We start from the raw sequence: 123,135 nt of genomic DNA, 5'->3' as shown, positions 1-123,135 counted from the left end.
ACAGGATGGGCAGCCTCAACCCCCTGACCTGCTTTTCTTTGAGAGTGAAGCTATGGGTCAGGGCTGGCTGAACCTGACAGACAGTATAAGCGACTGCATGGGGCCACGGGATTTGAGGGATTTCCAGATACTTATTAAATCCTTCAAGGAGGAGCTTGATACCCCTGCCCCTAAAATCTGTGAAAGCAGCAATAAAAACAGCAGGCTTAAAAATCAAAATCGTCTGTTTTGGAGGCCAGCTGTAATATAGGCAAGGTGGAAGAGTTGCTTTATACACCATCTGGTTCGTGCATGGACTGCTTGGAACCGGGGCTCATTTCGAGGGGGAACATGCAGGAATGCAGTTCCGGCAGTTCCCCAAAGAGGTCACATGTCAGGTGGCCCCGCCCACCTGACTCTTGGCCATTTTGGGCCCGTTTCAGCCTGGATTGGGGCCAAAACAGCCCGGATCGGGCCTCTGACGAGTGGTAGATCACTTTCCCACTCAGCAGCGGCCCGATCCTGACCATTTGGGGCCCAATTTCAGCCCTGAATGGCCAGAATTGAGTCCAAAGCAGCCAGGATAGATGATGTCAGGGGGTGTGGCATATGCTAATGAGTTATGCTAATGAGTTCCTCCTGCTCTTTTTCTCCAAAATGACCGCTGCTTGGAACCATTTACAACAATGGATTTTGAACCTGGCATCCGTGAAGGCTACTATTTGTGCGTTGGATCCTTGCCCATTGTGGCTGTTAAAATCATGTAGGACCACATAAATGTGCCCTTGATGTCTATCATAAATCAGTCACTAACTTAGGGCACCTTTCCTCCGTCACTCAAACAGGCAGTTATCCACCTGCTATTTAAAAAAAAAACACCCCTAGACAAAAACGTCATGGCCAGTTACTACCCATACTCTGATCTGCCCTTTCTGTGCAAGAGAGTAGTAGCTGACCATCTCCAGGTCTTCTTGAATAAGTCTGGGGCTTTTGACCCTTTTCAGTCTGGATTCAGGTCACGTTATGGGACGGAGACTGCTCTGGTGGCGTTAGTTGATGATCTCTGCCTGAATATAGACAAAGAACATGCTTCCTTATTGCTTCTCCTGGATCTGTCTGCAGCCTTCAATCCAACAGAGCATGCCGTCTTGTTGAGACGTCTGGAGGCAGAAGTGGGTATCAAGGGATGTGCCTTGGATTGGTTTAATTCATTTCTCATGGAATGGACTCGGAAGGTCACTGTTGGAGACCAGCTGTCTCCCAAATGGGAATTATCTTGTGGGGTTCCACAGGGCGTCATCTTATCCTCCATATTATTCAACTTCTGTGTAAAGCCTTTAGGTGAACTCATTTCTAGCTATGGAATTGGATGCCATCAATATGCAGATGACACCCAGCTCTATTATCTCACTGTCCAAATCACTGTAGGATGCAGTAGAGATCTTCGCTCACTGTCTGACAGCTGTGGTCAAATGACTGAAAGCAAACAAATTGAAACCGAATACAGACAAGCCAGGAGTGATGCTGGTTGGAAAGGCTGCGATCTTGAAGGACCGTGTACTCCTCACTTTCGATGCAGTTAGTCTTACACTTGCAGACTCAGTTAAAAGTCTAGGGATTTCACTGGACTCACCATTACTGCTAGAAAAGTAAATTAAGGCAGCTGCAAAAAATGCTTTCTACAAACTTAGTCTAGCCTGGAAGATGGCCCCCTACCTCAACATGGCTGATCTGGCCACCGAGATCCATGCCATGGTAACTTCGAGACTCGACTACTGTAGTGCACCACACATAGGTCTCCCCTCTAAGTTAATTTGGAGGCTTCAGTCGGAGCGGAACACTGCAGCTCGGCTGTTATTGAGAGCTAGGAGGACCATGAAAAGCTTCTGGTCTACAGTTGCTCCATTGGCTATATATCAGTTATCAGGCTCAGTTCAAAGAACTGGCTATTGCATACAAAGCTTTTCATGGCTTTGGTCCGTCATATCTTCAGGACCATCTCTCTCCCTATGGTTTGCCATGGCAGCTTTGCTCATCTGAACACGGCCTTTTGTAGGTGCCACCTTGCAGGTGGGCAAAATCAACAGCTGCTTGTACACATGCATTCTTTGTGGGGGCACCTACCCTATGGAACAGCCTACCTGAAGAGGTCAAGAAAGCTCCCACTCCTGGCTTTTTGCAAACGATGCAAAACTGAATTGTTCAAGAGGCATTTTGCTCAGATAAGAGGGATGTACTGCAATGAAGTCGTCTCAAAGAGATGTTAAGGGATAGGGCAGGACTATAGCCTTTGCTACTAATGCTGTAAGTATGATATACCATAGACTCTACTACCAGGGCTTTTTTTCAGCTGGAATGCGGTGGGACGGAGTTCTGGAAGCTCTTGAAAATGGTCACATGGCTGGTGGCCCCGCCCCCTGATCTCCAGACAGAGGGGAGTTGAGATTGCCCTCCGCGCCGCTTCTGCGGCGCGGAGGGCAATCTCAACTCCCCTCTGTCTGGAGATCAGGGGGCGGGGCCACCAGCCATGTGACCATTTTCTCCGAGGGCAACCCACTGAGTTCCACCACCTCTTTTCCCAGAAAAAAAGCCCTGTCTACTACTATTGCTATGAATAGGATCCTACTGGATAGTTCCCGTGTTCTTTAATATGTCAGTCTTAGAATTGCTTATGCTCTGTATCTAGGGTTGCCAGCTCCAAGTTGAAAAATTCCTGGAGATCTTGAGGGTGAAACCTGGAGAAACCTGGAGAAAGTGGGGTTTGGGGAGGGAAATGACCTTGGCATGGCATAATTCCATAAAGTCCACCCGCTCCCCCAAATAGCCATTTTCTCCAGTTGAACTGATCTCTGTGGCCTGGAGACCAGTTGTAATTCCGGGAGATCTCCAGCCACTCCCTGGAGCCTGGCAACCTTATCTGTATCAACAATTCTTCAACTCTATTTTGGATTCCTGCTGGTTTTAAGTCTTTGCAAATTTGCATGTATGTACTCTATTATATTGTTTATTAAAATGTCTTTTACATTGACTGTAGTGCCTCTGGGGGGGGGGGGGGCTGTTCCCCTGCCTTTTATCACCACCAGCCAGGTGAATGTTGGTGGAGGCAGAGGCTGGGAGTGGGAGACCCCCCACCGGGGGACCTAGCAGCCCTAATAATCCACCTTGAGTCTCAGTGAGAAAGGCAGAAAATAAATAACAGAAATAAATTTAAATAAATAAAGTCTTGCAAACATACAAGTGTTCGGCCAAACGGACCCCAAAATACACAGAGCAAAACATTAAATCAGCAGTTTGGAAGCAGCAGTAAAACAGGAGGCTACAAAATGAAAATGCTTATTTGAATACCCAAAAGAATAAATAAGTATCCACCTGGAAAGACAATAAAATACACACAGCAACCAAACAGGAGGGGGGGCGGGAATGAACGCAGCAATAAAAACAGCAGACTTTTAAAAAAGCATTCTCCTAAAAGAATCGGAGAATACTTCACCTAGAAAAACAACAAATCTAGTACCAGGCAGGCGTGCAAGCATTTCAAAATGCAGATGCCACAACTAAGAGCCAAGCTACAAGTGACGAATGACATTTGAATGGCAAGTGAACAGACTCACGTGTATTCCTCCCTGTTCACTTGCGCTCCACTACGTGATCAAGTGGAGCGCAAGTGAACAGGGAGGAATACACGTGAGTCGGTTCAGTTGCTGTTCAAGTGTCATTCATCACTTGTAGCTTGGCCCTAAAAGGTTTACCTAAATGGGCCTTTTGTTCCATTCACTAGTATGGAGAGGAGGGAAAGAGGTTACAAGTAGAGGAAAATAGTCTTCAGGGCGCCCCATTTCCCCCATTTGCTTAACAAAGACAGGGCAGCAAAGTACATTTCTTACCCAAAGCAGCAAAGAACCTTTATGCCTGCCTTGCGGGGCATCCCCAGTATTGCTATCATGGGCCCTACATTCAGACAGTGGGTTTAGGCAGTGGATTTTTGGAATCTGTTCAAGGCAGCAGATTGAGAGATGGATGGAAGTGACTGGTGGCGTTGGCGCACAGTCATCAGGACTGTGCAGTTGTCAGGACCTCCCAAATCTCCAGGGGCTCCGCAGCAGCCCCTCCACACTGCCTCCAGCTGCTGGTCCAATGAGGTATCTTTGAACCAAGCATTTCCACCAAACATCCCTTCCCAGGATTCTTTGGTATAAAAACAGGCTTCGGTTTGCAGTGTAACTCCTGCACTGTTTGGCTTGACAAAAGGGGAGCTAAATTAAGGCGGGATCTAGAACGCAGACTCCTCTTTTACAGGGAGGTACTCTACACCTGTTTGTTTAAGTGTGTAGCCCGCACACCTTCCATCCTAATATTCCCGCCACCCTGGCGTCTTACATCTACATCCAGTTCCCTCCCGGTTATGTCCCGAGAGGAGTCAGTGAAATGACGGTGACGTCAGGAGAGCATATTGGAAGGCTGAGGGCTGGCTCGCCTTATCAGACGGTGCTCGGATCTGGTCTGTGTATCTAAACCTTGTTTGTCGAGCCAGAAAATGAGCCAGATAGGCGCTGCTCAGGTGGGAGGCCTGCCAGTGAGAATGTTTGGAGAAGGCTAAGTGCTCCCGTGTGGGGCTGGGTCTCCACGTCACTCGTGCAAAGGGCAGAAGGGTGCCAGGGACACGGCTGAACTCCCCCTCCCCGCCTCCAGGCCGAGTGTCTCTCTCTGGTTTCTGGAGCGATGGGACCTCAGAGGACTGAGGGCCAAGCTAGAAGTGACGAATGATACTTGAACGGCAAGTGAACCGACTCAGGGCCAAGCTACAAGTGACGAATGACACTTGAATGGCAAGTGACCAGGTATTCCTCCCAAGGAACATGTATTCCTCCCTGTTCACTTGCGCTCTACTTGCACTCCACTCGATCACTACATGATCGAGTGGAACGCAAGTGGAGCGCAAGTGAACAGGGAGGAATACACGTGAGTCTGTTCACTTGCCGTTCAAGTGTAACTCGTCACTTCTAGCTTGGCCTTAACTTTTTAAGCACCATTCTTTCAGGTCGGGGGGAAAAGCAGGCCAATATTATTCTCCCCAGATTGCAGACTGGTAGGTAGGGAGACAGCCGTGAGTTCAACGCTCAGATGCTGCATTGCCAGCATGCTGTCTATCAATGACAAATGCAGCATCCGATCCATTCTGGCCTTGAGAAGTGACCCAGCGAGCATCTCACTTTTGATGAGAACCCGGCATCTCAGCGTATACTGCAGACAAATGTTGTTGCAGTAAGCTGCTTCCCCTATCAAGGGGGCATGTCAGTCCTCAGTCTTGCCTTACATCTCCTGCATGTGGCATGCTTTTTTTCGTCTGCCCCCCCCCAAGCTGCACATATGCACTGTAGTTATGCACTGTAGTTATGCACTACATATGCACTGTAGTTGGCATTGATCCATCTATTGATCCATTGATCCATTATTTTTTAAAAACTAATTTGCTGCCACAAACTGCTGCAGGGATTTTGACGGGGGAAGAAATTAGTTTGGGTGACGGTCATGTATGCCAGCATCCATGCCATTGTTGTGTTATATGCCATCATTGTGTTCTGCAAGCATCCATGCCATTATTGTATTTTATACTGAGAGTGTAGCACCTGTGCTAGGACTGACAGTGACGTTACTGATGTTAACCAATAGGCATCCACCTCAACTACTGCCTCCCCGCCCCCCATTCAAACTGAATGAAGCAAGAAAACTGCAGAACTGGATTTTTTTCCAGAGTTCACCCCAAGGGCAGAAGAATGTATATGGCGGACTGCAACTAGGGTTGCCAACCTCCAGGTGGTGGCTGGAGATGTCCCAGAATCACAACTGATCTCCAGGCCACAGAGATCAGTTCCCCTGGAGATAATGGCTGCTTTGGAGGGGGGGGGGCTCTATGGCATTGTAACCTGCTGAGGTCTCTCCCCTCCCCAGGCTCTATCCCCCAAATCTCCAGGAATTTCCCAACCCAGATCTGGCAATACTAACTGTAGCAAGCCTATCCAATTAGCCCCACCATTCTAAAATGTTATATCCAGGGCTCACTTCGAGGGGGAACGCACAGGAACGCAGCTCCGGCAGTTCCCCAAAGAGATCACATGTCAGGTGGCCCCGCCCACCTGACCCTCAGCCATTTTGGGCCTGTTTCATCCTGGATTGAGGCCAAAACAGCCCGGATTGGGCCTCTGACGGGTGGTGGATCACTCTCTCGCTCCGCAGCGGCCCAATCCAGACCATTTTGGGCCCCTTTTCGGCCATTTTCAGCCCCTTTTTGCCATTTTGGGCCTGATTTTGGCCCTGAATGGCCAGGATTGGGTCCAAAACAGCCAGGATAGGTGATACCAGGGGGTGTGGCATATGTAAATCAGTTGTGCTAATGACACATTTCCGGTGATGGCAAGGGGCGTGGCATATGCTAATGAGCTATGCTAATGAGTTCCTCCAGCTCTTTTCCTACAAAATGACCCCTGATTATATCAGCCTCCCCATTAAGTGGCAAGCACAAGAAATTATCTTTCCAAGTCTCACTAGATGCCCTGCAGACACCAGGGCACTGGTTTGTCCAGTGCCACGCAATCTTTCTCCCCCACTACTCTGAAAATCTCTGTCTTCTGTACACAGGCAGACACCCAGGTTGATGACAAGGCTTCTCTGCAGTGTATGCCTCCTAAGGTTTCCATAAATAAAATAGTCAGGTTGCTACCTGTGATTTACAATACAAATGGGTTCCAATAAATCAATTAGAACAGGAGGTAAATCACGCCATCAGCACTGTTATTATCAGCCCATTAGGGACCCAGCATGGAGAAAGGAAATGGATCGAGGGAGAAAAAAAGATGGTGTTCATTAAACATTGCACCTTGGAATAAAATGCTCTCTCTCTCTCTCTCTCAGCTTAAAAAGAAAAAAAAGTGTGCAGTTTGGGAAATATTGGTGTCTTCCACACAGATTATCTGCCCTGAGTCGATGCTATTGGGAAACTCCCCCCCCCCCCCGTCCCTACAGTATTGTGCATTTACGCCCCTCCAGAGTTTCCCCTAACTTTTCTCTTCTCTTTGAAACCTTCTTTTGCAACAATAGGTTTAGCAGATTCTCTGAACTGTCAGCTTTCATGTAAAATAAAAGGTAAGTCTCTAGCCCTTTCCCTCGCCAAGATACAAGAAAAAAAGCATATCTTAAATGCAACTGAAGGGGCTAGAGACATACTATATTTAAATGAAAGCTGGGAATTCAGAAAACCTGCTAGACCTATTGTTACAACAGAGGGTCAATATAACAATATACTAGTGCTGATTTTTAAAAAAATTGCAGAAGCAATGGTGGCTGACAAGAGGAGACAAGGAAAGCTGGCGAATGGGGAATATGGTAGAATGGTATAAAATAATGTATGGAGTGGAGAAAATGGAGAGGGGGGGGACCTTCCTTTTCCTTCCTCGCCCATAACACTAGAATTCATGATGATCACCCAAATGAAGCTGGTAGTCAGTAGATTCAGGGCAGACAGGAGGAAGTGTTTCTTCCCTTAGAGAATGATTGGTCTGAGGAACTCACAGCCACAGAGTGCAGTGATAGCCACTAGTTTAGCCAGCTTCAAAAGGGGAGCAGACAAATTCATGCGGAAGGGGTTCATTGATGGCTGTAAGCAGGGCTTTTTTCTGGGAAAAGAGGTGGTGGAACTCAGGACTGCACAATGACGTCACTTTGGGTCAGCTGGAACAAGGGGGGGAATTCTTTAAAATTTAAATTGCCCGTGACGGTGTTCCGGCACCTCTTGAAAATGGTCACACGCCTGGTGGCCCCGCCCTGATCTCCAGACAGAGGGGGGTTTAGATTGCCCTCCGCTCCAGCGGCATGGAGGGCAATCTAAACCCCCCCTCTGTCTAGAGATCAGGGGGCGGGCCCACCAACCATGTGACCATTTTCAAGAGGTGCCGGAACACCGTTCCACCGCGTTCCACCTGAAAAAAAGCCCTGTAAGCCACCATGATTATAGGCAGTGTACCTCTGGCTACTAATGCAATAAGATGGAGAGGCTCCAGCCTCCATGTCTTGCTTGTAGACCTTCCAGGGAAATCTGGGTAGCTGCTGTTTGAAATGGGATGTTGGACTGGTTGGACCATTGGTCTGATCCAATATAACTGCTCTTATGTTCTTAAAGTGCACATGTATGTACTAACTGACAGTTCCCCAATAAAAATCAACAAGATAAGGCAGGTATAAACAGGGCCTCAGCACTGACTGTGGGCTACAGTGTTCTCCAGATTTTAGGATTTCCATCCCTGTATCTGCTGCTGTTACACCACCACGGAGGGCATTTGATGGGAACAGAAGCGTTGGGGACGTACCTTCCCGTTGGTCCCTTGCTTCTACCTAGTTGCTTTTCCCTGATTAACCAGCAAAATGGCTCTCAGAACCACAGCTCAGGATTTGCTGTGGAAGTTTAGGGGGGAAAGACAGCAGAAATACCATCCCATCACCATAATGCATTGTAAATTAATAGTCATAAAAGTATTAATACCATATCAGCCATGCTGCATGCACTTTCTTTTGTCTCTAAAAAAAAAAATTCTGCTTTCTGTTCATGAGCTGGTGCAGGCTGTTCCTTGCATTCTTCCTCCTCAACGTTGACTGTGGAATTTCATGGAGCGTTTGTAATTGCTGATCTTAAAGGCAGGGGTACAGAAAGACCCCCCCCTCCAATCTAGTGGTGCTGCTGCTCTAATGGAACCTTCTCACGCAGGGGGTTTCTAGCTGGAAGACCCTTTCTGCAGCTATTTTCTCTTGCTTTCTCTCTCTCTCTCTCTATCCTGCTGTGGCCTGGCATCTCTTATTTGCACAAAGGTTGTTGGATAAGCATTACTTTCTTCAGAAGATGATGCCTACTCCTGGAGTCAAAATACCGTGAAATTTAATTTTACGCCTGTTTGACGAGGCTTGATTTAGTCTCCAAATCAACGCGAGAGATAAGAGTCCTCTGTCAACGCAGGCTGGGCCCCTTTGGCAGCTGGGCCTGTGGACCTAATAGGTGAATCGGCAGGAATAACACTCGAAAATCCCCCAGGAAGTTGAGCATTAAGGTGAGCCCTATCTCCTATCCTCGCCTCCTCCTTGTCTACGGTGTTCTCTGGTTGCCGGGCACTAAAGCAAACCAGAGTTTTGTTTACCGAGTCTACGATTACAATACAGCCACTAAATATTTGCCAGCGGCCAGTTTGGGAGCTCTGCTATAAATACTTCAGCCCTGGGATGGAAGGGCTGAGATGGCCAAGGAGTAGTGTGGGGGGTCCAGACTACAGCAGTCAGGTAAGTGGTCCAGGCTTGGGGAGGGGGAACTTGCTTCAAGAGTCAGTATTTTCTGAGAGATGCATTGCTCAGGAGGCAGAACTGTGGAGTACAATTGCACGTGGGAGGGTGTTGTAGGGTTGAATGGCTCCTACTTTTAAAAAGCTCCCAGCATGTAAGAAAACAGTACCACAAGGCGGATATAGCCTTTTCCCTGAGGTGCTACCTTTCTGCATGCATGGGTTTTTTGTGTGTGAAGAGCACGCCCCTCTTGAAGTCTGGAATTATGCCACTTCTGTCTGCCACCGCAAGGCCTAACCAAAGAGACCCTTAAAATGTGAATATATGAGAGCTGCTCTTTTGTGGCTGGGCATAGCATTTAACAGTGCTGTCCTGTGCCAAATTACACCTCTCTAAACCCATGGTTTAGATTGGCATTACTCTGCATAAGGTTGCTCTGTTTTGTTTTTAATTTTTATTAAAACAGAAAAGGGGATCTAGGGAAAAAAGGGATAAGACAAAGGGACAGAAAAAAAGAATACAAAGCTGTGTGCTACAAGAATGATCAAAATACAAAGTACAAAAATTTTAGATTGCGCGCGCACGCGCGCACACACACAACTTTTATTGGCATGTCAGAGCGAAAAAAGGTACATTAAATTTAGTTGATAGCTTCCCTGATACAGATTGCAGATTGAAGAAAACTAGCCACGTCAGAGGTTATAGAAAAGTTGTGACCAGATAGTAATTGCTGGACCTTGACATTATCAGAAAGGCTGCACTGTGAATAAAGAAGGGAGTTCAAAAGTTTGTCTCGGATCTTAGAATAAAATAAACAGTATAACAGAACATGGGGAACAGATTCAATGACACCCGGGCCACAAGGGCATTTTCTGAGTTCGTAAGGGGTAACGACAGTTGCATTCGTGGAAGACGATCCTGTAGGTCCCGGGCATGGAGCCCACTTCCCAACAAAAAACCACACCGAATGCCTGTAACAAAACTCGGGCAGCACTTGGAAGAGGGAAGCACATAGCACATTTCTGTTCTTCCCTTCCTCCAAATGGCTTGGGGCAGAGTATGTGGCTCTCCCTGCCTCTGTTTCATCCTCAGAACAACCCTGAGGTGTAGGCTAGGTTGAGAGAGAGTGACTGACCCCACATCGCCCGGCAAGCTTCGTGGCTGGGCAGGCATTCGAATCCATTCTCCCCACTCTTAGAGCCAAGCTACAAGTGATGAATTACACTTGCCTGGCAAGTGAACAGACTCACGTGTATTCCTCCCTGTTCACTTGCCGTCCACTTGCGCTCCAAGGGCAAGTGGAGGGCAAGTGAACAGGGAGGAATACACGTGAGTCTGTTCACTTGCCAGGCAAGTGTAATTCGTCACTTGTAGCTTGGCTCTAAGTTACAAAATCCATTCAAATAATCCAATAACATGTTAAAGAATGGCTGGGCTCCTCTAAAGCAGTCACAGCATGAATGAGTACAGGGCACAGCCAGGTGAAAAAGAACTTTTGCTATCGTATCATTGGAGGGGGGTGCGTTATAGTGTTATGCTTGGGAAGAGAACTGGGGTCTGACCCATTCTCCTCAGTGATGGACAAAATTCAATAATTTCCAGTTTTGTATTTGGGGTAATAGATTTCTCAGCAGCAGCATGCTTTAAAAAAATTCCCTTTAGCACCTTTTAACTATGGCTTTGTACTTAGAACCTGGGTGCTCAGAACCAAGGGATAAGATGGATTTTTGTCTCTCTATCCCCACTTTTGAATGCGGGCTTATCAGTGCAATGGTCACTTGTAGATAGAGAAACAGGGGATGCCAATAATTCTGCTTGAGAATGTGAGTCCCTGCATTTATGCAAAGCCACAGGGTAGTAGTAACAGTCGAAAATTGGCATGACAGGGTAGCTGGACAAGCATGACAATGAACATAGCCCTACCTTCAACCTCCCCCCCCCGCTCGCTCAATTTACCTGCCCTTCCTCTAAGGAACTCAGGGAGGGCTTACATGATTCTCCCTTTCCCCTGTTTTATTTTTTACAACAACCCTGTGAGGTAGGTTGGGCTGAGAGAGAGTGACAGACCCAAGGTCACCTAGCATACTTCCATGGTGCAGCGGGGATTCGAACCTGGGTCTCCCAGATCCTAATTTGACACATTAGCCATTATTCCACACTAGCTCTCCATCCTCTTAGAGATGCTTTGCAGAAAGGGAAATGATCGAGCTGAACAGTGGCTACCAATTCCATGTGCAAACCATTCACCATTATGTCAGTGCACTAAAACAATCACACATATTGCTGTGTAGATTTATGACTTATTCTGGGACCTTACGTGTGTGCTACTCGTGTGTGCTACTTCCTAATGAAGGACACACAACCACCAGTGTTTGGGCTGTAGTTTTGGTTATGCAGATGGGCTTTCTTATACTGGCTCAGTGTTGAACTCTCATTTATTTATTTGTTTCTATCCTGCTGTGAATGTTTATGTAGTTTGGCTCTTTCATTGGAAAAGGTTGCCAGTCTCTGCCTGAGCAGAAAGGCAGAATGAAATATACTAGGGAAGTCTGATGGGGACTGATGCTTTGCTTGTCCTGCCATTGTTTAGTTTTGAGCACCGGGATCGAAAATGGCGGCTGGCATCATACAGAACCTGAGCAAATTTCGGCTGCCTACGGCATTCCAGCATTCATTCTTGCCCACCACCGCCTGCCAGGAGATACTTTTCCAAGACTTATCCGAGGAGGAAGAAATGGAGGAGGAAGAGGAAGAGGAGGAAGAGGAAAGAGATGATATGGAACTGGAGGACAGTTCCACAAGCCTCAGTCCCAATCAAGGGGGCCAGGCAACCTCAGACGAGTCCAATGCCGAAATGACGCTGCAACTTCTCCAGTTTGCAGAGCGCATCAGCGATGACATCCAGAAGTATTTTGGCGGGAAGACCAAAGAGGAAGACGCAGATTCACGCAACATCTACGACGACAGCTGCTCCCAGCGCCTGTCAGGACGGGTCTTGTACTATGCAGACTTGGTCAGGATTTCTCAGAGCGGGGAGCTGGAGGAAGGGGGTGACTTTTCAGACACCCTGAAAACTCCAGCACCGCTGGACCCACAGCTGTGGAAGTGCCTGTGTGGCAAAGACGGGGCGGTGAAGCTGGGGCCTCTTGCTGAGCTCTTTGAATATGGCTTGTGCAGGTACATCGAGCATCGAGCCCCCCCTGAAGGCAGCGACCCAAAGGTAGAAAGAAAGTACAGCCATGTCACCCCCATGCAAAGCAGGAAGCTGCCTCAGTCCTTTTGGAAAGAGCCATCCCACAGCCCCGTGGGCATCCTCAACAGCAACCCTCCGGATTTTAGTGACCTTCTGGCCAACTGGACTTCTGAAACTAGTCAGGAGGGACTTAACGGCAGCTGAGAGGTTCCTAGCGAGATTCACCGGTGGTGGTAGACATTGGGCCTTTTCAGCAGTCTATGAAGGTTCAGCGGGAGCTTGTGGAGTGATTAAGAGGGTCAGACGAGGACTGGGCAGACCTGGGTCCAGATCCCCACGGCCACAATACTCTCTGGATAACTGTAGGCCGCACACTAACTCTTGGCCTAACCTATCTCACAGGGTTGTTGCGAGGGCAGAAGGGAGGAGGGACGAGCCATGTCGTCTGCCCTGTGGAAAACAAAGGGGAATAAATACATGAGATTAAAAATGAGGGTGGGTATTCACTCTAATTCTGCCCACATTGAGAGACCTCTCCCATGGGGTTGCCAGCCTCCAGGTGGTGGCTGGAGATCTCCCGGAATTTCAACTAATCTCCAGGCCACCGAGATCAGTTCCCCTGGAGAAAATGGCTGCTTTGGAGGGTGGACTCTGTGGCAATATACTCTGCTGAGTCCTCTTCCTTCCCCAAGCCCCACCCTCTCCAGGCACCCCCACACACACAAATCTCCAGGAGTTTCCCAGCCTGGAGCTGGCAACCCTGCTTGTGGCATGGAAGTCTCCCTTCTCAAACTGTGTATTTCTTAATTAATATTACCAGAATACCCTATATCTCTGGTATTTTCCCTTTTATAAAGGAAATTAACATTGTCGGTGCCTAGCCACTCAGGAGCCTGGGAAAAGCTCATGACTGCCACTGCAAAATGGCCGCCACAACGGCAGACCCAATCACAAAATGGCCACCATCAATCATAAAACACTGTTGGGTTCTACAAAATGTTGGAAGTTTCCAAACCAAGCCTTCTTCTAGGACGGAGGCAGCTGCTTCTCAATTGGCTCCCTGCAGATGCAAAGGCCTTAGCAGTGCTAGCCTCCCGGTTGGAGTGGGCTGGACTTCTCCTGGGATGACAACTGATCTCTAGGCTACAGAGATTAATTCCCCTGGAGGAAAGAGCAACATCAGAGTGCAGACTCTAACAGTGAAAATCTAAGTAGAGTTACTACAGTCTAAGCCCTCTCCTCTGGGGTTGCCAGCCTCCAGGTAGTGGCTGGAGATCTCCCGGAATTACAACTGGTCTCCAGGCCACAGAGATCAGTTCTCCTGGGGAAAATGGCTACTGGGGGGGAGCTCTATGGAATTATGCCATGCAAAGGTCCTTTCCCTCCCCCAAACCCACTTTCTCCAGGTTTCACCCCCCCTGATCTCCAGGAATTTCCCAAACTGGAGTTGGCAACCCTAAAAGGCCTCTTTTCCAAACCTGGGCATCCCTTGCCTGCCTTTCATTTCAAACATGCTGGTTGACAAGTCAAGATGCTCCGTCAGCCCTCACTCAACCAACCTGCCAATTCAAGAAGAGAACAGGGTGGAAGAACCAAAGGAGGAAACATAGACATGTGCCCTGCAGCTTCTCATGCTCCGGGGGGGGGGGGGTGTCAAATGATATGCACAAGTCTGGTTCTTCAGGGCAAGCACAGGGGTGGCACAGGTCGCAGCCTGCCCACAAAGTGAAAATTACGTCATTGACGTTTACTCACAAGTGTTGTGGCTTCACTCCAAGAATTCTGGAAACCAGCACCCAGTCCCAACTTTCACAACTCCCAAATCGGCAACTCTCCCAGGGGCCCTCCCCCCAAGATCCAGCTGTGCTGGGTTGTTTGGGGGAGGTGGTGTTGGCATCCCTACGGCCAGGGCTTTTTTTCTGGGAAAAGAGGTGGTGGAACTCAGTGGTGGAACTCAGGACCGCACAATGATGTCACTTTGGGTAAGCTGGAACAAGGGGGGAGTTTTTAAAAGTTTAAATCGCCCTTGGCGAAAATGGTCACATGGCCAGTGGCCCCGCCCCCTGATCTCTAGACAGAGGGGAGTTTAGATTGTCCTCCACACCACTGTGCGGAGGGCAATCTAAACTCCCCTCTGTCTGGAGATCAGGGGGCGGGGCCACCGGCCATGTGACCATTTCCAAGCGGTGCCGGAACTCCGTTCCACTGCATTCCAGCTGAAAAAAAGCCCTGCCTACGACAGTGATACTGGCCTGCTTTACAAGGCTGTTGTGAAGATTGCAGAAATAACATAGGTATAATGTTTGGAAGACCCCAGCACACCAATATAGAGGCTAAATATTATGACCCCAGAGGAGAACGCTTCTCCCATCCTCACAAAGAGAGAAAAAGCTGCCTGGGAAACCAAAGGATACCGGGGAGGGTGTGTTTTTGTGCAGAAGGGGAAGGAAGCAATGACTGGAATGTCTAGATTGTTACCATAGGAGGGAGTCCAATCAGCAAAGTTATTTGTCTTCCACTAAGTAAACGTCTCCCCTGAGCACAGAAACACTCTTATCAGCCGTAGCTTCTGCCCACCCCTTGAGGATGCCAAATTGATCAATCTTTTGGCAGGCAAGAGACCTTGTGCTAGGAGGAGAGATGATAAACCTCCATGTCTTCTGAAGCTCCCATGGGCCTGCTCTGGTGACTGTCCCTTCGGATCTGTTTCGATGTTAAAAAAAAAGCCTAGAAATACTCTTATCTTCCCCCTCTCCCTTCCTTATCCCTTTTCACTAGGGACATGGTTTGGAGTTCAGCCAATTTACCTAGGAGAGTGAGGGTCTTTCTCTTGCTGGAGGTCCTCAAGCTGGATAGCTGTGTGTTGGAATGCTCTCCCTTTGGATTGCCTGAATTCATCGGGGTTGGACTAGATGGCCTCTAAAGACCCTTCTGAGCTAGCAGCCATTGCTACTTCTTGTGGCAGTGTGTTCCACAAGATAATTGTGTTGGGTGTGAAGGCGCTGCTTTCTTTTTCTGCCCTGAATCTGCTGCCCATCCGCTTCATAAATTCTAGTATTGCCAAAGAGAGCACATTCTTGCTTCACTTTCCCAGGAGTAAATCGACCCTATTGCAGATGTCCTTTGACTCTTTTGAGACAAGCCTGTTGCTGCCCTCTTGTGTTCATTAATATAATAGAGCTCCAGATCTCACAGGGCTTCTCATATTTGGCTGTTGCAAGATCTTTGCAGCTTTAACTGAAGGAACATTCCCCAGGGCCAATTCCTGCATGTGGCTGAAAGCAAAAGTTTAAAAAATGAACCGGACCACTTCAGGCGAAGGGAGTGCATGTCTGGAAACTCGTCAGTATAGTTTTTACAGTATATAGTATCCTTTACTCTGCTGTCCTCTACGTTTGTAATCTACTTTCTTCATCGTTTACATACAGTATTATCACACCTTGAAACTGGTTTGCATTTCTATTTTGCTAATCCTTGTCCTGTTTCATTGTTTATTGGATGTGTTATGCAGCCTGATTCCCCTTTTTTAATGTATATTTTGTAATCTGCCTCAAGTCACAGTGAGAAAGGTGAACTATAAATAAAGGATAATAAAATAAAACAATAACGAAGTCCCATATAAAGAAAAACAGCATGACAAAGTGTCTTCCTCCATTCACACTAATGGTTCTTTTGCAAGTCTGTTTTGTCCCATAGATCTGCCAGTGACCAATTCTGCTATCCTTAAAGGGATCTCAAATCTTTGGTTTACTAAACATTTACGAAGTTATGCATGGGGTGGAGAAAGTGGTTGGAAATAATGTTTTCTCATCTATAATCCTAGAAGGCAGTAGATTTAAAACAAGCAAAAAGAAGTGTTTCTTCATACAGTGCAAAATTTACTTGCGGAACTCACTGCCACAGGGGAGTGGTAGTGCATCTGTTTGGCTGCAGAATGCCCCAGTTTCAATCCTGGGCATCTCCAGTTAAAAGGATCAGGTAGCTGATGATGTGAAAAGCTTAGTTTGACACCCTAGGGAGTCTAGAGAGTAGACACAGTACTAACCTTGATGGACCAATGGGTTGATTCAGTCTGTGGCATTTTCATATGTACATATGTAGGATATAGTGATGGCCAGGGCTTTTTTTCCGCTGGAACACGGTGGAACGGAGTTCCGGAACCTCTTGAAAATGGTCACATGGTTGGTGGCCCCGCCCCCTGATCTCCAGGCAGAGGGGAGTTGAGATTGCCCTCCGCGCTGAGCGCGGAGGGTGACCTAAACTCCCCTCTGTCTGGAGATCAGGGGGTGGGGCCACCAGCCATGTGACCATTTTCTCCGAGGGCAACCCACTGAGTTCCACCACCTCTTTTCCCAGAAAAAAAGCCCTGGTGATGGCTGCTGGTTTAGATGACTCTCAAAGGGGCATTAATCAAATTCATGGAACTTCCTTATTTAGAATCAATGTACCTCTGAATACCAGTTCCTGGGGAAATAACAATAAAAGAAGGCTTTTGCCGCCAAATCCATCTTGTAGTCTTTTCAGTGGCATCATCCATTCGAAACGGTGGAATTTGCACAGGGACTCAGATCAAATGAGCGGCACAAAGATATCAGAATTTTGTGATGAAATTGAGATCTGGGCATTCTAAAATGTGTTTTCATCCGGAAAATTCCCATTCTGCCATTCACATCAATATTCAAAATCTAAAACTCAGATCCACGGCCACCTTTTCCACTTGATGAAATATTGTAACTTCTCAAAAGGAAACCAAGGCTGCCCACGCTTTTATTCACATTACATGGGAGGAGGGAAGCCAAGCTCTTATTCTCCAAGGAACTTCCCAGGAGAGCAGGTGTCTTATTCTACCTTATCCACAAGGTGAAAGCCACGCCCATTAGCAACCTGAGTTGATAGCAACCCAACTTGTACAATTCCAGTTCGGTAAATACAGTGTCTGCTAGATACAGCCCTCTGAATTTTTTCTAGATTTTTTCACCCCAGCTTACTGTATGCCACTCACCCCCTCCTGAAGCACCCATTCCCTTCCCCTTTGGAACTCATGGACTCAAGAAATGCCTCTGGGACCAACACCCTCGGTGTCTTCCGAGAGCAGGTCCAGCGCCTCACCAATGAAAATGTAAGTGCCACTTTAAAGTTGCTTTGCTGAAATAATGCTAGTAGAAGTTCCCAGGTTCTAAAGGCCCCCCAAAAGTTGCCTTCCTTTGGGTGCTGATACCAATTCAGACAAGCGCCTTGCCTGCCATCTTTCCTTGTTGGCCACATAATGAGAAATATTAACAGAGAGGGTGACAACAAAGTCGACCAGGCTTATAGCTGCTCTTCTGCATGAGCATCTTTCAATATGCGCCCAAATCTTTTACAGTGTAGCAGACAACTTAATGTAGAACACATATCCTTCAAGGATTAAAGGGTTAATACACATCCTTCTTGATAATTATTGTTCATATTTTCATATAGGGCTGAGTAAAGGCCTGCGTGCCTTTACTCAAAAACTGCTTGGGAGAATTCCCAGGTTTGCAAACTACACCACTAAGGGGAGGCCACTGATGAGGCCTTGAATATGGACCACCTCATTCTAAGTTCAATACTGTCTTGAGGAAATGTTGCAGCTCTTGTGAATGGTCAGGGAGGGCCAAAATCTGGGTCCCCCAATTGTGCTGAGAGGTGGTCCAGGAGCCAGACACTGTTGTGCAGCTATAAATCCGTTGAGGGGTAGGGGAAGGGCAACCTCGAGACAGGTAATATGTTTCAGCCTACCTCACAGGGCTGCTTTGAGGGTAACATGCAGCAGCAGTTTGTATACTGCCTCAAGTTGCTTGGACGAAATATGGGATATAAATGGGAGGGATGAGATTTTTTTGAAAGTAATGTATGGTGCACAATGAGAGAACCAGTTACTAGACTATGCATGCCAGTGTGATTTGAGTCCAGTGGCACCTTAGAAACCAACAAGATTTCCAGGGTGTGAGGTTTTGAGAGTCAGAACTCCCTTCTTCAGATAGTCTATGCATGTTAACAATAAGCAATGAGATTTGTTTTCATGTTTGGGACAGGGGAAGCAGAGGAAATCTTTGTCCAGCCGCTGTGCCAGCTATACTCAGACCCTTTGGCTCTTATTGGTCTATTCCCTTTTTATTCCACTCTTCCCCAAAGAAATTCAGGGTGGATGTATATAATTATTACATTATCCTCAAAACGACCCTGCGAGGCAGATAATAACAACATCACAACAACATTCAATTTATATATCGCCCTTCAGGACAACTTAACGCCCACTCAGAGCGGTTTACAAAGTGTGTTGTTATTATCCTCACAACAATCACCCTGTGAGGTGGGTGGGGTTGAGAGAGTTCCAGGAAGCTGTGACTGACCCAAGGTCACCCAGCTGGCTTCAAGAAGAGGAGTGGGGAATCAAACCCAGTTCTTCAGATTAGAGTCCTGCCGCTCTTAACCACTACACCAAACTGAAAGAGAACAAGTGACCCAAGGTCACCCAGCCAGCTTCCATGGACGAATGGGGATTTTAATGGCGCCCTCCTGTAGCCCTTGGAGCCCTCGCTTCATGGGGATCCCTTTTTTGATCCCCCATTTTGGTTCTAACATGGGCTGAGGGCTACAAAATGGAGTCTGAAGTTAAGCTAACAGCAGTGGCTTGTTATGCAGCGGTGAGCCACGCCAAGGCCAAGAAAGTGAGCCATTAAGCAGCAATGGAATGCAGACCAGCTCCTCCCTAAAGCCCACCTCAGGCTGAATAAACTGGAGGGCCATTCTCCCCAAGGACTTTGGCGCCTCCTCCCTGAATAACTGGGCCCTAAGGAATGACCCAGGTCTCCAAGACAATGAGCAATGGACTGACCCCAGCTAGTTCTTCCCCTTATCTTAGTGACTGCACAGGAAGATTTCTGCCCACTCCTTAATCTTGTTATTCGCCCAGCCTTAGGTCTGTGAACTCCCCTTTTCAGTGTCAGCCTCCTCTCCACTTTAGACTGGGTGATTCTCCACAACTAGGAGCCAAGCTACAAGTGACGCCTTACACAGGTTGGACACTTGTCAGCTTACCTCAAGTTTTGATGGGAAATGTAGGCAAGCTGACAAGTGTCCAACCTGTGTCAGGCGTCACTTGTAGCTTGGCTCTATGTTTTCTGATAGCCTTAATGCAGGGTAAGATCTAGCAGGAGCTCAGCTTTATCACAGATCAGGGGTGGCCAAACTGCAGCTCGGGAGCCACACGTGGCTCTTCTAGACATATTGTGTGGCTCCCAGTGATCTCTGAGTATCGCCATGGCCGTACATTTTAGTTTAGTTTATTTCCCTCCCTTCCCTCCTTTCTTTTCAAGTCTTTCCCTCCCTCCCTTTCCTCCCCATGTCTTCCCTGCCTTTTCCCTTTTCTCCTTCCTTCTTTCTTTCCTTGTCTTTCCTATTTTCGACAAAAATGTTGGGGCTGCCAGGTCTGCCTCAGAAAATACCTGGGGACTTTGGGGGTGAAGCCTAACAAGGATATGACATCACTTTTGTGATTTCACTTCCAAGTCAACAGTCATGTGATGGCTCTTCCCAAGCCCTACCCCTTCTGATGATGTCACTTCCAGCATACTGCACCAAAACTCCACCCCTTCCTCTGATGTCACGTTCAGGACACTCCCCCAAACCCACCTTTTCATCTGAAGTCACTTCAATGCATCATGTCTTGCGACTCTCAAACATCTGCCGTTTATTCCATGTGGCTCTTACATTAAGCAAGTTTGGCCATGCCTGTCACAGACCCCTCATCCTCCCAGAGGCAGCCATCGGCCACTTCCAGTCTTTTGTTCACTTACCATTGCCTCACCTTGTGACCAGCACATTCCAGATCATGAACACCGGTACTATAAATATAGCCCCCACATCCCCAATACTTGGCAGCTGTTTTTCCAGCTACTGCCCCTACGGGGCACAAGTTCCTTGGAGACACGAGCTGGTCGGTCTCCGTCTCCACACCCCACTCTTCTGCTCTTCACATCAGGACTCTCCAGGATTTCCACACTCTACAGGAGTAGAAAGGTAGCTGTTAGGAAAAGGTTTTTGGTTTGCTGCTTTGCAATCTCTCTCTTGCTTTCTCTGTCTCTCGTTTCTTGTGACAGTTGTTTCATTTGGCTTACGTTATCTCCATAAAACCTTTTCATTTTAAGAGTGTTTATTTCTCCTAGTTATTCTGAGTTCTGTCCTGGATCTAGACATTAGTATACAATGGTTAAAGATAGGGTTGCCAGTTCCCCGCTGGGAGATCCCCCACTCCTACTCTCCACCCCCTGCCCCCGCTTACCTGGCTGACGGGGGGGAAAGGAGGGGGAATACTCCCGCACTCCTCAGTGGGCTGATTTGGGCCCCAAACAGGCCAAATCGTGCCTGTTTGGGGCTTAAATTGGCCCTCTGTGAAGTGTAGGAGTCCTCCAGGGCCCTCCTGGCAGTGCTCCTGCGCTCCGCAGCAGGCTGATTTCGGCTCCAGGTGCCCAATTCAGCCCCAAACGGGCTGAAATTGACCCACTGCAAAGTGCAGGAGCACTCCAGGGCCCATCGCACTGCTCCGGCAGCGCTCCCATGCTCCTCAGCGGGCCGATATCGGCCCCAAACAAGCCAAAATTGGCTCACTGCAGAGCACAGGAGCACTCCTAGGAGCAGCACAAGACCCTGTCCTGGAAGTGACATCATCTAAAAAGGAGAGTGCCAGGTCTCCCATTTCCTGCCTGGAGGATAAGGGGACCTGGCAACCCTAGTTCAAGATCACAAAATAGTATCCCCCTGAACATGTGTGTGTTCCTTGCTGGTAAAGGGACGCCTTTGTTGATTATTGGGTCATCATGTATGTAGCAATTTGGGTAACAGCCCACACACTGGCTTTTGCCCCTTTTAGTGATACTATAGCTTCTAGCTGCTATTCAAGGGGGGGATCTTACTTCTCGAGACACACAGGATGCTGAGTGCGGCTGTTGTTCTCCACTACCAGGTTCAGCTGCAAGACCGCAATGAAAGGCTGTACGCCAGGCTCGGAGAGCTGCAGGAGAAGACTGGGCAGCTGGCCGGCTCAAAGACGGCACTGTCGTCGAGGCTAGTCCGCACTGAAGAAGAGAAACTTAAGGTAAGAGTATTAGAACTGCTGTCATTCCATCAGCTGCATATTCTCCATGGCAGAAGGTTTAATATCTCAGGTGGGATGTTGACATTCTTATTCACCCGAGGAGCCAGCAGCACAAGAGATCACACAGCAGTACCACCCTCACTCCGGCCTCAGATCCTTTGTTTTGAGGTGGGCAACAGGACCGAGAGTGATCACTGCCCGTTAGGGCTTTTGCTTCAGTTCAGGGGTAACATCTCGCTTAGTCCTGCCCATGATCCCCTAGAGGGATCTCAGTCTTGCATAAGGAGAATCAAGTGGTCCACCCAGCTATATTCCAGCATCCCTCAGTCTATGGGCCAAGCTACAAGTGATGAAGGACACTTGAACGGCAAGTGAATGGACTCCCGTGTGTTCCTCCCTGTTCACTTGCGTTCCACTTGATTGAGGGATGCTGGAATGTAGCTGGGTGAACAGGGAGGAATACACGCGAGCACGGCTTTTTTTTCTGGGAAAAGAGGTGGTGGAACTCAGTGGGTTGCCCTCGGAGAAAATGGTCACATGGCTGGTGGCCCCGCCCCCTGATCTCCAGACAGAGGGGAGTTGAGATTGCCCTCCGTGCCGCTGGGCGGTGCGGAGGGCAATTTCAACTCCCCTCTGTCTGGAGATCAGGGGGCGGGGCCACCAGCCATGTGACCATTTTGAAGAGGTTCCGGAACTCCATTCCACCGCGTTCCAGCTGAAAAAAAGCCCTGCATGTGAGTCTGTTCACTTGCCGTTCCAGTGTCATTCATCACTCGTAGCTTGGCTCTAAGATGAAGGACGACCACTGGTCTCTGCGACAAGAACTAATGCAGGACAGCTCTGATGCCATCAAGTGTTTTGAAAGCATAATCCAGTTCCTTAAATCTCTGCTCTCTATCAACAGACCCCCTAAAATTTCAACCCATCTTGGCAGAGGATGGTAATGATTGCGAGTGGTGTGTGTGGGAGATGAGAATATGATCTTCTACCATATTCCCTTCTGGCCCTGGTTAGGATAGTTAGCTGAGGTCCTGCTCCATCTCCCTCCTTTTTCAGAGGGGAGAAGGATGACATCAAGGAACAGGGCCTTTTCAGTGGTGGCCTCTCCATTTTAAAATGTTCTCTCCTTGGAGACTGGACTGATGCCAGTGCCAGTTGCAAGAACCTTTTTGTCTGCTTACCCTTTTATGTGAATTTTCTTTACAGTAGTTACGGCTTAAATTGCTGAATTCATACATTACTGCCTACTATATTATTCAAATTTTCTCCTGGGCCGTTTCCACACTACTCACCTTCATCCGGAACAGGGTGCAACATCGCGAAAAAAACACGGAAGATAGCGTCTTCTTGCAAAACTTGCGCGAGAAGACACTATCTTCCGTGGTTTTTTTGCGACGTTGCGCCCCGTTCCGGATGAAGGTGAGTAGTGTGGAAACTGCCCTGCTGTATGATATCTGCTCTACTACTTGATGTTTCGATATTTTAAATTAGGATTTCATTGTTGTTATCCACCCTGGGAATGAACTTTCTGGTTAAGGGGCAGGATGCAAAAGATAAACAATATTTATTTTATTTATTTGTAGAAAGCATACCCTACCTTTCTTTCCATTGGGAGATCAGGGCGGCTTCCGCAACTCAAAATGCACAAGTAAATAAACCATCGGAAATCAACCCACAATATTCTATCACAAAATAGACATCCCATGTAATAGAAGCATTACAAAATAAACAATGCACAAAAGATGCTATAAAAAAGCCCAGGTTTCACCCAGCAGGCCAGCCAGCCCCGTGAGAACATCTTCCAAACAATGTTTAGCTGCCTAAAGAGCCAAGTAATTATTTCCAAAACATTTGCTTAGAATATTTCAGCAATTCCTACAACAGCACTGCAATGTTAGCCAGACTGTCAGTCCCTGGCAGGTAGATCCCGCAAGCCCATCTGTAGTGAACACATGTTGGTTCCATAAGAAGTAGCTTTATTAGAATCCATACAGTTCAGGTCTGCACTCCATCACGGAGTTTGACAGAAGTGGCAATTCAAATCAGGCAATCTCGGTTATTTCCCCACGCTTCAAACAACAGTTAGAGTTTTGGCGCGCAGCTTACGCAGGTTCTGTGAGAATCAACTTAGTTATGACTGTGAATCAGATAGACAACAACTTATTCCCAGCATTTGGGGTTAGTAGCTGAGGTTGGCACTTAGACATTTCAAGGTTACTTCTAGCCGAGACTCTCATATTTCTCTAAGATAAGGGAGAGGTCCATGTTTGGGTCTTTAGCAACATCTGCACTACAGTTATGCAGGAAGAGAGAGAGAGTGCATATTAATTAACACACATTAATACAGTAGCATGACTTTAGCATAATGGCCGTTTTCACACTACTAACCTGTTTCTGTAATGTTGCGAAACGTCGCACAAAAAACGTGGAAGACAGCAACTTCTCGCAAGAGTTTTGCGCGACATCGCTCAAAACTCTTGCGAGAAGACGCTATCTTCCGTGGTTTTTGTGCAACGTTTCGCAATGTTACGGAAGCAAGTTAGTAGTGTGAAAACGGTCAATGTCAGCATTAGTAATATCAATATCAGCAACACAATCATGGCATGTATGTAGCCAGACAGACATGACACGGACTTTCTCTTTAAATCAGCATCCCACACAAAGACACATTCTGCGGAGCAAGGGAAAGGAGTTGCAAAAGCACAAGCTGGTCTTTAACATTAGATATTTCAGGATTTGGAGGGTTGGATTGTAGGAATTCAGCATCCAAGAGTAGAGGACTTCCTCATCCTCATAGATTTCCTCATCCTCATAGATTTCCAAGGACCTCATCGATGTCCAGATCGAGAGCAACAAAATGAGAGAGCAATACGAGGAAGAACATTTTGAATTGAAGAGTACGGTAGGTCTGTTTGGGCAAGCCCCACATGACAGTAAGTGAGGCCCTATCTAGACTTATAAATGACTCATATATTTCCCAACTTTTGAAATAGCTTTAGGCTAGGTTGAAGGCTATTGTTTTCTAAGTATTCAAAGAATGGAAACCATTTCTCCGTAAAGTTTCTGCTATTTGGAAAACGTTCTGCTTGGTAAATTTTGTCCTTTAATTTTTCTGAAATAAAGTGGTCCCATATTTTTTAGAACCAATTTTCAATTGTTGGAGTATTTTTTTATTTCCATAAAGTTGCTATAGCGCTTCTAGCTGCCACAAGTAGGTTTGCTATGAGATCCCTTCTAATTTTAGGAATGTGAACGTTATCCCATTGGTCAAGGAAAATCATTTCGGGTGATAAAGGAATTTCGTATCCCATTATCTGTTTAATTTCTTTTAAGACTTCCTTCCAAAATGCGTCTGTGTGTTGACATTTCCACCAGCAATGGGAAAAATTTCCCTTTACACCACATCCTTTCCAGCATTGTCGTGACAATAATGATGATATTTGTGATAGTTTTTTTGGAGTCAAGTACCATCTATTCACGATTTTATACGTTTGTAGTTTGGTAACCATTGTGTTAGAATTAAATATGTTAGAGGACCAAACCTGATCGTTCTATTCTAAAGTCTTGAGACCACTTAATGAGGCCCTATTTTTGATGTTCAAAGTCCTCCTCTAGACACTGGGCAGATTCACAGGACTCCCTTGAAGGTTAGAAGATTAGCATATCAAGAACCAATCCATATGCAAAAGAACAGTGAAGCCTCCCTCCATTAGCATTCCATACCCTGGGAAACTCTTACAGGATGACTCAGCCCAACACCACCTTCCTGAGTAGATATAAATGACCTGCCAACATCTTCTCCACACTGTGACACTGGGAGATCTCTGTCTTTTGGTGCTACACCTCTGAAGATGCCAGCCACAGCTGCTGGCGAAACGTCAGGAACTACAATGCCAAGACCACAGCTATACAGCCCGGAAAATCCACAACAACCATCCCTTGAAGGTGGTTTAACACGGTATGGTTGCCAACCTCCAGGTGACTGGAGATTTCCTGGAATTGCAACTGATCTCCAGGGCACAAAAATCAGTTCACCTGGAGAAAATGGTGGCTTTGGAGGATGGACTCCATGGCATTATACTCTGCTGAGGTCCCACCCCTCTCCAAACACCGACTTCTCCATGTTCTACCCCCCAAATCTCCAGGAATTTCCCAAGCTGGAGCTGGTAACCCTATTTAACAGCCATATCCTCTTCTCAAGGAACCCTGGAGGGCTAACAAAGCATCCCCCAGCACCTCTCTCAACTACTATTCCCAGGATTCTTTCACAGGAAGCCATGTAATTAAAGAGGCAGAAACTGGCTATAATTTTATCGCGCAAGTGGGCTATATTATTATTACCAGGGCTTATTTCGAGGGGGAATGCGCAGGAACGCAGTTCCTGCAGTTCCCCAAAGAGGTCACATGTCAGATGGCCCCGCCCACCTGACTCTCGGCCATTTTGGGCCCATTTCAGCATGGATTGGGGCCGAAATGGCCTGGATTGGGCCTCTGATGGGTGGTGGATCATTCTCCCGCTCAGCAGCAGCCCAATCCTGATCATTTTGAGCCCCTTTTTGGCCATTTTCAGTCCCTTTTTGCCATTTCGGGCCCAATTTCAGTCCTGAATGGCCAAGATTGGGTCCAAAACAGCCAGGATAGGTGATGTCAGGGGGTGTGGCATATGCAAATCAGTTATGCTAATAACACACTTCCGGTGATGACAAGGGGCGTGGCATATGCTGATGAGTTATGCTAATGAGTTATGCTAATGAGTTCCTCCAGCTCTTTTTCTACGAAATGACCCCTCATTATTACTGTCCTGTTTACTGCCCTGGTCTACAAATAGTGAAAGCAAACAGCCCAAAGAGAGGTATTGTGAAAAGACCAGGCAAAGAGGAATTAGTGGCATGCGACAGGCATACTTGCGTTCTCAAGATTCTTCAGGAGATGAGGAAAGAATAGCCAGAGGTTCATATTCTTAGAACATTCGGTGGTGGTGGAAGGGTCCTAACATCTGCTGATGTGCAGGTGAAACGATGAACTTTGGTGGAGGATTAATCCCCAAATCAAGTTTGTTTAAATCAGATTGGGGGGGCAAACTTACCTCCTTCTGCTCAGGTTTGCTGAACCGCAAGTCATCACTGTGGCTGGTCCCCAATTTGTGGGTTTGCCTATCCACATAGGGGTTTGTGTTGGGGGCAGCAACCCTTAGAGACAGGGATCAAAACGGCAGCGTTAGTACATTCCATTCCCCCAGTAACTCAAGCAGTATGATGAGGATGAAATGACGTTGTTTCCTACCCCCTTTGCATTCCCAGATCCTGGCTTTGGAGAATCGTGTTCTGGAAGTTGAACTCCATGGTGAGAAGACCACGGGGGAGCGTGACGCCTTGCGAGACCGGCTGCATGCCTTAGAGGTGAACCGCAAGGAGTTGGCAGACGAGTACCTGGTTCTGAAGAGCAATTATCTGGCGTTGGTCAAGGAGCATGAACAGGAAGTATGAACAGTTGACCTTCTGCACCTCTGGCTAGTCTACAGCTTGCTGGAGCAGCTTTGGGTGCCCAGTAAGCAGGAGAAAATAAAGATGTAGCCAATTTTTGACCTCAAAGTCAATTGCCAGGTTTGCATGCTGAAAAGGCCAGCATTTGGGGGAGGTTATACTGTCTGGACGCCCTGACCTGAATACCTTAGGCAAGCCTGATCTTCTCAGATCTCGGAAGCTAAGCAGAGTCAGCCTTGGTTAGTGATTGGATGGGAGACCTCCAAAGAAGCCCAGAGTTGCAGAGTCAGGCAATGGCAAACCACCTCTGTTAGTCTCTTGTCTTGAAAACCCCAGCAGGGGTCGTCGTAAGTCAGCTGTGACTTCATGGTACTTTTCACCACCAAACTGCCTGGATGCTTTGAGCCATCTGGAGTTTTGGAGGAAAGCGAGTTTCAGGTATAATCTGAGGGTACGTCTTGCTAAGCAGAGCTGGGCTTGGTTACCATCTGGATGAGAGATCAGGGAATCTCCTCTATGTGCCGTCTAAAAGTCCATGACGGAGGAAAGCAGGAGAAGAAGGAAATAAGTAGAATTTTGAGTAAAAACCAGCACCGCTGTTTTATCCTTGAGCCGTGATGAGAGTAAGCATGCTGGTTCTTCCAAAGGTTTGTGCTGCTCACATTTTATATTATTTGGTGTATATTTTATCTGGCTTTTCTCCTTACCAGGAAAGCACAAATGGCTTGCAAAAAAAAAAACACCCTAATACCATTTAAATAAACTTAAACAAAGTACAGCATAAAAACCAGACAAAAACATCACACAGTCCACAAAACATCCTATACCGAATTGTCCACCAGGTTACGTCAAGGCTGTAGGCCAAGAGCTAAGAACCAAGAACCCTTAGGCTCCTGTCCTATATATATACCAGCAGCACGTATAATGCTGCCAACTTGTCCTCTTTGGAACGGGGACCCCACTAGGGCTGCTGAGACCCACCCTGGGCCCCCAGATGAATATTCCCTCTGGGACTCCTCCTCTAACATCACCAAGGCCCAGTCAAAACATAATTCGAAAATCAAAGACGTGACTTGCCCAGCTCTATTCTTACATGGGGCCAAGCTAGAAGTGACAAATTACACTTGCATGGCAAGTGAACAGACTCACGTGTATTCCTCCCTGTTCACTTGCGCTCCACTTGCGCTCTACTCGATCACGTAGTGATTGAGTGGAGTGCAAGTGGAGCGCAAGTGAACAGGGAGGAATACACGTGAGTCTGTTCATTTGCTATGGAAGTGTAATTCGTCACTTCTAGCTTGGTATTCCTCCCTGTTCACTTGCACTCCACTCGATGAGATTGAGTGGAGTGCAAGTGAACAGGGAGGAATACACGTGAGTCTGTTCACTTGCCATGCAAGTGTAATTCATCACTTGTAGCTTGCTCCACAGTGATCAAGACCTCCAAATTATTTATTGCTCCCTTTCAATGGCCCTGATTACCACTGTTCAGTCTGAACTGGGTGGTGGCGGTGGTGGTAATCCCTCCAGACCCTTATAAACCTTCTTTGTTGTGTTTTGTAGGTCACCAAGAATGAAGAGCTGAGCCTAGAGTTACTCAACCTGGCGAGTGCTAAGAGTTCTCATCCCTATGGACAGAATAACAGCCCCGAGGCCCGAGGCCAAACTACTGAGCCTTCTGCCGAACTGGAACGGGTGCGTGCTTTGGTTCACCGCCTCTCTGCTCGCAAAGTGAAGGTATGACTCTTTGGGCCAATCTGTGCTGCCAGCTTACATAGATACATTCGTTTCGTTGCCGTGGCTTCCCCTAAAGAATACTAGTGGAACTGCAGTAGGGCGAGACTGCAGAACTGGCTGCCTGGTACCTCTGGTTTGGCCAAGAGAAGAAGAAGCTGCCCCGATAGTTTACTTACCTGCCTGCTGCCTCTCAACAGTGGTGAGGGTTGAGCCTGTGAACAAGTAGCTGTTGCCCCGGGCTTCTGTGCAGAGGGTCAGTGGACCAGCGACAGCTCTTCCTTAATGCCTCTGGGATTGGGCCTGCCACTTTCCAGCTGTTGTGCTGAGTGCCCGGCAAATGGCCAGTGAGGAGGAAGATGAGGAGCTGCCACCGATGCAGACATGGGGCAGAGGAAGGCAGCTTGCTCAGGGCTCCTCAAAACCCAGAGCCAGCCTTGGGGCTGAGGGATCTCTGATAGACATCCTCAGAGCCAAGCTACAAGTGACGAATTACACTTGCCTGGCAAGTGAACAACAGACTCACGTGTATTCCTCCCTGTTCACTTGCGCTCCACTTGCACTCCACTGTGGAGAGCAAGTGAATGGCAAGTGAACAGGGAGGAATACACGTGAGTCTGTTCACTTGCCAGGCAAGTGTAATTCGTCGCTTGTAGCTTGGCTCTCAGTCTCTTCTTGCAGAACAAGAGTAACCTATGGTAAAGGAATGTGAAACCAATCTAAAGCCTGCCGTGTAGGCATACCCTTTTTTGCCCTTTGGCAAAAGTCTATGGGCCAAGCTACAAGTGACAAATGACACTTGAACGGCACATGGATCAAATGGAGAGCAAGTGGAGGGCAAGTGAACAGGGAGGAATACACTTGCCGTTCAAGTATCATTCGTCACTTGTAGTTTGGCCCTACCTTCCACCTGTAAGCAGAAACCAGGTTCAGTGTTAGAACACGGGCTTGGAGTGCAGAAGCTGTTCAGGTTCAGTCTCTGGCCTTGCCAGGTAAAAAATGGTTCCAGTAGGAGGTGAAGTAAAAGACCTCAGAGGAACTACTGCCAGTTAGATTAGACAGACCAGAGGCTTGACATGAAGGCAGCTTCGTGTGCTCACGTACAATCGTTTGTGTTTTATTGTCATTAGCCAGAAGACGTGGTTGCTTCAGAACACGAACGTCGGAAGTTAGAGAAAACGGTGAGCGTGGGCCTGCCGTGCTCTCTGACAGGGCACTGGTGCCAGTTTGTGGCGGGAGGGCGATCAAAATGGCGCCTTATAATACTGGCCTAAGCTGGGAGGAAATTCTCCCACACAAAGCCCTAAACCCACAGGATTCTTCAGGGTAAGAGGGCTACGTTTGATCACAGGCAATCAGGGAGCCAAGTGCCAAGAGGGTGGAAGATCTGATAGTCTTGGGCTGGCCTAGGTGGAGAAGTCCTTTGCTTCCCTTTGATATTCTGGCAACCTCTTAAGGGTCTCAAGCTCGGTATTTGCAGGATGCAACAAAATCCTTCTTTTTCTCCTCCTTAGCTCTTTGGAAATCAGGATCGCATCACAACAGAGATGGAAACGATGAAGGAAATGTACAATTCCCAGCAACGGAAACTGGAGGAAAGAATGTGAGGGCCCTGGCTGGTGATTTTGGGGCTACACGCTTGGTGGGGGGGATCATGATAAACATTACGGCCTGGATCTCTGAGAGTCCTGGGAAATGTTAATTTGAAAAGGATGCTGAGAATTGTCTGTTAGAAACCTGTAGTGTTTAGCTTCCTGCTCCCATAGAACTCCCAAAGTTTACTGGGAAGAGAGAATATTCGTGTCTGTAACATTGAGTTATTTCTTTGGGCCTGATCGATTTACATGCTTGGGTTTCTTCAGAAAACACTGACCCTAGGTTTCCAGCAGTGCGGTACTTAGAAAACTTTCCTGGGAGATAGCACCACTGGACAGAACTGGACAGGATTCTGATAGACCTGGGCCGTTTCCACACTACTCACCTGTGCCGCGCAAAACTCGTGCGAGAAGCCGCTATCGTCCACGTTTTTTTCGCCACGTTCCGCAGCATTCCGGAAGAAGGCGAGTAGTGTGGAAACGGCCCAGTTTAGAGCTTTCCTCTGCAACCTTGAGAGATTTTTTTTTTAAAAAAATGGAAGCAGAGATTCTCAGAAGGCTGCATGTTCAGAAAAGTTCAGGTTCTGTGCCATGCAGACCACATGGGGGCAGGCGGGGCATCATACCACACAGCTGACAACATTGAGGTCTTGGTGCATTCTGTACATACCACCAGTGTGATGGGCGTTAATTGTGGGTGATGGTGTTCTATCTGTATGCAGGGTGGCCATGGGCAAAGAGTTGCAGGAGGCCAAGAAAGCGATTCGGAACACACAGCACAAGCTAGCAGAGCAGTCAGCGGTAAGAAGACCTTGAGGGGTACTTAGTTTGCAAAAGTCGGAACGGGGGAGGAGTGGGGGAGTAGCAAGCCAGGCTGTAGAAAAACAGCCCTGAATGCCACAATCAGCACAATTTCTTGTAGTGGTTAAGACCGCGGGACTCTAATCTGGAGAACCAGGTTTGATTCCCCACTCCACCGCTTGAAGCCAGCTGGGTGACCCTGGATCAGTCACAGCTCTCTCAGAGCTCTCTCAGCCCCACCCACCTCACGGGGTGTTTTGTTGTGGGGATAATAATGGCATACTTTGTAAACCGCTTTGAGTGGGAATTAAGTTGTCCTGAAGGGTGGTATATAAATCGAATGTTGTTGTGGTGGTTATTATTAATCCTGACCTTACATCCCAATCCCCAAATTGCAATTTGGAGATTGGTTCATACCCGTTTCTCTGCTAAGCCGCTTTATTGCATCATTTAAAGTGACCGTGCTGATTCTAGCACTTTGTATTGTTAAGTTTACAAGCACTGATGCACTTTTGTAAATTGCTTATCGTATATGGAATTGCATCCCCCGGCTAAAGTTAGACCTGGTGTGCCTTCTGTTTTGTGTAAATTCTTTGGATCAATACATTTAATTTTTTGTCATTGGGCTGTATCAGTTTACTTGGCCGTTTTCACACTGCTTACCGGCCACGGAACATCGTGCCGAGCTCCCGGAACAACAGCGTCTTCCTGGCGTGATTTTGCGCGAAATCGCGCCAGGAAGACGCTGTCGTTCCGGGAGCTCGGCACAATGTGCCGTGGCTGGAAAGCAGTGTGAAAACGGCCCTTATTTCTTAGTAAGCCCTGTCACGGCATTCCTCTTACTTTGGGCAGGCTTACCGTGACTCTCTTTCCTTTTTTGCTTTTTGTCTTTGATGTGCCACAAGACTCCTGTTTATTTTTGCTGCAACTGGCTACCCCTCAAGATAAACATGATAATCCAAGCTCACTGATTTTTCCTTTCTTGGGCTGCAGGTTGTCCTTACCTCCCAAAGCCAGCTCCAAGAGGTTGAAGCAGAGAATTCTCGGCTTCAGCTGCAGCTGAAGGAGTTGAATGAAGAGTACCGCTCGCGGCTTGTGCAGTATATTGCAGATCTGGCGGTAAGCAAATGCAGCCGAGTCTGCTGAGGGCCACCACAGGACTCTGGGGCCATTTTCACACTGCTTACCGGCCACGGAACATCACGCCAAGCTCCTGGAACGACAGCATCTTTCCTGGCACGATTTCGCGCGAGAATGGTAATTCAAAATCGCGCCAGGAAGATGCTGTCATTCCGGGAGCTTGGTGCGATGTTTCATGGCTGGAAAGCAGTGTGAAAATGGCCTGAGTGAAGATTTCCTCTCCTCTCCCACCCACCCAACTCAACCATCATATGAAAATCACATAGTTTCTCCAGTCACGTAGAAAACCACTAAACGGCTCCTTTCTGGGCCAGCATCTTGGTCTCTTGGTAACCTTAAATTGACGTATTTCTCAGGGAACAGCTTGAGCTAAAATGTGAATTGCCCCTGTGTATTTATACAACCCAGCATTACTCTGTGAACTTTTACTTACATTGGTGTGATGTGTATTGATTAATTTAATTCCTAGATTCTTTGTTTGTATACTAATTTATGCTTGCACTTTGTCACTTTATTGGACTCAGTGGTGGTTCACGTAACCAATAACTGAGCGTTTGGAACAGATTTAAAACTTTTAATATTACTCTGTAAACTATGGTCAACATTGATTGTGATGTGCATTAGTGATATTTTTCCTACAATCTTTGATTGTACATAAGAAAATTGATAGAGCCAGTTTGATGTAGTGGTTAAGAGTGGCAGGACATGAATCTGGAGAGCTGGGTTTGATTCCCCACTCCTCCACTTGAAGCCAGCTGGGTGACCTTGGGTCAGTCACAGCTTCTAGGAGTTCTCTCAACCCCACCTACCTCACAGGGTGATTGTCGTGAGGATAATAATAACACACTTTGTAAACTGCTCTGAGTGGGTGTTAAGTTCTCCTGAAGGGTGGTATATAAATCAAATATTATTATTATTTTTGTTTAATCAATTTTGTATACCATTTTTTTTTAACTTTAGTAGTCTGTAGGTTACAGTGGGATTCCTCCTGGTCAGTTTAGCTTTTGACTGTAACTCTCTTTTGTGGTTGGTTCGTCTTGTGTATTTCAAGGCCTATGTTGACAGCAAATCAGTGGAGAAGGCAGGGACCAGTAAGGCACCGTCTGAGCCTGCTCACATGAAGCGTTTCGTGGACAGCATGCTGAAGGACATCCGGGCTTCCCATAAGTCTCGGGAGGAGCAGTTGGCTGGGGCTGCACGTGGCTACAAGAAACGCCTGCAGAACCTGGTCAAGATACATGAGAACCTATTGATTGCATACAGGTAGGGGGTGACACCATCTCGGAAACCAACAACAGGTGACCTCTGGAACAGAGCAGGGCCAAACCTGAAGCTTTTCTGGAAGGGCTGTTTTTGCATCTACTGGCCTTCAGGACAACTTAATATCCACTGAGAGTGGTTTACAAAGTGTGTTGTTATTATCCCCACAACAATCACCCTGTGAGGTGGATGGGGCTGAGAGAGCTCCTAGAAGCTGTGACTAACCCAAGGTTGCTCAGCTGGCTTCTAGTGGAGGAGTCAGGAATCAAACCCAGTTCTCCTACTGCTCTTAACCACTACACCAAACTAACAAATCCATTCCGGCTGAAGCAAGCCGAAGCCTGTTTTGTCGGATATAGTTCTGATAAAGTGGATTCTGGCCCACAGACGGTTCTGCCACAAGATCCTATTAGACTTTAAAGTGTTGTAAAAAACTGGTGTGGCTTTTCCAGACATTAACTGGCAACTGTATGAAATCATGTAGCTTATACAAGCTTGAATATATTTCCTTATTTGCATAATTTATATTCTAGATAGTCAGAGTACCAAGATCTATGCTTATTAAAAAGATTTAGATCAATGCTGTCCAAAACAGATCATGGACAATAATTAACAATACTACCATGAAATCAAAATTTAACTAACAGAACAGGAATAAGTTTGCTAAATAGCCGTGGATGATGCAAGTCACCAAGTTCACTCCAGTTGATGACCAGAATCTCCATTTGGCTTTGGAAATTTCACCGGGTATTGTCCTAAGACTCTCATCACAACCTAAAAGACTAGATCCAGAGGAGTTAGCCGTGTTAGTCTGCAGTAGCCAAATAGAAGAGTCCAGTAACACCTTTAAGACTAACCAACTTTACTGTAGCATAAGCTTTGGAGAACCACAGCTCTCTTCGTCAGATGAGATGCATCTGACGAAGAGAGCTGGGGTTCTCAAAAGCTTATGCTAAAGTTGGTTAGTCTTAAAGGTGCTACTGGACTCTTTTCTAAAAGACTAGAAACGTTTTTTAAAAGGATGCAGAGGTGCTTAGTGGGTAAATTTATCACAAATTGGGGTTATTTTTGTGGTATATAGGAAACTCTGGAACGCACATGGTCTTTAACCATCAGCCCATCAAAGTGTAGTTCCGGCTAGGGGAATGTTTCCTATTGGAGAGTAGATTATTCATTCATTCATTCATTCATTTATTCATTCATTTATTTATTTGGAATTATTATTTTAGGGGTTCTAGGTACCACTAGTTGGTAATGTTAACAAGATAGTCACAGTGCTACCTAGAACTCCTAAAATAATAATTCTAAATAAATAGTCTCCAATAGGATGATGGGTAATTTCTCCATTGGTTGACAGGATGCAGCGTGAACAGGTCCGGATGCTGGGCAGTAACGAAACGGACCTTGGCCCTCCAGAACACCACCTTGCCATCACGGATGCTGAGTTGCTGAACAGCACCTCTCAAGAGCTGAACCGGCTGCGGGAAGACAAAGCCAGGCTGGAGGCTGAGCTACACGAATTGCAGATGAAGGTGGTGACGGTGGACAGATCTCCCGCCTTTGGGCTCCCAGGATAGCGGGTCCCTTGGGAAGGTGTAGGATGTTGCCAAGAGGATTTATGATCCCCCAGTAGAAAACAATATGGGGAGGAGGGGCTCCAGGACCCTTCAGGACAGTGCTATCCAGGAGGCAGTTGAATAAATGGACTTGGAAATCTGAGCTTGGCTACCTGGCATTGGCATCAAGGCATAGCAAAGACATCTAAGCTAAGACATCTTTGCTGTTTCTTCAGAGGCTAATCCAGCCCACCCACTCCCGTTGCCACCCTTTCTCCAACATAGATCCTGTGGCCCTTAAAAGTTGATTACAGGCCCCGATTCAACCTCAGAAACACTCTGTTGGGTCAGACCAAGGGTCTCTTCAGTTCAGTGTCCTGTTTCCACCAGTGGCCACCTCGGTGCTTCAAGGAATACCCCAAGCAGGGCACAGGGGCCTCCCTTCTTGTCTGCCCAAGAATCTGGCGTTCAGCCCCTGAAGAGGCAAGTTCCATTTAACCATCGTGGCTAATCGGTATTGATAGACCCCAGTCCGCCATGAATGTTTTGAATACAGAAATGGTGACCGTACCCCAGGGCCGGATCGAGGGGGGGCAGGGGGGTAGTCTGCCCCCGGCGCCACCAGGGAGGGGGCGCCGGGAGCAGCTGCCAGAGCGCGCAGACGGCAGCGTGGGCAGCCTTGCAGCCCCCCACGCTGCCTTTCGCCTGCCCCGCGGGACAGGGGACAGCCAGCTTGCCGCATACCCCGTCCTGTAGGGCAGGCAAAGGGCAGCGCAGCCATGCACGCCATTCACCTGCCTCACAGGAGAGGGGGCAGCCGGCCGCCCCCTGTCCTGCGGGGCAGGCGAAAGGCAGTGTGAGGGGCTGTGAGGCCGCCCACGCCATTTGCCTGCGGGGAGGCGAATGGCGTGGGCGGCTTCCCAGCCCCGCACGCTGCCTCCGCCACCTGGCGTGATGTCACCAAAATGACATCATCATGCGGCACCGGGAGCACGCACGCACACAGCACGCATGAGGTCGGACTAGGGTTGCTCCAGGCGCCGGCAACCCTAGATCCGGCCCTGCTGTACCCTCACCATTGTATTTTTGCACTGGGGGAATTGTCACCTGTTGGATTTCTCTAGTGTTCATGGCAGAGAAGGGCATCCAGAAAAGGTAACCCTATCTTGGTTAAAACTACGTACAGACATTCCAGAACAGGTTTTGAGGTTGTCTTTGGTTAATGCTTTCCACTGAATGTAATCACAAAGCTACCATCCCTTTTGCACCAGGGAAGGACATGTATCTCCCCCAAAACAATTAATTTGATTGTTTTCCCGCTCATGGTGGTATTTTTCACCAGGGTATCTGGGCCACCAAAATGTAGTAAGATGGCAAACTTTTCAGCAAAGAGAGCTGGAAAGCTTGCCAATGACCCAAGCTTGTCACAACCCATTTTGGTGGGTCGTGACAAAAAAAAATTGCATGACCATTGGAATTTTGCTATGGACCAACACGGCTACCAATAACCCTTGCAAACTTGTAAGAGTGAGGAGCAGCTTTAACTGGGTTGCCATTTTATATCTCCATACAAGAGGGTCTTTGACCGAATAGATCAGGCCTTTATTTCTGTCCTTGCAGGTCAAGTTCAGTGAAAATAGCGGAAGGACTTCACCTCGTCAGTGAGTACTTGTTGATATTGGAAGTGAGTGTTATGTAGCGGTCAGATAGTGAAGAGTCCAGTAAAATAATAGAGTCCAGTAGCACCTTTAAGACAAACCAACTGTTGTAGCATAAGCTTTCGAGAACCACAGCTCTCTTCGTCAGATGCAACTTTATTGTAGCATAAGCTTTCAAGAACCACAGGTCTCTTCGTCAGATGCAACTTTATTGTAGCATAAGCTTTTGAGAACCACAGCTCTCTTCGTCAGATGCAACTTTATTGTAGCATAAGCTTTCAAGAACCACAGCTCTCTTTGTCAGATGCAACTTTATTGCAGCATAAGCTTTCAAGAACCACAGCTCTCTTTGTCAGATGCATCTGACGATGCATCTGACAAAGCGAGCTGTGGTTCTCGAAAGCTTATGCTACAATAAAGTTGGTTAGTCTTAAAGGTGCTATTGGACTCTTTACTAGTTTGCAACTACAGACTAACACAGCTGACTCCTCTGGATCTATGACCATGGTAGTGGTCAGAGTGTCAGAGTAGCATCTGTGAAGCCTGGGATTCGAATCCCTGCATTGCTACAAAGTTCACAGGGTGACCATGGGCCTCACACACCTTCCCAGCCTAAGCTGCCACCACAGGGTCGCTGTGAAGATAAAATGGACGAGGGAGAGTACAATGTACAGCACCCCAAGATCCTTGGAGGAAGAGCAGGATAACACACGTAGACGTGGAGGGGGAAACGTGTGTTGCGTTTCCTCCTTCTAGTAATTCTCAAGATGCAGCTCCCTTTCTCCATGACTTAATGATTCATGTGCCCCCTAGAGGGCGCTCATGCAGCCTCAACGCATCATCCATGTCCCACATACCCTAAAGCACAATGCATTCCTCAATTCATACCATCCGTTCTATACAGCCAGAATCCCGCAAACCTCAACCGTGACCTATATTTTGCTTAAGCAGTCCCCAGATGGACAAAGAAGAACTTTCCCACGGCCGCCCCACATGCCTCTACCATTAAATCACCTGTCCCTACAGTTCGAGACACTGCGGTCCAGAAACGCAGAAAGGGTTTTTATCTTCTTTTTTCCTAAGGCCAGAGTTGATATTCCAGGAAACCTCCCCTCCATTTCTCACTGGACCAACGTGGCCTGAGTAAAAGAACTCTCTCCTGGTGCATTAGATGGAATAACTAAAGTAGGTTAGTTATCCCTCCAACTGACAAGATATTTCTGGGGAACTGACACAGGGAAACAGCTGTGAAACTTGCCAAGTTGAAGCCCCGTTGCTTTATATGCAGCTGCAACCACAAAATCCCATCCCTGTGTGGAAGACACCTTTGTTTTCGGAACTAAGCCTGTATCCTAAGTGTGCCTAGCCCGGTTTCACTTCACTCAGATTTTTTCTTCCTAGCATGCTGAATGAGGAGGGCTGGGCAGATCTCAGGAAACAGCTTCGAGAGTTCACACACACTGTACAGGTAAAATGCTCAGACCAACAGCACAGCTGTGAAACTTGTTTTGCATGTATCTATTTTTTTTAACTATGCGTGTCTCATAGATGAACGTCAAAATATTCGATGTTGCTGCGTCTAAATTTATTCAGATTTAGGGGTACATAAGGGCAAACTGCAGAAACAGAAGAACGAAATACATACAGACATGTCAGTGATACAGAATGCACATTTCAAACATCACCTTAAGAATACATGAACATGCTGATGGCCACGCCAGAATCTCGGCTGGAGGGTGTACTAGATTCCAAGATGCAGAGGCCCTTGCTCTGTTAACCAGGCAAAAACCAGAAGGCCAGGCTCCTAATATTTATTCCAGGCCATTCCAATCTAGAGGTGCCGTACTCCCAGCCAATTGCAAGGCTCAAGTGTTGAAACCCTCTCCCGTACTATGCTGAGGTCTGAGCATGCTCAGTCCGCAGTAGCTTACTGGACAAAGGTCAACCCACACATTTTCTCATTCAAACCCTCAATTATGGAGCAGGAAATGGTTTATACCGTTTGAAGCATGCGTGCATCTTTCCTACGAGGCATAGTACACATTTACAAGGTGGCCTAGATTCATACTGGGTCAATCATCTCCCCTCCTTCCTGTTTCTCGGCTTGTGTTTGCGCAGGAAGATCTGGAGAAGGAGAGGTGCCAGCTGCTAGCACGGGCAACGGTAGCAGAAGAGCAGGTTGCCGAACTGCACGAGTACGTGGATAAGCACCTTGTGAGGTGAGGGCACTCTTCCCTAGCTTGCTCATGCTCTGGCCACCCCATGCAAAGACCTGACACCCCCTCCCCCCTGCTGGCCTTCCCTCTGGCTGCTTGGGGGAACAGGCTCTGTTAGGTGCCTGAAACAGGCCAGGCGCCAATTCCCTCCTTCTTGGTACTCTGAGGAACCAATTTAAAAACGAAACTAACAGGCAAGAACTTATGAGTGCCTCCATGTACGTCCCATGTCTTGTTCAAAGTGGGCTCTTGGCTGTTCCATGTGCAGAGTTAGCACAGCAGAGATCCAAAGCTCAGGCGGGCATTGCGCTAGCTTACTAACATAGTATGTGTAGCATCAGAGAATTTTTTAAATGAGATGCTGGGTTTGGCTTACCGGTTGCCTGCCAAGCGCTGGTGATCGGTGGGAAGTGGCAAACCCCCCCCAGCAACCGCCCACCACTGGCAGGCAACCCGGGAAAGCATGCACGAGACATGCTCCCCGTGGGGCGCGATGACGTCACTTCCTGAAGTGATGTCATCACGCTGGGCACGGGTGTGCTCCTGCACTTCGCTGGGGCCAATCTTGGCCCCAAACGAGCCAGAATTAGCCCTGCACAAAATGCAGGAGCACATCCACAATCGGCGCGATGACGACGCTTCCCGGAAGTGACGTCATCATGCCCCACCAGGAGTGTGGAGAGGGGACTACTACAGGCAAGTCCCAGGTCCCCTGCCTCCCGCTGGGAGGGTACAGAGACCTGGAACCCTATACTGGGTGTGTGCACTGCCACATGCTCAACATCTGCTATCCGGCTGCGTGATGTTTAAATTGAGGACCAAGCTAGAAGTGACGAATGACACTTGAACAGCAAGTGAACAGACTTAGGGCCAAGCTACAAGTGACGAATGACACTTGAACGGCAAGTGCATTTCTCCCTGTTCACTTGCCCTCCACTCAATCCACTTGCTGTTCAAGTGTCATTCGTCACTTGTAGTTTTGCCCTCACATGTATTCCTCCCCGTTCACTTGCGCTCCACTTGCATGACCGAGTGGAGCATAAGTAGAGCGCAAGTGAACAGGGAGGAATACATGTGAATCTGTTCACTTGCCGTTCAAGTGTCATTCGTCACTTCTAGCTTGGCCCTGAGCCTAGGTTAGGCCACTGGTTAAAGTAGAATCCGCAAACAGAAGCCATGAGCGCCTCCCCCCGACCCCTTTTATTTTGCTTTGGTCTAATGTGGCTATCTGGAAACTCATCTGGTTGGAGAGAGCCACTGACAGAGAGGCAACTAGTACAGTCTAGAAGCTTCCTGCAAATCAGGGAGCCCTGGAGAGCCAATCCCGTGCTAGTGCCTGCTGTATCGTCTCAAAATCCACTGTAAGCCCCTCAGCCCCAGCACTGCATTGCTGAGAGAAGCCCCAAGGCTGCCCCCAGACGGGTTTCTGGTGCCTCTGCTCACCGGCCTCTCCCTCTGCTCTAGTCCCAGGCTCCCTTTCCATTGGCCTGGAGGCTGGTGAATGTCAGTCTTGGGCCCCTGGCAGTATTGTCGGGTCCACCAATACACTGGGTTGACACACAGGGGCGTGTTTTTTGGCTGCAGATACAAGCAAGAGATTGTGAGGCTGAGGAAACTCCTGGGAACAGACGGGCCCCGAGTGCTCAGTGCTGGAGCTAGTGACGCTCCACCGATTTTGAGACCCAAAAGGAATCTGAGCAACGACATGTAGTTTCTGCATCACAAAGCGATGGGAAGGTGCCGCCAAGAACATCCATCGAGAGGACAAGCAGCTTAGTCTGCCGCAAAGTGATGCTGGAGCTCTTACGTTTTGGACTCCAGGGCACGAGTGGTTCGAGAAAACCATTTTTCAGTATTTTTAAATCCTGCCCTTTAAGGAGCTCTTAACGCTGTCTCCCCTCCCCATTTAAGCTTCACAATAGCCCTGGAGGTGGAGGGAGGTTAGAGTAAGAAGCCATGATTGGACCGAGATCACCCAGTGAACTTCGAGGGTGAGTAGGGATCTGAACCCGGGACTTCCTAGTATAAGGATAACATTCTGTACATTAGTAAAAAGCCCAGTAGCACCTTTAAGACCAACTTTATTGTAGCATAAGATTTCGAGAACCGCAGCTCTCTTTGTCAGATGCATCATCAGCTTTTGAGAATCACAGCTGTTTTCGTCAGATGCATGGATGCATCTGATGAAGAGAGCTGTGGTTCTCGAAAGCTGACAATGCATCTGATGAAGAAAGCTGAAGTTCTCAAAAGCTGACGATGCATCTGACGAAGACAGCAGTGGTTCTTGAAAGCTGACGATGCATCTGACAAAGAGAGCAGTGGTTCTCGAAAGCTGACAATGCATCTGACGAAGAGAGCTGTGGTTCTCGAAAGCTGACAATGCATCTGATGAAGAGAGCTGAAGTTCTCGAAAGCTGACAGTGCATCTGACGAAGAGAGATATGGTTCTCGAAAACTGACAATGCTCTCTGATGAAGAGAGCTGTGGTTCTCGAAAGCTGACGATGCATCTGACGAAGAGAGCTGTGGTTCTCAAAAGCTGACGATGCATCTGATGAAGAGAGCTATGGTTCTCAAAAGCTGACGATGCATCTGACAAAGAGCTGTGGTTCTCGAAAGCTGACGATGCATCTGATAAAGAGAGCTGTGGTTCTCAAAAGCTGACGATGCATCTGATGAAGAGAGCTGTGGTTCTCAAAAGCTGACGATGCATCTGACGAAGAGAGCTGAGGTTCTCGAAAGCTTATGCCACAATAAAGTTGGTTAGTCTTAAAGATGCTACTGGACTCTACTATTTTGCAACATGGCTCACTCCTCTGATTCTGTACACTACACCACATTGGTTCTTGAGGTCCAAACCGAAGCAGTTTTCTCATGTAATATTTGTATCCTCCCCCAAACATACTCCAAGCAATTGTCCTTTACTGCTGAAGTTTATGCCCTTGCATTGGTTTCCAAAGCAGAGTTTGGTTTTTGTGGGGTGGCTTTTTAAAGCAACAATATATGGTTTCAGCAACCTCTATCACACAAGCACAGTAAAACAATATTTTCATGCACAGTTCAGCATCCCAGGAACCACAACCTTTTCTGTTTCTTTTAAAATGAATTTCTAGCTCAGTAATTCTCTGAGAGAACCACTAGTGTGTTACAAGAAGCTCACAGTTAAAGTATATAAAATAATCTGTTTTTAAACAAACGGAGACATTGAACTTGATCCACCGAGTCCATTCTCAACCTGTTAATTACAAACTACAAAGGGTAAGTAGCAACATTTCCTGGGAAGGGCCTGTGCTCAGGTGGTCCCAAGTATGGGGAGAGGCCAATTAAACACAGAGAAACGATGAAGCTGCCCTACTGCTATGGCAACAGAGACACCCCAACCACTCATCAGATTGAATGAACAACTGGAAATGCCTCTGTCCACACAGACACCCCACACCTAGAAAACTGGCTGGGTAGGCAGGAGTGTTCTAGCCGTATCTCTGACAGTCTCTCTACGCAAGACACCTCGGCACGTGTTGGTCAAGTGTAGGGAGATGCAATGATAGCCGGGAAGGGTAGTTTAAAAAGACAGAGCTGGCGGAGATCGCTCCTCAGAGGGCTTGTTAATTTCATCTTCCCCTCCCAGAAGGCTCTGTCAATTTCACCTGTCCAGTCAAACTGTGTGGGATCGCAACCAGAGGGCAGCCAGGAATGGAACTGGTTGGAGCTGCCTTCCAGTAGGCTTGGACCTGGAGCAGTTATACTGGGCTAACGTTTCCCTTCTGGCATTTCACCGCTCCTTCACACAGCTCCAGAGTATAGCAAAGCCTTTGCCCTGCCGCCGGCTCTCTCTTTTTAAATTTCCCTTCCCGGCTGACATTTGCATCTCCCGACACGTGTTCTTCACGTGTCTGATGTCTCGTGTAGAGAGCCTCTGACTTGCCTGCTTTCTATGTGCAGGGATTTTCTTTTTGCATGAGAGGATCAAGTAAGCCCTCCCCTACTGTCCAAAATGAGAAAGGCCACACAGAAAGGCACCGCCTCAGTGATAATTAGACCTAAAACGTCGCTTCCCAAGGTACCGCATATATTGGGAGAGCTCACTGCAAATAAATTAAAACAAGTAAGTGCATTAAAACCCCATCAATTAGCCTGCCCCATTTTGGGGCAACGGCTCAAGGGAATCTCCAGAACTGGCATCCTCAGCCAGACAGGACTGCGATTGGGAGAAGCCCAGATCACGTGGGTTTGGCCGGCCAGATTGACACGTTGCCATTCCCTCTCTGCTCCCTTTGCAACCGGCACTTCAAGAGACCTTTGGCTGAACAAAGGGCCAACCTTCCTTAGTAGGCAAGAATGGCATCCATCGGCTTCAGTTCTTATACTGAGGTTCCTTCCGTATTGTCCTGCCAGGCTTGCCGTACCTGCTTGAGGTCATAGGCCCAGGCTTTATTCAGTCCATCCCCAGCCACACGTGTGGGAGGCCAGCTGGGCAGTGGAAAGCGCCCGGCTACCACTCGGGCCTCGTCGGGAAGTTCCATGAGCAGCTTTCTTTCCAGAAGCTGCAGCTGGAAAAGAAATTAAAGGAGCTGTAGTATTCAGGCTGGACTTTTTGTCCTCCTTTATTTAAAAACATCTGGTTCCACTGACCGTGGTAGTTCTCTGTATGACACTTAAGGTCCCCGGGAGCCACACAATCAATAAAACAAGCCTTGCCTGCAGAGCTCCATTTTGAAGTACAAAAAATACATTCAGGGCGAGATGAGAAGAAGGGTTAATTGTGAAAAGTCAGTGTCAGTTGCTCAGGGCCAGCGTGCCCATTGAGGCCGGGCCGGCAGCTGCCTCAAGCGCTAAAGCACCAAGGGGAGCGCCAGGGGCACGCACCACTGAGATCAATTGCCCCGTGCTGCTGCGCCCGGCCAGGAGCTCTGTGCTGCTGCCGCTGCTGCCACCGCTGCCACCACTGGCACACAGCTGCGGGCCAGGGGCGGCAGGTGGCTGGGGCGGCGCGCGGAACATCTGAGCCGGAGGGAGGATGCACATGTGCCACCCCAGCCACCTGCTGCGCCTGGCCCGCGGCTGCTGTGCCTGTCCAGGAGCGCATGCTGGCGGCGGCAGCGTGGAGCAGCTGAGCGGGCAGCCTCCCAGCCCTCCCGCTCAGTTGCTCTGTGCTGCTGCCGCCACTGCCACCGCCACACAACTGTGGGCCAGGCGCGGTAGGCGGCTGGGATGGCATGGGGCAACTGAACAGGAGGGCTGGGAGGCCACCCGTGGCCCTGCCCTGCGTGATGACGTCACACGCAGTCTGGGTGCACGTGCGCACCAACACCCCTGAAGTTGCCTCAGGCGCCAGAAATGCTGGTGCTGGCCCTGCAATTGCTGTAAGACCGCCTCTGGATCTGTTTCCACACAGCAGCCAAAAATGTCCCTCCCCCCTTGCCAAAGGTCTATAAAGCTGGCACGGAGTCCAAGACTCCAGTTATGGTTGCAGTCCAGCAGCTGGTATTCACAGGTATTCCACCATTTGTCCATCATGCTCAGCAGCCACAGATGATTTCTCCTTTGTGATTATTTTTCTTTTCTCCTTTTGAAGGTTAGCGGGCATCACCACTGCTTGAGGAAGTGAATTCCATAATTCACTTATGCACTGCGGGAAGAACTGCATTATCTTGTCTGTTGTGAATCTAGTACCTGTCAGCTTCCCGGGCCTGTGATCTACAATCTGTGCATGTTCTCCATTCCTCTGGCCCCTTCTGACCTGCAGGAAGATCATTCCCAGGCTTGTCTTGATGGGAAATGTAGGCGCCCTGGTTTTACAGCTTGGCTCTCCATTACAGCTGCAAGACCAGGACGCCTACATTTCCCATCAGAACTTGAGGGAAGCTGACAAGTGTCCAACCTGGGTCAGGCGTCACTTGTAGCTTGGCTCACGGTTTGGAGGCCTGGAGCTTTGAAGGCCAATGGAATGAAACCACTCTTCCGGCTTCTTCTGCAAGTGCAAGCTCCGCTCCGGGAAGGAGGTGATAATTTCATTCCCTTCTCGCTTTGCCTCCCCCTTTCCTCCATGCAGATCCAGTGACTCCAGGAATGCTCTTTATGTAGGTGGAAGGGGAGGAGAACTGGAAAACTTCATGCACCTTCCATGCACAGAGTTGGATACAAGCTATTAAGCACATGTTGGGATATTGTGGAAAGAGGGGGAAATGTTTCCTCCATCTATTGTCTCCTCTGATGATGCACAAATGGCATGAATAGGCACAGCCAGCAGTAAGCCAGTGGAAAAAAGTCACTGCAAGCGCAACATAGCTGTCACTCCCAAAACAGCCTTAATCCTAGTTTCTGAATAAATGTACAAAGGGCACTAAACCTCAAATAGTTTTCCTAGCTTGTGGGCCTCACAATCAAGCTCAGTAAAGCTTTTTGGTAACCCAGAGATCCTCCTTCCTCACCATAGACGATTAACAGGGCAATCCTAAACAGAGTTACTCCGGTCCAAACTCACTGAAATCAACAGGCTTAGACTGGCGTAACTCTGTTTAGGAGTGCATTGGTACAGTGCAACCCTCAGTAGAGTTACTCCAGTCTAAGCTCATTGATTTCAGTGGACATACATCGCGGTAACTCTTCTTAGGATTGCATTGTGAGTCAGTGGTTATTTACAAGCCTCGATTAATCTTTTTGTTACTGCTCAAGTATGTCCTACTATACTAATTAGTTCTCTAGAGATCTGGCTCAAATGTCTAGCTTTTCCTGTGCCAGTTTTAGGAAGAAACATTGTACTTACCACACTAGGTGCCAGGAACACAGTTACATTAAAACAGTCTGACAGATCCACCTTAAAAGAAACAGCCAGAACAGTTAACATGACCCAATGCCTAAGGCCCCAGCATCTCTACTTAGACAGGAACTTAGACTGTTCCTCCATTAAACAAACAACAACGACCCCCTGCTCACTCTTTGCACACAGAAAAATAGTCTTAGGGCCAAGCTACAAGTGTCGAATGACACTTGAACGGCAAGTGTATTTCTCCCTGTTCGCTTGCCCTCCACTTGCGCTCCACTCGAGCCACTTGCCGGTCAAGTGTCATTCGTCACTGGTAGCTTGGCCCTTAGAAGGCTAGAATGAATTCTTCAGGCTGAGCTGAAGTCCCCTCCGTGCCACGTAGGCAATGCCTTCTCTCCCCTGCAGCATGAAACAGTATAGTTTTTTTAAAAGGCCTTTACCACTTGGTTCTGCTGATTGAATCCAACCAGTCCTCAGTTCTTGATATATCAGTGAAACAAAAAAGACATGTAGATGGACAGTGAAGGAGACTGTCTCAGTGCTGTCATGCTTTTGCACCTTGTTGCTGTGCCCCATTCCTCCGTGCCATTTCCTGGAAGCTCTTACCTTCCACAGATCCTCTCGGCAGTAAGAAACCTTGCTGTAGCACCCAGCCTTCCAGGCACGATAGTTGGACAGCCGCAGCAGCCACGGATTGAGTTCGTAGCCGACAGCAGGTCTGAAGCCTCGTCTGTAGGCCTCCAGGACCTGGAAGCACAGCCAGAGTATCAAAGGCCTTAAGATGGCAGGACTCACAAGAGAGGTGCCACCTCACAAGATGGCAGGACTCACAAGAGAGGTGCCACCTCTTCCCAAAGGAGCAAAGAGGCCCAGCGTTTCCCACAGTGCTGCTATTTCCCAGAGTGCCATGGGGGAACAGGGGAGGAGGATTGCTCATTCCGAATGAAGTTTGTCCAGGAGATCCCCCCACCTCCTTCTATGCCATCCAGTCCCTCTTCCTCCTCCATAGCACTACCCTTTGCCCAGATCCAGGGCACCGAATGCGCTTTTCCTCCTAATTCCCAGATATATGCATATGGCCCAACTTGCACAAGTTTGGGAAGACTTACTGGGCATGAGCAGTTCACATGAGTTTGGAAATCCTTACTGGGCATGCTCAGCTTACTGTGCTGACTTTAAGGATACCTTAGAAATGAGGAGGGACAGAGCGTTGGGTGCTTTGGCTCCACTGATGGGGAGAAGCAGTGGGATGGGGTGGGGGGACAGGTTTCCTTAAAATATACTACTGAAATCTCCAGGGTTGCTTCAAACACTTGCCGAAGCGGTATCCTTGTACCTGGGTTGCACCTCTTCAGACCTCAGGGATGGGCTCACATGACAGAATGTCTGTCCACACGCACGCACACACACACACCCCTTCCTTATAGAAAACTAGTATTGCGGGGAGAAGGCACCTAGAACCCTTCTCCCTGGCCTGTAGCAAGCCTCTAAAAAATCATGTTCAAAGAGCCTCTGGTTCTTACAATTCTGCCATCTCCTGATCCTAAATCCACCATCTTTCCAGAGCGGCCTTCCAGTAGCAGCATCACGTTCTCCACTTGTTTGGCACTTGCTGGAATATATGGCACCTGGTTTGGAGGAGAGAGAATGGCAACAGCTGAATTGGAAGGGGTCCTGCTAGGGGTTGCCAACTCTGGGTTAAGAATTTCTTGTAGACTAGGTGATAGAGCCTGGGGATGGCAGGGCTTGGGGAGGTGCCCGTGGCGCAGAGTGGTAAGTGGCAGTACTGCAGCCCAAGTTCTGCTCATGACCTGAGTTCGATCCTGGCGGAAGCCGGGTTCAGATAACTGGCTCAAGGTTGACTCAGCCTTCCATCCTTCCGAAGTCGGTAAAATGAGTACCCAATTTCCTGGGGGTAAAGTGTAGATGACTGGGGAAGGCAATGGCAAACCACCCCGTAAAAAGTCTGCCAAGAAAATGTCATGATGTGACATCCCCCCATGGGTCAGTAATGACTCGGTGCTTGCACAGGGGACTTACCTTTACCTTTACCTAGGTGATAGAGCCTAGGGACGGCAGGGCTTGGGGAGGTAAGGGACCTCAGCGGGGTATAATACCTTAGAGTTCACTCTCCAAAGTAACCATGTCCTCCAGTGGAACTGATCTCTATCATCTGGAGATCAGTTGTATTTCTGGGAGATCTCCAGCCCTCTCCCTAGAGGTTGGCAAGCCTAGGCCTGGGTACAACCTACACATTGTGTGTGGATGGTCCATTCTACAGAAAATCATTTCCAGCTATCAATTCACTTTTTCACCCACCCTTTAATAGTCCTGCCAAATCACCTGTTGCTTACCTGTAATTTTAAAGGCACTTTGTGGAACCCAGGCATGAGAATTCCTGCCCACACAACATAGGCAGCCAGACCAGTCCCGGCGGCAATCTGCAGTAGGCCCCAGCCATCGACAGTCTTTCCACGCATCTCAGCAGCCAGCTGTTCTGTATCCTCAGGATCCATGTCTGCAAAAGCGAAAAGAATTTGCAAATCAAACTCTGCCTGTGCATTCCAAATGACAGCACTGGGACCCGCCCAACCTCACCCCTTGCCTCAGAAATCAGCCTAATTGGCAGAGAAGAGATGTCAAAAGTTTGCAGTTTCTTAGCAAAATTATATTTTGAGTGGTGCAGGTGCTTCTTGTTTTGATTTGAAAATTCAGAATACTGTCAAGATGAAGCTGAGTATCAGAAGGCACTGTTAAAAACCCTTTTAAAGGGGAAGAATGGTTTGAAATTGTTCCAAGCTCAGAATTAAGAAAAAAAGATTGCAAAACGATTACTTAGGAACAGGACTTCTTAAGCTCAGGTTTAATGCTGTGGATAACCAACATGCAAGGAAGTCACAAATGACACAGCAATGAAGGTTCCTGTCATACCTGGACAGTGTAGCAGGGCTCACAGGGCTAGCTGTGGCATACGTTCTGGCCTGCTTCTCCCACACCGCGTCTGTGCCAGTGGTCCCCAAAAGTCCCACCTCACCTTCAGGGCTCTGAACCAATCTTGTGATTTTGGCTTCATGCAAATCCAACTGTTTATCAGCCAACTGGAGCCCATCGAACACCACTAGCTCGGAGGGGGCAAGCAAGCTTCATTTCAAACCGGGGGAGGGAAAACTTTTCTGGTTCTGGTTAAGGCGTCAGATTATTATTTTTTATTTATTATATCTATTTTATTAGATTAGATTTTTAGTCTGCCCTCCCTGCCGAGCAGGCTTATGACAGAGCACAACATTTTAATTTACATAAAAACACTTAAAAGCAGATAAAACATTACAATAAAATTTAAAACACTACAAACAATAAAAACTTCTCAGATGGCGATGGAAGAGTTACTTCATTTCAGATTTGGCCCATATATCCATATCTATAGATATATATAGGGTGGTGGACAGATCTTCTCCAGTCAAGTCAAGTATGGCCGGTGGGGGCCCAGCCTAGCCTCCGCCATATGCCTGGCAGAAAACCTCTGTCTTACAGGCCCAGCGGAAAGATAATAAACCCTGCAGGGCCCTGGTTTCCTGGACTGAGAGTTCCACCAGGCTGGTGCCAGGACCAAAAAAAGCCATGGCTCTGGCTGAGGCCAGGCAAGCCTCCCTACGACCAGGAACCACCAGAAGTTTTTTGTGTGTAGAACAAAGTGTCCTCTGGGGTATATATAGGGAGTTTTATTTGGCTCTCTTAGCCAGTTTTACTTGGCTCTCTTAGATAGGATGGGTAGGCTCTGGGAAGAAAGCTTATTGTTACCTGACAAATAAGCACTCTGGTGGCAGGCAATGGCAAACCATCTCTGTTAGTCTCTTGCCATGAAAACCCCACCAGGGGTCACCATAAATCAGCTATGACTTGAGGTCACTCTCCACCACCACCAAGCACTCTAGTAAAAACCAGACGCACCAAATCCTTTGAAGCAATCTGTGTTTTGGAAACCATCTTGAGTAAACCTCCTAACTTGAGGTAATGTTTTGGGGAAAGGAAGCGAGAATCTCTCTTCGCTGTTTGTTGACCTATTTAAGCTGAAACATTCCACACATAACACTCTTGTTTAACAGCTATTTTTCTGTTAAATAAAACATGTTGGTTTTACCTTCACCTGTGTCTTATCTGTCCAGTTAAATATTTAGTAAAAGGGGGATTAAATTTACCTCACAAGTACATCCAATATTTGTTATTAAAGTATCTGAAGAACAGAGATGGGAGGGAGCACGGTGTCTATGCTATCAATACTTTATCATAAACTCATGCCACCCACTCTCATGAAAGTGAGCAGTTGGTGATTCAAAGATAAAAAGAGTCTGGTGTGAGGTGGTGGAAAGTGCCAAACGTCTCCTCACTGCCATTCACCAATTCACTTTTTCTCACTACCACCCAAAGTCTTCCTCCGGCTCCTTTCAATGTTCATTTGCCAATGGGTTAGCAGGCTTCAGTGCTAAGAAAGAGGAACAGCAGCACGGCCCAGGGATTTACAAGCAAAGTTTGGAACTGCATAGTGGTATGTGTTTTAATTTACACGCACATGTGCCTCTACAACACTCGTGTGTTTTCCTTGTGTGTGCACATGCTTTATAGCTTAAGTGTCACATTCCATAAGATTGATAAGCCTACAAAGAGTAAGAGAAAATCCTCAAAACTGGAAATTTGACAGTCCTAATACAGAATGCTTGAATATTTGAACTCACAAGCTTTCTTTTAGAACAGGACCCACCCACCTACCCCAGAACTGTACATGTCTGGTGGCACACTGGTGGCACACCAGCCTGGTGTGCACATGTCTGGTGGCACACTGAAGGGGGGATGACCACCCTGGATTCATAGAATCATAGGGTTGGAAGGTACCTCCGGGGTCATCTAGTCCAACCCCCTTGCACAATGCAGGAAATTCACAACTACCTTCCTCCCTCCCAATTCTGGCCAAAGTCCCCCTGCTATAATGTGGATGTCAGAAAGTGTGGAGCAGACTTTTGGGCCTGTCCCTACAAACTCCATTACCAAATATTTTATGACATACCTAGCAAAAATACCTGTCACCAGATTTTAGTGCACTGGACAGGATTGTACCAATATCTCTAGGGAATTACCTATGCATCACTCCAGTCTAAGCCCATTGATTTCAGTAGGCTTAGACTGGAGAAAGTCTGCATAGGTGAAATCACTGCTCAGCAGTGAAAGCACTGCTCAGCCAGGACTGGAAGACACAGGTTAAAGCCCCAACAGAGCAGAAGTGACCTCTTCCTAGTCACTTTAAAAAAAGAATAAAATGGGAGAGGAGAACCACGTTCACAGCCCAGAGTTTCTTGGAGGAAAGGCAGCAGGAACGTGATCAAATCCTGGCTCGATCTGAGACAAGGCAGCTCAGACGACTCTTGTTTGCATTGCAGTAATCCACGCGCAAGAAAGAGACCAGATTTCTGCTTCAGTTTAAATAGGAGGCGGGGAGAAGGCAAGCGAAGGGCTAACAATAGCTTCTAAGCGTGTGCAAATAAATGCACGTCTCCCCCCCCCCCCCCCCCCCGCATCAGGATGTCAAGTTTCCAGATCTGCAGCATGCAAATGGGGCTCCACGGCCCAGCACTTATTGGCACACACTGTAAGCCGCTACACCCTGCCCCTTAAGAAATAAATGCATGAAAAATACCCTCTTTATCTATCCCGGATACTTGGTTTGTTCCCCCTGCTCCGACGGTGCGACAGCTTTTTAGCTCCGTGCGGAAACCGGCCCTCCCCACACCTGGTTCCATCGCGCAGAAAGGCCCAAACTGCTGCCAAGTAGGGCAACTGCGTGGGCGCCTGGCTGGGATGTGTTTGCAGGCGTAAGCAACGTTTAGTTCGTGCGTATACACTTTATTTGTTTTATTTATGTAGTGCTTTAAAAAAAAAGTCCTCGCCCTCCTTGGAACTCAAAACAGCAGACACTTAATACAGAAGTAGATGCGGAGTCATTTAATCCAGCATTCGCTTGTCAGCAGCCTTAGGGATAATCAGTGTTTCTGATAACGTGCAGAGTGTCTTCCCAGTTCCCCCCCTCCAACGGCTTGCATCAGCCGTCCCCTGCTGACTACTCTGACATCTGACAATTAGATCAAGATGGGTAGCCCTGTTACTCTGTTTTTGCAGTAGAAAAGAGCAAGAGCCCAGTAGCACCTATAAGAATGATGAAATTTGTGGTAGGGTAGCAGCTTTTGTGAGCCACAGCACACTTCTTATATTTTATTTATTTATTTATATTCAATTTATATTCCGCCCTCCCCACATCAGCAGGATCAGGGCGGATTACAACCAAGTTTAAAATCATTTTCACAGTATATACAATTTAAAACCATAAAACATCTTAAATCCACAGATTAAAATACATACATACATACATATGTATATGCATATGCATATACATATGTGTATGTAAACACAGCGGCACATAGTCTAGACGACCACCTTTTCCCCATCTCTGGAGCATTTTGGCAGGGAAATATGAGAGGTGGTGTCACTAGTAGTGACGGCATATGTTGTACTCCCCCGACTAGGGGGCACCACCTTGCATCAACCATATGCCTGGCGGAACAGCTATGTCTTACAGGGCCGACGAAAAGCTAACAAATCTCGCCAATCCCTGGTCTCATTGGACAGAGCGTTCTACCAGGCTGGGGCCAGGACTGAAAAAGCCCTGGCCCTGGTCAATGCAAGGTGGGCCTCCCTACAGCCAGGGATAAAGAAGTGCTCTTGCCCTTTTCTACTGCATCTAACAATTAGAGGCATCCTACCTCTGACCCAGGAAGGTGTGGGTCACTAATAACCAATGATAGACCTTTCCAGTCCAACACCTTTTAAAAACATCTAAGACAGTTTCTGTGTTATTTGATATGTCGGGTTTAGAATTTCATATGCTCTTGTTTCAAATCTGTATTGGATTTCTGCTTGTTTTCCATCCAGAGGAGTTAGCCGTGTTAGCCTGTAGTTGCAAAATAGTAAAGAGTCCAGTAGCACCTTTAAGACTAGCCGACTTTATTGTAGCATAAGCTTTCGAGAACCACAGCTCTCTTCGTCAGATGCATCGTCAGCTTTCGAGAACCACAGCTCTCTTTGACAGATGCATCGTCAGCTTTTGAGAACCACAGCTCTCTTTGTCAGAAGCTGACGATGTATCTGACGAAGAGAGTTATGGTTCTTGAAAGCTTATGCTACAATAACGTTGGTTAGTCTTAAAGGTGCTACTTATTTTGCTTGTTTTGAACTCTGCAAATTTGCACCCTATTGCAACTGTCCCATTGCATTGTTTAGGGAATGTCCCAGCTGTTGATTGTATTGATTTACACTGTGATCCACCTTGAGTCTCAGTGAGAAAGGTGCACTATAAATATTTTTTTGTAAAGGTAAATAAGGTCATCGACTCCACCTTGGGGAATTCCTGGATTTTGGCAGTGGTGACTGAAGAGCAGTGTTGCCAGTTCTGGGTTGGAAAATTCCTGGAGATCTGAGGGTGGAGCCTGCAGAGGGCATGGTTTGGGGAGGGACCTCAGTGCCATAGAGTTCACTCTTGAAAGCAGTCATTTTCTTCAAGGAAACAAATCCCCGAAGTCCAGAGCCCAGTTGCAATTCCAGGAAACATCCAGGCCTCATCGGGAGTTTGCCACCTACATGGCTACATCTTGTGGCAATAAGTTCCACAAATTAGCTACTGAATGTAGGAAGTGCTTCCTTTTGTCAGTCTTAAATCTATGGCCTATCAGTTTTATAGGGTGACCCCCAAGTTCCTATTATGGGAGAGAGAGAAAAGTTACTCTTACCCTCCTAAACTAAAAAGCCTCTGGTTGCATCCATACATCCCTGGCTATCGTACTATTTTGTGCTAAAGCAGTCACTCTCTTTCTGGATCGTCTTCTCCACACAGGAAAATCCAGTTGGGAATGATTGCTTATATTGTCATGATACAACTATGTGGCCTTCTCCACATCCTTGCAAACATATTTCCCATAAGGGCTAGAAACTTACTTTAAAAGAATGAAAGCTGAGACCAGCAGGAAACCAAAGTCTGCATGCCATACATACAGTTCTAGCAGTCATCATGACCACATCCTGGGTTAACAAATTCCATCTACTAATACATTGTGTGATATAAAGTGCTTGCGTTTATCTGTCCAATCCAGATTGAAGCACCCCGCACCTGTGGACTGGAATTGAACACAGATGAAGCTGCCTTGGATGGAATCAGAGCCTTGGCCCATCAAGGTCAGGACTGTTTACTCAGACCGGCAGCAGCTCTCCAGGCCTGCAGCAGAGGTCTTTCATATCACCTACTACCTGGTCCTTTTACCTGGAGATACCGGGGACTGAACTTGGAACCTTCTGCGTGTGAAGCAAAGGCTGTCCCACTGAGCCACAGCCTCTCACCACATGACACTGAGAAATCATGCAAAAGCACAAAAAAGTAGCAGTCAGGGCTAACCCAAGACGTTTTTAGGGCCAAACCATACATGACTTGAGATATCCCTAATTTTTTTAAAGACTTTATTTTCCATTTTTAATTTAACCAAACAAAACAATCTAACACAGTAACTAACATAATATGTGACAACACTAATTGAATACAGCATTAAGTTAGTAATTGGCACAGGTGAAAACAGTAAACATCCGTGTCACATAACATTTGATGATAGCAGACATATGCAAGTCAAAGAGATAAGATCATGTAAATCATATTATCAGGTATCTCCAAATGGTCTTTAGCTATAATATAATTAAGATACGGGAGCCACAAATGGGCGAAGTTGGATTGAAAATGGGGATTGTCTAATGAATGCAGATGGTCAGCCAGCTTTTCCGTTATAAAAAGGTCCCGGATTTTATTATACCACCATGAAAGAGAGAGTAAAAGGGCCTTATTCCATAAGGATGCTATATTCAATTTGGCTGCTGCCAGCAGGAACAAAATCAAGTCTCTTCTAATTTTTGGGATGCTGTCATCCTCCCACAAGCCTAAAAGAACAAGCTCAGGTTGCGATGGGATGGTATAACCCGTGCTTTTCTTAATGTGCAAAAGAATTTTTCCCCAATAGGTTTCAACAGCCGGGCAGCTCCACCAGGGCTTTTTTTCCAGGGGTAACGCGGGGGAATGGAGTTCTGGAACCTCTTGAAAATGGTCACATGGCTGGTGGCCCCGCCCCCTGATCTCCAGACAGAGGGGAGTTGAGATTGCCCTACGCGCTGCTCAGCAGCGCAGAGGGCAATCTCAACTCCCCTCTGTCTGGAGATCAGGGGGTGGAGCCACCAGCCATGTGACCATTTTCTCCGAGGGCAACCCACTGAGTTCCACCACCTCTTTTCCCAGAAAAAAAGCCCTGAGCTCCACCAACAGTGGATAAAACTTCCCAGCTGACCACATCCCCTCCAGCACAGTGGACTGTAGCTACTTTTAATCTTATGCAGTTGACACGGATATATATCTATACCATCTAGCTAATATTTTAAAAGAAAGGGTTTGAATCCTAATAGCTCTAGAATTGAGTGGTTTGGCTTTCCATATGTTTTCCCTTTGAGTTTCTGACATTTTAAAGCCACAATCCCTGTCCCAGAGAGTTTGATATTTCAGAGTTGGATATCACTAATTAGGGTCTCATACAGTTTTTTAAAATGGGCTATAAGTAACCACAGGAGATGAAGGTTTTGGATCAGGGCCACTTTGAGGTTTATTTTAAACCAGGACTTTTTTTCTGGGAAAAGAGGTGGTGGAACTCAGTGGGTTGCTAGCACAGGGGGCAACTCTTGGCGGGAGGCGGTGCCCCTGGTACCACGTGCGCGCAAAGTGCGTGCATGCTCCCAGGACCAATGATGTCACTTTGGGTCAGCTGGAACAAGGGGGGAGTTTTAAAAAGTTTAAATCACCCTTGGCAAAAATGGACACATGGCCGGTGGCTCCGTCCCCTGATCTCCAGACACGTGGCGCGGAGGGCACTCTAAACTCCCCTCTGTCTGGAGATCAGGGGGCGGGGCCACCAGGTTCCGGAACTCCGTTGCACTGCGTTCCAGCTGAAAAAAAGCCCTGTTTTAAACCATTTTCTTTTGCCACTTTCTCAGTGCAAGTTCCTCTCCCTTCAAAGTCGCTCTATGCCCTGCAAGGGAAAATATGCAGGTATTTATAAGTTAGCGGCAGAACCAAGGAGAGTTGGGTTCGAATTCCCACTGTGCTTTGAAACATTCTGGATGACTTTGGCCAAGTCACTTGCTTTCAGCCAAACCTATCTTGGGGGTAGTTGTGAGGAGGGAGAGTTGCTGAGCTCCCTCTACGCAAAAGAATAAATGGACACAAATCTGACATTAGAAATGGCAACGTCCAGAAACCAGTGGGAGAACACTTCAATCTACCAGGACATTCCACCAAAGACCTAAAGGTCGCTGTAGTTCAACAGAAACCTTTCAAAAACAAAATCCAACGGGAAGCTGCTGAATTGGAATTCATATGCAAATTTGACTCTTGTCAAGTTGGGACTGAATAGGGACTATGAATGGTTATCTCATTATCACAGGTAACTGATTTCCTTTACAGAGGCGGGGTCAGGGGGAGTCCAGTGGCACCTGGCGTGGGCTTTCGAGGACCACGGTTCTCTTTGTCAGATGCATCTGGCGGGGAGGACTGTGGTTATCGAGGGCTTGTGCTGCAGTGCTGCTGAACTCTTTTTGATTTTGCTACTACAGACTAACACGGAAAACTCCTTTGAACCTTTACACAAGCAAACTGATCCCCACACCAAAAGGAGCTGTCTGCATCTCCATATCAAAGGAGTTCTTTACATCCCCCCTCTCCTCCTTCCCCCCTTCCCCCCCTCTCCTCCTCTATATTTGGCCAGTTTCCTTCTGCCCTCCATGCATCTGACGAAGAGAACGTGATTCTCGAAAGCTTATGCTACAATAAAATTGGTTAGTCTTAAAGGTGCTACTGGGCTCTTTTTGATTTTCCTTGGAGGAAAGACAGGATTCAGATATGGAAGGCTGATGATGCTCTTTAAATAATTCATCGTAATAATGGACCCCATTGAAATGAATATCAGGTTGCACATGGTCCCGTTCTTTTTAGCAAAGCTGAATGTAGGGAAACATGCTAGCTGGGCATCACTTGCATTTTCTATTCAGCCTTTTGTCCAGGGAGCCCAGGGAGATGTCCATGGTCCTCTCTTCCTCATTTTATCTTCCTAACAACCCTGTGAGGTAGGCTAGGTAGACTGAGAGTCGACTGGGCGACTTGGCAGAGGGAGGATTCTAACCCAATCTCTTGGGTCACTGTCTGATGCTCTAAGTGCTATTAAGGCTGTACGGCCCCTAGCATCCCAACCCCTGAGAGTCATGCAGCGTGTGCCTGTTGATGTTACACTCAGAATCAAGTGGCTTCGAAGAGATGGACTATTTAACACGTACACGACCATTTTAAAATAAATTAATGTGCTGCATGGGCCAGATAGAAATCCTACTTTGCTACCCTCCCCATCAAGACCTCCCTATGTCTGCTGTCTTGATGCATGGTAGGGTACTTCTGCTAAAAATTCAGTTGGGAGAACTCACGTTTCTTCTGTACTCTTTTTTCCCATTTCAGCAGGGCTTTTTTTCAGCGGGAACGTGGTGGCACGGAGTTCCGGAACCCCATGCAAATGGACACATGGCTGGTGGCCCCGCCCCCTGATCTCCAGACAGAGGGGAGTTTAGATTGCCCTCTGTCTGGAAATCGGGGTGGGGCTGCCAGCCATGTGACCATTTTTGCCGAGGGCGATTTAAAAACTCCCCCTTGTTCCAGATGACCCAAAATGACATCATTGGTCTTGGGAGCATGCACGCACTTTGCACGTGCACATGTGGTACCAGGGGCACCACCTCCTGCCAAGAGTTGCCCCCTGTGCTGGCAACCCACTGAGTTCCACCACCTCTTTTCCCAGAAAAAAAGCCCTGCCTTTCAGAGAATCCTTTCTGGATCCCTGGCAATACTATATTCCATGGCCGTTTTTACACTACTTATCGGCCGTGGAACATCACGCCGAGCTCCCGGAACGACAGGGTCTTCCTGGCATGATTTTGCGTGAGAATGGAAGTTCTCGTGAAAAATCGCGCCAGGAAGACGCTGTCGTTCTGGGAGCTCGGCGTGATGTTCCGTGGCCAGTAAGCAGTGTGAAAATGGCCCAGATTTCTTTGTTTTACAACGTATCTCACAAAAACTGATTCAGGAAGACTGGAGTCTCTGAAGGGGGACTGGACGGGAAGGGGGACTAAATAAAGGCAGTGACTGGACCCGTGGCTTTCAATGTCAGAAGTGCAAGGCAGACAGAAACATGACCCTTCTGGACAGGGGAAACTGCAAAGGAAAGGGGGGGGCATCCATCTAGGGACCTGCTACTAAACAAATTGACTCAGTGTGAAACCAGTCATTCGCCTCCTTAAACAAACATCTCTAGAGATCCACACAATAACAAATAAACAGTGGTATGGAGGGAAGGATCAGCTGCCTAGGGAGGTGGTGAGCTCCCCTTCACTGGCAGTTTTCAAGAAGAGGCTGGATGAATACTTGTCAGAGATGCTTTAGGCTCATCCTGCACTGGGCAGGGGGTTGGGCTAGAAGGCCTGTGTGGCCCCTTCCAACTCTATGATTCTATGATTCTGTGTTCAGAGTTAAGAAGGCAGGCTGGGTACCATTCTGCTGTGTTTTCTATGAATCGCAGAAAAACCCAGCCCCTAAACACTCTTGGATTACCAAGAAATAAAATCCGAGATGGGTGATTCGTAAAGAATCAGGATTGATTCTAAACAAGCAATGCCACTGGGGTGCGTGTTTGTGTTAGTGTTGAAAGTTAAGCCCCCACCCTTGCACAGTGGCTAAAAGCATCCCTTAGGGCAGCAGTTCGCAGACTGTGGATTAGGACCCAGAATTGCATTGCCACTCTCTCGCAGCGGGATCATGAGGCCAGGAAGAAGAGCTACAGAGGGTGAGCACGGGGAAGAGGCTCTGGAAAGCTCTATGCGAAATCTGGGTTTGCAGTACACATGAAGCCCTATGTAGAGCTTCATGTATACTGAAGTCTCTCTCTTTCCAGTGAAAGCAGCTAGAAAGAGGCACTCACTGCCAAAAGGGTAGGAGTGGGAAACAGGGAAAGGGATCGGAGAAGAGACGCAGTGTGGCTGCAAGCAGCTGGAGTCTATCACAGAATTGTTATGGATATTGTGAACAATCCAGACTGTGGCAATCTGTTCCCAATCTGCCTCTTCAATACAATGACTCCGTTTTCCTTCCAAGTTTTTATCACCAGCCCCTCGCCCTGATTCAGTGGGTGCAGGCAGAGCAGCTGGCATAAGGACCCCCTTTTTTGAAAAAACGAAAAGGTCCAGAAAAGGGGAGCAAGGAGATTGACCCCCTTACCAAGCAGCCAAGATATTCCGCTGCATTGGAACATTGGTGTATCCAGCACGGCCACTGCCAATTTCCCCCAATATTTGTGTTTGGATTTGCGAATAAAAAAGTAGGAGCGGTGAATAAGGAACTGGGAAGCAATTTCAGCTTCATGTCTTAAGCCCATACAGCACCAGTTTTTCCCCCTTGCTTTTTGGAATGAGCGCCAGTGTACATGTTTAGAAAGTAAGGGCATAGCTCCTGTTTCTCTTAGCTGAAATGCTGAGAGGAGGCAGAATGGCAGGGTCAGGTCACTCGGGCAGAGAGCTCTCCTGTATGGCTCTGACCTTCCGTTTGGGTACACCCCTGGTGCTTAGCTGGTGTTTCCTGGCCCTGGCCCTCTTGGTCCACCGCCCATGGTTCTGGCCTGGACCCCAGTGAGGTCATAACTTGAGCTCCCGTCTCTTCCTGTCATGTAACTGTGATGTCACATGCACGAAGCTCGGTGGTCCGCCTGAGAGTTAAAGGTGGGTCCTCGATCTTCAAGGGCTGGTCTGCGCCAAGTGGCGGTGGGTCTCCAAGCAGGGGCCTTTCCCAACTCTGCTGCCTGAGATCCTTTGAACTCAGGCACTAAAGTCTTAAATAAAGCAAATATAGATTAAAAAGAACAAGCCTGTTGTCAAGATCTGGCTGTGCCAGGAAGGTCTAGCAAGGCCTCAGAAGCCTGTTAGCAGGCCTGGCAGACAGAGGGACAGGGAGTTCAGTGCGCTAGGGCCTTTGGTTTATTTTGCTTTCACCCATCTATTGTTGCTAAGGCACCTTGCTTTCTTGCTTGCTTGTTTGATATTAACTGACCTCCTTGTAAGTAAACCCTTTTGTCTGTTGTTACTCTGCTGGGTGTTTATTGGCCAAGCTACGGAGGTCAGAAGGGTCGGGAGGGTACTCTGGGCCTTCCCAGGGGACCCTAAATCCCAGAGTGGTGGCAGCATATGGTGGCTCACCCTACCTGAGGCATGACACCTGTTCATTCAAATCCTCAACAGTTTTCTCAAAACGTCTGGAAAGTGTCCCAAATTACATTGAATGTGTAGGGACAACCAATCGGGACCCCACAAGGAATCCTGCACCCCCAAATCCCCTCCCCTTGTAGGATTCTGTAAGTTCCCAGGTGCTCAGGGAGGCAAATGTCTTCTCAGCCCCTTTCATCTGCTCTCAACATTTCATACAGGGTTGCTAGTCCCCACTGGGGGCAGAGAATCCCCTGCTCCCACCCTCCACTCCTGCCCCTGCTTACCTGGCCAGCGGGGGGAAAGGTGGGGGAACGCACCTCCTGGGGGCACTCCTGGGCGGTGTGCTCCTGTGCACTGCGGTAGGCTGATTTCGGCCTTAAATGGGCCCGATTCGGCCTGCTGTGGAGCACCGGAGCACTCTGGGGCCCATCATACTGCTCCAGCAGTGTGCTCATGCGCCGCAGCAGCCCAGTTTGGGGCTGAATCAGGCCGCTGCAAAGCGCAGGAGTACTCCGAGGCCCGTTGTGCCGTCCCTGGGACTGCTCCCGCACTCCGCAGCTGCCTGATTTGAGCTGAATCAGGCCCGATTTGGCTCGCTGTGGAGCGCAGGCGCACTCTCAGGAGTGGCACCTGGCCTGCACATGAGCACTGAGGTAAGCGCCAGGTCTCCCACTTCCCACCCAGAGGGTAAGGGGACCCGGCAACCCTAATTTCATGCCTCCTAGGACATGCTCAGTCCTTACAAGGTCAGTTTTGTGGGGGCTTTTTTCCTTTAGGTTAATTTACAAAGTTATATTTTGTTCTGCATAACTGGGAAGCTCCCACGAGTTTGTCAAGACCACTACTTTGTCTGCAGGAGGCCCAGCAGTGCTCATGATTGACCTGGAGTTGGTTGCTCTGTTTGATAGAGATAACTAAGTAGATCCTCTCTACGGATTACAACCTTTTTGGGCGCCAGCTAGGCATGGCAGAAGGTTTGTGGTGGTGGTTGCTGCCGATTCTCAAACAGAGTAGTTGATCCAGCCAGACCAGTGGAGGGTTTCACGTCTCTGCACTCGTAAGGAATGCGTAGCTTACAGGCAAATCCATTGGGAAGCTGCCATGTGGTGATTTTTTTTCACTGGGACTGTGGAAAGGAAGGCTGCACGGCATTAACATTCCTCAGCTGCCGCTGCTGCTCCTCTTTTAATTATTTTTATGTGAGAGTTGCCTTCCTCCCCCCTCTGGGCCCAATTTCACCCCTGCCTGTAGCCCAATGCCTCCAAAGGAAGCTGGCTTGGCTTTGAAGCACATAAAACTTTTTGCTACCCCAATTTTCCACTGTAAAAAAAATCCTCCAGGCCGGCAGACTAGCTTTGCTCTCTTATTCGAAACAGATTCTGAAATGGGCCTGAGGGTCCTTGCAGTGTCACTTTCTCCTCTGGGAAGAGGAAGGTTTCCACTCCTGTGATTATCCAAGCTAGTGAGAGTGAGGGCATTTCTCATTAGTTTGGGGCCGATCCTGACCTTGCTGGTATGATGGACAGGACCATGGGCAGCAGACCCAAAAGGTGGGGACAGGAAGCACTAGCCAAGAACCTGGAGTAATACTGCCCTGAGGAATAAGAGCCAAGCTACAAATTACACAAGGGCTGCAGGTGAAGGAGGTCACAATGTTAGATGGGAAGCTGAGTTGTAAAAGAGATCGGAGGGCGGTGTCAATTTCCCCTCTACAAAGCCAGGGGGATCTCTGCTCAGAGGGTTTGTTAATTTCCTCTTCACCTCCTAGAAGGGGAGGTGAAACTGACAGAGCCTTTGGGAGGCAAAGAGGAAATTATCAAACCCTCTGAGTAGGGATCTCCCTGGCTCTCTAGAGAGGGGAAATTGACACCGCCCTCTGATATCTTTAAAAACTCAGCTTCCTGGCTAACAACGCGACTCCCTTCACGTGCAGTCCCAGTGTAATTCATCATTTGTAGCTTGGCTCTAAGAGCCGAAACAGACGTGACGAGATACCTAGGTTCAGCTCGTGTTCTCTTACCTCAAGGTTTGTCGGGAAGTGTAGGCGTCCTTGCAGCTTAAACTTTAGCATTTACAGAGCAGCAAGGAGGGAAGTGCAGGCATGGGGCGCCTTTCCTCCCGCTTTCGAGGTGCATCACGGCATTTTCCCTTTCCCGCTTACACGGAGTATCGCTTCATCTCCCCCCACCCCTCACCCGGCCTGGCCCCTGCAGAGCAACACCTGGCTGCACCGGGAGAACCGGGAGGAAAGGCGCCCAGAGCATCTCCCCCCTCGCTCACCTGGCCCCTGCCCAAAGCCACATGGCCCAGAGCTGCATAGCCCGGCGTGCTCTGCCTTTACCCCGATCGCACGGACCGTTGCTCCACCCACCCCTTGCCCAGCCCCCGCAGAGCGACGGCAAGCTATGCAGCTCCGAGCCGCGTGGCTTCAGGTGGGGTCCAGGCGAGAGGGGGGGGGAGATGCAGCAATGCTCTGGGCACCTTTCCTCCTGCTCTCCCCGTGCAGCCTGGCATCGCTCTGCGGGGGCTGGGCAAGGGCATCGCTGCATCTTCCCCCTCGCTCTCCTGGCCCCCACCTGAAGCCGCGCGGCACAGAGCTGCATAAACTTTAACCTGCAAGGACACCTACTCTTCCCGACAAACCTTGAGGTAAGAGAGCACGAGTTGAACCTAGGTATCTCGTCACGTCTGTTTTGGCTCTAAGCCAAGGCACAAAGTCCCAGAGGAGCCCTCTCTACCACTGAGTGACCTCACCTCTGTCCAGCTGCTCTTTGCAGCATGTGTGCCAAGGGAGTCAGGACATGTGGTACCCTGGTCTCTGGATGGGAGTTCCTTCCAAAAGGCAGCCCACAGAAAAGCAGTTCTATAGGGACTCATGATCCGGCCTGAGAGGTTGAATACCACTGCTCCAAATAAACATACACAAGGAAGACTTGGAGAGGTCTCCTGTCTGCCTGTCCATTCTCCGTTTTCCACCCCCGTTCCACATCACCAAAAGTTCTAGCCCACGCACTCACTCCTTTGCTGATATAAAAACCAAGAAGGCGATTTTGGCAACGATAGCAGGAAAAAACATAGTTGTCCTTGACAAGGGCCAGAAAACAGGGAATGTGTTTGGTAAATGAGAACATATGTTCAAAGCTGCTTCATAACATGAGAGCCAGGACTTCTTCCAAGGAGTTCTGAGTAGTACACGTGATCCCCTCTCCCTTCCTTGTCCTCACAACAACCCTGTAATGTGGGCTGAGAGAGAAGTCTTGGCACAAGTCAGCCAGTGATTGAGGGCTCGAACCTGGGTCTCCCTGGTTCTGCTAAACCCCTACACCACCAAGCTTTTTTTTTTTTTAATGTTGCCTATCTCCCAGCTTTATGTGTTTCTCAGAGGTGATCATCACCGAAGTCCCTTTCAGTTCTGAGGATTCACCAACTCCCATCCTAGGCAAGTGTTCCCATGGGGAAAGCCCCAGGGGGCCCAGATTTCACAGTCACTGCTGTTGGAATGTGGGGAAGGGGGAGAAGAGAAGGGCTCTATCAGCAAGGGAGAAAAGAGACAGATATGATGTGTTAGAAACTGTCACAGGAAAGCCATGAAGAAGGCTGTCTTTTATGTACTTTCCCTCTCTAATTGAATTGACTCGTTGTCTTCTCCTCTCTCTCTCCCTCCCAATTGTGGGTGGGCATTTTGTCTCCTAAATGAGGGGGGGGGATAGAGAGCTGCGGGGTGGGGGTGGGGAGCCAGCTTCCACCCCTCCCTTCTCCCTGGCTCCCCACTGTCTTCCCACACGCTGCAACTTTCCCACAGATTTATCCTAGTTCCCAAGCCTGTTTTCATTAACAGGGGAAACTAAGCTGGGGTGTTTGAGAATGTAACACGGTGGGGAGAGCCGCAACAGGTGGTGGGGTTTTCAGAGTCAGCGGAGAGAAAGAAAGAAACAAACACACACACACACAGATCAACACAACGTTCTAGGTGAGTCATAGACTTGGCACTACTGACAAATGGCCATCCATCCTCTACGTAAAAACTTGCAAAGAAAAAGAGTGTCATCCCCTGGCAGTTAGATCCCCAAGTCCCTCACAGCAAGCACTCAGGTGCATTGGTTGAAGTAACTTTTATTAGAGATTCATTCTGTCCAAGATGTTCACACAAAGGTAGCAATTGGCAGAAGTGATTATTCAAACAGGGCACTACTAATTATAGGGAAACTTCCCGCCCTTTGGGTCCGTTGACATTCTGGCGTGAACAGGACCGGCGCCAGCATTTCTGGTGCCTGAGGCAGCATCAGGGGTGTTGGTGCTCGCGCACCCAGACTGGATGATGACATCACTGTGTGTGACATCATCACATGGGGGCAGGGATGGCGCACGGGTGGCCTCTCAGCCCTCCCATTCAGTTGCCCCTTGCCTCCCTGGCTGCCTGCTGTGCCTGGCCCATAGCTGTGTGCCGGTGGTGGCGGCAGCAGCACAGAGCAACTGAGCGGGAGGGCTGGGAGGCTGCCCGCTCAGCTTCCGCACTCTGCCGCTGCCAGCACGCAGTCCTAGCTGGGCGCAGCAGCTGCAGGCCAGGCGTGGCAGGTGGCCGGGGCGGCGCGCATGCATCCTCCCTCTGGCTCAGTTGCTCCACGCATTGCCCCGGCCGCCTGCCACGCCTGGCCCACAGCTGAGTACTGCCGGAGGTGGCGGCAGCAGCAGCAGCACAGAGCTCCAGGCCGGATGCAGCAGCACAGGGCAATTGAGCTCCATGGCATGTGCCTGCGCCCCCTCCGGCACCTTAGCGCTCGAGGCAGCTACTGGCCTGCCCTCAATGGGCGCGCTGGCCCTGGGCATGAAAACCCAAAGGAATTACATGGGAAGTGATTAGTTTAGGCTAGAAAGAGGACAAAGTGAAATCATCCCAGTCTCTGAGAAAAGATACATCGCTTGCTGCCGGCCGCTTGCATCCAAGGACACTTGCTACAAAAGTGAAAGTAAATATTTTCAACAGATAACAGAGAGGCCCCACTGGCTCTCCTGTACATTTCATGTTAGCAGTTTACACACTCTCAGATGATATAACAGAATACAACCTTAGCAAACAGTTATGATCAGAACAAAATGCAAAACACAATATTGGCAGGTATGCTGGCAGACAGAGAGCCCACCTGAGATGCTCAAAGAAAGGCATATAAACATTTCAAATAAATACATTACTCATCTAAGTACAATTCCTATTCAAAAGGCCTATAGGTGCCTCAAAAAAACAGGAGACTCAAAAGGCTGATAGGGATGATACCACATCTAAGAAGTAAAGCTTGCTACTTATTCAATTTTTATCCTCCAAGGAGCTCTGGGCAGTGTACAAGTTTCAGACTTCTCCATTTTATGTTCACAACAACCCTGCCAGGTAGGGTAAGACTGACAGGGGAAGACTGGCCCAAAGTCACTCAGTGAGTTTTGTGGTTGGGTCGTGATTTGAACACTGATCTTTGCAGGGCTAGTCCAACACTGGCCAACTGGCTTGTATGCTGCTACAGGACGGAGAGGAGGAAAAGTTTCCATCTTTGGAAGACTTGTAGGCCCTGTAGCAATGCAGACCTGTAGAGAAGTCCCAGATAGTTTCACTCACTGGGAACAAATGGGAACAAATGGCAGTCTTTAAACAGACAAGGAGCCAGTCATTCATTCAGTGGTCTGTCACAGAGTCCCATAGGGCAACAAGCTTCAACTGAGTTGCACGCATGGCTTAAATTGGAGCCTTCCTCCTGACCTTTTCTTAGGCTTGCCAACCTCCAGGTGATAACAGAATGCAACCCAAAAATGGCTGTTCCTGCAACAATACCGGTTGGAAAGAAGAAGGGAAAATTCCCTGCAGGAAGCAACAACACTCAATGTGCAAAATCTCTCTTCTAATAATAAATATTTGATTTACAAAGTGCACGTGCCTCTTACTTCTTCAAACATTGTTACAAATCCATTCATAACTACAATTCCTAAACATACAATAATCCAAAGACGGCGCAGTATACAAATGGATTTAGGTTTGGTAGAAACTCAGTCCAGCTCTAGTCCTTCAAATACTTCCTTTAGTTAGTTTGTTCATTCTTCTCATGCTGTTATTTCAATCCCAGGTTCTTCCAGGTAGGTGATACCGTTCTCAATGTAAAGGGGAAAGAAGGACCGCCACGCTCAATCTGGGGCTGGCTACGAACACAGATTTCGTGCCACCTTCTTCAGGAGCGTGTCACACTCCCCCTCCGAGGAACCATCACCACTTCATATCTCTCCCGTCCTGGACAATAGCTAGACCTGTGCTCTCTTGCGTCAAGAATTGCAATTGATCTCCTGACAGCGATCAGTTCACCTGGAGAAAATAGCGTCTTTGGAGGGTGGCCTCTATGGTATTATAGCCCACTGAGGTTTCTGGCCATCCCAAACTCTACCCTCTCCATGCTCCACCCCCCAAATCTCCAGGAATTTCCCAACCTGAAGCTGGCAACCCTACCTCCTCTGCTGAATGGCTGGTAACTCTACAATGAGAGGGGAGAAACAGCTAATTCTTCAATCAGCAAAAGGTTTTTAATATGCAAGTGACTCTCCAAGAGCTGAAAAGTCCCTTTGGGAGATGAATTTGCTCTGCTGCACTTGAGGAAATCAGGTCAACAAGGGTTACTGTGGGCTGCCATTATGTCCCAGAAGATGCTGCAAAAGGAAGGGTCAGCTGAAGAGCACTTGCAGAAATTGCCATTGGGGACGGAGGGGAAGATGTTGGATGTTTCCTTTTTGGTGGGAAAATGACGTGCCAGCAGATCTTGCCAGGAAGATATGGTTCCTCTTCATTTTTTCGACACAGCCACATTGACATTAAAGAATTTGCACCACGATGCCTCATGTGCCTGGCTCAATGCATCAACTTAAAGTCAGAGAGTCTAATTCTAATAATGATTATACTCAGGGCTTTTTTTCAGCGGGAACGCGGTGGAACAGAGTTCCGGCACCTCTTAAAAATGGTCACATGGCCGGTGGCCCTGCCCCGATCTCCAGACAGAGGGGAGTTGAAATTGCCCTCTGCACCGCAGAGTGGCATGGAGGGCAATCTAAACTCCCCTCTGTCTGGAGATCAGGGGGGCGGGGCCACTGGCCATGTGACCATTTTTGCCAAGGGCAATTTAAACTTTAAAAAACTCCCCCCTTGTTCCAGCTGACCCAGAGTGACGTCATTGTGCGGTCTTGAGTTCCACCACTGAGTTCCACCACCTCTTTTCCCAGGAAAAAAGCCCTGATTATAATCATTGATATTAATGGCCACAAATACAGCAGCTGAGAACCAGCACCAGCTCCCAGACAAAGACTCCCTCTGGGTGCCACCACCACTCAGTCCTATAATCATATGAGAACAAAGCACTTGATTTGGTCCATAGGCCTCCAGGACTACCATAATTCTGTCCCCCCAGTCCCCCTCTTTCAGATCAGTAGATGTGAAATGCCACAGAGTAAGCAAGGTAAGGTTGCCAACCTCCGGGAAGGTGGGGGGGGGGGTGCTGAGGCTCTCCTGGAGTTAAATTACAGCTGATCTCCAGACTCCAGAAATCAGTTCCACTGCAGAAAATGGCTGCGTGAGAGGGTGGACTGTATGACATCACATCCCGGTTGAGCTCTCTTTCTATTCCCCAAACTACCTTCCCCAGACTTCACTCCCAAATCTCAAGAAATTTTCCAACCAGGAGTTTTCAACCCTACAGCTATCTGAAGATGTTATTTTGCTGGTGTAGATACGCTCCTACTGCGTAATTTGGCGTTGCTAAAGATGTCATGTTAATTACTTATGCTTTAATTTTGAAAGGTTTCATCTCTGTGTTCAGCTTTACGCTAGTTTTAAAAATTTGCAGCTACCGTGCCCTAGAGCATCTGTTTTCATTTAATGCATGTTTAATACATGTTCATTATATTGTTCTTTTGTTCTGTGAATGTCCTAACAATTGATTATATTGTATTCACTTGCAGTATGTAATCCGCCTTGGATCTCAGTGAGAAAGGCAGACTATAAAGAAGCAAGAACAGCATCAGTTTTCTCCAGTGAAACTTATCTCTGTAATCTGGAGAGGAGTTCTAATTTCTGGAGAACTCCCAGGCCCACCTGGAGGCTGGCAGCTATAGGAGTACCCTTGGGACCACTACAGTATAGTTAAACAGAGCTGTGTGAAAGACATCAGTTTCCACTGATAGTTTATGCCTCCAGGAGAGTTTGAGAAGCAGTGTGGGGCATATGCAGCTTGCCACCCTGTGTTTAAGAGGGGGAAAAGGAGCATTATCTGTTCTATCTTCTGGGAAGCTCCTGCACAGCGTGGTATAGTGGAAAGGATGGCAGGAAGGGGTGGCGATCGGGGGCCTTGAGCAGCAACATTTGTTGAGCGACTGCACGGATTCCAAAGACATTGTTTCCACTTAAGAAAAAAAAAAAGTCGAGATTATTCGTAACTTCAAAACCTGGGAAGACATTCCCAGATGAAAAGCATTTAGAAGCTTCCCATAAAGCAAATATGAGCCAAAAAGAAGACAACTGCCAAAACGGAGTGTCTGTTTCTTTTCGGTTCCTTTGCTTACTCGTGGGAACTAAATATTTGGTTCTTCCTTGGAATTGTACAGAGTTTCACACACAAGCGCTCATACACACACACAAGCATGCACACAAATCAGTAACCACCATCTAGACAATTGTACAACTGGGTTTGCATGTCCTAGTAATTGTAGCATTAATCTCAAGAGGGAAGGGAAGTTCTAGGGAAAATCACTTTTTAAAAAAAACTGTTAAGGAGACACATGCATCATATCTAAGTTCTAAGTATCTAAGTTCCACAAGAGACTAGTTAGTTGTAAATTCAGTTATCCTGCCGAACTGATGAAATCTTAACGCTGGGGAAGGAAGAGTTGATAAGGTAGGCGGGAGGAGAGGGAAGTCCTACTTATATCCTGGCAAAGATTTTGTGTGTGTCTGTGTGTGCGCGCAGGGGAGATTGGTGTGACGATAACAACGGTTGTGAGGTTATTGCGTGGGAAGTAATAAGCAAGTCTCTTGTCCTGAGTTCCTGGGTATAAGAATGGGGTATAAAAATGAGTAGTTTTGAAAATGTTATAGGGCTCCTTAGGAAAGTGTGGAGTTCCGTTTTTTCATCAAAGAGAAATTCACACGCCTAGGTTAGAAAAGTAATATTTTGTCAGGAAAAAAATGCAAAAGTTTCACCCTTTCCTCACTTATTTTTTAAAAATGTATTTTACAACATTTGTATTCCACCTTTCTGCCCCAAGACTGCTAACAAATGAAAACATACACAATAAAAACATATTTTAAAATCATTAAAACCAACAAAAAAATTAAAACTAGAGCTCAAATACATACAAAACATAAAAACAACAATAAAAACTAGCAGGAAGGAGGGATCTTAGACACACTTCTTCACCCTGTGCCTCTTCAGCAATGTAGACCTCTTCTTTTTAGAAGTGGCTGTTGCGAAGTTTAACTTCATTTTCCAGCAGTATGCTTTATGGCAGTTTTTACAGCAGTTTTTGCATCATGGTGTAGTGGTTAAGAGCGCGGGACTCTAATCTGGAGAGCCGGGTTTGATTCCCCACTCCTCCACTTGAAGCCAGCTGGGTGACTTTGAGCTAGTCACAGTTCTCTGGACTTCTCTCAGCCCCACCCACCTCACAGGGTGTTTTGTTGTGGGGATAATAATGACATACTTTGTAAACTGCTCTGAGAGGGCATTAAGTTGTCCTGAAGGGCGGTGTATAAATTGAACGTTGTTATTGTTATTGTTATTATTGCCAATTTTAAGTGCAAAATGGTCCTGCAGGTTTTCCAGATCTAGCCGCTCTTCTCCCAACACAATTCAGAGTTCTTCAGCTGCTAGAGAAGCCTCGGCAGAACTACACTTGAACTTAAGAGGGCTTAGCTAACCACTGTCTGAAGCACAGCCTCACTTTTTTATCTGCAAAGAATGGTACCTATTTGGGCAGGATGTGGCCTACTGCCTCCACCTAACCATCTTTCTTTATTGGTCAGTTCCCTCAAATGCCTTGTGCAAAATACAGATCTGATTGGGAAACTGGGTGTGTTCAATATACCCTTTTCATCAGAAAGACGTGTCTAGATTGTTTGGTATGTGCTGCAATTAAATGACCTCCTGCCATTTGGCACAGCTGTGAGGGAGCTAGATAAGATCCCAAAAGATAAAGATGTCTCTCTGGGAACCAAGGTCAAGATAATCCAAACTAGGGTATTCCCCATTGCCATGTATGGATGTGAAAGTTGGATGGTAAAGAAAGCTGACAGGAAGAAAATTGATTCATTGGAAATGTGGCGCTGGAGATTTGGTTTCGTTTTCGCGGCCATGTCGGACGCTCCTCTCGGCAGGTCCGAGAAGAAGCGGCTGAGCAGCCTGACCGGGCGGCTGATCTGCAAAGGTTAGCCCCCAGGGCTCCCAGGGAGGGAGTCTGGGTCCGGGACGCGGCGGGAAGAGCCCTCTGGCAGATTGAGGCAGGGGGTAAATTGCCCGTTTGTCCCTATGGAGGCCGGCAGACGTGCGCGGCACCTTGTGTGCTGCCGGGCCATGGAAAACGGCAAAGAACAGGACTAGGCGGAAGCCTGTAAGTAAGCGAATCCCTTCTGTTACTACAAGCGCATCTGAAGGAGTGGTGGGATCTGAAGTTTAGAAGATTCGGATTTTTCCCCCCTCGCAGAGTCTCGGAAGATTGGCGGTCCCCCCCCCCTAAAATGGCAGCGAAAAAGCAGAGTCCTGCTCTGGGCAAGTCATTTTTGGCTGCCCTGCAGGGAAGAGGCGAGTCGCTCGAGGAATTGGTGAAAAGATCGGTTATCGAAGCCATAAAACCCTTTGTTGACAAGCTGAATGAAACAGATCAAAGGGTGGGCTTAATTGAGAGCGATGTGAAAGCCATCAAGGAAGTAGCGGGGGGGGGGCAGAGAAGTCTGCTCGGGAAAATGCGTCACTTATGAGAGCAACAAACAAGGAGCTAAAGTTGGTGGAAAACCAGCTGATTGGGCTGCAAGTGGAGCGAACACAGACCATTTTGCATCTCCAGAATGTTAAAGAGGAGGAAAATGAGGATTTAAGGGATCTTGCCTCGGAACTTTTAGCGACACCCGCGAGGGCAACTAAAGAAGAAGTAAAAAGCGCCATTTTGGGAGTCTGTCAGGCATCTTCAAAATATGCAATGAAGCGGCAGCTGCCTCGCGAGATCGTTATTGAACTTTCATCTAGGAGGGTCCGGGACACTATCCTATATAACTCATATAATGCGGACTTGGACTTTCTGGGAAATAAAGTCAAGATACTGAAGGATGTTCCATTTTTAGTTCGGAAGAGCAGATTTAAGTATAAAAGGCTGGCAGCTCTTTTGAGGGAACATGGCATAAAGTACAAATGGCTATTTCCGGAAGGAATCGGGTTTAGTTATAAAGATCAAGCTTACAAGATTAATTCGGAAGATCAGCTAAGGGATTTTGTGGCCAAAAATCAAGAATTTGGGCAAGACACCAAGCAAAAAGAAGAAGATTCGAAGCCTGAAGGGAGGGGGGAGGCAACGAGCGCTGCGGCTGTAGCTGCTCAGAGAGAATTGCGTCCGAGGCCCGGGGGGGGGGGGAAGATTTAATTTGAATTGTAATTTGTATTTTGTAAGATTAACCATTCCATCATTACTTTATTAAGCTTTATTTTTTCATTATGGCAGTATGAAGGGAAAGCATTGAAGTGTAGTGTTTAGTGTTTGTAAGTTGCCTTCCCCTTTTTTCCACCCCCCCTCCCCCTCTCTTTTTTCCTCCTTTCCCTCCCCTTGTACTATTGTAGTTTTTTGTAGTTTACTGTTTTAGATGTTAAAAATAAAAAAATTATTTAAAAAAAAAAAAGGAAATGTGGCGCTGGAGGAGAGTCCTGCGGATACCACGGACAGCCAAAAAGACAAATAAGTGGATTCTAGATCAAATCAAGCCTGAATTCTCCTTAGAAGCTAAAATGACAAGACTAAAGCTATCGTACTTTGGTCACATCATGAGAAGACAAGATTCTCTGGAAAAGTCAATAATGCTAGGAAAAGTGGCAGCAGGAAAAAATGACATGACTCAATAAAAGAAGTCACGTCCTCCAGTTCGCAGGATTTGAGCAAGTCTGTTAAAGATAGAACGTTTTGGAGGTCTTTCATTCATAGGGTTGTCATAGGTCGGAGAAAACTGGACAGCACATAACATTTGGCACACCGGACTGTCTTTATGCAAAAGGATAAATGCACACAATTAAGACATTAAAAATAGAAACATTCAGAAAGCAGTGTGGGGGGAGGGTCAAAGTCAATTAGCAAAGCTTTAGCAAAGCAAAAAAAAAAAAGGAGTTTCAAAAAGTGATTCCAGAAAGAAAAGGCTGACATGGACTTCATGTGCAGATTAGACATCAAACTTGGGCGCGATGAAGAATGGGAGCAGCGAGCTCAGTACAAAAAATCACTGCGTTCATCATGAGCTGGTAGTGGTCTGCACTCGGCGCCTGTTCTGATTGAACCGCTCACTCTTTTCACTGGGTCTTAATTTTACTCAGGGCTTTTTTTCTGGGAAAAGAGGTGGTGGAAGTCAGGACCGCACAATGACATCACTTTGGGTCAGCTGGAACAAGGGGGGAGTTTTTAAAAGGTTAAATTGCCCTCGGCGAAAATGGTCACATGGCCGGTGGCCACGCCCCCTGATCTCCAGACAGAGGGGAGTTGAGATTGCTCTCTGCGCCGAAGTGGCGCAGAGGGCAATCTCAACTCCCCTCTGTCTGGAGATCAGGGGGCGGGGCCACCGGCCATGTGACCATTTTCAAGAGGTGCCGGAACTCCATTCCACTGTGTTCCAGCTGGAAAAAAAAGCCTGTTTTTACCTTTGCTTTGCAACATATCTTGGAATGCTAGGCCTTCTGGCTTCTTTTTGTTTGATAACTCTCCCTCACCCACCTTTCTTCTGTTTCTACCCTCGAATAGATAGACTTCTGCCCACTGTGGGAAACATTTCATGCATGTAACAGTTTGGGCGCTGGCTCCCCAAAGCTTCTACTGCAATGCAACTGACAGTCTTGAAGGAGCCACAAGGCTCTTGGTTGGTTTGGCTATTACATAGATCCAGCTCTGGAACTGATGCTGAGGTGGTATCAGGGAAGGCCTCAGTTCTGATACCGCCAAAACCATGGTCTGTTTAAACTCGCTATAGTTAGTATGAGTGTCTGAACACAGGCCGATTCACGAACAGCGGTCAAACCAGGATTTGAAACCATGGCTTGAAGTTAGTTTACTAACCATAGTCTTAATGATAGTTTTGTATGTTATATGAATGCAAACACCTAGCTTCTACCTAGAGATGCCACATTTCCTACTTTGGCAGGCAATCTCCTGCTGCCAGGCTCTGGCCCCTGCTGCTGCTTGAACGAGCAGCAGGAGCAAAAATGGAGGGACAGGAAGCAGTGTCATCCAACCATCACTTCCAAGTGAGTATCCAGAAGTGATGTCACTGTGTCATGTGACTCTCTAAGAATTTACCCAAACTCTTTGATTTTTACTGTAGATACTGGGGAAATTGCTAGAGCATCAAGTAATACAGAGATGCCACTTATGGGTAGTTGCCCAGAAGTAACATTGTGTGATGCCATTTTTTCAGCCTCCACTCCCCAGCCTCTTTCTGGCTGCAAGTGGATGATTGGCAGCCCTGCTTGAGTCCCAGCACTGCTTCCCCAGCTACAGAACAAAGACTATGAAACTAACATTTGATAAGGCAAACTTGAATTTGAATGATCATTTGCATGCTGATAAATAGTTGTTTAATATAAAGTAAGATTTCATGTTATGTCTGAGCTGGGCCTTTGAAGAACCCTTAAGAAGCAGTCCTTTGGTCCAGAGCCCTGTAAGAAGCTACTAAACTCCACAATTTGACCCAAAAAAAAAAGTCTGATTGTGAAGAACATCTTTGGTGCAGCACTCTGGTGTGAGAACCCATGACAAAGGCTTACCTAATTTAAACAATCTGGAGGCTGGGCATATCCAAATCATATCCATCTCAGCCGGCCATGGCGACTTCTCCAATTTTATGGTTCTTGCTGGCAGGTGCAGCCAATTAATTTAATAGCGAGCAGAAAATCAGAGGGGGGGGGGAAAACCTCAAAAATATGAGCAGGAGGAAATTCAGAGTAAAGAGGGAGGGAATGGGAGAAGGAAGAAAAGCAACAGACAGAGGCATAGAAAGTAGGGTTGCCAACTCTGAGTTGGGAACTCCCAGGAGATTTGGGGGCAGAGTCTAGGTAGGGCAGAGTTTGCAGAGGGGAGATAATTTAGCAGAGATGTGATGTCCTAGAGTCCCTTCAAAGCTGCCATTTTCTCTAGGGGAAATGATCTCTCTGGTCTGCAGATCAGTCATAATTCTGGGATAACTCCAGGCAGCGTGTCACCAGGAGGAAACCAGGCCGGAACTGATCTTGCACCTTCAGTCTCCACTCAGTATGCAGACGTTCGTTGGTAAAGATTGTCATGAGCAGGGCTTTTTTTCAGCAGGAATGCGGTGGAACGGAGTTCCAGAACCTCTTGAAAATAGTCACATGGCTGGTGGCCCCGCCCCCTGATCTCCAGACAGAGGGGAGTTGAGATTGCCCTCCGCGCCTCTTGGCGGCACAGAGGGCAATCTAAACTCCCCTCTGTCTGGAGATCAGGGGGTGGGGCCACCGGCCATGTGACCATTTTCGCCAAGGGCGATTTAAACTTTTAAAAACTCCCCCCTTGTTCCAGCTGACCCAAAGTGACGTCATTGTGCGGTCCTGAGTTCCACCACTGAGTTCCACCACCTCTTTTCCCAGAAAAAAAGCCCTGGTCATGAGATAAGAATTCTGAATATCTATCTGTCCAATCATTTTTATCTTGTTCCTTCAAGGACTTTGTGTCGTTTTCATCTCTTGTTTCAGATTTCTGCTTGTTTTCAAATTTCCACCATCTAAAGCCTATTGTATTGTTTATCGACTGTGCCACCCTGTTGAACGTATTGACTTACATGGTGTAATTTGCCTTGAGTTGAAAGGCGGACTATAAATAATGTAATGTAAATAAATAAATATCGCTACAAATCAAACGGCCATTTTTGGTGGCTGCCTTTAACAAAGTTCAGAAGGCACACCAAGATAACTGGCCTTGGAATGGAAATAAATTCATGTGAAAAAATATCACTGGTTAAATATTTCCCTGCCATTGCCACTGTTAAATGCACCGAATCCCTGTCCCGGGCCCCACAAAGGTGGAAAGCTTCGCCGTGGGCTCCAGAATTGGAGTACATTATTTCACAAAGCAGGTGGGTTTAGCAGAAGCAGGCATCGGCCCTGTGCTAATGAGAGAGTTTTAATAATAAGCATTCAATAAAGAGTGCTTTGCTCGGGCTCCCCCTCCCCTCTCCAATCCCAGGTCCTTTTCTCAGAGGCTGTAAGTAGCCATGAATGTAAAGAATTTGCCGCTATGCCCGGCTAAGTTCAGTCTTCCCCAGCTGTCAGGGGCTCAGTCAGCCCCTGGAAAGCCGTGGGGGCCCAAACAGATGCGTGGGGTGGAGGAGGTAAGAGGACTGGGGGCAGGGAAAGCAGGCACAGCCCGCCCTATATGAGAGAATCTGGTTCCAAAAAAATAGCCAAACAGCGTAGCATAATCATGTGTGGGTGTTCACTGTGTGTTTTGAGTCCCACAAGTATCAGAAATAACATATCAGTACGACTTCATTGCCACTCCAAATGGCTTTACTGCTGTGCTGTTTGCTTCCCCCACCCCATAATAATTTCAGAATAAATGTGATTTACTTTCTACTGCTCAATTTCAGACATAAAGTTAAACCTGATTTATTTTAATGATAGTTTGGGAAACTAGGAACTTGGCTTGGAGCGGATCGTTCATATCTATCTATTTAAAATATTTATGCCTCTCCCATCTCTTCATACTCAAGACAGTTCATAAAATCATAGAATCATAGGGTTGGAAGGGATCTCCAGGGTCATCTAGTCCAACCCCCTGCACAATGCAGGAAATTCACAATTGCCTCCTCCTCACACCCCCAGTGCCCCCTGCTCCATGCCCAGAAGATGGCAAAACACTGTCAGGATCCCTAGCCAAACTGGCCTGGGGAAAATTGCTTCCTGACCCCAAAGTGGTGATTGGTATTACCCTGGGCATGTAAGAAGGGGCCACAAGAACTAAGCACTGATGTAACCCTTCCTGCCCTCCCTCTCATGATCTGTCTAGATTCTCAGAATAAGCATTGGTGTTAGATGGCCATCTAGCCTCTGCTTAAAAACCTCCAAAGAAGGAGAGCCCGCCACCTCCCAAGGAGCTGGTTCCACTGAAGGACCACTCTAACTGTCAAGAAGTTCTTCCTAATGTTTAGCCAAAAACTCTTTTGATTTAATTTCAGCCCATTGGTTCTGGTCTGTCCACTTGGGGCAATGGAAAACAACTCTGTGCGTTCCTCTGTATGACAGCCTTTCAAGTATTTGAAGATAGTTATCATCATCTCTCAGTCATCTCCTCTAAACATATCAAGCTCCTTCAACCTTTCCTCATCGGACTTGATCTCCAGACTCCTCACCATCGTCATTGCCCTCCTCTGGACACGTTCCAGCTTGTCTATATCCTTCTTAAACTGTGGTGCCCAAATCTGAACGCAATACTCTAGGTGACGTCTAACCAGAGCAGAATAGAGCAATACCATCACTTCACATGATCTGGACACTATACTTCTGTTGAACTGATACAGCCCCAAATTGCATTTGCCTTTTTAGCAACCACATCACACTGCTGACTCATGTTCAGTGTATGGTCTACTAAGACCCCTAGATCCTTTTCGCACATACTACTGTCAAGACTAGTGTCCCCTATCCTATAATTACGCATTTTATTTTTCCTACCTAAATGCGGAACTTTACATTTATCTCTGTTGAAATTCATTTTATTTGTTTTAGCCCAGCTTTCCAGCCTGTCAAGATCATCCTGTATCCTAAACTCTTACCATATTTTCTACCCCAGTTTAGTATCATCTGGGAATTTAATAAGCATTCCCTCTATTCCTTCATCCAAATCATTTACAAAAATGTTGAACAGAATAGGTAAGTCCCAAGACCGATCCCTGGGGCACTCCACTTGTCACTCTTCTCCAAGAGGATGAGGAACTTTTAACAAATATTATTTTGGTGCGATCTGTCAACCAATTACAGATCCACCTAACAGTAATAGGATCCAAACCACATTTTACCAACTTGTCCGCAAGGATATTATATGGGATCTTATCAAAAGCCTTATTGAAATTGAGATAAACTATGTCTACAGCATTCCCCTGATTCAGCAAGGTAGTAACTTTCTCAAAAAAAGATATAAGGTTAGTCTGACATGCCTTGACATTTATCAAACCAGCAGCAGAGTCAGGGACACAAAAATATTCCAAGTGTCTAGCAACATCCCACAATTAAAACCCATAACGGAATACAGTCCATCACAACTAAAATGCACAATTAAAAATAATTCACAGTTACATGTCAATACACACAGTTAAGAATGCAGCCACATCTTCCAGATAGTCCATCCTCCACTAAATGCCCTCTGGAATAAAATCATTGTATTCACCTACCAGAATGCAACATGTCAAGGCGCTAGGGTTGCCAGCCTCCAGGTAGTGGCTGGAGATCTCCTGGAATTACAACTGGTCTCCAGGCCACAGAGATCGGTTCACCTGGAGAAAATGGCTACATTTGGGGGTGGACTCCATCCGCTTTGTCTCGCAGCGTGCCGTGCCATCCCGCTTCCGGATGTTCGCACGACCAACTGAGGTACCCGGGATTGGTTGTTTCCTCCCCGTCCCAGTTGACGTCGGCGGCCTTCATTGGTTCGCATTTCAGTTTTTTTTAAAAAAATTTTTTTTACGTGTTTTGCGCAAATGCGCAAATGCGCAAATGTGCAGGTATGCGAATACGCAGCGTCAGCTTTTGTGCATTTGTGCGCATTTGCGCAGTTCGATGTGCGCAAACGTGCAACTGCGCAAATGGTGCCCGGTTTAAAAAAAAAATTAAGGGAATATTGTTGCCGGCCAGCCGGCAAAGGAAGGAGGGAAAGGGGAGGGCCTCTCCACGGTGACGAAGCGTCCAGAAGTGTGCAAACCCGCAATACGGCGTTCACACCGTCCGCTTCTGGAGCGCAACACAGCGCCATGAACCGGAGGTAAGCAGGGACGGGACATTACGGGTTTTTACGAGTGAGGTCGCTGGAAAAGCGAAAGCACTCGCTTTATTTGTGCCCGTCTGGAATTGGCCCTGGTCTCCAGGCTACAGAGATCAGTTCACCTGGAGAAAATGGCTACTTTGGGGGGGGGGGGTGAACTCTATGGAATTATGCATTGCCAAGGTCTTTTCCCTCCCCAAACCCCACTTTCTCCAGGTTTCTCCAGGTTTTACCCCCCAGATCTCCAGGAATTTCCCAACTTGAACCTGGCAACCCTAGGGCGCGCGCGCGCGCGCGCGCGCGCGCACGCACGCACGCACACACACGGCCTGTCCCTCTGCTTCTGAGGCTGCCATGGGGAGGTAGAAGGGCTGGAGAAGGCCAAGGAGCCTTCATGAAGGGCTGGAAGGAAAGTTGGGGGCTTGGCCTTGGGCTCCTTTGCTGGATGAGACCCGAGCATGCCCAGGGGCTGAGGGGAACTGTTAAATGCTGGGGGGTGGGGGGGAACCCTGACTTTCACAGAGAGCTGCTGTAGCACAGTGGTTAAGTGGTTCGGCTGCAAATCAGCACTTTACTGGTTCAAATCCGTCTACTGCCACGACCTCACTAGGTGGCCTTGGGTCAGCCACTCCTCTCAGCCCCAGCTCCCCAGCTGTATTGTGTGGATAATAATAACACTAACTTGTTCACCGCTCTGGATGAGGCACTAATCTGTCTAGAAGAGGTATATAAGCACAACTGTTGTTGTTGTTATTATATGCGCTGTGCCATCTTTGTTTCTGGAGGAGTTCGCCGTGTTAGTCTGTCAGATGCATCTGACAAAGCGAGCTGTGGTTCTCGAAAGCTTATGCTACAATAAAGTTGGTTAGTCTTAAAGGTGCTACTGGACTCCTTACTAGGGTTGCCAGCTCCAAATTGGGAAATTCCTGGAGATCTGGGGGGTGAAAGCTGGAGAAACCTGGAGGAAGTGGGGTTTGGGGAGGGAAAGGACCTTGGCTTGGCAAAATTCCATAAAGTCCATCCCCCCCAAGTAGCCATTTTCTCCAGGTGAACTGATCTCTGTGGCCTGGAGACAAGTTATAATTCTGGGAGATCCACTACCTGCTGGCTGGCAACCCTATTCCTTACTATCTTTTTTTCTGTTTGTTTCCTGAGTAATGGTAATATGTAATATTAATAATATGTTGTACATATACATTGTCTTGTATCTAGGTTGTTAGCTCCAGGTTGGGAATTCCTGGAGATTTGGGGTGGGGGGTGGGGTACAGACTGGAGAGGGCAGGATTTGGGGAGGGAGGGATCTTAGCAGGGTTTAATGCCATAGAGTCTACCTTCCAAGACAACCATTTTCTCCTGGGGAAGTGATCTCTGTCACATGGAAATGGGTTGTAATTCCAGGAGCTCTCCAGGCACCACCTGGAGGATGGGAACCCTAGTTGTATCCTGCTGATCCTCTCAGCAAAGTTTGAAGCCACCTTCAAGACCAAAGAGCTTCCCTCAAAGAGAAACGACTCTTCTTTTGCTGGGAGGAGGCTTCAAACTTCCCTAATGTGGCATGGTAGGATCTAAAGCCGCTGTTTTCAGCAGAATTCAATAGGGGTAAAAATGCCTTTGACTAGTCAAATAATCAGTTTGATGAAAGATAAGGTGATGGATTTTGAAAGGAAACAACATTCATCATTTTCTGTCTTTTAAAAAAATCTAGGATCTGGGAGAGCCTCGTTCAAACGCATACTCATCAAGGTGGGTGACCTTGGGCCAGTCACATATTGTCAGCCTAACAACCAACAGCAGGGTTGTTGTGAGGATAAGATAGAGGAGAACGATGTAAACCACTTGGGGACCCCATTGAGCAGAAAAAAGAGATATAAGTAGGGTTGCCAACCTCCAGGTGGGCCCTGTAGATCTCCCAGAATTACAACTGATCTCATGGTCGCATAATTCAGTTCCTCTGGAGAAAGGGGCTGCTTTGATGGGTGGTGGTGGTGGGCCTATGGCATTATACCTTGTCGAGGCTCTTCCCCAAGCCCTGACCTTCCCAGACTCTACCTCCAAAATCTCCAGTAATTTCCCAGCCCGGAGCTGGCAACCCTAGAAATGAAACCTATAAATAAATCTCATTTCTTTTTAAGAAATCCCAACTGCACGAAAAATGCATTTCGTGATGCACATTTGTTTTGACATTGCACAAAAATGTGTCAGCCTAAACCATGGCCGTGGAAATCCTTTGCAAGTTCTGAAAAGTACAGTAAGCTTAGCCAGTGCTCCTGTATGCTGCCCTTCAGGGAAGGACAAGATAAACATCAAACAGAGAGAGATGTTGGTGAATAATTATTATTGAAGAGGTGTGGCGCGCAAAACAATTTGGGAGTCCTTCGTAGCTCTGAAAGGCTTCCCTGACCGCTTTTTGCTGAACATAAAAACCCATGTACCTATTTTGCTCTGACCTGTGTCAGAGGGGTACATTAACCTATGCCCCCCCCCCAAACACCTGCTATTCTTTCTCCTATTGTGTGTGAAGCCTAGCCTTAATTTTCTTGCTGGGAAGGATTACTTCACAACTAAAGTTCATGGAGTTCAAGGGCCGGGGCCCTCAGGGAGGCCTGGGGTGATCTTTCGCCATTCGCTCTGCCTGCCAGTTAGCCCTGCATGGCGGCCCTCCGGAATCCCCCAGCTGCTGTTTTATTTCAGATAAAACCCCCTCACAGCAGCCGTGTCCCCATCCTCCACTGCAAACCTCATACCTCCACAATAATGGAAGAGCGGGAATGTGCACTGCACCCGCCAGGGGCTCTCCAAACCCTTCACCCTACTTTCATTTGGGGGGGGGGAGAGGAGGCGCATTTAAGATTCGTCTCCCTTCGCCTTTGTGGTGCCCTCTTTTGTAACAGAGTGATTCACAAATTCAGCCTTTTATCTCCCTTGGAAGAAGAAAAAGAAGAGGAGGTGGGGGGGAAGGAAGAAAAAAATAGTTGCAAGCGGGAAGAGAAAGGCCACAATGAAGGGGGAGAAAATGGCGGGAAATGTCTCTTCAGAGGCCCCCATTGTGCGACTTTACCCATGTTACAAGGGTAAACACACTAATCATGTGTGGGAAGGACCCTTTGGGCCTCGATAAGAGAATTCACTGACAAGATGCACTTTCTTTGCCGGAATTTTTTTCAACCCCCCCTCTCCCTTCCGAGGGCTTTGGGAAAATCACCCGTCAGAGGGTTTTGCCGATGTGCCCAAGAGCTCTTCAGCACCATAAGAGCTCGGCCTATTGAACTAGCTGGGCTTTTCATTATGCGCCTGAACATGTTCAGAGGGGATGGAGAAGGCATTTTCCGTATCATTTGGATGCAAAAAAAGGAGCCTCGAGGGCAACACAACATAATGCAAGCCTTCTGTGCCGTTTTGGAGGGAGGGATTTTTATGTTATGGCTACCGTATTGGAGCCTCTAAAAGCTACTCACGGTGGCATATCCCTGAATATTAGTTGCTGGGGTGAAGCCCTGTGGAGACAGGACTGGCTTTGGCCTGTCCGCTCCTGCTTGTAGGCCTTCCAGGGCTCTGGGGGATGTTAAGATTTTCTTGTTTGTTAGTTTGATACAGCAACCATCTTTTTAGTACTCTGAGCATCAAAAATACCCTACTGAGCAACAGTATCATTAAACTGAGTCTAGAATAAATAGTGGAAGCAGTCCAAACTGTTCTGGTAACTTTCTCTTTTTGTGTGGTATAGTGGTTACAGTGTTGGACTAGGGTCTGGGAGACCCAGATTCAAATCCCCATTCTGCCATGGAAGCTTATCCGCTGACCTGGGGCCTCTCTCTCTCTCTCTCTCTCTCTCTCTCTCTCTCTCTCTCTCTCTCTCTCTCTCTCTCTCTCTCTCTCTCACTCACACACACACATACACACACACAAACAGTCTGACCTACGTCACAGGGGTGTTGTGAGGACAAAATGGAAGAGAGGAGAATGATTTAAACCACTTCGAGTCCCCACTGAAGTGAAAGCTGGGATATAAATGAAATAAAATAAATCCTACTACGTAAAAGGCTAAGCATATTCAGGATAACTCACTTCCTACCCTAGTGCGCCACCAGAGGGCGCTGCTGTGAAGAGAAGCCCAGATGAGGCAGTAAGACCTCCAGAGAGTGCGCCACAGGAGGAAGCCCAGGGCGATATCAGACATGGAGCAGGCGGTAATGCCTGCCCCCCACCTTCAGCCAGCTGGATCAGGAGTGGAGCAGGTGGCAATGCCCGCCTGCCCTTCAACCAGCTGGGATCAGGAGGGAAGCAAGTGGCAATGCCCACCCCCCTGCATTCACCCAGCTGGGATCAGGAGGGGAGCAGGTGGCAATGCCCAACCCCTGCCTTCACCCAGCTGGGATCAGGAGTGGAGCAGGTGGCAATGCCTGTCCTCCGCCTTCACCCAGCTGGGATAAGGAGTAAAGCAGGTGGCAATGACCAGCCCTTGTCTTCACCCAGCTGGGATCAGGAGTGGAGAAGGTGGCAATGCCCGCCCCCTGCCTTCACTCAGCTGGGATCAGGAGCAGAGAGGGGGCAATGCCTGCCCCCCACCTTCATCCAGCTGGGATCAGGAGTGGAGCAGGTGGCAATGCTCGACCCCCGCCTTCACCCAGCTGGGATCAGGAGCAAAGAAGGTGGCAATGCCCACCCCCCACATTCACCCAGCTGGGATCAGGAGCAAAGCAGGTGACAATGCCCGCCCTCCACCTTCATCCAGCTGGGATAATGGAGGATGCAGGTGGCAATGCCCACCCCCACTTCACCCAGCCAGGATTACGTATGGGGCAGACAGCAGGACCTGCTCCTTCACCCGACCAGGATCAGGAATGGAGCAGGTGGCAATGCCCACCCCCTTCACCCAGCCGGGATCAGGTGTGGAGCAGGTGGTGATGCCCGTCCCCCATTCACCCAGCCAGGATCAGGAGCAGAGCAGGTGGCAGTGCTCTCCCCTTCACTTGGCCGGGATCAGGTGCAGAGGAGGTTGCCATGCCTGCCTCCCCTGACTTCATCTGGCTGGGATAAGTGATGGAGGAGGAGGGAATGCCTGGCTGCCCACCCTCCCCTTTCTAGAGCCCATTGTATTTTTCCCCACAATGGGCTTTGTTACTAATTAAAAATAAATTTCTCCTTCTTTTGTCTTTTGCAGTTTACTTTAGGATGTCTATAAACAATTTGCATACAGAAGGATTAGAGTTTATTTATTTATTGAGAAAATGTATATGCCACCTTCAGGTTTAGTCACTTCCTAGACATCTGGAAATTAAATCTCTGGGTGGGAATTAGATGCGCCTTGAAAGTACCATATATGCTTGCAAATGCATGCGCGTGAGCTCTGTGGCCCTATGTGGTGCATGGCTTGCTGTTTCACTGTGGGTGAGGTTCATTTTGAACCATCAGTTATCATAACATAGGACAATGATGTTTGTCTAATAGCTTGAGCCTAAAATCAGACAACGCATCAGGCGAAGGCTTCTATGCCTTGTTTATTTATTTGATTTTTTAATATTGCTTCTCTTCAATTAAGAGTTCAAAGTGGTTCCCAACAGTTGTCCTATGTTATGGCAATTGATGGTTCAAAATGAACCTCACCTGGTGTCAGGCTACGGAAGACAGGCTATGGCAGATAGATCCCTGTACCATTGCAGCAAGAAATCCAGGCTCTTGGTTAAATGGCTTTATTCAGAAATCAGATCATATCCACAGATATGTCCATAGGATTACTCAGAAGCAAGGTAAGCATCTAAGCAGTAAGAACAGGTTAACAGGAATGGTAACCTGTGGGAAAATCCTTCCTCTTAACACACACATTTGCTCCTTCCCCATCACAACAGTAAAACAGGACTTTTGGCGCGAACTTGTCCTGAGACCGTCTTACATATTTGTACTATCAAGTCAAGACACTGAGAAAGCAAGAAATCAAAGTTGAGACATAGCAGTGCATGGGAGTGAGCAGTATACAAGGTCAGAAGCACTGAGAGCTTCTACAATCCATTAGATAAGGCACCTGCAGCTTCAATAAGCCTGTAAAAGGAAACAGTTATGGCATTGGCAATATGACATCAAGTTATAGCATGAAAAACAGGGTTAACATACCTGTAACTTATGTTCATCGAGTTCTTCTGTGCCGACACACATGGGGTACTGCGCACGCGCAGGCCAGCCGCCGGAAGATTTTTTTATCGCTTTCCCAGCTCCGAAGGGGCCGTTTGCCGCGCGCCTCAGCGACCGTTTCCCGCCCAAACGGTCACATGCTCCTCCAGCGGCCAACGGCCCCTTCCCTCAGTTCTCCCTTGCCGCCGCTCATCCAATACACAGAGCCAGAACCCCGATAAAGACTAGAGCCATAGCCCAGCCATAGTACAGCAATCTGTGTTGGAGTTCACAGCGGGGTAGGAGGGAGGGTTGTGTGTCGGCACAGAAGAACTCGATGAACATAAGTTACAGGTATGTTAACCCTGTTTTCATCTTCGTTCTTCTGTGCCTCCACACATGGGAGAGTACCAAGCTTCACATAATAAGGAAGGTGGGGTGAAATCCAACTCAATTTTATTATACAACAGGAAAAAACAAGACAGCATATATACACATATACATATGTGGCAAAAGAAAAAACATACCAACCCACAACATCCAGCATGTATAAATATATATATATAATATACACTATATACAGCGCCTCCACCTCCCCATTGGAGCATATTAATCAGCATACTCCTAGGGAAACAAGGAATGGAGGACGGCCCTAGCAACAGCTACATCTTCATTGGCATTTACATCCACAGCGTAATGCCGTACAAAGGTATCGGCGGACGACCAAGTCGCAGCCCTGCAAATATTAGCTAAAGGTATACCCTTGAGCAGTGCCGAAGATGCCGCCTGGGATCGTGTGGAGTGAGCCCTGACACCCAAAGGACAGTCCACCTTAGCCGTGGCGTAGGCCTTCACAATGGCTGTCACAATCCAACGGGACACCGTCTGTGCAGACGCCCTGCGGCCCTTGTCCTTCGCCCCAAAACACACAAAAAGGTAGGGACTGTTCCTGAACACCCTTGTCCTCTCCAAATAAAAAGCCAAAGCCCTCTGCAGATCCAAACTGTGGAGGGCCTTTTCCCCTTTAGTAGAAGCATCAGGGAAAAATACAGGCAGAGAAATCTCTTGTGAAAGGTGGAAGGTTGACACCACCTTGGGCAGGAATGAAAGACACGGTCGCAAGACCACCTTATTCGCATGAAAGCGAAGGAACGGGGGGTCTGCCCTAAGAGCAGCCAGTTCGCTGACTCGTCTGGCGGAAGTGATCGCCACGAGGAATGCCACCTTGTAGGAGAGCAAGTCCAGAGGGCACGTAGCCAAAGGCTCAAAAGGGGGCAACATCAACCTAGCCAGGACCAGGGAGAGAGACCACTGGGGCACAGGGGGTGACACAGGCGGGTAAAGGTTAAGCATCCCCTTCAAAAACTGGCGGGACTTCTGGTGAGAGAAAACCGTGCAGCCATCCACCCGATCATGGAACGCAGAGATGGCCGCAAGGTGCACTTTCAGAGACGCTACACTAAGGCCCTGGTCCTTCAGCTCGCAAAGATAATCCAAGACCATCCCCAAGGGGCTATCCAGAGGCGCTACCTTCCTAGAGGCGGCCCAAGCCTCAAACCTACTCCACTTCGCCTTGTAGGCACGCCGTGTGGAGGGCTTCCTAGCGTTCAGTAGGACCTTCTCTACTGGCTCAGAGAAGCCTAGGGACGGGGCCGAATCCGCCAAGCGGTCAGGTGCAGTTTCCTGGGCTCGTGGTGGAAGAGCTTCCCGTGTAGGAGGAGATCCCTCCGGGGCGGAAGGGCCACGTAAGCTCGGCCGGACATTTCCAGCAGCTTCGGGAACCAGAGCTGCCGTGGCCAGAACGGAGCCACTAAGATGCAGTCCGTGTTGTCCCTCTCCACCTTGCACAGCACTCTGGGTATGAGAGGGAAAGGCGGAAACATGTAATGTAGTCCCGGGGCCCAAGTAAATTGGAAGGCATCCCCAATAGAAAGGGGATCGCTTCCTGCCCGAGAACAAAAGATCTCGGCCTTGGTGTTCGCCGATGTCGCAAACACGTCTATGCTCGGGCGACCCCATTTCCGAAAGATCGGCCCAACGTACTTTGCGTTGAGCCCCCACTCGTGATTCAGCATGTGCACCCTGCTGAGAGTGTCCGCCTGCACATTGTCCGACCCAGCTACATGAATGGCGCGAAGCGTCACCCCATTCCTGATTGCCCATTCCCAAATGAGCGTGGCCTCCCTGCAGAGGATCATGGACACCGTGCCGCCCTGTTGGTTCAGGTAATACATAGCGGTAGTGTTGTCCGTCTGCACCAGCACCTGATGGTTCTGCAAGATTGCTGTGAACGACATAAGTGCAAAACGAACAGCCCTCAGTTCCAGCACATTAATATGGAGACCCCTTTCTCTCTCAGACCACACATCCTGAACACATAGCTCCCCACAGAAAGCCCCCCACCCTTGCAGAGAGGCGTCCGTGGTTACGGAGAACTCGGGATGATGGAAACCAAATGGGGTCCCTTTAAACAAATTAATATCCGACAACCACCAGTCAAGAGAGGATATAACGGCTCTGGGAACAGAGAATTTAGCAGTCGGAGGATGCTGTAGAGCATCGTATCTCCTCACAAACCAATTCTGGAGCGGGCGCATCCGCAGCCTCGCAAAAGGGACCACCGGGGTGGCAGCAGCCATATGCCCTAGCAAGCATTGAATCATGCGCACTGGCTGAAAACGATTTCGTTTAAACAAGGACACCAGTCTCTTCAAGGAACGTGCCCGCTCCGGAGGCAATAAAGCCTTGGCCTCCAATGAGTCGAACACTGCCCCAATATAAGGCACAACACGGCTAGGCGTCAGCTTAGATTTTTCAAAGTTAACCAGGAGGCCCAAGCGTTCGCAAGTGTCTAGCACCAATGCCACATCTTGCAGCAGCTTAACCTCCGAGCCCGCTGTTATAAGCCAATCATCGAGATAGGGGTAGATGGTACAGCCCCGCTCTCGAAGAAAGGAAACCACAGGAGCCACGCACTTAGTAAACACACGTGGGGCTGTGGAAAGGCCGAAGGGGAGAACCTTGTAACGGAATACCCGCTGCTTGTAAACAAAGCACAGAAATCTCCTGTGCTCCTCCAAGATCCCCACGTGGAAATACGCGTCCTTTAAATCCAGGACAGCGAACCAATCCCCCCTCTTCAAAAGGGCAATTACAGCAGGCAGTGTGATCATCCTAAACTTGGTGACCCTTAGAAAGGCATTTAGGCCCCTAAGATCCAAAATGGGACGTAGACCCCCATCCTTCTTAGGGACCAGGAAGAACCGGGAAAAGAAACCCTTCTCAGACTCCACAAATTGCACCTCTTCCACAGCACCCTTAGCCAAGAGGGACCTAATTTCATCCTCCAGCTCAACCAAGGTATTATTCACCGCACTCAGCGGTGAAGTACACATCGGCAGTTCAGTGAATTCCAGCCCGTACCCCTTATCAACAATCGTTAAGACCCATGAGTCAGATGTTATTGACTCCCATTCAGACAAGTAAGGACTGAGTCTGTCCGAAAAGTTCAGGGCTGCCGCAGGGCCGGGTCTTCAGAACTGCCTTCCAGCCCCTTGCGGATCTTTTTGCTGGGGCGGAGGTTGAAACGAGCGGGGCTTGAATGGCCTACGCCTCCTGCCCTGGTGTTGCGCTGGGGTATACTGGCGCTGCGAGGTAGGGTACTGCTGATAGTACGGACGGGGTTGATATCTGCTGCGGTACTGGTAGGGATTATACCTCGACGAGTACCGAGGCTTGAACGTGGACCTGTCTGCCGGAGTGACCCCCAGGGAGCGTGCCGTCTGCCGGTCCTCCTTCTTCTTTTTAAGCGCCTCGTCGGTGGTGGTAGAGAAGAGGGAGTCACCCTCGAAGGGCAGACGTTCGATCTTGGCCTTCACCTCCTGCGGGAGGGCGGTCGACCGCAACCATGAGTGCCTCCTCAGAAGCACCGCTGACGCCATACCCCGAGCAGCCGTGTCAGCCGCATGACTCCCGGCATTCATCTGTTGCTTCGATAATCGTACTGCCTCCGTCTGCAGCAACGACACCACCGCCTTCTTATCAGCAGGGAGGTCAGTGACATAGTTCGCCAGCTTTTCCCATAGGTAGAGCTGGTAGCCCGCCATAATCGTTTGATAGTTGGCTATCCGGAGGGCTAAAGCAGCAACTGAGTACTGACGTCTACCCAGTGCGTCCATCTTCTTTCCCTCCTTATCCGGTGGGACGGAGGAGGACCCCGACCTCTTGTGCTGAATCTCCTCGGCTATCAGGGATGACGGTGGAGGGTGCTTGATGAGAGACTGCCACGTCCCCTGTTTGATCTTATACATCTGTTCGATGCGTTTGGACGTGGCAGGCAGGTCAGATGGTGACTTCCAGACCTTGTCGATGATCTCCTCCAAGCCCTCCAACATAGGAAAACCTACTGTAGCCGGGTTCTCCCCATAGATTCTGCACAGCAACTTGTCCTTCGTCTTCGGGACCACAGAAGACACGTCAATCTCCAAGGCCTTGGACATGCGAGCCATTTGGTCTGCATAAATCCGCAGGTCCTCGAAGGGAGAGCTGGTGGAAGGGCCGACATTGTCGTCCGGAGATGGCTCGGAGAGCGACTCAGAGCGGTAGCCGGACCCTACGTCCTCGTCATCCTCATCAGAGGCTGGAGCTGACAGTTCCCCCTCTGGGAAGGGTGGCGGCAGCCACTCACGATGGCCAGGCGATGACGGCCCCGGATCCGATGACCTGAAGCCAGGTGGAGCCCCTTTCCACTGGCACCGATAGGCCTCTGGTAGACCTGTAGCCTGTCGGTGACGCGCAGCCACGGACCGCTCGGATCCGACTCGCTCGGATCCGACACTGCCCTCCGACCAACACCGTTGGCTATGGGCAGACTGTGCAGGCGACGGATCCCTGGTCGTCCCTCGGATCCGACGACGTGGAGCCGGGCTCGATTCCGGTGTTGGCGAACGCCGTTCACTCGACAGGACCACATAGGCCCCCGGATCCGGCATCTCTTCCTCGAGGAGGGGACGGTCAGGGGAGTCCAGGTGAGGTGATGGTGTGGGTGGAGACACCAGGACCACCTCCTCTGTAGACCGGCGCCGAGGGGACCGAGAGCGATGCTTGGTCTTCTTAGCCTTCTTCTTCGGAACCGATTCGGAGGAAGCTTTCGGAACCGATGTCCTCTTGGTCGACGCCTTCCGTGCAGCCTCCGGTCCCGGGACTGTCACAGGCCCTTCGATCGACGCCGGGGCTGACCGTATCGGATCCGACTCGCTCGGTTCCGGCCTCGGAGCCGACCTCCCCGGTTCCGACCTCACCGACGCCGACTTGTGCGGGGACTTCGCAGACCTCGCCACCGAGCTTGCCCTCGACGCCGGCTTGTCCGCCGGGCGGGATGTAGCCACCGATTTGGAAGAGGCTACAGAGCCCGCTCGAGACCGGCTTCCAGCATGGGTGGGGGTTCGGCCAGCCTTCTCCGCGGCTCCGGGTTTCTCCGCCTCGGAGGGCCCAGGGGCGTCCAAGACCCGCTGCCACAGCGAAGCCTTGAGGCGGGCGGACCGCTCCTGCCTGGCTTTATGCGTAAAGCCCTGGCAGATCTTGCAAGTGGGGACTACATGTCCCTCCCCCAGGCAAAGCAGGCAAAGGCTATGCCCATCCGTTTGAGCCATTTTAGCACGGCACTGGGCACAGTGCTTAAACAGGGCCGTAGAAGCCATTCCGAGGGGCAAAAACAAACGCGAAGTCAAAAAACAGTCCGGGTCAAATACACTACCAAGATCAGTCCGTCCAAATCAGTAAGCAGAAGAGAAGTCAAAATCCAGATCCAAGTCAGTCACGAAAAGGCAATCCAAAGACACAAATAAGCACGGAGCTACAAGCGAACGTTCTCCTCAAGCGGCGGCAAGAAGAGAACTGAGGGAAGGGGCCGTTGGCCGCTGGAGGAGCATGTGACCGTTTGGGCGGGAAACGGTCGCTGAGGCGCGCGGCAAACGGCCCCTTCGGAGCTGGGAAAGCGATAAAAAAATCTTCCGGCGGCTGGCCTGCGCGTGCGCAGTACCCCATGTGTGGAGGCACAGAAGAACGAAGATGAACATTGGTTCAGAAACAACAGGTCAGCATTAAGTAGTGGCATGGATGGAACACAGACATGACATCTTGTAAGGAACGTTAGGCTGAAAGAAAGTGACTGTTCCAAGGTTATTCACTAGACTCCATGGTCGTGTGGAGATTTAAATTACAGATACCAGGTAAACACAAAATTAAAAAAAGAGTCTTGAAGTGCCTTAAAGACAATCTGATTTCATTCCTAACAAACCAGTTATTCTTTAAGACTCTACAAGATTCCTTTTTTTGGTTTTTGCTGCAACATGGAATTTGTAACTAGGTATGTGCAGTGAGCAAAGTCTTCCTACAGGAATTGTTTTGGGAAGACTTTGCACAATGCTGACACTTGACATAAGTTTAGAAGGGCTTCCAATGATCAGCACTGTAGGAAGAAAAGTGAAACGTGGGTGACAGAAGGGGGGAATGCAGGAGGTGAGAGTGGAAGTATTCTCAATCATAAGCAAGCCTTTATTGGCGTATATAAAATATAAGATTTTAAATACAGAAATGAGTCCATACAGAATGAGATTAAAATTACAGACAGGAAAAGGGCAACAGTGCAGCAAAATCAGTATAGAATATTACATGTCAGGGCGTATAGCCATGGCACTGTAGAGAATGCTACTATTTCAGTTATTTCTCCATCTGGGTTGTCAAGCAGAAACTGAACCTTAAAATCATCAGAAAACTCTGAAAGTTGGGATAATATAGGATGTAGAAGATCCCGGCGTGGCGCCAGATAAAAGGAGCACTGGAGAAGAACATGAGAAACAGTTTCAACACAGCCCATCAAACAAGGACAACACCTGCTATAATAAGGAATCCCATGAAATCTACCAGATAAAATGGCTGAAGGAAGAACATTAAATCTGGCAAGAGAAAAGGCTCTACGTAAATTGGGAGCCAGGAGTTGGCAAAGGTATACTGCTGGGAGACTTACACTGGGGACAATCCCCAAGTTTAGAGGAGAACAAGTTCTATTAGCAGAACTATAGAGTGTTTGTAACTAGAGATGGGCACGATCCGCATTATGATCGGAAAAAACCCACGATAATGGCGATTGCGTGATTGGGACCCGGTGGATCATGCTCGGGCACGGCCAATGATCCAGTGGTCAGGAGGGGGGCTGGATTGGGGCTTGATCGGAGCGATCGTGCTTGGATCGGGAAGCCAGCAATCTATTCCCCTGGCAATGGAGCCAGGGGAATGCCTGAGCTGTGTTTGCCCTCCTTCTGTCGCCCTGGAAACCCAAATGGAAGTCCAGCTTGCCTTGATCAGCAGGGCTTCCTTCCAACCACGGAGCAGCAAAGCAGTCACCAGCTGGGAGAAGACACCCAAGGGAGGGAGGGGGAAGGGGGTGTTCTGTAGCCATGGGCACTCCAATCTCATCCCTGCAAACCCTGATAGGCAGCTCTGACGGCCAAACACAGACAGCCAAACACAAACACAGATGTCGCCGGCATCAGCCACCATTCCTGTATCGCTGGGAACAGTGGGGCGCCCCTCCGCTTTTGCCTCCATGATCCACGATCCACGATCCACAAATCAGAAATGGGAGATGACCGGTGTGGATCGTTAATTTGGGATTTTCGCCGGTGCCATTCCACGATCAGCTTGATTGGTATTTTGGGGGGGATCGTGCCCACCTCTATTTGTAACTCTAATCCCCAAAGACTGGATTTTATTTTTGAGAAGGCCTCAGACTCAGATAGCAGGGATAAAGTATTCTCAATGAGTTACCAGACTGAGCCCATTTGCTTTGGAGAATGAAAAATCCCAATGTTGCCATTAAAAAAAAATGTTTATACAAACAGGCTATTTATCACTCCACACATTTCATCTCTTGTTCTTTCTCTCTGTGTGTCACAATAGCTCACCATGGTAGTCTTTGACGCACTGTTTTTCCTTCAGCTGAGGAAATATTAATTTGGATGCGTCTCTGGAGGTGAGTGTTTTCCTTTCAATACAGGTTGCTGGATTCGGTGCCAAAGTGACAAAAGTTCACAACGTCCTCTTTGTGACAAATAATTAAACCAGTGTATCCCATTCACAGTAGAGCCCAGCAGGAGTCCTTGACAGCGGAATGTTGTCATTGCTCCAACTGTAGCTTAGTGGCACCAACTGTCAAGTCCTTGAACCCGCCGCCATGTTGGATTTAGCCTCTCTGAGACTGTAGACTTTGCCTCACTCCTCAGCGCTGACAAAAGGTGAACACTTTTTGGGAGGGAGTTCCATTGTCTGTTCCACGAAAAGGATACCCCTTCCCCATATCTGGCACCCAGAAAAGGATTCCACAAATGACAACCAGATAGGGAGCCAATGACATGACGGCATCCTCCAGTCTGCAATGAGATTCTGCTACCATTTTAAAGTGATTTAAAAATGCCGTGTGGGGGGGTGGGGGGTGGGGGGTCCTCCCTCACACTTTTCAAGTGCCAAAACAGCCACAAGGGTGTATGTGTGGCCGTTTTTGGTACTTGAAAAGGTGTGGCAGGCGAGGGGAAGGAGAGCGCCTCTGCTCACTGCACTGTAGGCTCTGTCAGAATAGTGGCCTTGCAGCATTTTTAAAATCACTTTAAAAAGGCAGTGGTGACCTGTGGCAAACATGCCATCACATCTAGTTAGACCCAGAATAGACTCAAATGGATGAGATAAAGATGACACATCTTCTGTCCACACCCTCCAAACTGCAGGCTCCTATAGCCTCAGATTTCCTTCTGGCCATTCAGGGAGGGGGAAGAGAGTGTTTAACCACTTGGTTTCACTCTTTGATTCCAGGATCCCTGCTTTGGCATTAGTATATCCAGGGCTTTTTTTCTGGGAAAAGAGGTGGCGGAACTCAGTGGGTTGCCCTCGGAGAAAATGGTCACATGGCTGGTGGCCCCGCCCCCTGATCTCCAGACAGAGGGGAGTTGAGATTGCCCAGCGCGGAGGGCAATCTCAACTCCCCTCTGTCTGGAGATCAGGGGGCGGGGCCACCAGCCATGTGACCATTTTCAAGAGGTTCTGGAACTCCGTTCCCCCGCGTTCCTGCTGAAAAAAAGCCCTGAGTATATCAAAGAAGAGGAGACATGTTCTTTAAAAACATGTATTTCCCCCCTTTAAAATTTTAGTAGCAAAGCAGGAAAGCCCAGCTTTGGATAGCCAAAAGTGGGCAGACAATCTCTGTGTTGCATGCGATTCTCTGTGTGAACGCAGTCTGTTTTTCTCTGTCTTGGGTTTTGTTACTGAGGTTGGAGTCTCCAGCTCTTTCACTCTTCTTTCTTCTGGCTGGGATAGCGGTGTTTCTTTTCCCCCAAAAAAGTTTCTATAGCCCTGAAGTTTTGGCCCCAGCCCAAACTCCAGTCTGGAATGAGGGATATGTGGGGAAGTGGGAGGGGGACACAAGGGCGGAGGGCATCAAAAACAGCACAGAAAAAAATCTACATGGGGAGAGAGAAGAATAAATGTTTCTCTTTGGCAGAAAAGGCTATCTGATTTGGCCAAAAGAGTCCTATTTAAATCAAAACAAGATTTTTCCCCCCTCCCGGGCTGAAATCCCACCGGATATGCACAGCATTAAATGCAATAATTTAAATAAGGGGAATGCATTAGGGAGGGAAAGCAGCCAAAATCTCTGTTGTTTTGTTAACTGTTTTCTTTTTCTCCGTGTGTTATGCTTTTCCCTCTCCCCCGCACATGGGCCAATTCCTGTGTGTGTTTCTGAGGGATATAGGACCCATTCCATCTCTTTCTCTTGCTCACACTCACACACAGACACAGATGGATGGGGCTCTCTTCCCTATGTAGCATACCAAACAGTTGCAGAATACATGTGAATTCCAGAGTTGTATGGGCAGGGCAGAGCCAAATACAAGGGCCAAATGCTATCCAATCACTTCCGTTGCAGGAGGACGGAGAGCAAAGATAAGCCAGAAAAGTACAATGTGCTAAGCCCCTCCCATGTGGTTCTGGTATTTATATATCTGGAACCACATAGCATAACACCACAAGGAGACAGATCCTATGCTGCCATACATGAGTGTTTGAAGTGGAGCGGCTGTGGTTCTCATATAGGGGCTGTACTACATCACGTTTACATGGAAAGGTGATTGTCCGAAATCAGCCCCATAAAAAACATGGCATTGATAGTCATGTGGTATAGGCCTGGAGTGCATAACTCAGTTCCGACATCCCATGAAAGCATGGTTGAATGAGAACTGGAAATGTGGAAAATATTCAATAGCAAATTTGCTATAAAGGAACATTTAGGAGATATATTGGAGTACATTCCTTTTAGATCTAGCGAGTGTACTAAATGGAGGAAGCTTGTTACATGCCAAAGAATTCAAAAGTATTATTTTATTTACAACAATTCATACCCTGCTTTCTGTCTCTCATCAGGGCCACCAAGGTGGATGGATAACAGGTTAAAAAATATAATAAAAAACATGTCTTAAAAACATGAATATCAAACAGAATACATCATTACCACAATTCAAACCAAAGCTAAAATACATGTGCAAAAAGATAAGAACAATTAAAACTTCGATGTCTGTCATCTGCTTCCTTGGTGCTTTTTAGTACCACCACTTCTCACAGGTGTCACATGATTGGGCCTGAGCCCCCCTCTTGCCCCCCAAACCCTATTTGGTTCAGTGTGGTTTTTTGGACGGTATAGTGGGAAAGTGGAAGGCAGCAGGAAAAGAGGAAGACCTAAAACGAGGTGGCTTGACTCAATAAAAGAAGCCACATCCTCCAGTTTGCAGGATCTGAGTAGGTCTGTTAGAGATAGAACGTTTTGGAGGTCTTTCATTCATAGGGTCGCCATAGGTCGGAAACGACTTGACGGCACATAACACACACAGTATGCCATCCTCCTCCTGACACACCACTGCAATTTAAAGTCCTGCTCATGGGGTCTCCTGGCATCTGTTGCTCAGCCGTAGATGGTCCCACATTTTCCTTTTCCATCCTTGAGGAAACCATGCCAAGTTGCTGTAATGCACAAAACTCACTGGCAACCCCTGCTTGCAGATTATGAAGTGTGAGCAAATGTCTTGCTATTTTTGAGGGGATCTGGTCAGACCCAGTGGAGAAAGAATTTATGATCGAGGAAGTGATTCATTGGGAATGCGAGGGGAAAGGGACAGCGACCAGTTCCTACTGTGTGAGAATGTGGGGGGAAGCAAAAGCCCCTTTGGGGAATTGCCTTGAGGCTTTTTGAGGAGGCGGGCTGTCTGTCGGAAGGAGTCCACCTCCTTGGTAGGGACCGATCCTCTATAGTATAACCTTTCCATAGCCCTTCTCAAGCAAAATATTGCCCTAATGCAAGAAGGAGAGCTGCAAATAAAGAAATGAATTCATTAAAAGAGATAAAGGGGGTTGGGTGGGAAAACAAGGACAAAGGATGGATGGGAATTTGGGAGCATGTAAGCATCGATGCCAGATCTTTGTGTTTGGCTGGGAAAATTCATGTTTAACAAGCCGGCACAATGAGGCCTTGTGGTTTGAGACGTAGGACAGAAATAAGCCCTGACAGCATCTCAGATGGGAGTCTCTCCGTGGCCTTCCTCCCTCACTCTCGCCAGCCCCTCCTCTACCAAAGCTATTTCAGCAATGCAACGGCCCCCAGCCCCTGTACCTCCCTGCTCTCTTCCCACCCACTTCTTCCTGTGGTCCATGGCAACACAGGCAGCAGGCTGTGAGCTGAGACGCTGTTTGAGAATTAACGTCTGTTCCAGTGGACTTTAGGAGAACGTTTCTCAGCTGCCTCAAAGGCTCCTTTAGAAGCAGAGGTGGACAGTATGGATGCGCTTGCAATTCACAGTCCCCATTCGCATCTGCATAACAGACCCTGGAACTGAGAGCCAGTGTAGCATCATGGTTAGAGGGTCAGCCTAGGATCTGGAAGACTCCAGGTTGAAATCCCATTGGGCTATGGAAGTTTGCTGGGTGACCTTGGCCCAGTCGTACACTCAGCCAAACCAACCACACATTATTGTTGTGAGGATAAAATGGAGGAGAAAGATGTAAGCTGCATTTGTCCCCATGTGGTGTATCAATGAAGAAAGTAAATAATTTACTTTGGAACATTGTGCCTTGTGCAGAAATGCACTGTGTGGTTGCATCCATGTTGTCCGTAATAATTTGCAGGCAAAACAACACTGCAATCTTTATCACTTCATGTTGTGTTCCCTGCATAACATGAAGGGGATCTTCCATTATCCTGTAACTTCAACATGTGTGTGTGCCCCCAACAAGAAAACCGTATTTCATCACAGAGTAAATGATCTTACTTGTCATGAGAGAGAGAGAACTTGAATCCTCAGGATGTTTTTCAATTTCTCATCCCTGCTGTTTCAGCTTCAAAATCCCTATTTCAAGCCCCTTCTGCACCAGGGACATAACTCCTCACTATCCCAGAAGTCAAGCCGAAAGGCATGGGATCAGCTTGTCTGGGCCCTTTCGCACCTCTCATGTTTGGTCAGTGCGGTGCCATTCTTTTAAGACTGCACAGTGTCAAAATGCATCGGGATTGATGAGTGCTGGCACTTTCATCACCGATTTCCTGGATTTCTCCCTCTCAACCCGCAGGTGCATTGATCCTATGCTAGATTTAATTTTTTTTTAAAAAAAAAACGAGTGGAAAGGAAAATGGAGAGGAAAGAGGAGAGGAGGGAGGAATGGAAAGGAGCGAGAGGGAGTGGCTGGATAGGCAACAGTGGCCAATCACAATGAAGTGGGGTGGCAGAAGGTGGGAGGGGGGCAGAAGATGGTGGAACACTAGAAGGCAGGATAGAGTGTGCATGTGGAAACAGCACACTGGAAAACAGAATTTTTTTAAAAAGGGTATAAGTGCTCCCGAGAAAAGCTGCATGGTAGCCAGAGAGACTACTCATCATGACAAATTGAGTGCAGATGGTCACCAAAAACCCCCCCACTGCAGTATGGGAACTCAACCAGCAAACTTGGCCCGTGCAGAATGGGTTCAAGTTTCACTTACCAATGGTGTGGATTGAACCTGAGATTACTTTAGGTCCACTTTTTGTATCATCACTGTAAATGTGTGTAAAGTGCCATCAAGTCACAACTGACTCATGGTGACCCCTGCTGGGGCTTTCAAGGCAAGTGAGAAGCAGAGATGGTTTGCCATCGCCTTCCTCTGCAGAGTCTCCCTTGGTGGTCTCCCATCCAAGTACTGACCCTGCTTAGCTTCCGAGATCTGACAAAATTGGGCTAGACCATGCTGCCCTCCCTCCTAAAATACACATGCAGAAACATAAAAACAGTAATTAAAACATAAAGCAGGAAGGAGCAGTTACTGGGGGAACACCAGATGAAACAAAAAAATCTTTGTATGCTTTGCAAAGTTGGGTTTGCTGCTCATGTCAAGTTTGAAATAGCCCTTCAAAGAATGAGGGGTGCAACAGAAAAAGAAGCAGGCAGATTGGTGAAAATGCTTTATGCGTGAATCTGCTGAAGTGCCGTAACTTAACTTGCAGGGAAACACACGGAAACCCGATTTCCTTGGCTCATTGCATGATCGATCGTTCCACCTCTTGCTTGCTTGCTTCGTTTTATTGCCATTGTGGCAATGTGTTAATGTAATGATTTCAAATCAATGGCCACTTTTCCTTTGGGTTAAATTTAGACGGGATGTGCAGATGGTGAGGAAAGGATGACCCCAGTGTTTTGAAAATGAAGTGGCAGGTGTGTGTGGACCTTTGATTTGGGCCAAAATGCGGGAAGTGTTTTAGGTTGTGTTCCTATGTGCAAGCAAGCCCCACAGAATTCTGTGGGAGTGACTTAGTTCCAAGTAAACCTCCATCCATAAGCGTGGTCGCATATTTTTTCTGTTTGCATAGTTTTTTTCTGATCAAAACCAACTCCTCGTTATCCCAGGAACAGAAAGAAGTCAAGAAATCCACCCCCCATGCAACTAGATGCAAAAAAAACCCCTAGAGATATATTCATCTGGTACATTTTTATCCCCCCCCCTTCCTCAAAGAAGGCAGTTTACACAGCTCTCTTGTCTCCATTTTATCCTCACAACAATCTTGTTGAGTAGGGTTGCCAGGTCCCTGTACCCTCCTGGCGGGAGAGACTTGGCTCTTAGCGCCTTCTCCCCCCACCCTGAATCTTGTTTTCATGCGTACACAACGCACGGCCCCACAGCTGCACAATGACATAATTTCCGTTTGCGGCCCAAATCGGGGCAGCATCATGACATCAGTGACGTTCTCGCGCCGCCCTAGGAGCACGCCCGAGAGGCTCGTTCCCGTGCCTTCCTCCCCCACCGGCCAGGTAAGTGGAGGTGGGGTGGTGGGGGTGAAAGCGGGGGATTCCCTGCCCCCACCAGGGGAATGGGATCCCTATTGTTGAGGTAGGATTTGCTGAACATGACAGGCCCAAGATCACTCAGCAAATTGCATGGAGGCGAAGGGATTCGAACTGGGATCTCCTAGATGCTAGTCTGCACTGTACTGGAGAAGTCAATTCACAGATCTCCCAGCATTGTCTGCTTTGGGCCTCAGCCAGATTGTGAGATTCAAGCGGCTGCCTGAAGTGGAAGATTCTTGAAGCTATTAAAAAGTGGCAAATAGTCAGTTATTATAATAATATTTTGTACCACAGCGTCTGTGTTGTGTTTGTGCGAACACACTCTATTGAAATTTTCCGCCTCAGGAGCCAAAATTAATGGTCTGGCCCGGTCCTTGGTTACCATACATTCCAGGGTCCGTGAAATTATTCAAGCTTCTGTGATTGGCTGCTCTTTCGACCACTTCCCTAAACAAAGAGCTCTCTCGGTGAACATCTTCGTTTGCTTTGTATGAAGACTACCGAAGGAAAAAGGAACCCTTCAGGGAGAAAAACCACCATAGACAAGAAATGATTAGGAACCCTGATGTACTTTTAATATAACCCTTCCCACCCAAAAAAAGGGGGGGATTAAAATGAACAAATGACAAAAAGAAATCCCACTGTTACAAGCTACGTAGATTTGTCCCTTGACCGGCTCTCAGAACAATATGTACAAAAGCTGTGTTTCAAATATTATAGAATCTTCTTAGCATTGTAATCTTTTCAAAAATCACTATAGCTGGGCTGAAACATACTTGGCAGTGTCTTCCTAGCTGTGGAGATTCACTTTATATTAACATTTCACATTTTGAAAAAACCGCATACACATACACATAAACATTACAATAAAATTTAGATCTGAACAAAATGCACAAATTTGGTATCGTTATAATTTTAGTGCACATATGATACTCTTCCCCATCCTTGTGGTGTATTAAATAAAATAAAATTCCTGGACTGAGGTTTCGGTTAAGGGGTTGTCCATGCTGAGATTTGCCGTAGGTTTCAAATTAACCTGACTGGTTCAGGTTAAGCTGTAATCCTATGTGCAGTTATCTGGTAGTAAGCCTCACTGGATTTTGTAAGATTTACTCCCAAGTAAATATGCATAATATTGAGCAGTTTGGTCACCATTTTTCTCAAGCGATGTTCCAAGTGGCTTTATGCATTTCCATCATCTGAGATTGAAATCTAAAATTTTCAAGGACCACAATGTGACCTGGCATGCCCTCTCGGGGAGACAAGGCAAGCTTGGCGCAATCACAGGCCTTCTCTTTACAGGGTAACCATGTTAAAGCGGTCTCTCAGAATCCTATTCTTCCCTTTGCTCAGTCAATCAGGGCTCAGAGGGTGGGGCTCAGGGCCGGCGCGTCCATTGAGGCAGTGGGGGCAGCCACCGCAAGCGCTGAACTTAGAAGGAGGCGCTTTCCCCGCTCGCCTCTCTGCCCCTTCGCCTCTGCTGCCTGTCTCGGCTCAGCTCCTGGCGAGCCGGGCACCCCGGTGGTGCAGCAGCGAGCGGGGGGGCGAGTGGAGAAGCGGGCCGCCCCACTCGCCTTTCTGCTCCTTCGCCGCTACTGCGCGCCTCGGCTAGGCTCCCAGCGAGCCAGGCACCCCAGCGGCGCGGCAGTGAGTGGGGAGGCAAGTGAGGAAGCAGGCCGCCCCACTCACCTCTCCACCCTTTCGCCACTGCTGCCTGCCTCAGCTCGGCTCCTGGCGAGCCGGGCACCCTGGTGGCATGGCAGCAAGCAGGTATCTCGCCTCAGGCACCAGAAATGCTGGCTCCGGCCCTGGTGGGGCTGTGTTTCTGGCTTCTGGGAGCCAAAACACACGTTAAGAAATACCTAGGTTCAGCACGTGTTCTCTTACCTCAAGGTTTGCCGGGATCTGTAGGCGTCCTGGAAGTTTAAAGTAGGCGTCCTGGAAGCTTAAAGATCTGTAGGCGTCCTGGAAGCTTAAAGTCCTGGAAGCTTAAAGGATCTGTAGGCGTCCTGGAAGCTTAAAGGCGTCCTGGAAGCTTAAAGCTTAAAATACAGGTGCCTGTATTTCCCTTCCCCTTTCTGCTGCTCTGTAAATGCTAAACTTTAAGCTTCCAGGACGCCTACAGATCCCGGCAAACCTTGAGGTAAGAGAACACGTGCTGAACCTAGGTATTTCTTAACGTGTGTTTTGGCTCTGGGATTCCCCTGAGCTTGTCCGCTGTAGGACATCAGTGAGTCCCTGCATCTTTCCTTCCTCTTTCAGAGTTTCTCTACACGAGGATGCTCAAGAGAAGGGACATGCAATGTTAGCTGAGAAGCCGAGTTTTAAAAGACAGTTTGACAGGCTCTGTCAGTTCCATGTCTCTAGAGCAGGCAAAGATAGCTCCTCAGAGGGTTTATTTCCTCTTTGCCTCCAAAAAGGAGGTGAAATTGACAGAGACTTCAGGGAGGTGAAGATGAAATAAAGAAATGCTCAGAGGAGTGATCTTTGCCAGCTCTAGAGAGGTGAAACTGACAGCTGATCTGTCTTTTTAATGACCCTTCCTGGCTAACATCGTGTCTTCCAGGGCTTTTTTTCTGGGAAAAGAGGTGGTGGAACTCAGGACCGCACAATGATGTCACTTTGGGTCCGCTGGAACAAGGGGGGGAGTTTTTTAAAGTTTAAACTGCCCGCGGCAAAAATGGTCACATGGCTGGTGGCCCCGCCCCCTGATCTCCAGACAGAGAGGAGTTTAGATTGCCCTTTGCGCCATGGTGCGGAGGGCAATCTCAACTCCCCTCTGTCTGGAGATCAGGGGGCGGGGCTACCAGCCATGTGACCGTTTTCAAGAGATGCTAGAACTCCGTTCCACCACGTTCCAGCTGAAAAAAAGACCTGGCGTCTTCTTTCACTTGAGAGTCCTCATGCAATTCATCTCGTGTAGAGAGGACAGTGTCATGAGGCTGCCTGGAAAGAACAATGGATAAATCCACCGTGGTGGCTTAATTTTTTGATGGCACGCTCTCCCATGCTCTTGCAACACACTAGCATTGCCTTGGCACAGTTTGCAAACTGCTGATCTTATTTTAACCCTCACACTGCAGAAGTTGTACATCATGTGTTTTAAGTTTCCTCCTCCCCCTCTTAAGCTCCTACTCACATGCAAAGGGAGGGAGTATTAGTTTTCTATTCTGAAAGCATTCTTTAAACAGAAATTGCCACATAACAAATCACATGCCTGTTTTGGGGGAAAGTCGGGTGAAACAGGTTGGACAGTGCATTTCCTGGCCCAATCCTGGTCACTGCCCTGGGTATACAGATTGCACAGTCAGAGCAAACACATACAGCTTTTCCATACATGTAGGCCACATTACACATGTTCAACATTTATGTGGCATTTAGGCACAGAGGTTGTGGGACCAGCAGTTGCAACCGAGACCTTCCTCCCACATGAACAAAATAACACATCTGCACCAAGCTTTTGTTACAATGGGTCACAGAGAAAACATAGCCAAGCAGCATGTTCAAGCAGCACCTTGCTCATGGTGGTATAAGTGAGAACCATGTACTCTAGGTGCTAAAGGCAGAGGATGACGCTCTTGGGTAGAGGTATATTGTGGCATCATTGTATGAAAGGGTTGCGTGTTCAAAGGTGTGGCACATTTCTAACCAACCAGCGATGTTAAATATTTACAAATGCTGGAGGAAGTCAGAAGTACATAAGAAAACCTAAACATATCTGGGATTTAGCAGCATTTTTATTTCTTCCCTGCAGCATTGTGCATATGTAGACAGACAGTTCACAGTTACAACCAGGGGGATAATTTCGGGGGTGGTTGGAAAATTTAGGAGCCATCTTGGAAGGACAGGGACATGGAAACCTGAGTGGCACCCGTGAGAAGGAGGATCCTGTCCTTGCTGTTGGGTTCTGGTCTCTCTCCCCTTCACCAGGCAGTATTTAATGGAGAAGTGGCAGGTGAGGAATCTATCTTGGGAGCCCTTTCTCCAGGAAATGGCCAGAAGCAAGGATGAAGGAAGTCAGAAGAGATGGCGGCTGGTTCCTACGGGCAGCAACAGTTCAGATCTGCTTTCCTGCATTCTTCAACAACTCAGTACCAAGCTACAAGCGACGAATGACACTTGCCTGGCAAGTGAACAGACTCGCATGTATTCCTCCCTGTTCACTTGCCCTCCACTTGGCTCACAGACACCAGGACTAATTCTTTAGATGCCTGTAGCAACTCAAGTTTTTGCACTCCTGTTTACAGCCAACAGACCCCTCCGTGCCAAATTCTGTTCATACCTTTCCCCTCTTCCCACAATTCCAAGGATGAGTTTTGTTTTTTTTTTGCATCGGTTGGACACTCCTGAGCAGGCAAATCAACAAAGAAGGGTAAAGCACCGGGCAGAGGAGATGGTGGTGACGGTGGGAGGGCCAAGCAGAATTTGCATGGGGGGTGGAAAGGGTTCAGCCCTTGCCTAGTTCTGTCCCTTCCGACATACAGGCTCCGGATCAAATTTCATGAAGGCCAGAAGAGGGTGTGTCAGCCGTCTGGGAGAGGATCAGGACCTCTTCGCCTCCTCAGGCATCCCTCAGTTAGGCTGGAATTCCATAAAACGTGGACGGGACATCTGACTGTGGGACCTCCGATTACCTGTCTTCAAGCCAAAGTCTCTTTGAGCCATCTCTGTAACATACTGTGTTGTATGTCGATCCAAATGTTACCCCCAAAATGTACAGAAGTCCACCTCCACCCCCCTGGTTCAAGCTCCCTTTGTCCAATTATCTGATGCCATCCACCATGTTTGATCTGGGGGAAAAAAGAGTCCGTTGGGGGCGGGGGGGGGGGGAGAATCATGATCCTTTTTGTTCAGCAAGAGAATCCCAGTCTGCTTACAAGTTTGGTCACCGACTAAGAAGTCATTCTGGAACGCAGTTCTTCCACGGGAGGGAGAGGCTGGTTTGCTTGGTGGTCATTCTTGGCTCTTCAAACGATCAGGTGAAAGAACAGACCTTGAGGTGTCTCTTCACTAGTCCTTGTCTGTGATGCTGGAGTAATTTCTTTATTATTATTCTCTGCATGTCCCAGTCTAACCAGGTAGCATCCAAATCCTCAGCCTCTTGACTAGCCTGCAGTTGCTCCTTATGGTGGGGAATCAGTAGATCTGGGCCATTTTCACACTGCTTACCAGCCACGGAACATCGCACCGAACTCCCGGATGACAGTGTCTTCCTGGCGCGATTTCGCACAAGAATGGCAGTTCTCGTGCGAAATCGCGCCAGGAAGACATTGTCGTTCTGGGAGCTCAGCGCGATGTTCCGTGGCTGGTAAGAAGTGTGAAAACGGCCCAGTTTGGGGCAGGTCCACTAGTCTAATACAGTAAAGGAATGCCATTTGTGGCAAGGAGAGCTTTTGTCACTCCCAATGGGCGTATGCCATTTAGGGCACTCCCAGAGCGGGTAGCAGCTCCTTTTCCCCCAAATTTGAGGCAAGGCTTCAGTCTTCCCTGCTCTGCCCCAGGTCAGTCCAATGAGACTTCGCAGGGGTTTTCGTGAGCCTGGCGTGCATCCTCATATATCTGGCGGAAATCTTTGTAGCGAGGGGCGCAGCTGAGCCACGCCTCCCCAAAGTGCAGCCATCCTGTGAACAAGAAGCTGCCGGGTCCCGGTTTCACCCCACACCGCAGCAGGGTACGAATGCTGCCGGCTGATTTCCCGTACTTGCCAACCGGTTGGAACAAGGCGAATTTCTGGCGGTGGATTCGAGTGGCGCTCACGTTGATTATGGATTCCTGCAAATCCACGTTGTTAGAGACTGAACGGATATTGCCACGGATGACTGGGTGGAGAGGGATGCAAGAGAAAAGAAGAAGAAACAATTGTTTAGATGTTTAAAGAGTAGGCCGCATACACAACCTAAAATTAGAGTGCATGCCTTCCATGGATGTAATGGAACAATTTTGCAAGTTTATAAACTAGAAGCAGCCTGTTCAATGTAATCATTCTTCTCCAGGGTTGAACTCTAGGAGGAAAATTTCCGGTTCTATAAGAAGCTGAACTGTGGGCAGCTGATTGGCCAGTGCCTATGCAGTCACCAACGCAAATCACCTCCCACCAATCTCGAAAACAGTTTTACAGTTATTTTAAAAATGTGGGCTTTTTTATTCAGTTGGATGCATATTATAAGCATACGTACGGTATCCCTCTACCCTTTATATATGCTTATTGAAAACAGATGTGAATATTGGGGGCAGCAGTTGGAGACTGAGGCGGACATCCTGGGCCTTGAGAAAAGATTACCAGCAAAAAAAGTAGAACATAAAAGAAGGGAAGGTAGCTAAGAACCGAGAGTGGAGATTCAGGTGACCTCTATCTATACTTAGGGGGGGTTCTCCCTCTAGACCTTCGCAGGCAGAAGTTGGACAGCCCTCTGTACAGGATTCTCTACTTTTGTATTTCCAGCATTGAGAGGGCTCAGTGGTCTTGTCGGCCCCTTCTGAGGCTGCAATGTAGCCATGTTTACTTCCAAGCCTTAAAAGGCCAAGAATTGAACTAGATACAACAGAGTAGAGGGTGCAAGGAAAGTTAGAAATGAATGAAATGATCAAAATGTTTTTGAGAGTGAAAGAGAGAGACAGGCAGAAGGACAGACCCTAACCCAGTGGTACTCACGGAAAGCAAGATTTGCAATTACTATCACTCTGAAGAGCGACACGATTATTGTATGCCTTTTGTGCCAACCTACAAAACATACATATATACAGGGGGTTTTTTTTGGGAAAAGAGGTGGTGGAACTCAGTGGGTTGCCAGCACAGGGGGCAACTCTTGGTGGGAGGTGGTGCCCCTAGTATTACATGCACATGCGCAAAGTGTGCGCAGGCTCCCAGGACTGCACAATGACGTCACTTTGGGTCAGCTGGAACAAGGGGGGGAGTTATTCAAAGTTTAAATTGCCCTCGGCGAACATGGTCACATGGCCGGTGGCCCCGTCTCCTGATCTCCAGACAGAGATTGCGGAGGGCAATCTAAACTCCCCTCTGCCTGGAGATCAGGGGGCGGGGCCACCAGCCGTGTGACCATTTTCAAGAGGTGCCGTAACTCCGTTCCACTGTGTTCCAGCTGAAAAAAGCCCTGCATATATAATAAAAAATAAATATTAACATATAACTATAATCTGTTTGATTACCAGAGTACCTCTGAGCTTGTAGGGCTGTCTCTCCCTATGACTGCTGAACTTCAGATAGGCCCTGTGTGAACTGGATTGAGGGGAAAGGCTTGTGAGTCAGATTTATGGCACAAAACACTGTGCAAGCTTTCAAGTTCTCCAGAACTCTTTCTTAGACTGAACGTTAAAAGATAAATGTGTCCTTATGTGGAAAGTACTCTTCAAATTGAATTCTAGCATTGCAAGTTGAATTCTAGCATTGCAAGAAGCAGGGTGGCTAGAATCTCTCTCTGTGCTAAATGGGAACCATCAGCCAACCACAGCCCCCACCGAGCAATAGCCTTAACCCACTTTTCTGAAGAGGAGAAATGATGCCATGTTGGGGAATGCTGCTCGGAAGAGCCACAGGTGGCATGTCACAGGGCCACATGTGACTTCTGAGCCATTGAGTGAGTGTCACTGCCCCAACTAACCCTATATTCTATGGTCATAGATCCAGAGGAGTTAGCCATGTTAGTCTGTAGTTGCAAAATAGTAGAGTCCAGTAGTATCTTTAAGACTAATCAACTTATTTGTGGCATAAGCTTTCAAGAACCACAGCTCTCTTTGTCAGATACAGTGCCAGCTTTCGAGAACCACAGCATTCTTCATCAGATGCATCAGATGAAGAGAGCTGTGGTTCTCAAAAGTTCACAATGCATCTGATGAAGAGAGCTGTGCTTCTTGAAAACTGACGATGCACCTGACGAAGACAGCCGTGGTTCTCAAAAGCTGACAATGCTTCTGATGAAGAGAGCTGTGCTTCTTGAAAGCTGATGATGCATCTGACGAAGAGAGCTGTGGTTCTCGAAAGCTTATGCTACAAATTAGTTGGTTAGTCTTAAATGTGCCGCTGAACTCTTTCCTGTATTCTATTGAATTAGACTCTAGGGACTGTCGAGATCGTTCTTGTCTTCCACTTCAGCCAGCAGTAGCTGTTTGGGGGCTCAGGTCTTTTGTATCACCTACTACTAGAGATGTTGAGTATTGAACGTATGCAAAGCATATATTCCACCAGAGAGCCACAGTCATTTCTCAGCCCAAGCTGCTCAAGGGAGGAGGCCAACAAGCAAAGCACTGTGGCAGTCGACATAAGAAGCAATAATTTTATAGCATAAATAGAAATGGTCACCTGCTCTGGGGAGATGGCTGAATATATTCATAAACATCCAACTAATTAGACACAGGGATTGCACTATTAGCCTGTAAAATAGTCAAGAGTCTAGTAGCACTTTTAAAACTAACCAACATGATTGTAGCATAAGCTTTTGGGGACCACAACTCTCTTTGTGAGATGCATCGTCAGAGCTGTGGTTCCGATGAAGAGAGTTGTGGCTCTTGAAAGCTTATGCTACAATAAAGTCGGTTAGTCTTAAAGGTGCTACTGGACTCTTGATTATTTTGCAACTGCAGACTAACATGGATAACTCCTCTGGATCTATGACTATTAGCCTGTGTTGGTGGAACTGGCTTTCTCTGGATCAGCGAGATTTCACTCCTCTCAGAAATTCTGACCAGGCCACGGACCTGATCTAGCATGGCAAATCCCCTTGTTCTTCTGTGAGACTTCCTGGCTGCCATGGCAACCTTGGAGTGGGCAGCTTGTGGACCCCCTGACCTCTGCTTCCATTGTGCAGATGCGAATCAGGAGGGGGGGGCGCTAGGGGAGCACGCAGGGCCCTAATTGGCAATGCTCACTGTGACAGCAGCCCTGCACAGACATTTAAATGGGAGAGAGAAAGGCTATTCAGTCCCAGCTGGGGAGCAGGTTGCTTTAGGGGCATCTCAGCCCCAACCTGACAGCTACTGGGAAGTTGTAGAAACAGGAGAGGGTTTGAGACGGGCAGGTTTTAACTTTCAGGCACCGTTTGGGTTTTTCTCCCCCCTCTCCATTTGAAAAAACATTGAAATTTACAGCTGTGTGTCTTAGCAGCCCCCCCCCCCCCACAGTGCAGAAATGACTGTGGCTCTGGGCTGAGGCACAGACTGCACCCCCAAACGATGTTAGGCAAGTCCTAATTTCTCTGGCTGACAACCTCAGATGTATGCCAGGGTCGGTTGGTGTGATGAGGACAGGCGCTGCAAAACAGACTGCCAGGAACTGAGAGAATTGTCGAACAGCGTCCAGATTTTGGGAAGGGGTGGATGATATATAAAGTAGAATCAAATGTATAAAGAATTCTACCACCGTCTGAGGCTAACGTCCATCTAGCCATTTCACATATAGGGCTTTCCAGGGTCTCAGGTGGAGGTCTTTCACATCACCTACTATTTGATCCTTTCCACTGGAAATGCTGGGAATTGAACCTTGGATCTTCTGCATGCCACGCAGAATGGCTTTAGCTAAGCTACAAGAGACGAATTACACGAGGAGGAGCACGTGAAGGGAGTCGCAATGTTAGCCGGGAAGCTGAGTTTTAAAAGAGATCGGAAGGCTTTGTCAATTTTCCCTCTCTATAGAGCCAGGGAGATCCCTGCTCAGGTGGTTTGAAATTTCCTCTTCGCCTCTTAGAAGGGGAGGTGGAACTGACAGAGCCTTGGGGAGGCAAAGAGGAAATTAACAAACTCTGTTAATTGTTCAGAGATTGGGGGTCAGATTTTAGGAAGAGGGGGGAGTGATAAACAATTGGGAAATCCCCTTCCCCCTGGTCCAAATCTCCCTCTCCAGGATACTATAAGCTCTCAAGTGTTCCAATGGACTTTAAGATTTCTTCAGTGTTTATTTTAAACACAAAATTTTCCCTTTTGTAAATGCAGCCTCCTAGATGGCTTTATCCAGGAGGAGAATTACTGGATTGGGAGGAGATGTTAACTCTTTCCTTCCCTGCCATTTTCTCACTGGAAGAGCACCCCAAGCTGTTTTTATCTGCTCTAGGGAAAACAAAATACAAGGAAAAGATAAATGGGGAAGTAAGGGATAAAGTTCTCCCTCCCCCACATGCCATTCTCTTCCTTGAGATAATACTGTTCTGGCTCCTGAATTTGCAAAAGGTTGGGGCCATTTATGCCAAACATGGAAGAAACTGTAACACGTAGTTGAGGCCTTAGAGTTCAAGGCTGCCCTGAAATTTGATCAGAGCTGCCCAGTTCACATGTTTAGGGTGAAGACAGATTTTGCAATGTAGTCTTTTAAATACACCCTAGCCACATGTATAGTTTCCCCTATTGGTGAAATTGGTGGTGAAAAAACATGGTTCTGCTAGTTTGCAACAAAATCCAGCCATGGAAAGCACTTGACTGGCTAATGTCTGTGATGGGACAAAACCTGGGGCTTGCCTTGCTCCTGGCCAAACGCAGCACGAGAGGCGGTGACAAGTATAGGTTGCATCTGTTGTCATCTCCTGGGCCTCTATTGCTGGTGGCTAGATCAGAGTTGAGGCACTGTGGCATGCTGCTGGGGTCCAGTTTGCTATGTGCAGTGCATGAAGAGGCGAGGGGCATATGTTGATTAGGAAGACCAGGGCTCATTTTGAGGCGGAACGCACAGGAACGCAGTTCCGGCAGTTCCCCAAAGAGGTCACATGTCAGGTGGCCCCGCCCACCTGACCCTCAGCCATTTTGGGCCTGGATTGGGGACGAAACGGCCTGGATCGGGCCTTTGACAGGTGGTGGATCACCGTCCTGCTCAGCAGCGGCCCGATCCTGACCATTTTGGGCCCCTTTTCGACCATTTTCAGTCCCTTTTTGCCATTTTGGGCCCAATTTTGGCCCTGAATGGCCAGGATTGGGTTCAAAACAGCCAGGATAGGTGATGCAAATCAGTTATGCTAACGACACACTTCCGGTGATGGCAAGGGGTGTGGCATATGCTAATACGTTATGCTAGTGAGTTCCTCCAGCTCTTTTTCTACGAAATGACCCCTGAGGAAGACAACCTGTCCCTGCTGAAATGAGCAGTTAAAAAAATAAAACAATAAGCGGGGAAGCGTTACTCACCAAAATCACTAGTACAAACAGCCATCAAGATCTCTGTATTGTTACATGGCCGGCAAGTCCCTGCATCTCCCAAAGAGAAAAAAAGAACAGTCACTTAACAAGGGGTGTGTATGTGTCATATTTTCAACTGTGCAAGAGCTGATTGGCTAGCAACACTGCAGACACGCTAATATTTTATGCAAGTAAATAGGGACAGTCTTGCGTGCATTCAGTGCTTGTGTTCTCGTGCATCTTGATCATGCCTACAGACATTCCTCATTCATAATTACGCATTTCTGAAAGCGATTATGTGCCTGCTGCTGCTGTATGCATTTAAAGGTTGTGTCCTACTCTGGCTTCTGAGTATGCTGATAAACTAATTTGAGTGCTCCCTTCTTTTTTAAGTCTGCTTACTAGAATGTTCAGTCCCTTAATCAATCTGATGGTACATGGTTATAAAGCAAAAATATTCGTTTGGCAATAGATCCAGAGGAGTTAGCTGTTAGTCTGTAGTCGCAAAATAGTAAAGAGTCCAGTAGCACCTTTAAGACCAAGCAACTTTATTGTAGCATAAGCTTTCGAGAACCGATACATCTGACAAAGAGAGCTGTGGTTCTCGAAAGCTTATGCTACGATAAAGTTGGTTAGTCTTAAAGGTGCTACTGGACTCTTTACTCATTTGGCAATGTTTGTCTATCTAGATAGGTAATTATGTGCAGAGAAGGAAAGAGCAAAGTACTCTAGTGAGGACTGAATTGATTTCAGACTCGCAAGGTCTACTTTTTATTTTGACTACTATTTCTGTGGTCTAGTGATATCTTTTAAATGTGCAAAACAAGATGGTGTGCGCCAGATCTCTTAACAGTGAGGAGACCAATCATTGATGATAAAAGATTTTGCAATGCATTCCTGCTTAAAGACACAAGAGTTAGCCTGAAGTCCACCCAATCCAGCTCCCTTCTTTGGGATAATCCTGACAATGGCCCAGTGCTGAAGTACCAAGTGTGGTGGGGAAGGGGGGGACGTTTTACTTGCTCCTGAGGGTCAATGGAGTCCAAGCGCAGCTCACAAGCCTATTATAATCAGGGCTTTTTTTCAGCTGGAATGCGGTGGAACGGCGTTCCGGCACCTCTTGAAAATGGTCACATGGCAGGTGGCCCCGCCCCCTGGTCTCCAGACAGAGGGGAGTTGAGATCGCTCTCCGCACCATGTGGCGCGGAGGGCAATCTAAACTCCCCTCTGTCTGGAGATCAGGGGGCGGGGCCACCGGCCATGTGACCACTTCTGCCAAGGGCGATTTAAACTTTAAAAAACTCCCCCCTTGTTCCAGCTGACCCAAAGTGACATCATTGTGCGGCCCTGAGTTCCACCACTGAGTTCCACCACCTCTTTTCCCAGAAAAAAAGTACTGATTATAATGACGTCATTTCAGAAATAAAATAGAATTCTTTCGCAGTTTTTGAGATTGTAGGAGATTAGAACGAATAGCCCAGTTCAGAAATAACACAAAATCGTGGTATAACTGTGGGTAGTTGGTAAAACCGGGCTTCAGCATGCAGATGGATCACTCAGATCCAGAGTGATCATCTGGTTTCATTGTCAGGATGGTGGGCGTGGGGGGGACTGCGTGGGAACCAACCAGGATTATTATTTATTATTATTATTGTATTGAATTCATATTCTGCTTTCCCTGCATGCTGTCTGCACTCACACATTATGCCAAACGTAGTTAAATCTATCTGTAGTTAATAAAAACCACTTCAGATCATGATTTCAGATCCAGGTTTGATGGATCCTAACTACCCATAGTTAGTGATATGGTCCGTGTTTAGACAGCCACTGTATCCCTGGCTATTTTAACGGATTGATGCTTTTGTGTGAAGCCTGGTCTGGGCCTGTGTAAGCAAGAAAGAGATTGTGCGCGTGGATCTGCCCTCCTGGGAGGGAAGGGGAGATGAAACTAGGAGTGGAAAGGCTGCACTGGTACGTCAAGATGCGCATGGAGTCAGGGTGACCAGATGTCTTCTTTTTCAGAGGACGGCCCTCTTTCAGGGGGGCTGTCCTTTGAATATGTCATGCTCTGCCTCTGTCCTGTTGAATTAGCTTTGGAGGCAGGTCCCCAAGGCCCACAGAGCTACTGGCAGTTGGAATGCATGAAAGAGGACGAGCCACAAGAAGGCAGCGTGGGAAGGGCCTTTGCAAAGTCCCCCATCCACAGTGAACACTTGGAGAGCAGACAAAAGCTGGCACTAGGCTTGCTAGGTCCCCTCACCCTCTGGGCAGGAGGCAGGAGACCGGGCACTCACTTTTTGTTGGTGACTTTGTGTGTGCGCTTTGTGCGTGCGCTCCTGGGCTGCGCAACAATGTCACTTCTGGGACCAAATTTGGCCCAGTTGGGGCTGAATTGGGCCCGTTTGGGGCCTAAATTGGCCTACTGTGAAGCGCAGGAGCCCTCCAGGGCCCTCCCGGCAGTGCTCCCGTGCTCCGCAGCAGCCCAAATAGGGCCCATGTGGGGCTGAAACCTGTCTGCTGTGGATGTGGGAGCGCTGCCAGGGCTTCGCAGTGGGCCAAATTTGGCCCCAAATGGGCCCTCCTTTTTTGTTTCTTCATTTGTCCTCTTTTTTGGTTATCCGTGGATGGCCACCCTGCATGAAGTACAGGGACCACACACAATACACAACTTCCAGAACAACGGAGCAATTCTGGTACAGCGGTTCCCTCTGGCAACTCTCCCGCAGTGACCAAGCGTGCCTAACTGTGTTGGACTGTGGCCTCGGTGTCAAAGTTTCTCAGGGCAAGGCCTTGAAAAAGCCATTCCCTGTTGGGCTGAGTGCCCAAGGTTGCTATGGCAACCTGTGTCCAGGCCTTATCTTTGGTGCCGCTGAACTGCTGGGCTGGTGACTCCCCAGTGGCCTGGCGCACACTGGACTTTTGTTAGCTCAGAGATGAGGCTGATTAGATGTTCCTCCTCCGGCCTTGTGTTTCTGATAGCCGAGCACACTCCGGACGGACGGCTCCAGTTACTAGGCCGTCTCCTGCTCTTGCTGTGAGGGAGGCCTGGGCATATCGAGTCCTTGAAAAACCAGGCCAAGCTGATTGCTTTCAACTTCAATCGGCCTATGTTGGGGAGGAGGGGCCCTTTGCTTTGCCGAAAGAAATGCCCCAGAACATTATAAAACAAACAAAATTGCGTCCTTCTTTTGTGAATACTGTCTGGATGACAGCTGAATAGAGCCTCCTTGCGTGCAAGAACCTCAAGAGTGAAAAAAGATGATTGGAGCCTGGGTTTAGGATGCCAAAGTTATCATAAGCAGAGGTCTAGACTGGAGTGCAAAACAGCGTATACCCCAACGTATATCCCACTTTTCTCCCTCAGTGAGAACTAGGGTTGCCAGGCCCCCTCAAACTCCCGGTGGGGTGATTGGGGCCTGGCACTCACCTTCTGAGGGGGTGTGTGCGCGGGAAGTGATATCATCACATGCCCCCCCCCGGAACTTGCCCACACTCCGCAGGGGCTTGGATCAAGGCCACCGTGGACTGCCCTCCTCAGTGGCCCAAAACAGGCCCAATCTGCGCCAAAATGGGCTCATTTCAGGCCCGTTTTGGCATGGATCGGGCCCATTTTGAGCCACTGAGGAGCACAGGCATGCTCTTGCCCTCCGCAGTGCCAAAAATGGCCCCGTTTTGGCATGGATCGGGCTTGTTTTGAGCTGCTGCGGAGCACAGGAGCACTCCCGTGCTCCGCAGTGGCCCCAATCTGGGCCAATCCAGGCGGCTGTTGCGCACAGGAGCACACAGCACTGCAGGAGAGCGCACACAGAAGGTGCGCCCCCCCCCCCCGCCAGCCAGGTGAGTGGGGTGGGATGTGAGGGGTGGGGGCAGGGGATCCCCCACCCCCACCGGGGGTATGGTATCCCTAGTCAGAACTGGCACACCCAATTTGGATGTGCCAGAAAGCCACAGGTTCCCACTGTGAGCAGCAACAGGATGACTTACCTTCTGTGCTAAGGTTGCTAGATGGCCAAGAGAAAGGGGAGTTCCAGTCGCCCCTCAATTCGTAGCGAAAGGCGGCGATCCGGCGGCTGATGTCCTGGTGCAGAGTGGACTGGAGGAACAGCGCAACCTTTTCCTTGGGCAGCCAACTAAAACAGCGCACCTTGGGCTGCAAAGCAGCCGCCGCCTCTGAGAGCAGGAGCTCCAAGACTCCATCCCTCTCCACGTAAATCTGAGCCCCACGGAAGCTGCTGGAGGATTTGATGCAGGCTGTGACACGTCGGGGGTTCTTCTCTTTGCTGCTGGAGCCCGTGGAAAGGCGAGGAAAGAGACTCAGGCGCAAGGCCCCTGCGGGGTACAGCCACTCCAGCGATCCCTCAGCGCAGTGCAACGAGATCTGTTCCACGCTGCCGGATTCTTGGGACAGGCCACTGCAACACAAGAACATAAGAAGGGTCCTGCTGGATCAGTCCAGCTCTCCATCTAGTCCAGCACCTTTTTTCAGACAGGAGCCAGCCAGGTCCCCTAAGGGTCAAACAAACAGGGCACAGTCGCCAAGGGCTTCCTCTGACGGTGCCTGCCATCCCTGGGGTTCAGAGGTTGGCCGCCTCTGAAACTGGAGGTCTTGTTAGTCACCATGGATAAAAGCTATGATGGACCTCTCAGAATTAGCATTAGCTCTGGTCCTCGGGTTGCCAAGCAGGTAAGCAGCTTTGCTGCTGAATGGCCAGTGTGAATTTCTGTGCAAACCCCGCAAGAAGAAAGCGTTGGAGGTCGTAAGAATCTGAGCTGTCATGTTAAAAAGGAAGTTTCTAGCCCTTAAGATGGAAGATAAGCATCAACGTATAAAGGCTGTGCCTGGTGAACTCTCCAAAGCCAAAAGGGTGCTAAGCAAGGGTCATAGGGTACATAGCACCTTGGCCGACTCACGGCCAGGTGCAATTACACAAACAAGTGTCCATGTATATATTTTTAAAATTTATATCCCACTTTTCTCCCTCAGTCAGAACATTCAAAGCGGCTTAGAACATCATTCTCCCCTCCTCCGTTTTCCCACAACAACCCTGTGAGGTAGGTAAGGCTGAGAGTTTGCGACAGGCTCAAGGTCGCCCGGCGAGCTTCCATGGCAGAAGCGGGGACTCGAACCCCGTTCTCTCGGATAGAGCACCCAGTGCTCTATCCACTACGCCATCGCTGAATTGAATTTTTCTCAGCTCAGGATTCAGTCCCCCTTGATTTTGGAGACCAAATAACCGCACACATTAAATTCTTATCCAGTTGCCGCAACATTTCTGTAATCTGTATTCTGATACCACTTTGAGGGTAATGGCCTCCCACAATGAATCCTGAGGAATGTAGCTTTTTAACAGTGCCGGAAACCCCCTGAGATCTCTAGACCTCACTTCCTCCCTAAGCTACAGTTCCTACTCTGGGGTATCAATATGCTTAGGAGCAAAATAGTAAGGAGTCCAGTAGCACCTTTAAGACTAACCAACTTTATTGTAGCATAAGCTTTCGAGAACCACAGCTCTCTTTGTCAGATGCATCTGACGATGCATCTGACGAAGAGAGCTGTGGTTCTCAAAAGCTTATGCTACAATAAAGTTACGTCTGACAAGGAGAGCTGTGGTTCTCAAAAGCTTAAGTTACAATAAAGTTGCATCTGATGAAGAGAGCTGTGGTTCTCAAAAGCTTATGCTACAATAAAGTTGCATCTGATGAAGACTGCTGTGGCTCTCATAAGCTTATGCAAGAACCTCAAGAGGTTCCAACAATAAAGTTGATTAGTCTTAAAGGTGCTACTGGACTCTTTACTATTTTGCAACTACAAACATGGCTAACTCATCTGAATATGCTTAGGGGAGTTCTCCAGTGAGCAACGCAGCCTTTGTTGGGGTGCAGCTCCTGGGGCCCCCAAATCATCAGGGCAGAAAGGGTGGGAGGGAGGACTTTACTCCCTGTTCTTGGCAAGAGTTCCTTCTGGACCCCTGTCTTTTCAACTGTGAAGATTACTTCCTGCTCAGTCAAGTTTACTTCCAGGCAGGCGAGTCACAAAGTGGAGCTCCCAGAGAGCCTCCCTCCCGTCCACTTTCTCTTTCAGCACCACTGCCTGTGTTCTCAGAGCTTGTGTTTGCTGGACCAACTTCTCTTCCAGATTCCTGAACAGAAAGCCACCCTCTTGCCACGCAAGGCGATCCAGATGGTGGAAGGCAGTCGGTTGACTCTTGCCAGTTCAGAGCCAAATGACTCATCTGCCGTATTCAAGAGCACCAAGAAACAGATGCGGCTGCTTTGTTCCTGAAGTCTTCCCCAAGAGGACTGTTGTGGCTGCCCTCTAGAGGCCCCTCAGTGGCTGAGGCTTGCATTGGCCTTCGTCTTTAAGAATTGGTACAGGGAGATTTCCCCAGTTCCCAGACTGAGTGGTGCCCACTGCCGGAAGGCACACACCTGTGCCACAAACCTAAACCCTCAGATTCTTAAAGTCTTAGATACTTTCCTCCGTTCCTCCCTGAAAACAGGTATTTTCATTAGACCAGTTGTCCTAAAGTTATTTTTACCCCCCCTCCCTTTTTACACATTTGACATAGGACCCACGAAGGAGAACCGCTGCCACACAGGGTTAAAGGGAATAAACCCTTCTCTTTTTTGTTGCATTTTGAGGCTTGTTATTAACCTATCCATTCTGATCCACACATGAACCAAAAGAGGTTCATAGACTGCCAAAAACCCTCTGGATTAAATCAAAATGAACAGTCCAAGAATGACATTTGTGAGTCACCAGAGTTTGAAAATGTACGTAGCTTGGAGTAGTTTAAATAAATAAAATGCACCACTAGATTATTGCTGAGTTCAGACCTAAACTTGTTTCCTTTTAATAATGGGTTGCAAAACCAGGATTTGGCTCACAGGCGATCAGACCTCTAAACAGAGAGAATGACTTTTAGTAATGACTCATCTGGTCTCTATTGAGACCAAGCCTCATCGGATCAAATCAGCATATGAATTCCATCTTGGCATCTTCACTGTTATTGCTAAAAAGTCCACCAAACTGCCATTGGTTTGACTACTGTAACACATTCACAACAGGGGCTGCCCTTGAAGATTGTTTGGAATTCATTCGGCTCAGTTCCTAAGGCAGAAGTATTACATAGAAGCCTATTCAGGCAATGCTCCACCCTCTCTATAACCTTCATGCACTAGCAAGGGTGGACAAGAGGAAAAAACAGCCCTTGATAAGGGCCCCAGCATACCTAGACCATGCCTCCACAAAGGAGGGAGAAAGAGCCAGCCAGCCCTCTACCTTGCACTGTTTAGCTGGGCACCTCCTGCAGCTGTACTGGGCCCAGGTACTGGGCCTTCTGCATCTGGCTTGCTGCTTCCCTGGGCTGTGCATAGCTCTTCTACTCTGGACCAGCTCAAGTGCAAGGGAAAGGCCATCAGCCCAGTGGGAAATTTCCCAGTGGCTACAACGGCCAGTCCGTCCCTGCCAGCTAGATCGAATGACCTAATAGATTCTTCTCCCTTTTATCTGTGTCATCATCTATGTATCAAATTCCAACACAGAAAAATGGTTGTGGAAATTACTCTGTTGACAGAAGAAAGACTGTGAATTCCCAAACCAGTAAGATTTCTGTGTAACTCTGAAACCTGCTGTTCTGCATGTACAGTTTGTCCAATTGATTTTTGCTTTTGTTTTTAAAAGGCAGGAGCAACGATAGGCATTCCTAACACCCTGTGATTCTCAGTTCATGCATGTACTAGACTGTAGCCAGATCCTCTCTATCACAAATTGCCTTGAATTATAGAAAAGTGAGATATGGTTTTTGAGAAAACCATGACGTTCTACTGGAAACTCTGGTTTGCTGTACATTTGGTTGAAAGGGGAAAACATGTTTGTTTGTTTATGTATTTTATTTATAGCCCTCCTTTCTCACTGAGACTCGGCACAGTACTGTGCGTGAATACAGTCAATTTCAACGATATTTTAATAAACCATGTAACTGGGTATATAAATGCAAATCTGCAAATCTCTAAAACTAGCAGGTATCTAATAAAGAGCTGAGGAAATGCTAAATACAGCATAAGCAATTCTAAGACTGACATATTGAACAATATATAAACTGTCTAGTAGGATCATACTTATAGCAACAGATAGTATATAGAAGTCCCTATCCCTTTGCATCTGACGAAGTGGGTTAGCCTTAAAGGTGCTACTGGACTCTTTACTATTTTGCTGCTATAGACCAACATGGATAACTCCTCTGGACCTCTTTCTTTAATTATGCATCTCTTTGGGACTACCTCCCTACAGTACAGCCCTCCTCTCTGAGTAAGAAACCCCTCTGGAATAATTCAGTTTTGCATTGTTTGCAGAAAGCCAGGAGAGTGGGGGCTTTCCCGACCTCTTCAAGTGGGCCATTCCATAAAGTGTGGGCCACCACTGAGAATTTATGTCTATACGCAGCTATTGATTTTGCTCATGTGCAAGGTGGCACCTGCCGAAGGGCCTGCCCAGACGAGTGAAGCTGCCATGGAGGAACATAGGGAGAGAGGCAGTCCTGTAAAAAGGCTGGACCAAGGCCATGAAGAACTTTATATGTGATAGCTAATAGCTGGAACTGAGCCCAGTAGCAGATAGGCAACCAGCAGAGCGACTGCATGGATATTGCATACAAAACAAACCGTCACAGTTGAAAGCAGGGCTTTTTTTCAGCGGGAACGCGGGGGAACGGAGTTCCGGCACCTCTTGAAAATGGTCACATGGCCGGTGGCCCCGCCCCCTGATCTCCAGACAGAGGGGAGTTGAGATTGCCCTCCGTGCCAAGTGGTGTGGAGGGCAATCTAAACTCCCCTCTGTCTGGAGATCAGGGGCGGGGCCACCGGCCATGTGACCATTTTCGAGAGGTGCCAGAACTCCATTCCCCCGCATTCCAGCTGACCTAAACTGACATCATTGCACAGTCCCGGAAGCATGTGCGCACTTTGCGCATGCACATGTGGTACCAGGGGCACCACTTCCCACCAGGAGTTGCCCCCTGTGCCGGCAACCCACTGAGTTCCACCACCCCTTTTCCCAGAAAAAAAAGCCCTGGTTGAAAGACTATATCTTCATTGAAGGCAAGAGGCACAGTGTTGGGCAGTGGCTACAGGTGGACTTAGACAGGAGAGGCTCAGCTTTGAATCCTTGTTCTACCACCAAGCTGACTGGGTGACTTTGGCCCAGTTGCTGCCTTTCAGCCTAACTGACCTTGCAAGTAAAACATGGGGCAGGGGGGGGGGGAGAACAATGCAGTGCCAATCTGTGCTTTTTGGAGAGCAATAAAAAAAATATAATAAAGAATGTACCCCATTTGCAAGTCAAGTTACAACTTGATTCTGTCCCAGAAGGCTAGCTGTGTTAGTCTAACGCGGCCAGAATGACAAGGAGTGTTATGGCATCCTAAAGACTAGCAAATGTATTGCCATACAAACTTTGGTGAACCTAACAGTGAAATCCTAAGCAGAGTTACTTCAGTTTAAGCACATTGATTTCAATGGGCTTACACTGGAGTAACTCTGCTTAGGATTTCACGGTGAGTGTGCTTCATCAGTTGCCTCCACTGCTTTATTCTAGAGGTCAACTTTGACATGTGTGGTAAAGGGAACCACCAAAAATGAGAACCTGAAACCAAACCATTCCTCTCTTTACAATATGGAAAAGAGTCCAGTAGCACCTTTAAGACTAACCAACTTTACTGTAGCATAAACTTTCGAGAATCACAGTTCTCTTCATCCCATGCATCTGACGAAGAGAACTGTGATTCTCAAAAGCTTATGCTACAGTAAAGTTGGTTAGTCTTAAAGGTGCTACTGGACTCTTTTCTATTTTGCTACTACAGACTAACACGGCTAACTCCTCTGGATCTCTTTACAATGAATCTTCCCAGGGCCAAATCCAGATCAGTGTTTATATTTTGGGGAAATGCCCCCTCCCCAAGGAGGACACCCCAACACATTTTTTTTAAAAACTCCATAGAAAAATCTGGTGAAATTAATAACCAAATTTGCTGAAACTCTATTTTAAAAATCCGTCAACACTGGAAATGGACCAGATACATAGGATGCAACATTTGGACAGACTTTTCCTAAAGCAAGTTCCTGTTAAATGATTTTATTCCCCTTTGCTGGTATCAGCTCACCCAAGGAAGGCCATCATGCCTTATTCTGTAACCAGCACAGCGGTGTCTCCCTGCCCCTCCAAACTCCTCTCTGCAAAATCTGCCTTCTTTCTTTTGGCTGGCTCTTTAAACTTCTATTGCACTCAAACCACTCCATCAAACATGGCACGCAATAGGCTTGGAGACCCTGACCCAGCTATTACCAAGAGAGGGCAACAAGCATGCAAAGACCCTGGTACAGCAGCCAAGCGACATCAGGTTTTTTCCTAGTTCTAAGCAAGGGACTTGGAAATCATACTTACCTCCCCCTCCAACTGCACTGATCTTCTGAATAGCTGCAAAGGGCTGTATCCAAGAGTATAAGGCAAAGAAGCCCCAACACCAAAGGCATTCTTAAGATCTCTTCTCCCGGCAAAGCCGGAGGGAGAAATAATCAAATGTAGGGGAAAAAATCCTTTTGTGGAGCCATCCTGGGGTACGCCTGAGGAGCTAATAACGCCCGTGTCTCTCCATCACCCATCTCCTCGCAGGGGCAGATTCCTTCCTGCTCTTTTCAGGCAGCACAGAAAGGTATTTTTGCTCCTGCGGATAGAAACTGTGATTCGGGACGGGATAGATAGGCATAAGGATGATTGCTCCCTAGCAAGATGCTCATGGTGAATTTGAAACTCAGTTTTAAAAAAAAAAGTGCTTGCAGATCTCTAGTCAATTTCAACTGGGCTGGAGGGAAGAACTGAGAACTGGTGTGTGTGTGTGTGTTGGGGGGGGGGGGGGGTCCTTTGTGCTTTTCCAATCAAAGCCAGGTTGAGAAACTTTTAGCCAATCAGAAGAGAGACAAGGAGGAGGGGGGTGATTCTTCTGTAGGCTAACAAGTAGAGCTTTTGAGAACAATGTGATTAAAAGCGCGCAAAGGGGGAGGGAGGGAATCACTGTGAAATTATTCTTGTCCAGATGTGAGGAGGAGTCCAGTGCGAGCAGTCAGGCAAGGGGTGGTTTGCAAATTGCTTTCAGAGGGTTTTTTAAAAAAGTGCACTTTTTAAAAACATTTTTTTTCCTTATTCACAATAAAATCGTATGTAGGTAAGACCAAAATTTGAAAATTTGCTCTTGCAAATGCCATTAACTTGGAAGCAAAACTACTGCTTTTTCAGTCCATATTTTTGTTATTTACAATGAATATTTATGTATACGTTGTGAAATTATTCGATGTGTGCTGCCATTTCAAGGTTATGCATATGCAGCGCGGCAACATAAAATTCAGTTTCCTCAGGGGTTCTAAAAGCCCCCATACAGGAAACAGAAGTACCTCTGGATCATCTTTGGTGGGCAGAATTTTACTGCACTTCAAGCACAGTTGTATGAAAACATATCAGGTCTGCTGCTGTATCCAGCCTTATAGAAGAAATGTTCAGAGATGGTCCTAGATCAAATCAAGCCTGAATTCTCCCTAGAAGCTAAAATGACAAAACTGAGGCTGTCGTACTTTGGTCACATCATGAGAAGACAAGATTCTCTGGAAAAGTCAATAATGCTGGGGGAAGTGGAAGGCAGCAGGAAAAGAGGAAGACCCAAAATGAGATGGCTTGACTCAATAAAAGAAGCCACGTCCTCCAGTTTGCAGGATCTGAGCAAGTTTGTTAATGAGAGGACGTTGTGGGGGGTCTTTCATTCATAGGGTCGCCTTAGGTTGGAGGTGACTTGATGGCACATGACACACACACAGAGACCAGTTTACAAAGTGTATTATTACTATTCTTAGACAATCACCCTGTGATGTATTGTCGAAGGCTTTCACGGCCGGAGAACGATGGTTGTTGGGGGTTTTCCGGGCTGTATTGCCGTGCTGTATTGCCGGGCTGTATTGCCGTGGTCTTGGCCACCTCACCCTGTGAGGTGGATGGAGCTGAGAGAGCTCTGAGAGAGCTGTGACGAACCCAAGGTCACCCAGCTGGCTTCAAGCAGAGGCGTGGGGAATCAAACCTGGCTTTCTAGATTGGAGTCCTGCGGCTCTTAACCACTACACCAAACTGGCAGAAGACACCCCAGCAGCTATTTGGGGCAGCAGGATGAACAGAGTGCTGATGCTCTTCAGGGCTTGGCTTACTCCTGCCCACCTGCTGCATAGGAGGAGGTGATGGGTGCAGCCGATACCTCTTATCACCTGGTTCTGTGCTTGCCAGATCCAAGCTGAATGCCAACTGTGCTGAGGGAGCCACCAAGCTTCAGCTCCCTCTAGCCTGCCAGTGACATGGGAAGAAGCAACCTTTCTGGGGAAACAAAATACCTTGAACGGTCCCTGGATGTGCTCCTGATTATCTTTTTACTAGCAACAAAGTCCGTTGTAGGAAAAAATACAACGGGCTCTAGAAAGGGGAGGGTGGGCAGGTGGGCATTCCCTCCTCCTCCATCACTGATCCTGGCTGGATAAAGTCAGAGGAGGCGAGGGTTGGGCATTGCCACCTGCTTTGCTCCTCATCCCAGCTGGGTGAAGGCAGAGGGTGGGCATTGCCACCTGCTTCCCAGCTGGGTGATGGCGGGCGTCGGGCACTGCCACGTGCTCTGCTCCTAATCCCAGCTGGTTAAAGGCGGGGGTTAGCATTGCTCCCTCTCTGCTCCTGATCCCAGCTGGGTGAATGTGTGTGTGTGTGGGGGGGGCATTGCCACCTGCTCCGCCCCTAATCCCAGCTGGGTGAAGACAGGGGCGGGCATTGCCACCTGCTCCAGATCCCAGCTGGATGAAGGGGGGGCAGGCATTGCCGCCCGCTCCACACCTGATTTCGCCCTGGGCTTCCCACCGTGACATGCTGTCTGGAGGTCTGGCTGCCTCATCTGGGCTTCCCTCCACAGCAGCACCCTCTAGAGGCACACCAAGGTAAGAAGTGAGTTGTCTTAAATACGC

At 48.1% G+C, this 123,135-nt stretch overlaps 4 protein-coding genes across 7 annotated transcripts; 2 read left to right on the top strand and 2 right to left on the bottom strand.

Moving 5' to 3' along the window:
- The first annotated feature begins 11,908 nt into the window (after positions 1-11,908).
- On the top strand, positions 11,909-12,854 carry PERCC1 (proline and glutamate rich with coiled coil 1). The gene has a single exon (XM_054995691.1). The coding sequence runs from the start codon at positions 11,909-11,911 to the stop codon at positions 12,692-12,694; it is 786 nt and encodes a 261-aa protein (XP_054851666.1). The 3' UTR covers positions 12,695-12,854.
- Positions 12,855-17,434: 4,580 nt separating this feature from the next.
- Positions 17,435-41,197, top strand: CCDC78 (coiled-coil domain containing 78). 3 transcript variants are annotated; one of them, XM_054995578.1, is made up of 15 exons: positions 17,435-17,609; positions 21,477-21,608; positions 24,424-24,510; positions 26,909-27,007; positions 28,655-28,828; positions 29,956-30,006; positions 30,340-30,428; positions 31,143-31,221; positions 32,215-32,340; positions 33,413-33,624; positions 34,979-35,153; positions 36,798-36,838; positions 38,237-38,303; positions 38,954-39,054; positions 40,636-41,197. In XM_054995578.1, exons 1-15 carry the CDS (start codon positions 17,532-17,534, stop codon positions 40,760-40,762), a joined length of 1,638 nt encoding a protein of 545 aa, XP_054851553.1. In that variant the 5' UTR covers positions 17,435-17,531; the 3' UTR covers positions 40,763-41,197. The 3 variants fall into 3 exon arrangements, with proteins under 3 accessions (XP_054851553.1, XP_054851552.1, XP_054851554.1); XM_054995577.1 differs by having other exon boundaries at positions 26,909-27,088; XM_054995579.1 differs by lacking the exons at positions 36,798-36,838; positions 38,237-38,303; positions 38,954-39,054; positions 40,636-41,197 and adding an exon at positions 35,568-35,751 and having other exon boundaries at positions 26,909-27,088.
- Positions 41,198-41,927: 730 nt separating this feature from the next.
- LOC129340663 (adenine nucleotide translocase lysine N-methyltransferase-like) lies at positions 41,928-51,540 on the bottom strand. The gene is made up of 6 exons (XM_054995580.1): positions 51,503-51,540; positions 48,171-48,334; positions 47,340-47,444; positions 46,423-46,563; positions 45,817-45,867; positions 41,928-43,600 (listed from the first exon to the last, which is right to left on the bottom strand). Exons 2-6 carry the CDS (start codon positions 48,330-48,332, stop codon positions 43,412-43,414), a joined length of 648 nt encoding a protein of 215 aa, XP_054851555.1. The 5' UTR covers positions 48,333-48,334; positions 51,503-51,540; the 3' UTR covers positions 41,928-43,411.
- A 51,164-nt stretch (positions 51,541-102,704) lies between these two features.
- On the bottom strand, positions 102,705-120,940 carry METRN (meteorin, glial cell differentiation regulator). 2 transcript variants are annotated; one of them, XM_054992368.1, is made up of 4 exons: positions 120,539-120,940; positions 114,082-114,509; positions 110,107-110,172; positions 102,705-104,804 (listed from the first exon to the last, which is right to left on the bottom strand). In XM_054992368.1, exons 1-4 carry the CDS (start codon positions 120,625-120,627, stop codon positions 104,488-104,490), a joined length of 900 nt encoding a protein of 299 aa, XP_054848343.1. In that variant the 5' UTR covers positions 120,628-120,940; the 3' UTR covers positions 102,705-104,487. The 2 variants fall into 2 exon arrangements, with proteins under 2 accessions (XP_054848343.1, XP_054848344.1); XM_054992369.1 differs by having other exon boundaries at positions 110,107-110,166.
- Between the last annotated feature and the right edge of the window lie 2,195 nt (positions 120,941-123,135).

Source organism: Eublepharis macularius, chromosome 12 (assembly GCF_028583425.1).
Source record: "Eublepharis macularius isolate TG4126 chromosome 12, MPM_Emac_v1.0, whole genome shotgun sequence".
Lineage (NCBI taxonomy): Eukaryota > Metazoa > Chordata > Lepidosauria > Squamata > Eublepharidae > Eublepharis > Eublepharis macularius.
The sequence above is the reverse complement of the archived record's forward strand: the minus strand, read 5'-3'. Positions and strand labels throughout refer to the sequence as shown.

What these genes read in the sequence shown, in the direction of transcription:
- PERCC1 (XM_054995691.1), top strand. Translation starts at nt 11,909, where the DNA reads ATGGCGGCTGGCATCATACAGAACCTGAGCAAATTTCGGCTGCCTACG.
- CCDC78 (XM_054995577.1), top strand. Translation starts at nt 17,532, where the DNA reads ATGGACTCAAGAAATGCCTCTGGGACCAACACCCTCGGTGTCTTCCGA. An exon ending in CTGAAGAAGAGAAACTTAAG is followed by an intron (nt 21,609 to 24,423) that starts GTAAGAGTATTA and finishes TCATCCTCATAG; the next exon opens with ATTTCCAAGGACCTCATCGA. An exon ending in ATTTTGAATTGAAGAGTACG is followed by an intron (nt 24,511 to 26,908) that starts GTAGGTCTGTTT and finishes TTGCATTCCCAG; the next exon opens with ATCCTGGCTTTGGAGAATCG.
- LOC129340663 (XM_054995580.1), bottom strand. Translation starts at nt 48,332, where the DNA reads ATGGATCCTGAGGATACAGAACAGCTGGCTGCTGAGATGCGTGGAAAG. An exon ending in AAGTGCCTTTAAAATTACAG is followed by an intron (nt 47,445 to 48,170) that starts GTAAGCAACAGG and finishes CCTCCAAACCAG; the next exon opens with GTGCCATATATTCCAGCAAG. An exon ending in GATCAGGAGATGGCAGAATT is followed by an intron (nt 46,564 to 47,339) that starts GTAAGAACCAGA and finishes CTGTGCTTCCAG; the next exon opens with GTCCTGGAGGCCTACAGACG.
- METRN (XM_054992368.1), bottom strand. Translation starts at nt 120,627, where the DNA reads ATGCCTTTGGTGTTGGGGCTTCTTTGCCTTATACTCTTGGATACAGCC. An exon ending in TAGCAACCTTAGCACAGAAG is followed by an intron (nt 110,173 to 114,081) that starts GTAAGTCATCCT and finishes TCTCTTTGGGAG; the next exon opens with ATGCAGGGACTTGCCGGCCA. An exon ending in TGTTTGTACTAGTGATTTTG is followed by an intron (nt 104,805 to 110,106) that starts GTGAGTAACGCT and finishes CTCTCCACCCAG; the next exon opens with TCATCCGTGGCAATATCCGT.